The sequence below is a fragment of the Trachurus trachurus genome (genome assembly GCF_905171665.1).
Source record: "Trachurus trachurus genome assembly, chromosome: 13".
NCBI classification, from domain to species: domain Eukaryota; kingdom Metazoa; phylum Chordata; class Actinopteri; order Carangiformes; family Carangidae; genus Trachurus; species Trachurus trachurus.
Window position 1 is genome coordinate 15,322,923 of NC_139892.1, and position 136,177 is coordinate 15,459,099.

The window sequence follows — 136,177 nt, forward strand, 5'->3', positions numbered from 1 at the left end:
CCAATTTACACAAATTAGAGAAGCACTTTTGGAGCTAAATATTATCTGTATGCACTTAAGCTTAAAAACAGAGCACACTCTTCCCACCACCATCCCACCAGTGCTTCTGTTTTTATGATTGGATTTTTGGACACCTGCTTGTGAGACTTGGCTGCATTGTTTTAATTAGTAGGGGAAGGAAAAAAAAAAAAAACTTGACAAAATGAGAGCAATGCTCAAGGGCAAGATGGTGACCAGTGAACATTCAGCGAGGTGAGATGTGACAGGGCAGGACACCAGAAATAGGCCATCACCAGCCACCTCTGCTCTGGTCAGATCTGGGTGAAATCTTATGGTGCCTTAATGCTTCTACACAAGGCTGTTGTAATGAGGGTACGTCTCTACACACACACACAGACACACACACACACACAGTGTATACCCACTTCCAATTATGACCTCTGGCCTGGGGGGTTTGGTGGGGCTGTGAAGTGATTTACTGGTGGCTAGACACATCCTTCTCCTTCACCCTCACCCACCCTTGCTTTAGGCTTCAACCTATACACAACACACCCTTCCTTCCGTCTTTCCCTCCTGTTCATTAATATTCATAATTCATGTGGAATAAAGTGATTCGGGATCATTAAACGCACATGAATATTTGTCAGATGAAAGTTTAATTAAGCCATCCCTCTTTGGCAGCATGGTGTCATAGTGTGGCTTCCCATTCAGTGCATCCAGTGCACAGCTTAATGGCCAGTAACTTTATAAGTGCTACTCAGTGCTTATACAGCAATAACCTCCCCCAACTATACAGAGTCTTATTTCACACCTCCTGTGCTGCTATTGGGGAGAATCAATTGATAGGAATGGTGTCTGAGTGGTTCCTATAGTTCCAGTGGCAACGTGTGAATCAATCATAGTTAATTCAGGATAGCAGGAGAGCCACTTTTGCGGTGGATGTCATTTATTATTCAGGGCGGTGGTTGTAGGCTTGCTTTTATAGAGTTGGTAAAGTGACATAGCTATATACTGCACACATATGTCTTTAACAATAGAAATGTGCGCTATAATGAATTCTATACAATATGCATATGGTCTGTTATGTCTGCATGAAACGTGAGAGAGATTCTTAGATTACAGCAAAGGCTTGAGTGAAAAGCTACAGTCTTCATACTGAGCTACACAAATTAAAAATTACTCATCCCTTCCCCAGCAGAGTAATAATCATTTTCAATCAATCAGTTTCTACCGATTTGCTTCAAATATTAAGTGCAAGACTTCAGGGAAATGTTCTGTCCTCACTTTGTAAGACACATCTGATAAAGTGACTCCTTCCCTCACTCACACACACACACACACACACACACACACACACACACACACACACACACACACACACACACACACACACACACACACACACACACACACACACACACACACACACAGACAAGAGCTCATCACTGGCAGCATGCCACCCCGCCTCAGCACCCCTCTAAAACAAATGGAAGCAAAAATCTTCTGAAGGGTGTCCGAGCCACTCCATTTCTTCACAGTTCTCGCTCCCATTGCAACATGCTTGTTAGCTCAATATCTGTACCGCATGTTGCCGCTGCCCCTGACATGCTCTGACTTCATTTTCATCTCTGCTCCCCACTCATGTTTTGTCTCCTTTTCTCTCTCCACACACATACACAGATTAAAGCAGAGAGCCATCCTGTTGCTACAGTGCTGCAGTGCTGAGTAGCAGTATCAGAAAGAAAGAGAAAGAGAAAGGGAGAGAGAGAAAGAGTGTGGGGGGCGTCTGGCAACAGCCCCACACCACAAAACGGACTGCGGCAGGACATCCAAAACCTTTTTTCCTTTCCATCAGTGAACTCAAACAGCATCTCTTTACTCCCCAGATCTCCCTGGAGAGGCTCTGATTACTAACATTAACTTACAGTAAGTGATGAAGAGCATGGTCGGGAGCATCTGTTGCCATACAAAGAAAAAAGGGCATTTCTTTTACATACATTAATTCCTCTTCCACCCCCCACCACCACTGCTACCCTCTTTACTGTTCCAAGAAGTGAGGTGTCAGCACATTTCCAATGGCCAGGCTCACCCCTGACGCCGGCCTGTTGAGGAGCAGAATAATGCCCTTTGCCAAAGGTGCCATATGGAGGCTGCTTCATAGCCGAGAAATGGAGGGGAAATGACCGTCCTAGAGGAATAATTAAGAAATGGACCCCATACAGTAGAAAGCTCATCACATCATGAATCTCCAGCCTCTCTGGATGTACGATCACTAACTTCTCTCCACTCCTCATGCTGCTGCCTCTGCTGCTTTTTAAAGCCTCAGACACCTTCAGAGAAGATAATGAGCTCTGTCAAAAGAAGACTGCTTCTCTTGTTTTTCTCCTCTTCCAAAAGTAAGCTTTTGCCCACCCACCCACTTCATTATAACCAACACTGAAGTATCCCCTATTCCTGCTGCTGAGCAGAACATACCCTTAGGGACAGTCAATATTTTCAGCTCATAACCTATAACTCTGAGCTCAAACCCCAAAGAGGAAAGTTTTCTCTTTGAGGATTCTCATCGCTATGGTAATCAGCCGATAAGAGGATGTTATGCCAAGTCCTTGTGATGCAAATATTTGCTTTACATGCAAAACCTCCAGATTAAAATTCTCTCACTCTCTCTGATTTCCACTTAAATCCAGGCTAGCAATCTGACCGCCGTCAGTGATGTAATTGCACTGAGGAAATTACACTCATTGGATAAAGAACCCTGCAGTCAGTCAGACCACCATCTGTAATGTTAGTGTATTGGAGAAATTACACAGGATGTGGAATGGATTTTAATTTATAGTGTTATAATAGATAAGGGAATTCCTCCATTTAGGCAAGATAACACAGCTGTTCTCAAACTGGAGTTCCTCTCCATTGAACGTCTCGTGAGATGTATAAATTTCATAATTCACTTGAAGTGATGGTGTCATCATCCTTGTATGTTTATTGTGCTTTGAAAAATAGACTCTCGTATAAACCATGCATGGCTAGCTCACAGTTAAGAGACTGTTAAACTACCCCAGGCCCTGGCTAATATTGCCAACCTCCAAGAAGTCAATGATGCAAATGAAATAAAATTTCATTTAGCCTTGTCATTTCATGGAGAAGCTGCCTGGGTGTTTATGGAGAGCACAAGAAGGTCAACATTTTTTTCTGTGTAATATTCTAGGTGTAAATTAATTGCTTACACTAGCGCTTGTGGACTACTAGAATCGAATACCAGCCTTATATTGGCATAAAACTGCAGAGCTAACCTTCAAATTCACAGTAAGCTCTCTGGAGACCTCAGAGTTGTTGTTTTTTTCTTCCTCACCCCCCAGCCCCGGCCCTTTATCTTCACTGTCAGGGTAAAGCACATTACTTCAAACCCATGCAGGAGCTGCTCTAGGCTGTATTGTGCTCCTTACCACAAAATAATAGAAAGAAAAGTTCAAGAGGAGTTTGACAGATCCGGCAAGATGGGACCATGTCAAATCCATTGAAGGCTGTTCCAGGGGTTTGGATCTGTCATTGTCACAACTAATAATGTGTGGTCCCTCTATCCATGGCATGTGGGTTTCTCAGTACAAAATCATTCAGCATTTACCTTGACATTCATCTAATTTATTCATGATGTCAGAGAGTGGTAGGCGAGCTATGAAACGACTACATTAGGAGTTAGTTTAGAGACAGATGTTGTGTGGCTCAGTGAGAATGTACTGTACCTAAATTCACTATCCAATTGTCATCATTTGTGTGTCAGATTATTTGACAGTCGCACAGTTACACATGTAGGTACACAACTGTGTCAATGACCCTGCATAACATAACTGTAACATTATGGACACATATTCTGATTTGCATGTTCCCTTTTTCTGTGGACTCTTTATACTTTTCATTAAACTAATGAAGCTCTGAGTCTGATCATTAATCATCAACCATTAATATAAATTAGAGCTTATTAGACATTATGCCTTGAGTTACTGTGTTGAGCCGAGAATTATAGACAAATAGGCTTTTAGATCTTTGCTTTGTCTTTAATGGCTATTTGGAGTAGCCTATCCTTTCAGATTTCATGAATGACCATGAGCCTCCAGGCAGCCCTCTGGGCACATGCCCTGAGACCTGTAGGTGGATGACAAATGCCACAGAGGCAGGGGGAGCAGTTGATTATTTCTGCTCATTTATCTTTTAAGACATAGCCTGTGTGGGCATCACAGAACTGGCATACACCAGCTATTAATGAATAGGCCTACCACAAAGGGTGTACATTAAGTCCTTCATGTTCTAAATAAATGTTAAAGATTCCTACTATTTGATTGTAGGCTACTAATAAAGTTTCTGAAAAATAATAATAATAATAATAATAAAAAATTCGCCCAATTTGCACAGCTTACTTCCTCATTTAAAGGCCTTATGCCCCGCCCACCACCACACCGTTGTGCTAGGTGGACAGGTGAAAGGAGTTGGTTATTACCATGATGGAGGAAATGACAGAGACCATCAGCCCTATGTTTGAGCCCAGGGCCAGACTCGGCAGTTTGTTGAGTTTTTGCGTCAATACTGCCAACTAGAGGACATATCATGAAGGTAAGTGTAACGCTTTGTTTATGTTGTTTGTTAGCTTCAAACTGGCGTTTCAGTCGGCCAACAGCGGTTATGCTAATGCAAACACTTGCTCCCTGGTGACTGACAAGGTGAGGCAGCAGTGTGTATCAAGATGGTTAGTTAGTTGGTTAGTTACATGTTTGAGCGTCAGTCAGACCCAGATTCAGATGAGGAGATTCATGGCAGAGATATCAGAGTGGTAGAATTGAGCATCTTTTGTTAGCTAAATGCTCTCAAGGTTTCGGGTTTATTTTGTCCACCACCAGTGCTTCTCATTCATGGAACTGGTTCTGTATGCTAGGCCTAACTTACATGACAAATCAAACTATGTTTTTCTGAAACTGTTTTTATGTGATTGTCATTTTCCAGTTCCACGATGGAAATACACACTTTTTTAATCAAAAACATAGTCATACAGTACAGTTAAAAACTTGATGTTATCCAAGAGTCTCTTGAATCATGTATTACTCTAAAACCTCCAGCCATTTTCCAGTCACAGGATAACGTCTTGCTTTTACAACCCTACCAGTTTTACAAGTGGGCTTTCACATCGTTTTTATTTGACAGAAAAAATCATCTGATATTTTACTGGCTGCTGAATTGAAAATGTCTTGGTTTTCATTTGAGAAATCTGGTCACCTTAAAATATTTAAAAGCAACCTATCTCTACTTAAGGACTAGTTTGTGTAGAGGAACCACATTTTCTTTTAGTAGAGTATTAATCTCCACTTTCTAGGCCTACTTTATAATTAGGCTAAGGTTGAACTTGGCTTGAGGAGTGCAGAATCACTGACACGTGTTTGTTTGAAATTATTCTCTTTAGAAATATAAACTGCATTTACAAACTAAACTCAAACTGATTGACAAATCCAGTTTGAATACATATTTATTGATAGAGCGATGCCAGATACATAGCTGTTGCCACAGACTGTGGCAGAGATGGGACATTCCCATGACACTATGCCCTCCTGCTTTCAATTTTCCCAGACCACACTGATGCATGCAACAATGCATCAGTTGCCTGCCTGACTAGATTAAAGGACAGAACTGGGGATCTTCCAAAAATAGCACTTGTATCAACACTCCCACCAGCTGCTTCATGCTCCACCCGGGGACATCATATTCTATCAATCTTTCAACCATTTATTGACGGGATGTCCACATAAATTTGTCTGACGGGTGTTGGAGCTCTATGAAATATTAATTTTATATTCTCTGTCTGGTGTTCCGGGATGGGGTCAGGTTCTGACCCTCTGGCAACAAAATGCGAAGGTTCATACATTAACCAGTGGAAAATGTTGATGGAATGCAGAAGAGTGGGAAATGTATTGATGAGACTGGCTCATATTCCATATGTGAGTGGAGTGAAGTGGAGTGGGGTTAGACAAATCGCAAGAAAGTCACGTTGTAACATGGACAACAGGGTGACCTAGAATAAGAGAGAGATCATATGAGAACAACAGGAATTATACAGCCATACACTGAATCCCCCAGACAACACACACAGACTGTTCAGTGCTGAAAGGTTCTTCAGTGAGACACTGAATTTGCACCGGCTCATTCTCTGTGTTCAGCTAAAAGCCGTCAAAAGGCTGGACATCTCAGCCATCCATTTCCTGCATGTAAGCAATGCTATGACAGGCTTTCTTTCTTTCTTTTTTGGTCTGTTTTAGAAGTCATAGCTATATCTGACTGGACAATAGAGTTTCTAATCAGTGCAGTGTCAACAAACTTAAATGCTAGGCTATTTGTTGCATCTTGATTGCCTTCTAACTGCAGCCCTTGTAAGGTTACATAAAATGGAAATAAATTTGCATATTTACACTTTGTTTTCTTCGAAGTGACAGCAGTGTAACTGAACTTGGATGAGGCGCCAAGGTTACTCCGTGGTTTGATGCTTCCTATTTAAAATCTGTCGGAAAGTAAATAAATTATGCACATCAATCCATGCAACGAGTACAAGAAAAATGCTGTTGAGTGTAATTATAGCAGCAGACATAGATGGGAATCAGAGGGGTTATGGCGGTGCTCCATAAATCATATTGTACAGCATTGCATGTGGCTCTAATAGCAACACATGCCTCCGCTTTATGATGGTACATATTTCGATCTAATAACCAGGATCCTGCGAACATGTCATACTGCAGGAGGATATGTAAATAGTAGATTTATTGTTTTCTTTATTGTTTCTCACAAAGAGTCCGGACAAAGTCATAAACTGCAGCATAAACGTACGTCAACAGACTGCCAGGTGGTGAAGAAGAAGAATATATCAATGGCAGGAACAGATAGGAATTCAAATCCAACAGATTCAGAGAGATAACAAGCAGAGTGAGGGATTTTTAATGATGAAGGACTAATCCCAAACCAATTCTCTATTCATCAGCCAGGTCAGGAGAGTACCATCGCTGCTGAGTGGTGGAGGCAACCCAACTGCAGTGCAAGAGTGACAGCAGGAGAATAAGCAGTGCTTACAATGATATATGACTTTATTAATGGGTGACACGTGAGAGGGGAAAAGGTTGGGACCATCACCACTCTGGTAGCAACACTTCCCCCCCTTGCGATTCCAACCTCTGCTCCCAATGTTTTAATTCGATTATGATGCAGGGACGAGATAAGTGGGCTGTTTGATAGGGCAAAGACCACAAACACTGAGATCAATATTGTTATCTCCTATACAGCAGCACAGTGACTAAAATAAAGGTAAATGGACATGAGCATCATTTAGCAGAGTGGGAGAAATTGGTTATCCACTTGAAGTTTGAGAGAAAAATAATAAATCGGCAAATAAAATGTAGTTTGTGTACCTGCTGAAATTGCTTTGGATTTACACGAGAAATTAAAAAAAAAAAAAAAAAAAAAAACATCCTTATGAATATTCTTCATATCCGGTAAATAAAAACAACATCTTTAACTTTTCCACCCTGCACAGCCTTGCACTGGGGGAGGTCTTCTTATTATCTTATTTTAATAATTTCCATCTGGCTAATGAGGGTTTATTTTCACTGCGCCCAGAGGCACACTTGTTTGTATTGTTGTATTTCATCACTTGGTTAAATGTTAATTGAGTTTTTCATATCATTTGTGCTGAGTTAATGTCTCACTCAAAGGATTTCTCCCAAATTAGCTTTAAGGGTCTCTGCAGGTGTTTCAATTCCACGCGCAGTGCTAGGATCTGTGCATAATTGTTTGTTGTTAAACCATGTTTCTTCGCTTAATGAGCCGTCTGTTGGGTTTAGAACAATAAACGGGATTGACCTACTGACTGTCTTAAAAGTGCTATGACTTGTATCGCCCAAGCAAATCTTACTTTTTTCATGGTGCAATCATTGCAGAAAGAGGATCTCTGAAGCATCTGTGGTTTTACAACTTTCCTCTGCCTACATACATTCAACTCCCGCTGCCCCCATCCCATAAGATCTTTGCTGTTTACCATAATCAATAGACTGCAATTTCAAAATCCTTCTGTCTCATGGCACTGTAATTACTCCAACGTATTTCACCTACAGACATATTAGCATATGCTAATCATACTGAGTGAGATGTGTATGTGCAGTGCAGCTAATGAGATGGACATGTTTAGAATAGTAACAGCCTTTGACACGGCACTGCAGTTTGTTGAGCACCCGGTCAATAGTATAATAGTGCCTTAACCCCTTCAGACCCTGCGTCCATTGGAATGGACATGACATATTTCTGTCTCTAAACAAATAAATACTCTGTAATTCAATGATGTCAGCAATGCTAGTTACTGATTGGGTCCTGATTATCCAACCACAATCATGTTATGACTTTGAGCACACTCTGAGAGAGTGACAGACATCGGACAAGACAAGCATGGTGGACCGACTGCAGAGAGGGAGGAGGAAGCGCCCATTTTCAGTCAAAAATATAAATTTATGTTCATGCTGGCCAAAGCAATTTGCTGTCAGTATACTTTTAACTGTTACAAGTCATAATATTTGAAGTTATTTTAAACAAATATCATATCATTAATTTGTAGGATTTTTTCAAAGTCCAATGTCCATTGCAGTGGACATCAGGAGTTAGGCGAGGTAAGCCAACACTCAAATGCTTAGTGTCAGTATATAAAGAAACAAAATACCTGTAAGCTTTTCATAGGTAAAGCATGGTGTAACAGTTTATTTATTCATGATTATAACATTTTTAATATATATTTTTTGTTCATAATGTTCTCATAATCATAATAATGAGTGTCAAAGACTCCCTTAAACGTCTCGTAAATCTGAACTTGACTCCTTGAATTCAGGCAATGAGGAGGATGTTACCAGGAGTGAGATAGGTGGTAGGCCTAAGTTTAGAAACCAAGACAGTTTTTAATTCTTAGTATGTGGTTTTCATCAATTTAATGTCTTATCTAAATGGAATGGATAAGTATTTGAGAGTGAGAATACATAAAATGAGTTCAAATGTGATTGTTTTGTTATTAGATTCAGAGAGGGACAGTGGAGAGGTTATAGTACATGCATGCCAGAAGAACTTATGAGGCAGATGAGATTGAGATAGAGGAGACAGACAGTATAGTGAAAGAGGAGGACAGGAGGAGATGACAGTAGCAAGGAAGGAAGAAATCAAGTGGCGTCAGGCCATTCACTACAATCATGGGCACGTCCTTTTTAGAATGCTCCAATTGATGAGGATCATCCCATAGACCCTATGAAGACATCAAACAATATACTGTATACAGTGGCAAGAAAAAATATGGAATTTCTTAGTTTTCTGCATTAATTAGCCATTCAATGTGATCCGATCATCTAAGTCACAAGTATAAACAAACACGATGTGGTTAACCTAATTCCACACAATTATAATATTTCATGTCTTCATTGAACATGTCCAATAAACATTCACAGTGCAGGTGGAAGAAGTAAGTGAACCCTTGGATTTAATACATGGTTGAACCTCCTTTGGCAGCAAAAACCTCAACCAAACGTTTCCTGTAGCTGCAGATCAGAACTGCACAACACCATTGGTCCTTACAGAACTGCTTCAGCTCAGCCATGTTCTTAGGATGTCTGGTGTGAATGGAGGTCATTCCATAGCATCCCTATTGGATTCAGGTCTGGGCTCTGACTGGGCCATTCCCAAAGGTGGATTTTCTTTTTTTGAAGCTACTCTAGATTATCTAGGTTGTAGATTTACTTCAATGTTTAGGCTCATTGTCCTGCTGCATCACGCTATTCTACTGAATTCAGCTAGTGGACAGCCACCCTGACATTATCCTGTAGGAACTCTTGATAAACTTTTACTTAAAAAAATAAATACAAAAAATTAAATCTTAGTTTCAACAGTCGACGAAATATTTTCCCATTAGTGTTGTGGAGTGGCAAACGTCAGGCCTGCAATGGAAAGCAAAGCAATTAATGCAGAAAACTAGGAAATTCCAAAGGGTTCATACTATTTCTTGCCACTGTACCTATATTCTACCTAAAGTGCAGTATGACATGGTTGACATGCCAGATTATGATGAAAACAACGAGGCTACCAGATGAAGACTATACATGAAAAAACACATCTTTTGTGACAAGTGCGACATCCTCCTCTCTTCTTGCAGGCTTCTATCAAGTTGATGTACATGTTTAGAACTGCACACAAACTCAAAACCATGCAAACATCCAGTTCCAGAAGTTTAGGTCATAACTGATTGATTAGTATGTGGAAAAACACAACCTTATTTTTCTTAAGTTTTTCTGACATTTTACTGCCTTTTAGTCCTGGCGTCCATTGGAATGGACATGAAAAAATACAATTAAAAACATGAGTTAGCAAAAATGTTTTTTTTCCACTTTGTTTTTATGTTTGAGAGGAGTCAGAATACATAAAAAAAAATTTTTTTTGCTCAGCCAAAAAAATGCGGGTCTGAAGGGGTTAAAGCCCTACAGGATAGCAGGAAAAACACTACAGACATATTAGTGTTTTCTGACCTTAATTGGTGAGCTTAAAGCTGTGAGACCCGTACAGTAAATGCATCCGAAACCCCTAGGTGCCTGCTGAAGTATGAAGTCGTGAAAGATTTTCATGCGTTGATACTGTTAAAGACACAATTTCTCTGTGTGGGATAACATCTTAGTCAGATTAATGGCAACACAAGACTTGGACCACATTTCAGTATAATAAGGAATTCTTGCTCAAGGGGAAGCGATCAATTAGCCAAAAGTGTCATGAACAGTCGCACTAAAGTAAACATGCGAATCAGCAAGTTTTTATTCATGTATACCCTCAGTGGATTTATGCAGGCTTTTGTTGACTTGGGTCACGTTCATGGCACTGAAGTTAGGACTTTAGGATTTTGCTTACTTTTTTAACTTTTTTTTTCTTATGTTGGCCTTTTTGTTTTATGAAAAGATGAAAAGTTTTTCTTTCTTGGTTTTGAACAATGGATGCCATAATTAGGATTTTGTTGTAAATAATGATCCATTTGAGATACTGTGGCTTTACACATGCAATATTTATGGAGAAAACCCATTAACCACACTTGTACTTTGCACAGTTAAAATGTGAATGGTAATACAATGGAAGCCTGCAAAGACACACAACAGAGAAGTAAAGACCAAAGCCAGAGAGAGGCAAAGATCGGCAGGAGCAGTGACAGGCAGGGAGGAGAGAGTTGAGGGAAGAGTTGCTCTGAGCATCGCCTAAGTCATGCTCAGGGCTATGAGCACATGTGACTGAAACAGTGTGAGTACTGCAGTGGCAGCAGTTGGTAATTACCACTGTATCAGCAACATGTCCTGTGTGTCGTCCATTTCATTAGCTACGCATCCGCTCCCAATATATGATGGGGAAAGCATTATTACCATCTCCTTCTTTTCTCTCATTATACAATTTTCTGATGAAAGTTAACAAGCTGTGGATGAAGAATACTGCATAGCTCATAGACAGAAAAAAAACTAGGCTTTTTTTTCAAATTAGATCACTTAACAGCACATATATAGTATAGTATCTTTGCCACATACTGGAAGTTCTACAGGATGTGTATTTAGGATGTATTCAATGAATGTCATGATTTAATTATGTTTTCAAGTCTGACCACATCACTCAATCCCCATTAATGTTAAAAGATCATGCCTCCTAGTTATGTTGCAATGCTGAATAGTTTAGAAACCTATAAAACTGCCCTGCACTATCTCTCTCTCTCTCTCTCTGACTCTCATTCACTCTTGCACTCCCGTATGCATAGTCCACACAACAATGAGGCAAGCAGCAGCCTTTACTTTTTACAGTAAGACATGGTGGAAAGTTTTGTTCAAACAACAAGACCTCCCCAAGGACCTCTCTCTGGGGTAAGGAGTGCAGCTACCTGAAATTTAAGTAGGGTGGATAGCCACAAGCAAAATCCCACTGCGAGCAACGGCAGAGGAAATAGTGTAAACTAGTAAGGCATGAATAAAAACATAAATGCAAATGCAGATGCGCATGCATATGCACATGCTTACCCTTGCACATTCACAACCACAAGCACGCACAAAATTTCTGTTTGCTTTCAAATCCAGAGGTGCAAGAGGGTGTTGTTCTGCTTCACAGCCACATTGCAAAAAGATGAGACTGATTCAGAATTTGTGTTTCATTGACGTCACACTTGATCCAGACTCACTGATGACAATTTATAAGCTATAAGATTCAACCACATGGTAGATTGCCAAGGCACTCATTTCCTTTCCATAGAGGCCAAAATAAACCAGTTCAGTGATTATTTGCTATGAAGTTACTTTTTTTTCTCCCCCTAGTGCAATCTTCATTTCTAATTAGAGGAATGAAATCCTCTGCATTTATCCTGCGTGAGGACGTATTAGGGGCCTTCAGCTCTGCATGCTGTGAATGTGGTGTCAGCGGTGTACATCAGCGCACGCAGGAAGTTCCATTTCTCACAGCATGGATCCCAACCATAGGTGGCAGCCTTTGAATTCAATAACTTTAAAGAGCTTTGGCTTCACATGTAAAGAGCAGGCATTAAAAAAAGTTGCAGCAGTTGGTAGTAGATCTGTATACTCTTCAGAATGCCACAGAGTTCAGTTCCAACTTGACAAATCGAGTGCAAATTAAGCCCTCTGAAATGACACAAACATGCCAAAACAGTGTCGACAAATCTCCAAGTGTGATGAAAGTGTCAGTCAAGATAATGTACAACTCCCTCAGTATGTTAGCACCAAGAAACTCTGAGCGTATACAGCGGTATGTGACATCCTCTTAAGCAGAGAGATTGTGCGGAAAGGGTTTGAGTGTATGCGTGAGAGTGGGGTGCGGGTGGTAGGTCCCCCCTCTCATCATTTCTCTCCACCTGGCATAAATCATCCTCATCCAATTATGATAAAGTCTGTAGCCTAGATTACGTGGTTTTACCGTGGGGCAGGGAGAAGATCATTCTTACAGACGTCTTCTGCTGTGAATAAGAGTGAGATTTCATTTGGGCTTCAACAGGACATGTCCTTTTAATTAATGGGGCTCAGTTGAGTTGGAGACGGTGCAGCTTTTTAAAATGCTAAATGGTTTTTTGGATTTTCTCTTTCTTGCTTAACAGAACACACACACACACACACACACACACATTTACCTCTCTCTCAGTGCTGTCAAACTCACTCTTGGTGGCATCTGTGATTAATTTTGCCAGCGCTGAGAGGTTGTTCTGGTTGAGTATCAAGTGTGTGTGTGTTTATGAGTGTGTTTGTGTGTGCATGGCTGAGGTTGAAGGAGGTACAGATCAGTGATGAGTTGAGAGACTGATGCTTTATGTCATCTGCAATCTGGCATTAGGCTGGTGTTTTAAATGGGTTCATCGATGCAGAGTTGTTTTGTTCGGGGAAGATTGGGAAGCACAGCACCTCACTCACCTGACATTTGTGGTGAATGTGTGAATGTGGTGAACCTGGTGTATTTGTCCTGGAGGAAGGACAGGTCAGTGCCTTATGTAGGCCGACGTCAGATGGAGGTTAGAGAAATGGGAGGGTGACAATGTGGTAACCAGTCGAGAAACAGCTGCAATTTCACAGCTGAAAAGGAGCGGAGCTCTGTATTATTGATAGGTCTGTCTATATATGTCTGAATATACAATGTCCTGTTGTTAGAGTAGCACGTGGAAGAAGCTGTTTGACACATGTTCTGATGGATTCCCTCTGAATGGACACCAAGCAGAAGAAGTTACAATTTCTCCAGTGCATTGTGCCAGGCTAAATTTCTTAATATCCATCTTATAGCATGACAAATGAATTTAGCTGTGATGCAGTAATGGCAGGTGGAGTCAGTATGTAGGCTAAGGCTACTCTTTGTTTAAAACAGGCTGAATGTGCACATTTTCAATCAACCATGCACAATGTGTTATCAGTTCTTATAGAAATACTCAAGTATTTTGGGAACATGCATACATTTACTTCATTTGAAGTTATACCCAGCAGCCATGTACTCTAGCTTATACCGAATAGCCTACTGCAGGGGGAAACAGTTGGTCTGCCTTTGCCCAAAAATCAGCCCTTAACAGCACCTCCAAGTTCACTAATGAACCTGATCTCCATCACGTCAAGTTGTGGTTTCCAGACAGTTACTGTATGGATGTGTTTGTTTGTTGCCTGGCAACCAGAGGAGACTTTGTGAAAAACACTGCAGATGTAACGAAACATGACATCATATATTAATGATGGAGTTTTTAGAGTTTTAGTGCTGGTAGGTTCTGTTGCCTTTGGACAAAGCCAAGCTAGCCATTTCCCCTTTTCCAGTCGTTTGGCCAAGCCAAGCTAAGCTAAGCCAGCGGCTGTAGCTTCACATTTACTGTACAGATGTGAGAGCTACATCAGTCTTCTCATCAAAGTCTTGCCAAGTGCTTGAGTAGTGTATTTCCCGCTATGTGTGCAACCACTTCTTTAATTCAGAGTAGCTTGGCCAGACCACACATACTAACCTTGCTGTTGACCTTCCGCTATGAAGTGCTTCACATTATCACCAGATCTACAGCTGAAAGTCATTATGGAAAATGAGCTTAGAAATGGTAAATTGCTGATGTTCCATCAGATGGTCGTGTTTGGACACGGAAACAAGGGGCAAAGGGAGAATTCTGGCCGCACTGCAGATAGTTTACCCTCTGAAGCCCTCGATAACCTCCCAACCCTCCCTCCGTCCCCTTCCCTGCATGCACCGTCACCCCCTCGCCCCTTCCCACCTCCTTCCCCCCCAACCCACTGGTCCCTGGGGCTACCATTTGTGAATTCATCTCTGCCCTCACAGCCCTGCTCAGCTGTCACATCGCATCTCGCACGCGCAGACAGTCAACGATAACAGTGTTAGGGCTTTTTATATTCCATACACCCAGTTTCCACCTCCTGCTACACCAACATGCAGTGTTACCCACAGTTTCTCTCTTCTGTTACCCCAGCACAGCACTGTCTGTTCACCCACTACCCATGCTGTGGTGAGGTGGCATGAATTAAGCTCCCCCCTGCGGTTTCTTTCTGTTTTGATTTTCCTTCAGTTCTCCTCTTAAAATGTCTTGGATATTTTTTCTCACTGAGATGCGATGCCCTTTCAAATCTATGTGAGAGCATCACACGCTGTTTTTTTTTTTTTTTTCATTTAGACTATTTTCAGTGCCGTTGCTTAAAAAATAATTACAAGGAATATTGAATGAATCATCTTAAAAATAGCAAATCAAGGAGGTTTAAACTAAAAAGCTAAAATACCATGGCAACCCCAGAGCCAACATGCTTATAAAACACACGCACACACTCTCACACTTTGTAATGAAATACTAGAGGTTGAAATCTCAAGGCTAGAGTTTAATACTTAAATAATATATGTTCAAATGGTTCCCGCCTCCTTTTAAAGCTGAGGAAAGCACTTTAGTGTTAGTGGTTAATAATTCCCTAATCACCTTTTCAACATTTTGTAATTCACTTGGTTTTGGCTATGTTTTCTGAATTTAGGCTGAGACTCCATGCCTGCATGACTGTATCTGCTACTGTTTTTTAGTCAGCTGGTAACACCAGTGACAAAAGGAGTGGATATACCTAGATTAGAAAATGTGATATATTTTAAAGATGTCCACTTGTTGTAGCCTATCTGCAAACTGCAAACTGATGTGCAACTTATCTTCCAGGGTACTTACTGTACTGTTCAAACTACAAAAACAAAAAAATATATAACAGAGAGATAGTATTTGTCTAATTTATACCCTTGCTTCAACATGAGTATTTTCTCTGTCTAGACACATTTCATATATAAAAGCAAGAGAACATCAAAAACATCTAATCATAAACCTTGGGGATCTGTGTTTTAATGGAATATAATTTAGGGCAGGATAAAAGAAGAATGCGTTTAGCCTGGGGAAAGAAATGTTTTGTGAGAGTTGGTCAAGTGCACTGCAGTGTAGGGACAGGAGGCCACTGGGATATGTTGAAGTGGAAGGAGAGAGATATAGTGAAAGTTCAACAGAAAAAAGCATTAGGATACAATAAAAGAGCATAGTGCAAAAGACAATGTGAGGAATAATTTCTTTAACAATTTGGGTCTTACTTTCATTTGGATTTATATCAATAACCGTCATAGCTAATCAAGGGGACCAAACCTTATTTTTTTTAGATTCTGAAAGTAGGGCCTGGCAAAAAATGTTTGAGAACCACTGGTTTATTGGGAGAACTGGACAGTAAATATTGTACCAGTGATGTCAGTCATTTTCAAGAAAATATTTAGAACTACAAAAAACAGAAAATCAAACAGTCTAGGCAGAAGAGACAGGTGTTCCTGTACTCCAAATGAAGAATTTCTTTTGGCAGTAAAACCCCCATTACAGTACCATGGAGACGGCACTGCAGGTCAGTGGGATGGAGAGACTTCAAACGCATACTGCAGGCTGCAGTCTGTCAAACTGATAGCACCTCCATGTGCATCCCTGCCAAAACAACTCCAATGACTACATGAAAGGCCTGTTGCAGGCATTGCACTTCAAACTTTTCTACAAGTTATGTGAGCAAAGCAACTTTACCAATAAACCCAATGAACTTGATACACATTTGCAATAGTGGGGCAAAACAGCACATTCAACTTATTCTGAAACAGAAAAGCCTTTGGCTGTAGCAGGCCACCAAATACAAGTGACAGCCGAGACTAACTTACTGTATAACTTAAACTTGGAACCGTTGCTACAAGGTATAAAATAGTCCAGAGTTCAGAGACATTTTACATATTGGATGACCATTGAATTAAACTTTCATGATGTGCAGAATACTGCTTGGAATACAGTCCTCATAGCCCAGGTAGATTCTGCTGCTTTGGATGAATACATTATTACAGAGATAAAGTCACGCAAAGCAGTGCTTGAAAAGTTGTCGTCGTGAATAACTGCCAGAACATGGCAAACCACTGAACTGTTGCCTGTGTTATGTCCTCGTGTGCTGATATTAATTTTTGCTGACAGTCCCTTCCCAAAACCCCTTTATCACCCCCGCTCTCCTGGACATATTTGTGTAGCATGTCAAAGGAAGGTCTCTCTCCCTCAATCACCGGGACGCAAAACTTCCAGATGCAGACACACAAGTTTTCAGGTGTCACGAAAAGCGCGTCGCTTCAGTCAGCTGCCCCATTCAGTAGGACGATAAGGGGAAAGTTGAACATGAGAGAAAAGGGGAAATAATAACACGGCGTCACTCGACTTGAGTGAGTGACTGACTCAAGTTGTTATTGAACTATGCAAAGCTGACAAATAAAAAAAGGAGATGAAAACGCAGTATGTCAGTTCTTCAATTTCACGCAAGAATGCCTTGCATCATTGCAGTGTATCCCTATAATAAGGAGCCTTTGCGTTCTGAATAGTGATTACCTCTCCTCCCTCAATGTGCCACACAGCTGCTCATCTAGCTACTCCAAGGAGTCTTCACACACAGCGGCGCCTCACACCTGACCTTAATCCAGTCACATGAGGACACCTTGGTGTTTGTTTGCCTATGCATCTGCATGTTTGCTTATGTGCTAAAGCGTCTGTTAAGCTGAAACGTGACTTTGCGCACGGGTCACTCGCGACATATTAAAGAGGGAGCCACGGAAGCAGGTGTCTCTCCGTTTCACCTTTGTCTTTGTCTGTGCCTTCCCTATCAACTGGGACACCTGTCACACGAACAGTCCTCTTGGGTGCTGCTGCTCTAGGGTGAGGAAAAGAGAAGAAAAAGGAGAAACAAAGTGGTGCAAGAGGAATTAGGCCGACAAGGACACCTGTCAAGCTAGCAGGCAGGTTGCCCAACATGGTCTTGCAACTGTGAATGTGATCGATATTGGGCTGACGTTGTAGACAGATATACACACACAAGCACAAACACAAGCGCACACATAACCCAAGCCGCAACTACTCCCTGATTACCCTAACTCACTTATTTATGTGTCCACTTATGCCAGCAAGAAAAATGTCCTGCATCAGCACTGTGCTGCTGGGCCGTGTTTGCCATTAAGCTTTTGATTGCATTATGGGACATAAGCATGATTGATGCAAGAGGAGAAAATGGTGATGCTGCAGAGAAAGGACAGTGCTCCTCCACAGATAAGTCAATCCATTTGCAGATTGATCATTTAGATCATTGCATACATGGCTTGTTCAAGGAAAGCCTGTTGATAATTGTTGTCAGACATTTTTCTACAGTATTAACTATATTAATACACACACAGAACAAAAAGGTACATACACCCCAATACTGAGGGCTGAAGCCTCATATTTAAAGATGTCAGCTTTATAATTTAACTAACTAACTGCACAAGTTGAAGGAAAACCACATTGCTGCTTTGAATTTGTATGAAATAGCAGTTGAAGTTGAAAGAAGGGAAAGGGGTGAAGAATCCGAAACTGAAAACAAGTTTAGATGTGATTTATATTGAGGAAGAGAATTGAAGTACACAGAGAGAAACTGAGATGCATTGTGCATAATGTAAATCCCTATTTGCTGATTAGAAGTTGATAAAGCAGCCTGAACCACAAAACAAATACATGCAATGCCAACTATGGAGGTGATTGAACTGAAAGACAACATCTGCAACACAACATCTGGTAACAACAGATGAACAGAGATATGTGAATTGCTGCAGTTATTCTTAAATGCCACTTATTTCCAGCACAATATTGTGTCACTGCACTCTGCACCCAAAGAAGTGAAACCCCACAGGAGACCCACCCCCACACATCAGTACCAGTGACCAGCGCCTACTCTTTGACTCATAACTCACTGCAAGCTGAGTTTCAAGCTGGAACCCCCTTTCAGAACAGTCGCCAAGCTGCAAGCTGGTTGCCTCCTGTACAAAGAACTGTAGTTTCAAACAGTCATTTGTGGTTATTTTAGTAGATGAGTGTGCCCTAATATGTTTGTTAGACTGATTTGTGATGGCCTACAAAAAAGCATGTCCAAATGCAACTAATACATTATAGCAGTGGATTATTTTCAGGGTTTGTAAGGTTAGAGTAAAAAAAAAAAAAACATTTATTTAGAACAGCAAAACTGTTCACTGAAAGTTGAATTTAACATGATGCAATGGTGCCTTGGGATAGCATTATAAGAAATAATCTGCTGTAATAATGCGTCCGAATAATAACCTTGTAGAATCATTATTTCATAGCCTGATCAACTGCGTAAGGAGTAATTCACTTTCATAATATGGCGTTTGCCCTTTACATTAGGCCTGGATGCTGAGTCAGGGCAATACTCTGCTTTGTTACTGCCTGTGCCTGCTCCTCAGGGCAGGGTCTGCAGATGATGACCATGACTGATGACTTGGTTGTGCTGTTCTTGCCATGTGCATTTCTGTTTCTTCGACCTAACATGAGGATTACTCCCATATCATTTCTCATTAAATCAGATATATGCCTGATGCTCCGTTGTTCTTTCTTTCTCATGATAGCTCTGTCACATTCACTTATCGTTGCCATTTAATTCACTCCAGAGCCCCAGCTCTCAAACGTAGATCCTAGCTTTGCTCTTACAGCTACAGGTAAACAATAGCCACACTGTCTTTGTGTTCGGAGAGATTCGGTTGCATCTGCAGTTGACTTCACAACGCCATGCTTCAACTTACTTTTCTGCCTTCCACCCCGCCACCCCCTTCTTTCTCTCTCTCTCTCTCTCTCTTCCTTCCCTTGTCTTTTCTTTCTCATTCTCCAGTTGGAGAGAGATGACAAGCTGATGTTCTGGAGCCAGCCTGACACGCTCTAGCAGACGGACTTCGGTGTAATGAGTGACAACTGCATGCCAGTCAGTCCCAGCAAATCAACAGTGAAAACAGAGAGAGCTGATCCGCAGGCCTAATGGAAACCACTGGTCCTGTAAGTGCCCGTCTAATGGGCCGGACACACAAACACACACAAACATCCGTGCACATACACTCTCACAGAACGCTGTAAGTCAGAAGGAATCAAATCCAAGAAGAACATTGTCCTTTCTTGCTAAAATAACTCTCATGTTGTGTAATTCTGTTGCCTTCTGTCACCACTACCACTTAACGTGAGACTTAGAGTGAAAATTATGGACTTTTGAAATAGCAGATTATGCCTGGCTGTGTCAAGGGAACTTGTGTGCCCATTAATAATTCATGGTCAGACAATAAGAGAAAGACAGCATGTCAGTTACCATATTTTTTTTTCTCCATCGTGCGAAAATGTGAAAATCTCTTTGCTACAGGGTAGGGCAACTCCACACTTCTTTTCACTTCCGTTCTATTCTCAACCTCCTGTGTTTTCCTGATGGGCCATCTGATGAAACCGTTCCTCGGTCTCCCTAGGCAAAGCTACTGGCAGACAAAGGTCATTAGTAACCGTCTGGACGTACTCCCTCAAATAGCACCCAGTATAGGAAAACCACCTGATATTAAGGCCATGCGCCTATTATATTGTATTTCCTGCCAGCTGATGATGGCTGGCACCTCTGTTGACAAGTATAGACTCCATGTCCCCCAAGCTCCGGTCCTGACAAGATCCTGGAAATCCTGGACACCTTGTCTCCGACACCCCTTCAGTCATCCCTCAGAGGCTGACTGGGGGATGGATGGAGAGCGGCAGGGATCCAGCGAAGGGAAGGGCCCGCTCAGCGAAAGGCTCTTAGCAGCTCCTTGTCTGTGCACTTTGATACACACAGGACTGGCAAAAAGTGAATAACAGGGAGCTCTGTGAGAAGTTATCGGTCAGAAAAAAAAAAAAAAACCCTGGAAGGTCACAGCACGGAGATAAGGGAAATCCCTTCCTCCTGGCTGTCACTTTTTATATGGGATCAGGTCATCTTTTTGGATATCGCATAGTTATATTTAACCTCTGTCAGATATTCAGCTTGGGCTAAGTCATTTGAGACACATGCATCATTCAGTCCACTTTTTCTGCTCTGTTCTCTTGAACACCAAAACAGTCCTCGTTGATTACTGGGATCATTTGATGCCAGGTGTCGAGTCCTATAAAGTGCCATTTAATAAATAATGATCTATGATGGTGGTGGTTCACAAGTACATTTAACCTGTTGAGTAATGCTGCCATTTTCTCACTTGTCTGCGTGCTAAAAGGTAAAGGTTCCCATTTGCCCTAAATGAGTAGTGCAGATGAGTCGCTCAGTAGTTGGATTGTGGTCTGTGACAGGCTTTTGCCTGAGCTAAATGGAAACTATCTGTAGGGGGAAACCACTGATCTTCTACTTATCTCCACTGACGCCTCTCCCTAAATGTAAAGGGGCAGGAATCCTATCAGAGAGAGGCATGTGGTGTAACAGTGTGCGATCTGTGTGCCCACCAGCCCTACTTGAGTGTCTACTCCAATTATGATGCTCACTTTAACTCGCTAGCTGCAGTGAGCTTTCCTACGTGGGTTTTCCCTTGTTTGATGCCAAAAGGTAACAAGGCTCAATTACAGGCCTCATTCAGAAGGACACGTTTGGACGTAAACACAATTGCCTCAAAGAAAGAAAGGTGAAAAGGACGAATAAGGGCGAAAGAAATGTTGGATGTTTTTGTGGCGGAACTAAGTAAATGTACCCTTTTCTAGATCCACGAGTCAGCATGAGTCACATGGAAGATTAACTGGCGCATGATTCAGAAAAAGAAACTATGCCCTTTGCACCTGTGCAGGTAGCCAAGGCCGCTCCAGCTGTTTGATTCTAGCTCCTTTTATGGGCACGTAGCCAGCATTTGCATTTATTTATGCCGTAGCTCACTCACCCTAGAGGCCCCGTGATACCTTGCCAGTATCATCTCATCTGCTGCCTCCCGACTTAGTGCAAACTTACATTCTCACCTTCAACTCATGTCTAGGTATGGGGGCCTCCTTAGACACGAGTTGAATTATGCATGATCACCTCACATACCCAGACACACATACACACTAGATTTGAAATGGATTATGTTGTAACTTCTAACCAGCACAGTCTCACGTCAGTTCATGTCCCCATGCACTACATTTAATCTATTGATTCTGTGTACCTGAACACGAATTATCCCCTTTTTTTTTCATCACACACAGTGTGAAATGGAAATGCATTCCTTTGGATGAATGTAGTTCTACATTTATTAACAGATGGGTAGATTGGAGTGGATGGCAGGTGTAAAAAGGTCACAACAATTCACATCAGAGTCCCAGACTGGATCCAGAGTTTGGTTACAGTTGGAGAAAGATTGTACAATTACGATCGTACGATTATACATAAAGAAAGAAAGATAACCCTAACCCTCCACCTAACCCTAAGACAACATTTTTATCTTTTAATAGATACCACAACATATCACTAACCTTAAAGTCATGTGGATGCCTAACCATAAAAATGTGTAATGCTAAACTATACATTTTTATGTAACTTATGTCCATGTACATGAAATCAATGGTTTACATTTTGTCTGCCTGGACATGAATTGATGTGAGACCAGATTGCATGTAACACATCAGTGTAGTGTGATATTTGAATCAAGAGTAGCTGCTTCGGTAGGAACTAAAAGTGCTTTACAACATACTGTGGTAGTTGTAGCTCTCATTCAGTGCACTAGAGGAATATAATGGAAAACTCCCAAACTCCTCATGGCCTGAGGAATACAGGTCACATACACACACTGTCTGGTAAATGCGTTAGTTTAATGTTTGTAGTAAATGTAGTGTTCTGTAGTCAAATAGATCCATTTTTTAAATGTAAAGTATAAACTGAATGAAATATTATCTAAAATGAAAATCATGAAACATTTTGGAATCAAGAGTAGGCCTTGTAAAGTACAACCACTGTCGTTATGTCGAAAATAATAAAATTCACTTATTTAAAGCAGTACTAAAGAACTTTCAGTTTTGGTTGAGTTTGGCGGCGCCTGTGGACCAAAGCGGTAGTGTTTTGCCTGAAGGAAGACTCCATTTCCCATGAACACTAGCGTGAAGCCCTGTAAATATCCTGCATTAAAATTAACAGAAGACATCAAAACTAAGTTTCTGTTTCCAGTGGATCATTTCAAAGTGAAAACACAAACATAATCCATTGCTAAAGTGCCGTTTTGCCTGTTCCCTCCTTTTTGTGACTTGCAAAAGTGAAAGTGAAAGTAAAGTGAGAGCAGGGTTCCTACCATGCTCCTCAAAGCTGCTTAGTGCCAGAGAAAGAGATACAGACCCCCTCAGACCACGACAGAGGTGTCATTCAACTTGTTGTAAGTCGATGTATCATCACAAAAGTTATGAAAATATTTTATGAAGGTTGAAAAGTTACTTAGTGCTGGTTTAAATCTCAATTAAATTCAGCAATTATAGATATTTTATGTATGATGGTGTAATTTATACCTGTTGTGGAGTGTTTTTCTAATCATTTGAGCAGCTCATGCAGTTCATGCTGTTCAATTCCTATCTGATCTATGTGTAATTTATATCTAAATATTAATAGGCGTCCAGAATAGGCAATACACAAATTGGTTTTCCTTGGCACTGAAAAAACAAAAACAGGTATTATTCATATGAAGACAGAGGAAAAAATGAGCATGTTACCTTTCACCTCAGTTTTCCTTCCAGCTCCTCTTCATTAATGTGAGATGAGTGTTGCGTATAAAACAACATAGCCTCAAACTGTTGGCCCGGCTCCATTGTAAATGTGCAACTTGGCTGGCAACATCAAGTAAACAGCAAAATGACTGGAGGTATAAAGGAACGGTAAATCCCCGTTAATAGGCTGTAGAAGAATGTAAACAGGGTTAATGTCAAGGTTGCAGAGACTGATATAAAATGTGCTTCGCCACAGATTATACTGATTATCTGATGAAAAACACAATTACTAGTGTCATCCACTGAAAAGGTCAAATAAACTCGATAAACGCTGGTAACTCTTCTGTCACCTGCAATCTAATAGAGTACATTCCTCATTTGACATATGATGTTGTTTTTTTATATAGAATATAGAAATGTTAAAACATATTCCACAAAGTAATTAGTAAAAAGCACCTCATTATTATTAATATGCTAACTGCAGCATATTACAACCATTGCTTACTGGAGAAATGAAATTTAACAGGCTCAGTCGGAATCAGCTGTCCATATGATACAATGTAGCTAAACATAGTTTACACTAAACAGAACCATGACTGAAGTGTAAACAGGACATTTCCTGCCTGGTGCAGACTTTAGATTTGGTTTCTGTCACATAACCTGTCGTGTAAACAGAACCCAGCTTCACAATGTGTGTAAGAACACTGGCGTGTACAGGAAGCTCAGGTCTCTCACCTCTGTCTTTTCTCAGCCTCATCGTCTGTGTGTGTATGTGTGTGTGCATACATGTGCACGAACCAGAGAGACACACTTTGTTTCCCTCATATGCCTCCGAAACCATCCCATCCCTTAATCCACATTCCTACCAGGCAAGACCTCACTTTTATGAAACTGCATCAAGAGACTTACCATGCCTACAGGGCCTCCTTGTTCTCTTTAATTGCTTTCACTGCCATTACCCCAACGAGCTCTTATTGCTCTTGCACAGGACGTAGGCTGTCATCATCACAAGCAAGGCATTAACTGAAAATAAAAAAATAAAAAAGGGCCATACTTTCTTCTCTGCAGGCCCATCTCTCAGGACGTCTCACCAACAGATGTCCAGGGATTACCCCATCCCGGTGGAAAGACACGGGATCTGTTTTTGTTTGTGAATTTGCTTTACTCACTCGAAAATGTCAAGTATTTTTAGACAAGACTGTGCCGAGATGCTGAATGAGTGGGCCGCACAGAACATGCATCAACACACTGGAAATCTTCCGTTCTGACAGCAGGTGATGCTTCTGCAGTGTGCTGCGTTCCTCACTCCTGTGTATATTCTGTGAATGGAAGTGCGCCATTTCAAGTTAATAAGACTTGCACAGGCTGGACTTGACATTACACAGGCTGCTTCATATAAAGAATTGCTGCAGTTGTCAATCATAATACCCTTAATATAAGGATATGTTTTTGAATTTTTATGTTAGAACAAGTACAACCAGCTCACAATTTTGTTACTGTAATTTGGCTGGTCCAGGCATGCAGTAAATATAATTCACACCATCACCATAGATCTAAAGTTAACACAAGCAGTTAACTAACTACAGTAACTAGGGGGCAACATTAGCTACAGTATTGCTTTCTGGTACATTGCTTAATAGCATGAAAAGTCTTAACAAATGCTGATGTTGCACAGGCACAGATGTCTTAAATCGCCACTTAAATCTCAATAGCACATAACTAGTGCTGTAAAAACATTGTAGGCGACAGGGTCATGATGGGCTCCAGCTGGTAGCACACCACAGACACTGACAGTGCATGTTCTAACATCACTGGTCGTTCGAACAAACCTCACTCAAATACTGCCAATGGACATGTACCACCCTGTAACGCCGCATTATGTAATAATGCCGCATTATGTAATAATGTAATAAATCTTCACGTCATTATGTAATAACGCCGCATTTTGTAATAATCTGCCGCATTTTGTAATAAAAATCTTGAACGCAATATGTAATAAACTTCGCCGCATTTTGTAATAAGTTGTTACATTTTGCATCACTTATTACATATTGCGGGTGTTGTGCAATGTAATAATTTGGTGCATTATGTAATAAACCACCAAAATGGATGTCTTAATTAGAAAAAACATTAACAATAATACACGCTGCTCCTCCTCCCCGCTGAGCAGAGCGGTCTCCTCCGACAGCGGGTCCCACGCGGATGGTAACCGCTCCGCGTCTCTCCCTCCCCCCTTGCCCACCGACAATAATACGCCCGGGTCATGTTCGTCTGTGGAGGGATGACATGGACCACGGTCCGACTGGAGCTCCAGGCCGGGTCCAGCTCTGCTCCAGCAGCGGCAGGGGCGGCTGGGATCACCGCCCCCGGAGCCGCAGCTGGGGCGAGCTGGGGGGGATCGAGCTGTGGGATTTCATCAGGCTGATGATGCTGGAAGTGATTTTGCCCCTGATTTTCACCAGATTTAACATTTTATCAAAATTTGCCCAGCTGATCCATTTACATTACTGAAAAATTATCATCATCTGCAAGCAGCAGCTGTAAAACGAGAACCAGTCCCAGAAGCTCCAGGCCCGGAGAACCAGAGAGGGGGCCCTGCCAGAGCGCTCCCCAAGAATGGTGCATCGCCGCCCGCGTAAAATACGTGAGGGAGAGGGCTGGATGATTTGACGCTTTTTTCAAAACTCCGATCTAAAATATCAGATTATACCACTTTCCCTTGGTTGATTGAGGTCCAGTAAAAAGTATGATGGTCTTTTAACTCTCCTCTAGCCATGTGTGTATTATGATGTCATGTTTTTTTTATAATATTTTTTTTTATTTTACATACTCGCTCATTATTAATAATACTGCACAACTGAAAGGTGAGTTTGAGGGTCCTGTGTGCATGTGTAGGTGAGTGAGTGAGTGAGGTGGAGCAGAGGAAGAAGTGAGAGCTGTCTGATAAAGTTTGTGTTATGTTGTTGTACTAGTTACGTTGGGTCGGACGCTACAATATCAATAAAAACATGTGCTTAACATAGACGTCGGACGCGAAATAGCCGCGGAGCGGAGCCAGTTTCCTTTAACAGATTGTGCCAGATGTGCCAGAGCGCGCACCTCTGTGCCAGGCTCGTGCTCTGCAGCGATTTATTCATCTTAACAGAGCGCGAGCGAGATTTAACACACACATTCACACAGGCGACACACACATACGGGCTACACATGATACACATACCCACACACACACACATCTGAGGGGCCGAGGCGCCTGCCGAGCGGCACGGAGAAAAGCGCATCTGGTGGCGTGCCCCTCAGGGAGCACCCAGGTTGAGCACCCTGGGTGCTCAACCTGGTCAGTGGGATAGATAGATAGATAGTTAGATTTGACCGTCCTACTGGTTTTAGAAATTAATTCATATTTATGATTCATGCATGCTGGTATGCTTAAAGTTAGTGTTATTCTGATGGTCCTAATGTATTTTTTTTTCTAATTAAGACATCCATTTTGGTGGTTTATTACATAATGCACCAAATTATTACATTTTTTTCATAAAAAAGTGTAACACCCGCAATATGTAATAAGTGATGTAAAATGTAACAACTTATTACAAAATGCGGCAAAGTTTATTACATATTGCGTTCAAGATTTTTATTACAAAATGCGGCAGATTATTACAAAATGCGGCGTTATTACATAATGACGTGAAGATTTATTACATTATTACATAATGCGGCATTATTACATAATGCGGCGTTACACACCCCAAAGGACCCCATTTTATGATGGAAGTGTTTTATAGGCTCACTGTCCCATTAGCAGCAGTATGCATGGCAGCAACCCATTTGCTACTGGTAGAGAAATTACACATACAGTAACAATAGGCATTTTGTATGTGCATTTTTAAATCTAGATTCATAATTTCCTATCTACAGTGATGCTATATATAAGAGTATTGCATCCTATAAGAAATATGATACACCATATACCACATAAACTGTAGGCTATATAGGGGGGGTTACGGTTGCCTGTGGTGTTTTTGTGTAGGTCATGGTGTGCTTAATTATTTACACAGAGGAATTTCAATGAGAGCTGCCTCTGCCTCTGCCCTTCTCTCCCTATCTATCTTAAAAGCTCTTCTGCCTGTCAGTTATTCTATTCCCACAATGACTCCCTGCCATCTGGCTATCTGATGTATTGATACAGATTAGCGCTGGAGAGAGACATATTAAATCGTAAGAGAAAATTTAGTTAACCCTCTCTCGCATGAGAATCCATTTCCATCAAGTTCCTTTGCAAACTATTTATGTTCTCTGCCTCCCTCACACCTATTAACCTTTTGTTTCACTCAATTGAATTTGCAAATGATTCTCTTGTGAAGGCAAACCTGGAGATAAATTCTTCACCGGACTGAGGTAATTGTCTATCGATGGAGATGTAGCCGTTTGAAGTGCTAGCTCATGTGAGGCTTTGAAAGAGGTTCTATGAGTGTGTGTGATAATAAATGCTACACACACACACACACACACACACACACACACACACACACACAATCACTCATACTCTAAGGACTGCTGCTTCAGTAGAAAGGGAGAGAGAGAGGGACAGGCCGGCAGAGAGGTGACAGCATCCAAGCCAAGGTGACCCTCTTAAATCTATCAGCTGCTCTTAAGTGTGGACATGGCTGGGAAATACGATGGGCTCCAGAGGCGACAGCATGCCCAATAACAGTGGTTTCATCCTGGCATGAGAACATGGTCACCCAGCTTTTAGATGAAATATTTTGTGATGAGTACTTGAGAACTACATACTGTAACTGAGTGAGGATAACAGACTGTGTTATCAGACTTGGTATATTATTTTTATATTATTGTACTGAGTTACAGTCACTTTAGCTTAGCTTAGCTGGACCTAACTAAGACATAGAGCAGTGCATTAATGTTCTCAGTTACACTGAGATATATGGGTAACTCTTGATCTGTTAAGCCTTTATTCTAGGCTACTGATTAAACAAAAAATAACACGATGTTGATCTGATCATCTTACTCCTGCTAAAGCGAATGAACATAATTTGACATAGGTATAGTCAAACTTTGCTTTAATTAAAACCATAATTTGTGTGAAAACATGTTTTTATGATGACAAAAAGTTTGAACACATTTAATCCTTAATGGTTCATCCTGTAATTAATTTTTTGTAGTTTTAAATAGTTAGCATATTTCGACATCATGATAAGCTGATATTTCACTTGAGAAAATCCCATGACATAGGAATTAAGTCGTATAAATACATTTTTGAAAAAAAACACTTACAAATGAGCTTTCTTCTTGAGAACTAAAAGCAAGTCATCCACTGTGTCTGAATCTTTGTAAGTGAATATGAGGATTAGTGCTCTGATATTAATGTGCAGCCAGGGCCTCCAAGCTCCTCTCTTAACACAGTCATAAAGACATATATTTACCTTCCTTAGATGTAATTAAAGTGCTCGTCCACTGGGACTGTGAGACAAGGCTGCTCGCTCTGATATGCAGCTAATTGAGACCACCTTCTCGTACTTGAAAAGGTCACAGGGTGCTCCTCCCCCCCCCTTTGCTCCTACAGTGCAGCCACAGCCACGGAGGATTCTTCCGGTATCGGTAGTACCGTGTTGACAGATGGATGAGAATATATTCAATGAACCATAACACCTCTGGGTCAGTTTCACCGACGTGGTTGTCCTTGGGTTGTTGTTTAGGGAGGACTTCTATAAATGGTGGCACTTTTTCTTTTGTCTGAGCTTATCCCCCTTTTCTTCACTTTGGAGCCAGCTCCTCTCTTTGCCTCTCCCTCTCTCTTACCCCCCACCGGCAATAGTGCTGGCTCTTTCCTCCATTTGCTTTGAGCAGACTAATTACAATAACTGCACCTGCGGGATCCATTTTTTGGTTTGACACATTGGGTAATAGAGAGCAGCGATTAACTGCTGTGATTCATTGTTCACTTCACTGCAGTCATGTGACAAAGTTGGAGTTTGCTCTCTCTACCCACTGTGTGCAGGTAGACAAACGACGTAACATGAACAAGACCAATCCTCCCCAAGACCCAAGCAGCCACCAGAGATACACGTTTTAAATAATCAAGAATAAACACAAAAACCGAGACTTCAGGGTAGACCCAGGCCAACATAACAAACAAAAATGAATCTAACTCAGGAGGAGAACTAACCTGCAAGGAAACAAATATGACTTAACAACAAAGGCTAACCTCCCTCTCTGACCAAACACATGAGAAAATATGTAAACTAAAATGGCAGTCCACCCATACAAAGGAAAGATTCAAAAGCTTAGTGTGGCTGGTTGGATGATGAGGAGTGCGGTCATCTGCCTCTCTGCCCCCTTCCTGGCGCCATCATGGATCTTTTATAGCAGCAGCCCCAGTTATGACCAATGATGTCACACCAATAAGCGAGGAGGGGAGGGGTCTGGTCATCAAGCTGCACTCAGACACGTGACACACAAAGACGACATACACACACACCGGCGCAATCAAAACAAAACGACAGTAGTTGAACAGCAGGCATCGTTAATATACAATAGTAAGCTTTGTAGTTCATTTTAAAGTTATTTTTCCTCAAAGCTGTTTTGATAAAATCAAAGAATGCAGATGAACCTTCTGTTTCTGATTAATATGTAAATTTAATATCATGAATTGACAGTTTATAAACCTTAAATGTTATATAAAGTCTGTCCCTAATGACATTGGCCAATGGGCACAGTAATGTGTTCTGTAATTGTATTTACTAAGTAAACAACACTCGAGCTGAGAAATTAGCCTGAGGAGTGCATAAACAAAATGTGTCCCTAAGCTTGTTAGCCCACCTCCTATCGCAAACTAATTACAACAAAGTTGGATTTTTTTTTTTCTTCTTCACAAAACAGTGGCAGTGTGTCCCTGGAAATACAAACACAATAGACCCTGCTGGTGAGTGACACCTGCCAGTAGACAAGGCATCTCTCTGCATTTCCATTAAAGCTGATTCTTCAGGGCGCAGTGGACTCCCCTTCCTTTGTCCTTTAAAAAAAAATCAATGTGGCTTCATTGTGTGTTGTGCGTTGAACACACACAATAGTAGAATAGAAGGGTATAACATCGCTAGGTGGAGAGGCTTGTGAAGAAACCTGGACACAATCAATACATTTTAAGTAATAATACTAACAACAATGTCTTTAATTAAATGTGGAAGAGACCACTGTAGTCCCTCTTTTCCCTGTCATGTTTCCTTTTACTGCTCCAGCAATGGCAAAGGGATTTGATTTGGCTGTCCTAAGATCATCTAGAGTTCCCATTATACTGCATCTGCTGAACTAGACGTCAAGAAAAGTCTTGGCAAGAGGAAAAGACATCCCCCTTGAAGATGAAAACAATGATTGTAATCACCTCTTGAATGAAGAATGAATGAAGAATGGTACTTTATGCTGCAGAGAACTGAAGAGGTATGCTCCTAGAGTTTAATTGACCTTGTGGCCCAGAGACATCAAATAATCACAGTCAAAACCTGATGTTGAAGTCAAATCAGCCTTATTCTTAGTCTGAGGAGAGGAATACTGAATGTGTATGTGGGTAAGAACCCAATACGTTATACAGAAAACATTTACAGCAATACTTTTGATTTATTTTTCTGCACCAGAGTGGTCTAATCGATGTTGTGTTCAGCCCCTGGAACCTATGTGAATCTTTTTTTTCTCCTCTCTGTAATGTTTCAAAGTTAGTGCTGACATGACATTTGTCTCATACCGCATACTAATGGTTTGAAGCCAGAGTTTGAATTAATGGGGTTAGTCACTCACCCAGAGTACAGTGTTGGGCAGTTGAGCTACCTGCTTTCCATCCACAAGACTTAAATTCTCCAGTGCCCAAGGACATCAGATGCCCTGTTAAAAATCTCCATCTGTCCAGTCCCATCTGTGTAGAAACATGGATTTGCTGTCTGCTTCTTCACAGGTGAACTTGACCAGTGATCAAGGTGAGCTTCCACCTGCTACTAGTATGTATTACAATTGGGTTGAATAGAAAAAAAAAGAAAAAATCAAAGTGTTTTTCCAGAATGAAAATGAATTTATTGACTTCCTGATACTGTATTGTTTCAAGGGTGAACAGACAGGATCAATACACAGTAACTGTATTTTTTGGAGGAGCTACAGTTGAGATTTTTTCAAGGACATTTTGTTTTTTATTTATTTATTGTAGCAGGATACTTTCGATTGTTGAAATTGTGGTTCTGTTGCATTTTTCATTGTGAAATAGAATTCACTCGACCATTACAGGGTCATTACTAATCTGTACTAGGCATGTCCTGACAAAACAAAGTGCTACAGGGCTTCTTTTTCCCCCTAATGTCAGCAAGATGCCAACACAGAGACAGTTCATCACATATTCCTCCTAAAGTCATCCTTCCACCGAAGCGTTATGACCTTTTTTAATTCAGCTGACTAATCCTGCCATGCTGCTATACTGTTCAATTTTTTCCCCCATTCAGAACAGCTGAAACAAGATGAGGATGTGCAGGAGTAAAACCACCTGGTCTTTAACTTAGTGCATCAATACATTATTGAAAACATCCCAAAAACAGCATGGTCTTACTCTTAAGTTCCTGCCTCATGTGCCATTAAACCGTCATGCTAAGCTGCTAACCATTCAAACTTGTCTTGTTCATCCATGTTCGATGGCGATCAGCTGAAGGGCTTGTAGAGGCAATCTTGGCATCTCTCTGCTTGTCTAAATGTCTTTTATTGCCCAAAGTGCTTTGGATCCTGAGATCAAAGACGAAGATGCATTTATGTCCATGTGAATTACTTTAGAAATTCCAAGCAAAAAAAAAAAAAACATCCCTGTTTGCTCTCTACTCAGTTTTTTTAGCTTTTAAGCTTTCAAGTGTGGATAGATCTCTGTTCCTTTGTTGTCAGTTCTATTCTACTCAGCACACTCTGAGCTGTAATTGTGCCTGTTAGACAGAGAAAGTCTTAAGAAGTTCAACAAAGTTGCTGTCATGATATAAAAAATGAGTGACTCGTTTACAGTACATGTACTGTGGATTAAAGAAGAGGCTGGAACATGACTTGCAGAGTTTTCACCCACAGCAATAATCTTACCAATCTTATGAACTACAAGAGCTAACAAAAACCGTCCCTGAGGGAGAATGGCTTGAAACCTGTTTTCCCGATTTTCACATTGTGCTGTAGTAGTAGGTAGAGTTGCATGAGAGGGAACATGTAGACTTCAGTCAAAGGTCATCCACATTGTTTCTGTATCAAAGACTTTTACAAACTTGGCTATTTTGTTAGTATTATCAGTAAAAGCAGGCCACTCTTAATTCCACTCTCGGATATGTAAAGAAACCTCTGAGAGTGAAAAATAACAAGCCAGAAAATGGGATGGAAAGTGAGCCGATTTATAATTCATGATAAACCCACCTGGTGGTAAGAAACATATAGGCCTTTTTAGACATGGTCCTGTAGATGTTCAGATGGCTTCACCTCCAATAGATCATCAGAAAAAACATTTGACTTATTGACACACTCACACAACATTTTATTTAATGTAAATGTCAAAGATGTTGATATTTTGGTGCAAATTTAAAGTATTTACTATACCCATTGTCCTTGGACATCACTTGTTTATACGAAAACCTGTCTTATATCATTTTTAGTTTGTGATTGGGATCAACATAGAGCTTCAAAGATGTTTGTAGGTCCGCACTCGAACAATCACACAACCAGGTTTACCTCTTACTCCTGAAAGTAGAGTCTGTTTGTCAGGAAGTGAAGTTTTAAGCCCCGCAGAGGACCAGACTGGAGCCTCGTGGCAGCTCCGCAAAAGGGAGCTTTATTTTTAGCTGTTCAACAACAGGAAGGAGAAAAGGAGGCCAATTCTACCTGGCAAGATATGTAGGAATGATGACATCGGCTCAGTGGAGTGTAAACTGAGCATGGGGAGGTTGGTACAGTTTGATAGGTTGAACACTGTTGGGGGAGAGAGGGGGTGAGAAGTGAGGTAAAGAGAGAAAATAGACAGTGGAGCTGTGACAGAGGTTTCACAGCATAGGACTCAGGTCAGAAAGTTTCTCTGCTGATCAGCCCCAGCAGTGATATATAGGATTCCCATAATCCTCTGGATAAAGAAAGAATGGAGAATTCAATCAGCACAGTTATCGTTCATGCATATACTGCCTCATAACCCCAGTCAAAGTCACATTTGAGAGAAGCTATTTATATCTTTAAATATCAAACACAATTGTATCATTACAAAGTGGGAAAAAAACAAGAGTAAACAGGATGAGTTCTTAGCTTCCAAGATAATATCAGCATATTTCAAGTTTGCTATCATCCTTGAATTTATAATCAGAGTACGACCTTTTACTGGCTGGCACTCACATAATATTATTTGAATGCTTGCATATCAAAGTAACATCAGCATATTAATGTACAAGAAAAAAACAACAACAGTACAGTTTTGGTATAATCATGCATCTTAATTCCAGAGGTGCCCTACACCATCAGAGTGTAGGACAAAATAGTGCTGTGACTACATTTTTCGTACCACTTATTATTGGTTTCAGTGTATTGAGAAGCCAGCTCACTTTGCGTTGCAATGATATTTAACACTGACGTTAGCAGTAATGTAGTGATTTGATTTCTTTAATACTTTGAGATTCTCAGTTCGTCTGGATGTCATACCAGCAATTTTTCTTATTGTGTAGTTATTTACTAATTATGAATGAAATGTTTTCCCCATATCAATATAGTAAATACCCATTTTTAAATCTTTTTTTATTATTAATTCTGTTCCCATTGGTATACAGCAGTTGCTCACCTTTGACCTGTCTTCCTCATAAGGCCTTTCTTTGTACATACTGTACTGTGCTGACAGCTCTCAGTATAGGCATGTGACCCGCATACTGAAATCTCGAACTTGGCTCAGCGTGCGATTGGTGGTACTGCATGTTGGAGATACTGCTGTTCTCAGTGAGTGCCGCTTTTCAGTGATTCGTTCAGGTACCAGGAACAAGCGAATTCAATGCTTGTCTCATGACAGACTGCAGATGCTGCGCCTGCAGTGCTTGGCGAGGAGCGCTTTTGTAGCTTTGTTGTTAGTTTTGTTGTTGTTTTCAGAACGGGTGTATAAGTGTATGAGAAGACACAAACTGCCAGCTACTTTGTCAGTATTCACCTGCATGGAAAACACAGTATATGCCCTCAGCAAACTGTTTACACTTTGTCATTTGAGATATCACATTGTGCATTACAACAGAAAGCATGAATTGCTTCCTGGCTTTGGGTTGTTGGAGGTCTGTCAGAGTGAGAATGGGAAAAAATTCAGTTTGACATTCAGCTGCCCACAACGAGTTGTTTAAAACACAGTGCACTCTGCACGCTCCCAATCCTAAATGATCAGAGAAGACAAGCATCATCTTAACCTACATTTCAGCTTGTTGTGTTCCCTCTGTATCACCTGTAGGCTGCACAAAACCCTGCCAGACCCACCTCCACCCACCCACCAGCTTGAAGTACTGCCAACATTTTAAATGCAAATAACATATCAGGACAAACTATACAGCAGCCTTTTTAGGAGGCATTTTTGTAGATAGAGATTAGTGAATAATTTAATGGCAAATCCAATCTGCAAGTCACAAGGGTGGCATGCCTGCGTGTTAACTTGGCTTACAAGGTAGTGCTGCAGGGAAAGGCCTTCTCTTCTTTTCATTACAGAGTGCAGATTGGGAAATGGATCAGGCTCTGCATTCATTAGTGTGCACACAGCGGTGTGATTACGGCACACAGACCTCCAATTCCTCACCTGTCGGGATTTTCTCACAGGGAAGTATTTTTCAAGGGGGGGGGTGAACGTTTCCCCTCATAAACACCTTTGATTTCAGCTTTCTCCAAGTATGACAACCATTAGCAGTTAAATGGCATTAGGTGCAATTAAAAGAAATGGCGGGGAGGTAATCACTAGGTGCCCAGAGCTATCACCTCCACTGATGTGTCTGAAATATGCATAAGGAGGAGAAGGCAGTGGCACAGGACCGGGTTCAGCCTCTAATTAAGAGAGAATGCCCCCAGTAACTCAGATGTCATGGAAACAGCTTGATGGTAAAAACTCAGGGGATGAAAGGTCAAGCTAGAAACCCAACAAATCAAGATACTGTATGTGCACGTGTTCTCAGACTATTACAAAACTCCCTGGAGCAGGCTTTTCAGACTTCACAATTATAGTATTAAATTATCTTTGATTGTGCTCTTTCAAAAATTTAAGAAGGCTTTTCATCTCTTTTGGAGATCGCTTTAATAATAGCCTTATAAATCAGAGCACACAGTAAACTAATTAACAAACATCTGATATCCCAAAATCCATCCCCACTTGTGTATTTTTCTTGTTTCAGAAATGTAATCAATAAATAATGCTGGCAGCATCCGAGAGTGTGACTGAAATGTAAATGAGATTTGGTTTTTAACTCCCATGTTCCGCCGTTGGTTGCAGGTCTTCCAGGGAGTTATTTTTGAGCTAAATTTAGGTCACGACTCGCAAGGTGTTATTTTTAAACATCAGCCCCTTTAGCCAGTGTCTGAGCCACAATAACTTCAAGCAGGCTTGATTTGCATTTTTTAAAAGGGACAGCAGGGAGATTTGGTTATATCAAGAACATGGAGAGTGGAAGTGATGAGTGGTGTTGTGTCTGGCTCCGGTCAGATCCATTGTGATGTGGGAATGAGACAGGTCACGCATGAAAACACAGGCTCACTTCTCAGCATATTGAAATGAAAGTGGCTGACTTGGATGCTTGCATGACACTGTGAGTCACACAGACGGGCTTTAATTAGTTTCTAGGTTCCGTGTTACAATCCTCAGTGTCTATATTTGGATGTTGAAAGGCTTACTTCTCATATTTGTTCCAGAGTTTAACTTCGCCATTAATGTTTGGCTCTGGTGACTGGCCACATTTTTTTTTTATTTTTTTTTTGCAAAGAGGTAAATGATTTGTGAAAAATGACTTCCATGGCCACAGAAGGCGTACGTGTCATTGATGGCTTTTCCACTTGACCCCTTTTCCATTACAGAATTTGACAGAGCTTGTATTTAATATTCTGCTACTATTCTGGGTCTTTCAAAGATCCAATTAGACTCCTGAATTTACTGGATTATGACACGACCATTTGGGATTTAAAAAGCTTCGGTTCAGTCTTTGTAGAGGATTTATCATAGATAGCGTAGGGGAGAAAAATTTAATTGGTGCTCTATTTGTGTGTGTAAAAACATACACTAAGAAACCATCAATTTGCATTTCATGAAATTACACTTGTGCTGAGATCCAGGTATACAGCTGTAATGATGGGTGTCTGTAAAGTGTGTTAAAGATCATATAACATAAACAAGTAAAAGATGCTAACTGTGCTAGTTTTGTTTTGTCTGTGAATCTCCAATGTTGTTGCACTACACCCGCCTCATCTGAGCCAGTAACCATTGATACACACTGCACTTTCACCAGTCAGCCTATCTAAAGCAGCAGTGATGGGTGGGGCACAAAGGCCTCATCCAGAATTTTTAAGCGAGGAAGTTTGTGACAGATTGAACTCATGCTAACGCACTGAGAAAATTCATTATTTACTACACTTCATTATGCTGTGTGGTTCACACCTGCTCATGGTAACATACACACATTAATGCCACTCTGTTCTGTAAAAAAAATATGCCATCTTGCTTCAAGGAATCCCATCAGACATCTTTGTGGAGGCACCGGTAGTGAAAAGCGTGACCTACATGATGTTAACAACAGCCTCCCTGTTACACTGTGCATCCAATTTACACATTCAGATGTTTTATTTTGAAACAGTACCGCTTTTCCATTGCCAAGGCAAGTAGCAAATTAGAAATCATATTGCAGATGACTGGCTGTATTTGTTTTCCATTGCCTTCTGAATTTCATCTGCCGTGCTTGACTGATGCCCCTCTTCACGTGGTGCAGGAGCCCACACCATTTGTCTGAGCTCCTCCATTTTTTATGCGCTCAGGAGTTCTTGCAGTTTTTTTTTTTCCTGTCACATTTTGAGTAATTTGTTTGCTGAATCACACAAAAGCCACTCTCAGTTCAACGAGCATCCCTCAGGTTCGGCGAGGGAAAAAAAAAGTGTGCTCCTTCAAGCACAACTCTCATGTCCATGCAATGTTCTGATATTTTTCCCGGTTGTTTGGCGTGCCAGGGGAAAACACACATTGTGTATTCACCAATCACAAACAGCAAGTGACAGAGGATATTCCGCCACAGTGGCCAGATATGTGAAATCTCTGGGAATGAGTTTCAGCTTGCGTCGTGCCAGAGTGATCTGCAAGTATAATGGATCTGGCCTGCACAGGCTTATCCAAAGTAAGGGAAGTATTTAATGAATTTAAAAGACCTATTTAGTATTACACCGTTGTGGAGCGATGCATCCATCATTTGTTGGACTATTCCCTCACAGCCTTGTCTACTTGACCATGACATTGCCACTATAGTGTTACCGTGAAATGGATGTAATTAGAGTCATTGTATTGGATGTTCACACAATTAAGTGACCCAAGCATCTGATGCTTTCCCCTTAAGGTTTTCATCTTAGTGTGCTCCTAACCCAGCCTGGGCTGTGATATTCAACCATGCTCAAGGTGAATTCTCACTGTGCAAGTGTTTTATGGCATGTCTGGAAATGATTCTTGTTTGCTGTGGACAGGCGAGCGATATATCACCATACCGTCTTTGCCTTCCGCTTCCTCTCCATGTACTTAATTTCTGTCTGTTGGAGCTCATTAAACAGGGCTAAGGGACTGGGTGAAGTGAGCTGTATGTCCCGAGGAGGAAGCTTGTCTTCCAAAAGCATTACCATAACCTAGCGCATCTATCCTCCAGGCGTGCCAGTCTGCCTCTCCCCACTGTTTGCAGTGGCCCTAAGCTATGTGTGTATATTTGCTATTATTAGGTGGAGAACTGCTGGAAGGTATAGAAATATGCCAGGGAGGGCAGCTATTTTTAACAGCTGGTGCTTGGCCTTGATCCTTCTTTTCCTCGCTCTTTTTTTCTTTCATATTAAAGCATGCTGCGTGCTCTCTTGCACTGCTGCGAATTGTTCCATGTGCTGGCTGGGCATCAGTACATCGCCCCGTCTTTCAACTCCCTGTCCACCTTCCAGGCCCAAGTGCTGATAAATCACAATGCTCTTCCACCTCTTTTAGCTCCCACATGGCAACAGACAAGAAGACATAGAAGTTGGTGGCCGCAGAATATAATAAAGTGTGACGTTTATTAAGGATATCACAGGTTTGCGTGGGTTCTATTTTTAGAAAACTTATCTTAGATCTTTTAAATGGACTCAGCCTGCAGCCAGTTAATGGACCGCATACAGCATCCTGGCTTTTAAATAGTTTCTTGCAGACGCTGTGCAAAAATCCATTCATATAGTCTGTGATATACACCGTAGTCCTCACTGACATTGCAGTGCTAATGTAGGCAAGAGTACCCCTCCTCTTCCACTATGCAAGCACCACAAGCTGAAAACTGCTCCAGAAGCAGCTCTCTCTCTCTCTCTCTCTCTCTCTCTCTCTCTCTCTCTCTCTCTCTCTCTCTCTCTCTCTCTCTCTCTCTCTCTCTCCCTCTCTCACACATGTGCTCTCTCACTCTCTCCTCAAACATTTGTCTTCACGGTTTTGTTTGACTATCATTTCCTCCTCTCGTTCCAACACTACAGAACATTTTCCACTCGCTTTCCATTCAGGTTTTTTTTTTGTCTTTGACCCCTAACTATCCCTTTCCATCCTGCCAAAAGAGAAGAAACAGGTGGAAAAAAATAGAAAAACCTTTCTCCTTCCTTTCCCCTTTCAGCTGCTTGCCTCAGATGCACGCAGCAGTGTTATCAACCACTTTAACAATCACTAGATAAGATAATCTCTTGATTTCCTTGATCATATTGTTTCTGGGACAAAGACATGAGAATGATATGTCTCTGTGATTATATCATCATCTAAAAATATCCAATTTGTGAGCTGTCATTCTGTACCTGGAGTGTAGCAGCACAGTGGAACATTTTCTCTCCTCTACCCATTCATCTGTATAAACAAAACAAAAAACAGCATGACTTAACTGCTTTGCATCCACGGAGTTATTTTTGGTATGGAACATGACAGGTATAATTATGACGGCCATATGGCATTTTATTTTCTTATCTGTATTTTGACGGCAGCGCAGAGGTCACTCCAATGCCCGTGTTCCACGCTGAAGTTAACAGTGTTGTCAAGGCTACCGCATGCAGGATGTGAGCTCAGTGCAGAACACATCATTTTCTTGTTCCATTTCTAAAGCCATGACCACAGTCTATGCTCCATGCATAGTCTGTTGTGTTCCAGTTATATGACTAATAATGAACACCACGCCAGCTGAAAAGAGGCTTGGGAATCAAAGTGGAGGAAAAAAAATGCACATCTGAATTTTCTGTGACACTAAAAAGAGATTTTATCCAGATTGAAGGCCTGTAACGTCAACCTCTACTATTACATGCTCCATAGCAGTGAATGTCATCACCCACGGAGAAAGAGCAGGGAAAGAGAGAATGAAGGTTATGAAAGACTGTAGATGGAAAACGAGAGAGGAAGTGACAGAATGAGAAGACAGAGAGGCTGCACAGCTGGCATCGGCCCAGCGAATTCATTTTGTGGGGCCACAAATCAGTCAGTGTTATGTGAGTCAGAATCCACAATTTGTGTTTGCGACGAAACAACAGCAAGTGCTCACGGTGTTGGAGCACGATCAAAGTGGATTGCCGTGCAAGTGAACACACCCACTGGAGCGGACCTGGAAAACATTTTGCTTTTAATTCACCTAAGCTCCATGTTTAGCTTATTTAATGAACACTTGCATTAGAAGCATTAAATACAGTCCTCTTATCCACCTACAGCGCAGAGGCTGACCCTACGTAGTGCAGACCAGTTCAGTCATGCATAAATGGCAACTATCCCCACGAGGCATGTCGTGTACAAAAAATACCTTGTTTAACCTTATCTTGTGAGTGTACATTCAGTAAAACTGACTTTCACCATTTTATAGAGGAGAGTAGCATTAGGCCTGACACTTCCTATACCAGTGTAATATACTGTATTAGCAGTGAATATTACAACACACAGATTAAGCTACCAAATCAAAACACACACATCCGGGAATGCAATGTGAATACAATCCAGTATGACTGTATTACAGTGCATCTCTAATAGAAATACCTCCTCTTTTTTTCATGTGCAGCAGCCATAGCGCTCGGTACATTAATGAGCTAGGTGATATTTAGTGGGTGGCCCTCCTGACTAAAGCAAAGTGACAGCTGCATGCTAGGTTGTAATTTGTTTCTTATAAAACCCCAGTTCGGTGTCCAAGCTCATTATATGTGAGAATGTGTCACAAGCTGTATTTCACTGGTAAGTAAACAGCGGTTTCGAGCGCACAAAACCTACAATCTCTCGGGCTGATGCAAGATGGAATCATATCTCTGCTAAGATATGCCGTGCCAAGCTGCAGCGCTATGCATCTGACAAGGCTGCCATCTTTCTGTGTACTGTGTATGAAAAATGCATTGATTTACAATTTGTTGGCTCACCAAGAATTAAAAAGGAAACAATGTTTTTTGTCATCCACATTTATTCAGTCTGAATGTTCTAGTCCAAACTGCTTCCATAGATAAATACTAACAGTAAAAACGATATTCACACAAATAAAAACATGGGTGTGTTCAGGCTCTGCCCTGCACCTAATTACACCAGTCTCTCATGAAGCAGAAAATCTGGGTTGTGAAATCCCAGGAATTTAAAGTCTTGGTCACTCACACTGAAATGCATTGCATGTTACAGTATACATGGCTGATGGGAATAGATACAATTTAAATGTAATTTGAGGTGGGTGCATACAAATCAGTACCATTTATTTCCCATGGACAGATTTTACATCTTAAACTAAATTTAAGGGATAAAAAAAACATGCTTATTATTCATTGCTGATGATTTTGTAAATAGGTTTGGAAGCCTCAATTCATTACGGAAGATAATATCGACCCCTGCGGCTATGTTTTTTGATTAGTTCTGATATTTGAATTAACTAACTCACCTGCCAATCAATTAATTATACCCCAAAACAAAAAGGTGGCTATAGCTAGGTTATTAGTTATAAAATAAATGAACAAGCACATGTGTCAGTACGTGTATTTTGTTGCAAGTGCTACAGTGTTTATTAATGACACAACAGCAGAGGCAAAAAAAAAAGTTGTTATTATAATTGTATATTTAGCACTCTGTCATGAATCTGTATCAAATTGTGTATTGTCACGCTCACAACCCCCTGGATGGACGAAGAGCAGATTTTAAAAAACGCAGCATGGCACGTACTGGGACATAAACCTCTTTAAATTATTAAGAGAAAGTCCTCTTCTCCCTGTTCCGTTCCAGGCCTATTTATGCAGTGTTTGCATTTGAACAAATGGAAGTGGCACACTGTTAGACTATTTTTGTAGCAAGAGGTTGAAGCAATCTCTATTTAGAGTTAGCTGCAAGCCATCCCACAGGAGCTGAGACTTGTAGCTGCATTTGATTGTGTTTCTTCTGCCCACGTCTCAGGAGCATTTGCATCTACTCAAGCGTGAGAGTTTCCATAGAACGTGGTTCAAACATGATTGACATGTGGGACAGACTGAACCTCCATTATCATATTCATTACCTGTGTTATTGGAAACCACACATGCAGGGCTGAGCTTGACACCTCATACGCAGGCAAACTTCCCCAGGAGACATGAGGTTACCCGTGCCTCTTTTTCTCTGGCTAATGTTAGTCTGGTAAGGGAACTACTTCCATCACAACTTGTTCTATCCAAGCTGTGACTGGGTCTGCACGTGGCGGCATCCCATCAGGATGAATTAGGAAGACCATGAATACACTTGTCTGTGAGGAAGGAGGCAGGGAATCAAGACAGACATTAGAGTAGCACCACCATGGCATTAAGCTGAACTTATTCGATTTACATCAAATGATTGACCTGGATAAGAGCAGAATGTTGGAGCTGTTGTGCTTTCATCAGAAAGAGGACGACATATCTTCTTTTTTTCTAACTTTGGTGATAAATGAAACCTGTACCCACTCTGAAAGGTCAGGACGGAGATGGAAGCTTGCGTTCGCAGCCAGAAAGGTGATGAATCGAAACCGTGATAAGCAGAAATGAACTTTTTTATCCGTGTAGTCGGCTGCTTTGTTTTTGATAATCCGCTGCTGTTATATCCCATCCATCAATGAAAACAGATTTGATGTGTTGCTAGACAATGATAATCATTCAAAATGTTTGCTGGCAGCATCATGAAAATGAGAAGTGAAAGGAGACTGTTTAACTGTGTATGCATTTTCATTTCCCTCTTTTTGTCTGTGATCATGTAACAGATCATCTAATTTTGTATGTGTGTATGTGTCACTTGTAAGAGCTAAAGTCAAGAAATCATGCGGAACCAAACACCAGTTCCAACACACTATGAAAGGACAAATCAATTGATTGATTTGTGTAAGTGTGTAAATCCTGGTCGCCTGCAGATGGTCCTCAAATCTCCTCAGTGTGATTAGCAGCTTCCAACTGAGAATGCTAAGTAGCCCAAACAGCACACATATCAGAGCCCAGCAGTGGCGAACTGTGAGTATTAGAGCTAGGCCTTCCACCAACCCAACCGCCCCTCCTCCCTCCCTCCCTCCTAGACTGTCCCTTCACTTGCCTGTCATGGATTTTGTACAATAATTCTGTTGTTTTTGTTAGTTTTCTACACAGAGCTTAAACAGTGAGGACAAGAAAAATGACTTAAAAAAAACTCTACGCATCCCCCTTTTGCACCAGTAAAATAAAACCACTAACACCAGCTTTTCCCATCAGCAGTGATGTAAACATGACCCCCAAGTGGACACGCTAATTCTCTTCCATTTTCCATGCAGTGATGTCTTTCAGAGCAGACAAACACTGCAAGGCAGACCTGTCACCTGCCCAGCACTGCGCTGTTAAGCCACTGTGACCATACACCTTCTGCTGAGAGCACGCTGTACTTGGGGCAACACAAAATTAGTGGACAAAACATCTCACACATAGGCTTCAATCCAGGGATTAGACACAACCGGTCCATTTTACCAGTCTGCACAGCAGCTGGAAGCTCACTGTTTTCATTTTGGTTGTGTATGACCAAGATGTAAAAGCTTAAATATTTGTCAGTGTTGACAATCAACACATCGTTAGATATTTCTCACAATTCTACTGCTAAGTTCACTTCACAGAGACAATGTATCGTACCATGGTTTCAGCCCTCAGGAAGGCCAAGGGCAAACATTTTTGGTCCCACAAACCTATAAATCAAAATGTGAGTGCTTAATTTACCTGCCTCCATCTCAACAAACACATACGCCTCTTGGGGCTTCAGCACTTCTGTCCCTGCTATGAAGTCGAGTGAGCCTGCTAACCTTTTCTCTAACCTTTTCTGTGTCTATGTAACTAGAAGAAAATATCTGATTGGGCAAATTTGATAACTGAGACTAAAATTATAATGAAAGGAGAATAATTAGGAATTGAAAGAGATAAAATATAACATTTAAAATGCTGATATGTTTGGCCTTCTGTGAAGGCCTATTAGGCCCTGAGGGTTCCTCACTGGAGCTCAGACAGAGGGGGTTGTGTTGTTGGGGTGTGTGTGTGTGTGTGTGTGTGTGTGTGTGTGTGTGTGTGTGTGTGTGTGTGTGTGTGTGTGTGTGTGTGTGTGTGTGTGTGTGTGTGTGTGTGTGTGTGTGTGTGTGTGTGTGTGTGTGTGTGTGTGTGTGTGTGTGTGTGTTGGCTGTATGGTTGTAGTCTGCTGGCAACATTTGGTATTTATCTGAGAGGCAGTTCCTCTAATGGCTTGATCACTGTGATGATACAATGCCAGAGCAGAGAGGAGCGTGTTTCTCCTTTAACCCCTGACAAGGAAAGATATTTATGGAGCATCAGTGATGTTTCATCAGACTAACTCAGGCACTGTGAGGCACAGTGATGCCTCATAATCCTCTGTATCACAAAAAAATCCCTGCACAGTCAGAAGTTTGTGTGAGTGTGTGTGCGCGTCACATAGTTCACATTGCCCAATAAGGATATCATTGCATTGTGCTGAACTTTTCATTTCTTGGCATTCTTTCTTGGTAGGGCTTGTCAAAGAAATGATCTTGCTCCACTGGTCCCTGCATCAGTCACGCCTCAGCCCGTAGTTGCTCTAGAAAATTGCCTGGGCTTTAGAATAGTCTGCGGCTCGGGCCACGGAATTGTCTGTGACCAATATCGTTTTTTCCTTTAGAAAAAAGATTTGTGTGTTGTTGTTGTTTTTTTCCCCCATTTCTGGGGTTATTCAGGCAGCCCCAAAGCACGCACAACATAATCCTACATCATATTTTGTCTGGTAAAAAAAAAAAAGAATCACATAGCTCATTTTATCCTTTGGCTCCACGTGTCCTTATATTTATTTATTTTTCTTTCTACTGGAATCTGGCTTTGGGCACATATTTATCTGACAGGAATCCCACAATCTTTATACTATAGAAATAAGTGGCACAAAATCATGCATATTTGATGCAGCTGCTAGTAGCAGCAGCAGCCTGCTACACATGGAGTCACGCTGAGGTCAGTCACTTCTCAACTGCTGATGTAAATCAGTCTCCATGCAACAATAATGTGACTGACTGATAGGTATCTAATTAGAAAGACATTTTCAAAGACAATGTTTTTGTGAAAATAGAAACTCAACCAATATTCTCATTTGCTAATTAAAGTAATTTATACCTCAGTTTCTGATTACATGAACTGTTGAAAAAGTCATATTTAACATCCATGCCTCCTCGTAAACCTGCTGTAATTTATTTTTGGCCAATTTAGCAGCTTGGAAACAGGTTGGAAATAAAATGTGTTTGCAAACAACTTCTTAATTAAGCATGCAAAGCAACATTAGCATTCATTTGCTGCCATTCTTGTGTCCACCTAAATCCAGCATTCACTCTCCAGCATTCACTCCCCTCTACTTTCCATTCACTCTAACAACAACTCCTGAGGGAAATATCAGGCTCTTTAGCAGCAAAACGCTCCACCATCTTCTCCAGCTTCTTGCTAATTGTGTCTGCTGCAGCAGAGGGCAGGTAGTAGCCTATATAGTCGAGGTGCAAGTGAACCGAAACAGTAAAGCTGCCTGAAAACCAAATTAGCGAGTAAAAAAAATACTGAACTAAGGGGAACTGCAGTCTGTGATAATTCTCTCACATTTATTACTGTTAATATAAAATATTGTAACAGCATCTTTAACTACATTTTCTAACGCAGGGGTAGGCTTTACAGGACCTATATCTCATAATCTACTGTTACTTTCATACTGTAAATGAAATACCTTCATTTGAGCATGATTGTTCCTGTGTCTACATTTCTTTTTTTTCTCCACATGATCAAGCCTCTCTCCACAGCAGATCATTTTACATCTATAAATTGAAATAAGGTCCCTTTGGCCTTAGTTACATGACATATATTTTTAGTACAAATAGCCCTTTCATAAATGCAATCACACATTTGACCTTGCAGGCTCCACTGGCCAAGAGAGCAGCTATAAGGGGATATAGAAATGTCCCTCAGTCACTTGACAGACAAATGGAACAGGTTTGTTCAAAAGCCCCTTGAAATCCTTGAAATCATTTACACAGTTGCCCTTCACTATTGGAATAAGAAGCAGTGGTTTCTTCTTTTGTGCAGAATTGAGCCTCCGTTTTCATTGAGTGCAGATACTACTAAAGTAAATGGTTCCCCAGTGGTATATATATAGCATGTGAGACTGGGGGATAATTCTTAAATATGCCCTGTGGTGTTACTCTCTAAGTGTTTACCAACAGCTTGGTCATTTCCCCGCGTGATGAATAGAGACGTGTTGAAGACGGATGCCCCCCAGCTACACCCACACCTGACATACAGTATGATGCAAAGCGTCTGCTGATTTACGCCGGCTCTTCGCCACCATATGGCTCACATCAGTCACTCCCCAATGACCAGGATGAAGACCACTTCATCAAGGAGGGCAGCAATGGTCATGGTAAGGATTGGACAAGGGGGTGAGGAAGGAGGGAGAGAGGGGATGGCGTGGCGGTGGGGGCTCACAGGAATTTTAAAATCAGCCAAATCAAACAATGGACTCTCAGTACTTCACTTGCTCAGTACCCCCCACTTCTCCCTAATCAAGCTGATCTTGTTTGTTTGTGAAACAAAAAATGCGTCCTCGAGCTCTCCGTCTTGTGTCAATAAACCTGAAGAGGCAAAGCGATCAATGACAAAGAAGCCATTCAATTTGTGTTTAAAACCGAGGCTAATCAGCTAATTTGTTTGGATCACTGTGGCGCTCTAAGCTTCCCACAAAAGTCTACTCAAACGTCCTGGTAATGGATATAAAGATTGTTTTTATAATTTTGCACAGGTCAGTTAACTGTTGAGGGATTATGGTTATATAAATGTCTTCTTTCTTTCATTTTAAAAATGTATACTCTCATTAAATAATAGCACTATAAAAGAATAGAGAAGTGTTTGGGACACAGAAGATTGGATTTCAGGTTGTATTCTTCTTGTTCGCAAATCGTGGTAATAAGGCACAAATTAGCTTACAAGGACTTTGTTTTAATAAAACGGCTTAATTTGTCAGGACAAGCTTCAGAGGTGAGGTTATAAAATGTGTGATGAAGGTGCACTTTAAAATGAAATGGCAGGACTTCACTTCTCAGGTTACATATGACACCTTCATGGTGGTACTGTGGTGTTCTTTTATACTCTCTTGCTAATGGAAAAGCATGTTTAAATAGACCAAACAACCTTCTCCAATTAAATATTTATTATACGTTTCTTTTTGGGTGGTTTCTAGAGACAGGCAGGATGCGACATTTTCCTGTATCCGCTGGTGTGGAAAATGCCAGTGTTGAGGAAAACAAATTCTAATGCAACATGCAATGTGGTGGAAATTATATTCAGACGTGATTGATCTGTTTATCCAGGATTGGAGCGGGCCACAATTTAACATTATTACCTTTCCCAAAGTCAGAGCCGTGTGATTTAAAATAAACAACCATCAGTCTTATTGCACTCCAATGACACCATCATGTGTGTTTGGCTTATTCAGCCGCGTACTCTTGCTTTGGTTGATGAATTCATTCATTCACTCGTTCATTCAATCATTCCCATTCAGCACGTTCACTTACCCACTGAGTCGACGAGATGTCAAATGAAAGTGGGTTTGCTGTTGGGTGCCTGGATGCGATTTCCGTCGTCTCAACCTCTCCTTTAATTAGAGCATGATAACATGTTTTTAAGCTCTATCCTTTCCTGCATCATGTTCCCCGTGAAAGGCTCATAAATAAATAGAACAGGAACATCCACTCTTGAACTCACTGGGCTTTACAGTCCAAGGAGACGAGTAAGCTCACAGTAATGTGGAACAGGAAGAGGTTTAAAATGGGTATTAACTCCTTGTCCTTTATCACAGTTTATGACAAACACAGAATGCAGATACTTGAGGTTTTAGATTTTGATAAAATATCCTCATCTTAACATTGCATGAGACATATTAATATATAATACAAATGGTCTGAGAACTTAACTGACTCTCTGTAAGTCATATTATGCCTACAACATAGCAAAAGGGAACATGTACACTAGTTTCAGTAGGTTCTTACTTCAGCGGTTATGCTCTGTATACTCAGTGCTGCTCTTCAATACAACTGACTGTCAGGATCAACTGTATGTTTAAAGAGAGGCTAAAATAATGAGCATTGACCTGGAGTACATTTATATTAGTGGCTAAAGGAGAAGCTGACAATTTGAATGCTCCAGAGGTAGGGTCGGTGGTACAGGAGCGAGAGAGCTTTACTGACGTATAAACAAATATCCGATTTGGATCAATAAGCCGCGTGGCCAATGCCGCTTTGAGATCCTTGCCATAAATCTCAGAGGGCCACCTTCTCCCTCATTAAATTATAAAGGAGCTGTGAGCCGTGAAACCCTAACAGCGGAGCATCACACTGGTTGCTAAAAATAGAGAACGACTAAACAAAAGACACATTTTTTTCCCTCCACATCCATATTGTTACTCAAGAATCCTTTTAACTATCCACTTTTCTCATTCCCTGAGGTCAGGAGATGGAGGTGGCCAAAGCCTGGCATCCCGGCGTGCTCGCGTGTGTTTGCATGGTGTCGTCCGTGCGTCAACAAAACACTAACACATCCCTGTGATGTCATGATGAGGGAGATACAGCTGTTCTGGCGGATGCGAACACTCTTGCAGAAGCGCTCCGTCTCTGCCAGGAAGTCTGAGGTGCATCTTGTTGCTCCAATTTAAATTGCAAATCCACTTAAAGTACATAAGTCAAGAGTGCTCCCAGCTAAAATGCAAGCCGTGTTGGGTCGGGAAGATTTTTAAAAAATCATGTACCTTGCACTTAGGAGGATTACATTTTCATGCGCTAAAAAGAAATAGAAGGGGGGGGGGGGGGGGGGGGTATGAGGAGTCCCAACACAGCAGCATCATCATCACCTCAAAAAGAGGTAGCCCAAACTTCAAACGGTATTTATCCTCAAACAATATTACACATATTTCTCCTCGTGTCATATAATAAATTTCACAAGCAGTCATATGTTTGGAGTGCAGTGAGAAATGGGTGTGTAGGGATTGCTGAGCTCTCGGTGATGTGAAACTAATCAGGGAGAAAGAGCAGTTTCCACACTAGTGACTTTTCAAGGCCCTGTGGTATAAATATCAACCATCTGTGAGGCCATCTGCATTGGGGTGCTATATCATGCACCAAGGCCAAGCCACCAAACGCAGACAGGTTGCCTTCCATGACACCATCCACACTACATGCGAGACAAGTAACCCATTGCGGAATCACTATTAACAATGGATGTGCCCTCATTTCTCGTGTAGTGTTGTCATCCGTTTATACGTGAGTGAGGTCATCTTTTAAAGGAGCAATCATGATAAGCTCAGTGCTGTATATTGCAGTCTGCAGCAGCTGCACAGTCTACCCTGCTTCCAGATCTCATCTTCCTGGAGAAAAAAAAAAACCTGCTTTTGGAGGCCAAAGAATTGAAACATAGATGTAATATACGTTGGCTCTCGGGTGCTTTTTTCAATCAGGTGTTTTTGTATCAGGACTTTTGTGATTGCTGGGGTAAAGATGTCTGTTACAACCCTTCATCCATCATAGTTTGACAGCTGATATTGCAACAGTTGAGAATAGCTTTGCACCTTTACTGTGCTGCTCTGTATAGGTGGCATCTGCGAATACCCACTTCTGCAGAGATGAGTTGCAGTGAGACCGTGACCTTTTAAATTCAGGTGCAAATACAAAGAAAAGCAGAGCAACACAAAGACGATGCCAAGTGTTGTTACAAACAAAATGCCCGACCACACGAGACCGAGGACACCACTTCACCGTGTCTTCTCTGCCTCCGTTGTGTTGTGTACAGTATACATGTATGCTGCAGCCTCTGTGTCTCGTCAACTGTTCACTATGTACATGTGTTTTTCTTTGTGTCTGTGTGTTTGGGTAAGACACGAGAGTAGATGTGTGTGCATGTCTACTTGTGCATGAGAGACATTGTTTCAAGCTATCTAGTTATTGGAACGGAAAAGAAAGGAAGGGAGGCTGGTGCTGAAGAGCCGGCCACTTCAGGGGGAAAGAGAGAGCAGGAGGGGGGTGAGTGAAAATCCTTTTGTTATTTCTGTAGATTGTTGAGACATAGAAGAGGGGGGAGGATTAATTTGTCTCAAGGCCTGAGAGCAACCATCAACACACACGCACTCGCACACACACACACACACACACACACACACACACACACACACACACACACACACACACACACACCCTCCCCTCCTTTTGGCTGTTTGTTTACCTAACTTAGACCATGCTGCTCTTGTAAAATATCTGACCCAGAGCCAGTGCACAGGATAAATCTGGTGTGGCAGTTTTGAAAAGATTGATAGAATAATCCCAAGATTGAGAATCTGCTGGACAAATAGAAAATGTTGAGCAAACAAAAATATGCCCTCTGGTTCAAAACAGACGTTTAAAACTGCCTTTGATCAGGAGCCTGCGTCATCACAGCCTGCAAAAATAGAAGTAGCCCAGAAAATGTTTCATTTCATTTCAAACATGTGCTGCTTGTTTCTTCCTCTGAAATCACACATGAAAGCACTATCAATGCAAACCCTACAAACACATAAATACATAGTTAACAATTATATTCTTTATTCTTATATTATTATCTATCTTCTGTATAATTTGGCCTACAAAATTACTGAAACATGACAATCCTCAGGCGATATTGCAGAGTAGCTGGTCTTATTTCACTTCAATGATTGATCAGTTTAGAATTTGATCAATTAATTAATTTATCCACCACATTTCAACCCTTAAAAAATAATGAGTGTTGTGAAACTGTGTAGAATAATGTATTCCACATGTAGCAGTTTGATCTTGATGCAAAACTAAGATAACATTGTAGTAATATAAATTTAGAGTAAAAAAAAAAAAAACCTCATGAATCCTATATGCAAATCTAAAGTGTGAAACTATTATTAGCTCATAGTATAATTTCCTTAAAGGCAACTTCAAGTCCATTTCATGTGACAGCAATCAGCTCAGGCGTGCTAACAGCAGCTAACAAGAGGACCCACACCCTCCCCACCAGCCTGTTAGTGTTTGTAGCAGGATGCTCGGGCTGTGTAAGAGAACTTCAGACTCTAGAGGTCTCCATCCTTCAGCATCCCCTCATCATCCACCTATCCGCCCTCCTCCTCCTCCTCCTCCTCCTCCTCTCTGGCATTTTGTGCAGCGGAGGAGGAAAGGAGGAGAGACTGCTGAGTAGGAGACAGAGGGGACCCTGAGACAACACGTCCCACGCCAGAGCCAGACAGCCAGGGAACTTTGATTTGACGCCAAGTAGCCTGCGACGAAAATGACGATGAAGAGAAAGAGCCACGTTTCTTCTGCCGCTTCTTCTTCCTGGGAGGTTTAGATGTGTCGGGCGTGTGCAACACATGATGTCCTTGGACTCATATGCTCAATGAAGATTTATTTATCACTGATTTTGCTCCTGAATTCGCTGATGGTGCCGCGTCGTTGTGCCCGCACTTAGGTCAGCCGAATGAATGTGAAGGCAGTCTGAGCGCATTGTTTCATAGCTCCGTTGCATATGGGATTTCCAGCCGTGATGTCTGCAATATTTCGCTCTTTGTTTCTGGGTAAGTCACTTCCCATTCCCTTAAAACATCACGAGTTCAGTTAAAAAGCACTGGAGCGCGTTTGCCTGTCATTTATGTGAAGATGTGGACGCTTAAATGTGCCGTTATTACATTTAATCACTATGTTTTTTGTTTTTTTTGGTTTTTTAAAATGTGTGTGTGCATTTTTATTGTTTAACGTCCTTAACAACACATGTCTGAAATGTTTCAATTTTCACTACCGATTTAGGATGATGTCAGAATATATTGAGTTTCATTTATTCCCCATTGTCACTCTTGCACTTTATGTTGCTGCATAGGAGAGGATATTGCAATTGAAATTAGAGTGATTTAAAAAGGGGAGGAAAAAAAGAGAACAAGTCAGCCACAATTTCCAAAAACACAGGCTGCACTAGTTGGTGGAAGCTCTCAGAAAACAGAGGGGGGGGAATGAAAGGGGATAAAAGTTCACCTGACCCCTCCCTTTTTAAATCTGCCAGCCAGATTTATCCAGCATGTACCTATATGTGCATGTGTGGACAGCAGCTCTTCAAAGGCAGGCTTCCGGCAGATAAACAAAATGTTTTTTGCCATTTTAGCACAGGCGAAGGATAAAAAAAAAAAAAAAAAAAAAATGCAGCACACCCAGAAACCACTGAAAATTTTCCATATGCTCTTCATTATTGTTTGGCCTGATTTGTGAAGTGTTTTTAAATGATTGTCGAAGGGGACGTGATCTGTCTCTCAGTTTGAAATGAAACTTTAAAAGGTTGATTGAAACTCATAGTTTTCTATCATCATAAATGACATCAGTCGATATTATCACCACCACTACTGATACTAATATTAACACTGCTGTGATTACCACTGTTGCTGCTGCTATTGCTGATATTACAGTAATGTAACAAGAGCCTGGAGGAGATTCCAGGTACAGAGCTAAATGGGGGATTGTTTAATTCCACTGTGACTCCACTGACTGGAAGTTAGTCTGTGACTTCCAGTAAGACGTTTCACATTCATCATCTGCAGTAAAACAGAGGAGTGAAAAAAAACTCAAATTCCTCTCGATGGTTAGAACTGGGGAAAAACAAGATACCCCTCAGTTAAAGTACGAGCGGTTGAGAGTGGTTGCATGAGGAATAACCCAGCTTGTCTGTTCTGGTTTGAGTCCAAAAGTCGTGCTCTCGTCTGCTTGCTATTCATATTGCAGTGCAGAGAGAAAATCAAGACACCAGTGTTTGTGTTTAACTTCATTTGATTCGTTTGGACATACAACTGACGTTATTTGCTTATGCTTGATGTGGCTTGTGCTGTGGGCTCGCGAATGCCTGAAGATGTTGTTATCTTCAGCTTCCCTATTATTCAGTTACTTTTATACTGCGGTGACCTCTCAGGGGAGCACGATGCCCTTTGCCCAAAGCATTCTGGGAAAAGCTCCAGTTCCCCTGTGACCCTGTATAAGATAAGCAGCATAGAAAATGGAAAAATTGACATATTCCGTCGACCTGCAAACATGCTGACGTGTTGGGGGTTACACTGGTCTGCCAGTGAATCCAGAGTATGTGCTCAGTGGTGATGGTCACTGATCCTGGGTTTAACTGAAGGAGCTGACTCGGCATTAGACACTGCGTACTGAGACATTTTTTCTGGTTTAGTTCATCAGTCTTCTTCAAGCCAAGTGTGGAGATCATCCAGATACCGATGCCTTACTGATGATCATAATAATCACAATGATGATGGTGATTAAAAGAAACTCGACTCCTAGCTGTCACAGTGGAGCCAGCAATGCCGAGATGAAAACTTCACACATGAAATTACACAGTGGCAATTGATTCCCTAATAAGAAAATAATAATTATAATACTTTTCTTAAAATAACCATCAGGCTATGCCAAGACTATTAAATGACTTGTTGTTGCCATGGTGAGGCATTTTCTCCATCCTCTGTCATGTCACAAGATATGACTGTATAAAACAATTCATGCGGCTGAAAAAATGATATTAGGCTGGATGTCCAGTACAGCTGCAACCTGGGTCGTGGATCTCTCATGCGGGAACAAAATATCTGCCAGTCAGCCAAAAGAGCAAGGAAATATATGTAGCTTTTCAGGCTAGGCTGCTCTGCTGTGCCAGACTGAAGGACATTCCCCCAAAGTTATAGCCTGTATTAATTCAAAATCAACACCGAGGCCAAGTAAGGAGAGGAAGTGGCTGTTTTATTATAAAAGAATCAATAGTCATTAATAGGGGCTCATTTCCTTTATATTTGCTTTTGCCCTCGCAAGTCATGAGACATCCTTAATTTAATATGTGTTGGAGATGTAATATCCACTGTTCACATTACAGATAAGTAGCACAATTAATTGCCACAGAGACTTCTGTAGCTCCCTTCAGTAACTCTGCCGATTCAAAGTAAGAAACCGAACAAGGTCAAATAAAATAACTGCTGGTGGAGTGGTAGATCCGGCCAGGTAAAGGAGACCAGTGATGGATTGCTTATCTGTCCTCGTGCCAGGATTAAATGATTCTGAATGAGAGAATTTGAAAATGACTGTCCAAGAAGTAATAACACACTGTAAGTCACTTGACAGAAATGTAATTGGAAAGAATGAGCAGCTTCTCTATGTGAGAGCTCAAACCCTGCACCCACACTTAGGGGAGTCGCCTCAGCTTGGGTCTGTACTGTAAGGACAATGCAATGGGAGTGATCATGGGAATAGGCTCTATTCCCATGGAGTGTTTGTGTGTGTATGTGTGAGTGGATGCGTGTGTGTCCACATGCATACTTGTGCTGTGTGTAACAGTGAGAAGATGGCAGTGCATATGCACGCTATGCTCGTGTTAGATGTAGATAAAGAGAGCAGTGGCTCCAAACAGAAATTCTGTCCCCATTCTATATTTAGCATGTCTGCCGGGGTAGGCAGAGGATCTCTGAAATGTGAAGATGACAGGAGCCTCCTGAGCCAGAGGTTATGAAGTGACATCTTGATGTGTTTGCGCCTGAATCACACTCCCACACACACCCAGGCACAGACTTCTGACATTCCTTCAAACCCAGAGACATTTCGATATTTGACGTCTAGTTACCATACATTAAGGTTTCGTTTTGATCTCCTTTTGACTCACATTATTCTTCAGCGTTATCATGTGGCATCCCCTGTGTATGTTCTCAGCTTTGAAAATATTTGTTTTTTGAGAGCATGTGATGAATTTGGCACATCCAGCTTTGCTGGAACCTGAATTTTGCGGGATATGTAAAGCATTTGTCAGTTAGGTGTGGAGCCCTGTGCAGAGCATTGAAGTCAACCTTCAGCTCACATTGTAGAAGCTTAAACTGACTCTCAGTCTCACCTCCGCTGGTGAGAGTGATTGATTTACACAAAGTTTATTTGATGAATGCGATGCAGACATATCAACACTTGCTCACACACATTCCCACACACAGACGGGGCAAAGGGACAATGCAAAACACCGCAATACACATACAGCATGTACTCAGGAATCAATATTCAGTAGATATTGCTTTCAAGCTGTAGGACACAGTACAGTATAGCTGCATCTGGTGAGGGAAAATAACACATAGCTATCTGTGCATTGCTCCAGATAGTGAAATGACTTCCCTTCCACCTCCAATGTCAACTATTTGACATGCAGAACAAAGTGTAAACAGATTTCCATCAAGAGAGGATTGTATTACTCAAAGCAAAAGTGGCAAATCTGAATGGATCAGCAAGGGCAGAGCTCTGTGGAATACAAAACCCCGACCAAGGTTGAGTGAAGAGGCCTGCAGATGAGTACAGAGGTCCAGCCGTCCTCAAAACAATTGACCCATATCATTAACAAACACTGATTTGCCTCCCAAGCACTTTCCCCCTGATGTGTGCGGCCTCTGAATGACAGCGTGCTTCCCTGAATAACAATCCGTCCTCCTTCTGTACCTGAGGGATTCTTCATGTTTCATTGATCGCGGTGCTTTTAGTCAGAAGGTCTTTCTATTCTGTCGCAGCAAGCTGGATGCCATGTTTGAAAGGAGAGTGTTTGTAGGTAAAAGTGTACCTGCTTTGTAGAGTAAGTGCTTTTGTTCCTCCGAGTGGAGGGTCGAGGTCGGCTCTGTTTTTATAGCATCCCGAGACATCCAGAGAGGAAAAAATGTATAAAGGCCACAAGGGTGGAATGGACGAGGCCTGCGCTGAATTCATCTGTTGTTTCTTGAGTATTTCTTCATCTGACAGTTTCTTCATCCTCCCTGTGGTGTGTTTCAGCCACGCCCATAATTTCCAAGCTATATCCACATGTTATGCTGTATGGGCCTTTTGTCACTTACATCTTGTAAAACAGATAAGAAAACAGTAAGACACATGCCTAGACAGAGCCTGGCTTGTGCAGTGTTTCTGACCTATAAACCCTCCCCCTTTTCATCCTTCACCGGGAAAATTACTGCCAGATTATTTTGGAACGTATGAACAGGAACTGCCTATTTCACTTTACTGCTAATCTTTGACAGATGTTCTGCAGAGGCTCACATTCACATTAACTGGAGCCACATGCGCAGTCCACACATGACAGTACCACCACACCCGTGTGCTGTACTGCTGTACAGTGCATAAACAATTGAAGACACAGATATTTGGAGCAGAGAAACTAACACACATGCACGTGACAACTGTCCATTGTTTTATGCAAAAGGTAAACCATTTGATCATTTTTTACTAATCAACGCTTAATGGGAGATCAGAAACAAGGGAATTCAAAGGAATATTTACATTTTTGCAACAATCGCCACAATCCTTTGTTCGAAAGGTGCTTATATTAAAAATATATAATCAGTTACAGATACATTTATCAAGCAGCCACCATATTTCCAAGGCATTATGTTTAATGAGACAAAATTCTAGCAGCTAAGACAATTTAATAGAGAAATCTGGTAATATGAAAGATGTTGATAAACAACATATTGACTCAGTGTTTACTGACAACATATTTTTCATTGTTTTCTGCAAACACCTGCTCTTGGAAAAAAATGCAACAAGGACCATATGTTGAGGCAGCAGTTAGCTATTGTTTGCTAAAGATAATTGTCAAGGTTGATATTTAGAAAGTCAACAGTCACTTAAATCACATGTCGCCACAATGGCATTTTGACCACAGACATATGAATATGCAGCTACCCAGTAATTAAATGTTCTCACAGACTGTGGTTGACAATACACAATTTTAGTGTATGAATGTAAATCAACACATTACTGGAGAAGGAAACATGCAAATTTCCAGTGTTTTATTTCTACAGTTTGGATAGTTTTGCTTCAGAGAAGGTTTATTGTGGAGGGTTAGGGTGTCTTATTGTGTGACCACAAAACATCAGCGACATTTACAATCACCTCTTAAAATAACTTTGCCTTTGCCTCTTGCATCACTTGATCCCACAGCCTCTGGATCTCTTACTAACTGGCCAAAGCAGAAATACATTCAGTTATAAGCACATCATGTACAACAGGATTCTTTGGCTTTGTGTTATTGCATCAGGAACGTATGTTTCATATGAACATGTCCCATGAGACTCAATCCATTATGGATATCTAACAGTAAATAGCATAACAAGAATCTGTTTGCTTTCACCTCCTGTCATTAGTATGATGATCATTTTTTCGTCCTGTTCCTGGCTCAACGGGTTCAGCTCATAAGGTCACTGTCACTGTGGTGATGTTATAACTAAGTTACTCTTTTGCCACAATAATCAATAGGTTCTGTGCAATTTATCATTATATATCTCAGACTTTGTGTTGTCTTTTGATATGCTATATTCATCTAAGAGATAAGACAATGCAGGAAATAAATAAGACAGCAGATTTATCTTATCAGCTACTCGAAAATCTAAAACAGGCACTCCTCTAACACCTGGTTTAGTTCTGAAACTAACAGGTTGCTCTGGCCTCCAGTTTCCTGTAATCTCCACAACCATGGCCATTTCCTCCAAAGGGAGGATTTCTGCCTTATTTGCAGTGGCGAATAACCATGAAAGTCAATGAAGCAAGCACAATTACAGCTATTTTCTAAGAAATTGTGAAGTGATTCGCTCCGTGTGAGCATAAATATTTTAATCAAGGTCTATGATTGTTTTATGTAAGCTGTGAGGAGATCAAAGAGTGAACAAAATGGTGAGATAAACTCTGATGCTGTCGGCGAGGTGGCGCATGGAATTGTCTCCCATTGATTCAACTCACTGAAGGTCTGTTCTGATATCAATTCTTTGCAGCTATTGACATTTGCTGGATACAGGACTCCATCTATCACCAGCTGAGTGCTATTCGGCTGTTATAGCAAAGGTGATCAAAATTCATGCATCCTGCAAAAACACCATTTAAAATGATTTGTTTATCAGTGGTGGGGGTTGAGATACTATCATCTCAGAACCCTGTTGTGGTGCTTTCAAGTGCTTTCTGCCTTACTGGAAACTGGCAGTGCGGAATAAAGCTGGCATGCTTGTCTTCTCTAAGCAGAACATGCTTTTGATCTATGTTCTCTGTCTCTGAAACCAGGTATGTCTCTGTTTTGTGTGCAGCTGCTCGAAGCAACTGTGCTGGAAAATAAACAGCTGAAAAAGCCAAATCCCCATTGCTCAGGTGTCTTTCACTTTCAAGGAGCTTAGCATAGTGCTTACATGAGTGACACAAAGGAGGAAGAAGCAAACTATTGATGAAACATTTACGCAGAGCGAGCACCGCAGGAGTGACATTGGTTATGTTACAGTAGAGGTCAAGCCTATATGTCTTTAAAGGTTTCCCCTGTCACCTGGAAGCCTGTTAACATGGCTGTGGGTTGAGCAATGCCTGATGGCGCTGATTGCGATGTCAAGTCAAGATGATGTGAAATCATTCTCTTAGAGTGGACTTTGATTGGACGCCGTGGCGTTCTCACTGCAGGGCAAGTTGTGAGCTTAGCTTAACATTTTCGCTGAGTGACAGAGTGTCAAAACCGCAGTAAACCATCTGCCGATAATTGATCATCTCTTACTAGTCGCTTAGCACTTTAATTGGTCGTGGGGTGCACCTGTCAGTCTCCAACCTGTGCGATGCTTCATCTCACACTGTGATTATTGATTATCATGTCCAAATATCAACTTGGACATTCAAACAGCATCACGCTGCTGAAATGAAAATCAGCAAGAGAATGCAGTTCACAGCAAGACTGTGTCCACAGGGAGTCGTTCCTGTGAACCTTAAAAACAGAAGGATTTTTCATGCAGACAGAAAGAATTATGAATGTAGCCTACAGTACATGTTTTGCATTTATTTATATGATGCAGATGTACAGTAGAACGTGTTGACTTCTCCTTCATTCAGCTGTAATTCTATCCACCGAATTAATTGCCTGAATAAAAGCAACTTGCCTTACACCACATAATGGCAACCATGGCAAGGTTTTTTTTTTCTTTCTTCCTCCTCCTCCTCCTCCTCAGCTTTTCCAATTGAGAGCTGAGTGAATGAACAGGAGGAAATGTTCCACGTCGCTCTATTTAGACGCCTGCTGTTCCTTTCAATTTGAAACAGTCTATTAGCCCAGCAAGCAGGACACTCCATTAGGTGTTTTGAACCCACATGCCATGTTGTCTCACTCCATTTCCTCTTTTGCTTGCCAGTCTTCCCTAAAGCGTTAGTGGCTTTAATCAGCAGAGGCCCTTCTGCCCTTCAGACATTTATCTTCAGCCGCTTTTGGTCGTCACCAAGCAGCCTGGAAAGACCCAAAGATGGATGGTGTTTGGAAGAGAGGGAATTTGGTGGCCATTGATTAGAGTGCTGGAAGACAAAGTGGTTACCTGCACAAGACCTGAACACCATCTGGAGGACCCCCCACCCCCACCTCCCCTCCACCTTTAGTGCATGATAGCTAAAGTCAGGACTCAGCCATCTGTCAAATTTAGATCTATACGTAGCTACTTAGTGCGAGAAGGAAAAAAAAAAAAAGGAGCCCAAAAAACTTCTGATCATGCTCTTTAAATTGTAGCCTTAATCTGTTTATTGACTGTAATAAAACGTTGGCCCCTTAAAATCCTGCAAGATATGCAATCCTGCTAATTAATTCTTTATAGGGATGAAATCCTTGGTCATCAGAACCTTACCTCATGTCAGGAGGAACTGTCAAAAGCAATAAGTTAGGTTCAGCCTTGGGTTGCCAGTGCTGCTCTCTTGCAGTGGATGTTGTGTGATGGATGGTTTAATTATCCAACCACAATGCCAGCCATTTGGTCTGTTATAGCACAGCAAAAACCATTGCAAACCTAATATCACTGATCAATTGCTAACTGTCTACAAATTAAGTATATAATGCCACTGATTGTACTGCAGCTCTCCCCTTCAGTATTTTGTATTAAAGAGCCTGTTATCAGACCAGAAGTTTGAGAAGTTTGTTTCCGCAGAGATAAGTCTCTTATTCAGAAGCTCAGACTGTGAGTCAAAGAACAATATATAACATCGGAGCTTGGAAAAAAAGCGTTTCCCCTCCTGTCCTCCCACTTATTTTCCTCTTTTCCAGCAAAAAGGTTCAGAACAGATGGCACCACCACCTTGGTTTTTTCCAACTCGTTAGACTTGACTTGTTGATGAAATGGAGCCTTTACGCCATGTTGCCCATGCAGATGTGTAGCTGTACATTTCTTCATTGCAGCCACCGTCAGAAACTGCCCTGCAGTGAGTGTGGTATCAGCCACAGCCTGAGGAATGTACAGTGTGGGTGCTACATTTTTCTATCGTCTCATTTCCTTCATGAACACAAAGTCGGTGGTAGTCTTGCTTTAGACATAAAGTGAAGGTGGAGTTTGCTTGTGTTTGTTACTGCTGCTTAAACACTTCTATACACGTGCTCTCTGCAGCTGTAGGCAAATGGTGCTCATGTGATTGTGTAAACTGACTGCAGTAATGGAGTGTACCTCGGAGACTTGCAAATTGATGCCAACAAACTTTGCAATCATAACGGCATGTTTTCTGCATTCGTTTTTGACATCCTCTCCGTTTCTGTTTAGTACACGCTTGTTTAGCCTGGCCCATCACGCAGCCTGTCAGACCTAACTTAAACAGCACCGCATCTCTTGTCGAGAGACAGACAGGGCCTTAGGACTGCATTCAAGATGCCTGTCATGGTTTGGCATTGTTGTCCACACTGTCACACACAGAAAAGAACTGTCTTAAAGCGGTTGCTGGTCCTGTGCTGTTCTTCAGTGTGTGAACGGTGCGGCAGCGGGTGAAAACTGTGCCGCACTGTGTGGCTTTACGTCTTTTTCAGAATTATTAAACATGAGGCATTTTTGGACCTCACATTTTCTCACAGCAGCAGACATAACTTTTACTTTGTGTGTCTTTCTTCAAGAGGGAAATCAAGAGTGTTAGTGTTTGGCTTGATTTGCCTGTCTGGTGTCCAAAGACGCTGTGGAGGAGGAAATAGCAGAGTTTGCAAATTCAAGCTCTTAAAATAATTAAAGTTGGCATGATGACTTCGCTTTCTAGACGGGTCCAAGCTTAAAAAAAGACAGCTTTGGGAGTTACCCCACAGAAACAGCAAGTGGAGTTGTACTCTAAAATTAATAATAATGAAGGTTAGAATATGAAATGAACAGTTAAGATAAATCAAATGCATGATGTAGTCACTGTGGAGTGAAATTAAGCTTTTGGCCACTGACCCATCATACTAGAAAACAAACATTTTTCCATTTAGGAGAGGGAGATGCTATTTACTCTATTAACCTTTCCTCTCGGTTGCACTCTTGACATTGAACAATGTGGAAGAGGCCAACTCTTCACTGGCCCTTTTGCTAATGAGGCAATTAAGTCTATCCTGCCTTGGTTGAGCAAGGGGCAGAGAGAGCAAGGCAAGTCATCTGCTGTCTCAGCAAACACCAAACATCTTAGCCGTGCTGCAGTCCGAATACATAACAAGCCCTGCTTTGGTGTGGTGGTTGCCCAGTCGTTGTGCTTCCCCCTTGTCAGTGCGACCCTTAGCACGGCTGGAGATCACAGGCAGCATCAGGCTTTATTTATCCATGTGCACTGAATCGCAGCAAATGGAAATAGAAGAAAAACACCGAAACAAAATTAAGTTTGTGCTCTGTTTGTGAATCCATGGTGGATGGCAACTGTGTTACAGCTATTTGCACATTATCTTGGGATAATACCAACAGCACATAGAGCACTATTTAGGGATCAAGTATTGGACTGTTAGTTTTACTCCCTGCATTACAGTCAATTTCAGAATAAACACTGCGTGATATGTTGTTTTTAAAATGCTTCAGGAAACACACAGAATACAGTAGCTCACAAATTGGACTTATTGTAAGTCAGAGCTGCCTGACCCCTGATTCATTTCTGAGCCTGTGTGTGCCCTGTTGATTTGAGTATCTACCTTGTCACCAGCCTTGACAGCAAGGCTGGTATTGTTTTACCTTGCAGGTTTATGTGTGTCACAATAACAAAATGTGGTCCTGGAGAAACATGCTGTAGTAGATGTCTATGAACACATTTTGTCCAAAACACTGTCATGAAATTTTACAATTGTATAGTTGAGAACAGAATGAAGGGCGTGGTCCTGTCCATGAGTAAGGAGTATTGATGTAATAATGTAAACAGGTGTGATCCCACCACGACTCTCTAGATGCTTTATGTCATGAGTTATTCATGCAGATAAAAGTGCCTTTGCTGGTAGCTAGACTGAGGATACAGGGTGTGTGAAGGCCAGTGCAGGGGTAGTGCACACTGTGGCTGGAGATTTACTGTAGCGTAGCCTACAAAGGGGCAATTTGAAGTTGTAGCTCCCTAGTTGCACAAAACCCTTTCCTTTTTTACTTTTTTATACTGATAACTAGAAAGCCAATCCAGTCTGACTGACAGAGAGAAAGAGAAAGCTGTGAATATATAACCACGTGAATGCATGCTTGATTGAGTGGCAGTCAATGTGTGTGTTCATGTCTGGTTATATCATCAGATCCCCTCGCTGACACATGTTTGAGGGAAAGCATGGAATTGCATTGGCCTCAAGAGCCTGCTAGGAGAGCGTTGATTGCCGTTAAATGTGCTGATACTCAGCATCCATTTAAAAAAACAAACACTCCAACACTAACAATTGTTACCCAATTAAATGAGTTTGACAGCAATTAGCATGTTTCGTCCCTCTTAGCCCAGTGACTGGCTGCTATGAGCAGCTGCTGTGTCATACAAAAGGGGCCTGCATTAGGGCCTAAGTTAATGTGTTTAAGGGATGCACAATTCTAACGAGTGATAACGGAAGGCTTACGGCTGCTCAGAAGGGATTAGGGGACATAGTTGTCTGTCTTAAAGCTCAGGCTTAACCATCGCACTTTTTTTCCACCCCTTTTCCATCTCTCTTTCCTGGTAATGAATCGCCATGCGGCGTTTCTTGACACAACCCACGAAAAAGAACGTCTCACTTGGCAGCGATGGAAGACGGCTGCTCATTAGCTGTGGAAAGGTATACGGAAGCAGAAAGACAAGACGTCTGCACAGATTTGTTTGAGATCAATGACAGTGTTCTGACGCTTCCTCTATAGAACGTGGCTGCCACCGCTTAACAGACAAGATTCATAGGGGCTTACGTAGGTATAGGCAAAGGTGTGTTTAAACCACAAAGAGATACAGTATGTAGAAGAACAACAACAAAATGAGCATGTTTAGCATCACAGTTCAGCCCTCTTGTGCAGGATTCACTGTGCACTATAACACATTTGGGTAACACTTTATTTTAAGGGGTCCTTGTTCCTGTGTATCTACCTAATTAATTACAGTGTAATTACCTATGTAACCGTATGTAATAACATGTACTTACATTGTAAATACATAGTGTATTTTGGTTTACTTACAGGTCCTTGTTACACTTGTAATAAGAAATGCTTGTGCAAAGAGAGAGGCCACTTTGGCATTTCTTATTACAAGTGTAACAAGGACCTGTAAGTACACCAAAATACACTATGTATTTACAATGTAAGTACATGTTATTACATACGGTTACATAGGTAATTACACTGTAATTAATTAGGTAGATACACAGGAACAAGGACCCCTTAAAATAAAGTGTTACCCACATTTGTCTTTACCACGTGATTGGATCAATACTGAGAGATTACCACAGGTTGGTTTGTGAGACCCAGACGCCTCTGAAGTGGCAGGATTGGAGAGTGACAGAGCTACAGTTTTACAGGACACTGAAAATGCATCGTGGCAAGGGTGGCAGAAAAAGTGCCCAGTTAAGCAATGGGACTTCACCACGTGTATTTGCTGCTGGCTAAAATTACTGTCATTGGATGAGACAGGTTACATGCCAGGCAAAATATCCTGAATAATACAGAAAGCACCGTCATCACACATATGCAACCTTCTTTTTAATCACTCCAGACCTCATCCTTTTCTTCACTGAGAAATGACTAAGCTCACATAGCACACAGGCACCAGACAATGGAACATCTGTTTTATTCTTTTGTTGCATTTAACATGTGCACCACTGTGTTATGGTCACATTTTAATGAAAATTCCAGGACGGATGATACCACTAACCTTTGGCTCTGTGTATAAACCAATGCTGTTGTTTATCTCAGGCTAAGAGCCCTCTTGTGAACATAAATAGACCTGGGTGCAGTTTTTCTGAAGCAATGTCAGTATGGTTTTCGCTCAACCCTGCGCTGCCCCTGTGAAGTGTATCAGGAGACCTTTTCATTGGCATGCAAGTTAGCGCCATTGTCGCCTGGTGACTGCACCACCCAGGGTTCTCTGGGGAAATCATAATGCAACACTTCTGGTTCACTTTTGATTATCAATGAAAGTTATTGTATTGAGGCATGTATGACCTGGTTAGAGCACCACATAGCTGGTGTCTCCTTCATTTCCTTCCTTCCTGCACTTCTCTGTGGTCCTCTTTAACCAGACCAGCTGAATATATAATCACTGCATCAGCTGATCTCATAGAAGATAGAGCAGTGGTTATACGTGGAAAGATAACAGACATTTTGCCAGCTCTGCATTATGGCACATATTATCTTCTGAATGCATTAGCATGGCCAGCAGAACATAGGTTTTGAAAGCCCCTCATTATTTTACACATTGATTTTTGCTTCACTTCACTTACAGCAGAGCTCAAGTAATCCCACTTATTGTTTATTTATCCTCTCTGTCACAGCGTACAGCATTGTATTTGATCAGAGGATAGGAAAACAAACTGTTTATTTTTTTCAGACCCCAGATGTTGTCTTTATTGCTATTGTTTGCCTGCATGGCATTGGAATGCAATAGAAGTATGAATGATGTTTCACTAGACTGACCAGTGCGGTCATTAATCCTAATATTTAGACTGAAGCCGCCATCCACTCCCAGCCGCGCGGCTTGACTACAAGTAATCATGGCCATACACCCGTGTGTATTGTGCTTGCGGAAAAAAACACTACAAGCACAGAAGCTTAGTCCATCAATCTAAGAGGCCAGACCTTTTTTTTTCTCTAACCCCGTGTTGGAAGATTTTACATGTCATCCCCCCTCCCATCCTGAGGGAGTATGTTTATGAGCCCTCTCTCTTACTGTCCTGTCTCTTCCCCAATCTCCTCTCCTTCCGATGAGACAAGGGGTCTGAGGGGATGGAGCGCGTATGGCTCTTCGCCGCAGGGTCATGATGGATGGCCACTCAGCTATACGCGCCTTGCTCACCAGAGGCCGACCATATTTCTCCTTCACTGCCCGCGTAGACCTGCATCTACATGAGGGGATGCTGCTTTCTGTGAACTCAGCAGGGCCGAGGAGGAGTATTTGATTAGATGTAATGGAATTACAATAATCTGATTCCCAAAAAAAAAGATGACATCTGTAATCTTTTGCAGTTACTGTAAATATGCAGTAATAAGATCACGGATGCTTATGATGCTTCGGAGTTATTGCATTGCTCAGTGCAATTGTGGCATCTAAACTGTGGGATTTTTCATATCATGGAGGATATGTAGATTCAAATGAGCCCTGTTTAACTGAACGCTTTTATTATGACTGTGACGGAAATTAACAATTCCAGCAGCATTACTATGGTTACAGTTTTCTGCAGGTAATCAGCACTTTAAGTAATTGCCTTTGAGTGTAATCCTCCTATCCTTTATAACCGGTGATGCATTGAAGGGTGGGCTGGTTTGGGTTGGTGTGATACGGCAGCGGTGGGGGCTTGAGGGGGATTGGCTTGGGGATGGATATGTTGAGGTGGAGTATAAGCCACGGGATGACCCAAGGGCCTTATTGGAAGCTATATGGCTTGGTTATAGAAGGAATAAACGCTGCAGGGTGCTCTGCATGGCAGCACACTGCTGCTTTTGGGTCAGAGAAATGAGAGGGGAGAGAGAGAGAGAGGGAGAGAGCGATAGAGAGAGAGAGGGTCTGTCATTGATCCTGTGGCATTAGCCTGGGCTCCAGTCATAATGAAGCCAGTGCTGCGTGCTCTACGTGCAAGTGTTTATGTGTGTGTGTGTTTCTGACAACTCCTGTAAATATCTGCATCTGGAGTGTTTATATCCCAGTCATTAATTATAACTCGTGTGGACACAAATAAATCACTCCGAGCGTGTGTGTGCACATGCATGTGTTTGTATCCCCAGATTGCCTGTGTGTATGTTTGTATACCTATTCTCTTTGTTCAGGCGTTTGTGAATGCATACTGTATGTATATTTTCACATTCCTTTGTGTGAACATATTGCACAGTATGCATTGTCATAGTGTGTGTATACTATATTTATGTATCCTAGACTTTGAGTACATGTTTGTGTTTGTGTGTGTGTGTGTGTGTGTGAGATTGTGTGTGTGTGTGTGTGTGTGTGTGTGTGTGTGTACACAGTGATGAAGCAGGAGAGGCTGCTTGGCGACTCATCCATCATTTTCCCCCCTGGCTCACGGTGCCCTCAGAGGAGCGTTGCGCTGTCACAGTGACATTGGGCTCATTTTGGACTAGAAAAATGGTGCATCCGCCCCCAGTGTCCCTGCCGCACATTGCCTCCCCATCTCCAGCCAACCAGGCAGCTTAGACGCCGCAGTAACACTCCCTCTGACAGTCTCATACTAGTTCCCCCGGCCGCTGGCTCTACACGCCGTATCCACGGGGACTGATTGCTAATCAGAGCCGGGGCTCCACTGAAGGGGCCCACCTCTTTTGTCTTTTGTCCACCGACATTTAGCACGGCTGCTTCAGGTGAGCTGTCAACTTCTCTGACCCTCCCCACCCCCACCCCTCCCCCACCAATCCTGGATAACCTTGGACAGGGGTGGGAGGAGGGGGAAGCAGATGTGGGAGAGAACCAGAGAGAGATGAGACCACTTTATGAGCGTCCCGCGGTCTCTCTGCCCCATCCTGCGTCTCTCTCCCTCTCTGGTAATGTACAGGGTGAGTCAGCATGAGCAACTGCAGTATAGCGGGCCGATCACTCTGTTTACGCCTGCCTCTAAAGAGACAATGCCAGCGCTGTGCCGCCAAGCCGCCGCTGCTTCTGCTCCATGCTGCTGTTTCATGACCCAATGTGGTGTATGTGTATGTGTGTGCGTGCGTGTGTCCTCCAACCCTTCATTAGCCCAGGCTGGACATCGCAAACACACATAGGACACTGCTGAGAGTGATGGGTTTCATGGTCAGGGAGACATGCTGGGTTGTGAATTTATTATCTGGAGAGAGATGAGGGTAGAGCTGTGCGATATTACGATATATATCGTAGTACGATATAAAAACGTCTACCGTACGAAAGAGCCGTCTATCGTTTAAATCGTAATTTTAACTACATTAATCAGAGAGGGCTCTAATTGCAGCACCTCGCCACTACTTTGCGGCGGCATTTACGTCACCCGCGACTTTACGGCACTGGCACTGCAGCATGCACAGGAGGAGAGATGGATGCAAACAACAACATGCAGGGGGCGGTGAGTTCGGAGGAAAGTTTGGAAGACAGACCTGTTGAGAATGCAGGGGGAAACGAGCCAGAGGAGGAACTGATACCAAAAAGAGGGAACCGAAGTTCTGTCGCTTGGCTTTGGTTTGGATTTAAAAAGAATGACACCGACCAGAGCACGGTAATTTGTAAAATATGCCGCCAGCAAGTGATTACGAGGGACTCGAACACTACAAACCTCTTCTATCATTTAAAAACACGGCATGAAAAACAGTACAACGACAGCTTGAAAGTCCGACCTAACCCAGAACCGCGCAGTGAAAAAGAAAAGAAAAAAGACAACCAAACAGGCCTGAAAGAGGCATTCGCCAAAGGCACGAGGAGAGAGAGAGAGAGGTCCACTGGGTGAGCTAGATTAACTTTTAACGGGAGAGAGAGCGGCGCACCGCGCTGTCAAAGCTCGTCTCAGCAGAAAGGTGCTGGAGGTGTGTGCTTTCAAGGCAAGGCCATCAAAATGAGAAATATCCATATCCAAACTACATCAGACAGCAGTCTTCTGGTCAGAGAGGATGTGGCTGCACTGATCTGAATAGAGGTTAACTCAGTGTTCGGTACCCAGCATGGCGGCGGCCCGGTGGAACGCACCGTGACGTCACCCTACTGATAAGCATCTAAAATCACAGAGGCAATCTCTAAATTCTCTTTATACTTGATACTACATACTTGAAACTGATTATTATGTGGACCATTTGTCCACTGGATATTTGTGTTTTATATTTTTTTTTAATGTATTTTTTACTGTATGGAATTAAATGTGTTTGGTAAATAAAAGGAGAAAAGATAAGAGAAATTGCCATTCATTTCATATATAATGTTAAGACAAAATAATATATCGGGATATATATCGTTATCGGGATATAAAATTGTCTATATCAGGATATAAAAAAAAATCCATATCGCACAGCTCTAGATGAGGGTATTAAAAAGAGGGAGTGCAGCAGATAGTGAGAAAATTGTATGCTTGTTGTATGATCCCAGTTACACACCACAGTGTGTGGTGCTGCACTACAGCTGCCCTGATGCAACACATAGTGCCACTTTCTCTTTCATCAAGATAGACAGAGTTTGTGAGTGGTTTGTGGATGTATAAATGAGCCTGTGCTTCACGTGTGGCAAGCAGTGCATGCAGGTATAGGTACTTTTCTAAGCCTGTGATTCTCTGAGGGTAATCAGGCACATATAACGTAGACACACATGAAATAAACTGCCAACTAGAACAATCACATTAGTTTATACTCTTGTGCATGCAAAAAAGTGTGTGCTGTTTAACACATACACACATAAAAGACACAAAATGTTAGTACAGACACTGATGAGCACATAAACACATGCAGACATAGCTCAACAACCAGCACCACCTTATGTAACAGCAGTCACCACATTTTAATGTCATTCCTCTCAAAACGGCACCTTGTTGTTGGAGGAAGAGGAAGAGGAGAGTGAGAGAGAGAAGCAGAGGCAGAGATGGAAAAAATGAAGAGAGATAGACATAAATGGATTGCAGTGTGTTTGCCTTCTGTGTCTGCAGCTAAAACAGTTGCTTATCAGTCCTGCCACAGAGAAAAAAACATGCATACGGTTTGTATGCACAGATCTCCTGCTACATCAACAGAGGTACAGACACAGCTTCCCCCCTCAATAAGCCTCCTTTCATAGATAACCCCTCTCCAGCTGACAATAGCAACAATAGCATAAACCCTGACAACATCCAGCAGCAACAACCACAACAACAACAGCGATGGACAGCTGCGTCCTCCGCTGAACCCACGTCAGCACATTCTCCTCCCTTCCCACTTTTCTCCAAACCTGTCTTTTTTTTAAAAAAAGGGCCCAGTTTCCAGAGAAGCGAGCATCCTGTTAGGGAAACGTCAGGTTTGGTGGCCGATTGATCTGCCTGCTGTGTCACTGGAAATCAATTGCCATCCATCCCCTTCCATCGGAGATCTCGTTTCTTCCATTTGCCTGTTAGCAGGGCGACTGGCGACCTCATACTCCCACCTGACCTCACCTTTCCCATAAGGCAGGCCGAAGGTCAATGTCTGTTATTAATTTGCATGACCTTGTTGACTGTAATGTCCTATTGAGTAGTAGCATGCCTGTATTGTCTTTCATACAGTCCTGAGAATAACTTCCTTCCTGCACTGGGATCGATAAAGTAGTGCAGGACGCAAGAAATAGTACGCCGTTTCCCTCGCCATAATGACAGGAATCACGGAGAATATATGTTAGCCAGGATGGAATCAATAGCTCTAATGTAAATGTAAACTCCCCCCTTCCTGTTCCAGGGTTAGTGTTGTGGTTTTTTATGTACATTTCTATATGTTCAAGGCAGATATCTATCTGCACTGAAGGCATTTTACTGTGTAGGCTTTAAAATATCACTTAGTTTTCCCTTGAATATCACAGCCAAGTATTATGATGCAGTGCTTCATGGCCTCTTATCACAGCCTCTCACCATGAAGGAATGGTGAATAGCGCATTTCAATCATTCTGTCACGAGAGAACTATAATCTTTTTCTTCTGCGTGGCATATGTCCTTCCACTTCTAACTAATCCTTATTATGCCTCAGAAGCGAAGGTCATTGTCAAAGCCGAGGGGTGATTAAGTTAATCCACTTGTTTTCTGAATCCGATTTACCTCATTTTCCAAACTAGGGAACAATGTTCCGGCACGAAGACATCAAGATGATAGCACGGCACGCATTAAGGAGGAGGGCCCCTACACTGGAGAGACTTCTATTATCTGTCGACATCATCTGCATCTCATTCTGTTCTATCAGCTGATTTCTAATGAGTGCATTCAAAGATATCTCTGCCATATGGAGAGTGAGAGTGAAAGTGAGAGGAGAGCACCCAAGTTAAAGGCTGAGGATCTCTCCCTGCTCTCTTTTATTCATGAAGCGATCTATGTCGCTGCAGTATAAGCCACTATAGCAAAGCAACCCACAGTGCCCTGGTGAGCAGGAGCCCTGTGCTGCTGCGGCCGGCCAGCCTCAGTGAGTTACGCAGTGCAGTGGCATACAGTTGACTTCATTAGCAGGGCCCTCCCTTCAAGGGGATGGGTTATTTACTACTGCACCAGGCACAGACAGATGCTCCACAGATATTGTACTATAGAGATTTGTGCAGGTACAAATAGGTGTGTGTAAGTGGGTGGATCTGTGCATGTGTTTAGGGGACAAGGCTGTTTGTATTCTTTAAAAGGAGGAAGATCGCATTTAACCTGCGTATACCCTGAGTCTATGCAAATGAAGTGATTATGGTACATCCATACACAAGTGGGTGAACATGTATGTGAGTGTGATTGTTTTTAACTGTAACTCTCTGCATGTAAGCAGTGCACACACGTACAGGCCATGTGGACATGATTACATTACATTATATGCATATGGATTCGTCCATATGGCATGCAGGTCTGCATTTATGAATATTTGTTTATAGATTTATTAGCATGCGTCGCTTTCAGTGCATTAGCGTAACCATTAGCTTCTCCCTGTCCGATCCCATCACTCATCTGCCTCATCATCTCGTGGCAGTGGGGCTGCTGTTAGTAGTAGAAACTAAAGGAGGGAAAATGTGAGAGAGTAGAGCTATGGCCACACACAATGTTTATATTCACCCAATTATACACAGGGTTTGGCACTCAGACATTATTTTAATTTTACTACAGAGTTTCTACAGAGGACAGTCAGATGTACTTGGGATTTTGTATCTGAGGTGGTGTCTTTTTTTTTTTCTTTTCGTAATCACTTGTCAACCAACACAGATGTACTGTAGTCCCATGGCGTGAGCTGATCTGCAACTCAAATGTGAATCGGCGTCGGCGATGAAAGAAAACCTCAGAGGAAAACAAGGAAAAGTTTCAAACTTCTGTTTTTCTGTGAGAGCTTTCATTTCATGAGATCATGGGCTTTAGTGGCATTACAGCACTCTGTGATTTCAGAATTTACCTCACCTTTGAATGTGTTCCACTGTGCAATTACCAAAAGTCGGTGGATGATGGTTGTAAAGTATGAGATATTTTTAACCCTTTCAAGCTTCTTGTGTGTGGCAGTTCAGTCTTGCACAGGCCTGAAATTGTAGTCCCAGCTCTTTACTGATCCTACAGTGAATATTCTTTTGTTGTCACTTGTTCCTGTTCATATTCTGTGGTGAGTAATCTCTTACAACCTTATATAGTGGACAATCTTACTTTGTGGCAACCATCTCTCGCAACCATCTCGCTCTCTCATCTCTGTCATGCAGCTCCACCCACCCATTTGTGTTTGTGTTATTGTCATTTAAGGGCAGCACTAGACTGTTGCTGACTCACTTTAGATGAATGACCAAGATAAATGAGGAAAATAATATAATGAATTGCATGTGCACCTATTAGACAAACAACAGAGAGTAGTAGATGAGCAGCAGAGAGAGTTCCTGACCACAGCTCCCAGTCCAGCTCCCAGTGAGTCCAGTTCAACACTAGTCTTGGTTTTATATCGTAAACATTTGGCAGAAAAGAACAGGAAGCTAGACTCTAGAGTTTATTTTGTCTCATTTTCATCGTTAATTCTAATAAAATCACATTAATCAATGTGTTTAATCAGTGTGTGATTAACTCAGACCTACAGAATATTATTTCTGGAAAATCCAATGAAGGAAGAAAAATTAAATATGCCTGGTGTGTACAGCTGCACTGTCCAATTTGAGTTGTAATCTCACACTCATAGTCGACTAATTTTTCAGTTAGAGTGGAAAGGGAAAAATATAACACAATTTAATACAATGAGAACTGTGACAGAAATAAAGAACAGCTACCTTACTTATCAATGTTGTTGTTGTTGTTCGTGTCCAGACTTAGTCACGTAGTTATTTTTCTGACTGTAGCTGATTCCGTGTTGCCATTGCTGATTGTCACGTGAAACTGTTCATCGTGCGTTTTTCATTTTGTTTTTTATAAACCACAGCAATAAAAATCATGATAGAATTTGTAATTGAATTACAGATGACTACATGATTCTCATAACATATAATCAGGGCCATATGTGGTGTTGGGTCTGACTCAAAAGTCATGGGCCCCACCTCTGTGAATTCGTCAAGCCTTTTGGGAGCTTGGGCTGCGTTGCAGATTTCTATTGTATAGTGTGTCACAAGCATGAGGCAGGAGAAGAGAGGAAAAGACGGAGAGTGAAGAGCAGAGAGGCAAAAAAAGGGGGAGTGCAATTGAATGTGGGGCAGACAAATAAACAGACTTAACCTAGAAGGAAGGAGAAAAGGAAAAAAGTGCAAGTGTTTAGCTGTTGTGGAGCTCTCAGTCAGTCATAATAAACAGGCCTTATGCACAATTAAAGACACCTGGAGCCCCTCCATCACTTATTAACTCAAGCTTATAATCACCTCACTGCAGATCTAATAGCATTGTTTGTGTGCGTGTATGTGTTGTGTTGTGTGTGTGTGTGTGTGTGTGTGTGTGTCTGAGATATTCCTCTCTGTCTGTCACTCCCACAGCTTTGCAAATGAAGGTGTGAGCCAGAACGAGCTCTCTCCCTAGCCAGAACAAACACCATAATAGGCATTTCGAACGCAAACCCTATTATTTTTCTATGACAGGTGTGGTGCATTTTATATGATGCTGGTGTTATTGTCAGCTCTGGTTCCTCATGATCTTCCCTTCAGAAACACCCTCCCCCATCACCACCAGAAGATTTGAATCACAAAGTTCTTGCCCCTTTTTGTAAACGTCTTACACCTACGCTCAACTCTAACCGTTATATAACAAAGATGGAGGGGAAAAAAGAAGCGGCTTGATTGCTTTTAGGTGAGGAAAATGCATGAATGACACATTTGTTTGAAGAAAAATTGGAGCGTATCACTGTCACATGAGAAGAGCTTTTTTCACTTTTAGCCTGAGAGAAGTGCTAAAATTCAACATCAGAGACAGGTTGTGTAATCCACTGGCAATATTATTATATTTTTTTTTTCAAAGCCAAAAAACAAAGATAGATAATTCTTGTGTCTCCAAATGAAGATCAGAAAAATGTCAGAGTTTAAAAATAATGCCCGAGCTACTTTTGGGTTTTTTGGGGGAGCAGCCTTTAATAGACCTCTGCTGTTGGGCAGAGGCTGTCCCCATTTATTAAAATATCTAAGGGGGACAAAACAGCACAAGACTGGAGAGAAAGTAATGTTTCTCCCTCTTGGCTTTGCATTATGAGTATAAATGCAGCAGGTTGAGGTGTGTTTAACTTGGAATCGCTGTAAGAAAGGCCAGAAGTTTGGCGTGATAGCTCACACAATAAAAGGAGCCTTTATCTTCTCTGTTTTTCTCCAGCTCATATCCAGGACCACATTTGTGCTTGCTCCACGGTTTCTGGTTGTTTTTGTAGCTGGCCTCTGGAGCTAGAGAAAACTACAATCAGCAGAACTTCGAAGCATTCCACTTTCCCTTGTTGCTGGATTTCTGTCTCCTCTGCAGCCCGCCACCCAGGCCTTCTAAGCGCCCTTTTCATTTGGCAAAACCGGTCTGCTAAACAAACCCTTTGCACTCACTCTGAGGCTCAATCCCAAGATGTAGGAGTCCCACCAATCTAAATATTTTATTACCTCCGATTTTGGAAGAGTCTGAAGCAGGGAAAGGGGAACTTTAGCTGAACTCTGGTTTCTGGAAAAATCCCATGACTGCATCCACCATGATTAAGGCTCAAATTAATTATTACGGAGCATTTCATTAGAGAGAGGGAGAGAGAAAAAAAAGTATATGCTAGGGGCAGCTTAATCGCAGCCCATTTCCTTGCTTTATTGCTTGCTGAATGGGTGTTTGTGATGATGAAGCCATGCTGGTAGTGGCCAAAGTGGGAGCCGATGCTTATCACTCCAGTTCTCATGGCTTTTGCCAGATGGAGCTCCTGGTGGCAATTTCTGAGCCTCAGCACAGAAAGCTGAAGACGGAAGTGCAGCAAACTGATGATAGAGGGTTGTTATAGTTTCAAGTGTGAAACCTTGTCTCCCCACACATCCTTATGGGCTATTGGAGTTTATGTTAATTAGCTTGTTTAACAGCGCGGCTGACCTCTTTTGGTCTGTCTAATATGTTCTTCCTTGAATCCTGCTGCCTTGAAATGATCACAGGTACTTTAATCAGGGATAAGTGTGAGTTTGGGTATTAAAGAGAACCATTAGCTCATATAGTAGACCCTCTGGTGGTGGTGGGCCTAGCAGGCTTTTGTTAACCTTTTCCCTCCAAGTAAGTTAAAGTGCATCTGTTCAGGACCCTGGCTATCCAACTAAATCAGCGTCTGCTTTGATACGCTGCCTGTCCCTACAAATTATCTCTTGCCTCACCCTGGGAGCTGGAGCGCAATGATCCATTTGAGCAAGAGAGACACCTCCCCCATTACTCTCAGATTGAGCTTGGCACCCCTCACACTGCCACGCTGGTCATAGACAGGGCAGAGTGGAACTCATCTGTGTGGAAGAAGGGGTGTTAAAACGCATTAATCTGCCCTAAATGGATAAATCTGGTAAATTTGAGCAGCTGTACCTGCATCCTAATCAGACAAGACACCATTTACAAAAGCTCAATTTATAAAAGCCATTGCATCACCGGCACGTCTCGGAAAATTAGCCAGGCAAATAGAGAACGACAGCGAAGCCTAAGACCCAGACATGACTGATTATAAGTTGATTTAGTGAGCGAAAAGCGGTTTTGACTCACTGAGAGAGCTATTGAAGACGAGCCGCGGAGGGTAACAGAGTGTGGTTTATGCTGTTTCATCCTTGTCTATCTCTGAGGAAAAGCAAGGAGAAGCACAGTCTGTACAGCACAAGGTGTGTGCTGTTACTTACCGAGAGGGCCAGCAGAGATCAGAAGCCTGGTCAATAAAAACACCATTTCTTACAATATCTCAGTCCTTACATTGTTTCCTGCGTCTGTCTGGTTTTCTTCAACCAGCATCTTTAACACTGCACCAATAAAAAAAAGGCATTAGTTTGTCGAATGTAATTTCTGCATCAGTTAAGAAAACAGAAACAAATCAGAACAATTTACGTAAAGATGATGGCACATTAGGAGGAGCACCAGATCAACCTTTGACACAGTTTCCATCCATTTCTCTGGAAGCTCCAGAGTCTGACACCTCAGCTGCACTTCATCTGCATCGCTGTTAATTTACTTATCACAATAAACCAGCTAACAATCCAAGAGGAAATGAGAATCTCCTGGTGACAGCCAGTGTAAATCCTCTGGCATGCAATCAACATGTTTTACAATTTTTTTTTCCGCTAAAGATGTTCCTCATCAGTGTTAATCACTTCCTCTTTGTAGAATGGTACCTCTTTTGAGTTGTCTGTTGAATTAGCAAGTCAGATGTACTCCTCCACAGTATGTTAGAATATAGCGCATATCAAGTTACTGTTTAAAACAATGAGATATATCAATTCTTTTTGGCATTTCATTACATAACTAAACTCCCCCATATTGAGCTGTGGGTAGAATCCATTTTGTTAGAGAGGGAACAGAGGAAGAAGTGTGCGTAATTTTAGAGGAGCTTGTGAAAGCCCAGTTGGATTCACTAAATGAGAGGCCAGGGGCTGAAGGAATCTGGTTTCTCAGTCACTGCTGGGCTGGGATGAGTTAGATGGGTTGGGTACCAGATGTTTGTGGACATGCAAGGAATACGGCAAAATCAGGTCTTGCAACATGCTGCAAAATGTGAAAAAGCTTGGCACATTCAAGACAGCCCTCTCCTTTGCAGAGCATGCTTTTGCGCAACCTAGTCTTATATTCCATCCAGAGACATTTGTTTCTCATGATGTCATATGTGTAACAATTTCATTTGTTATTTCTTTCGCCCATATCTAGTTTCCTTCTTCCTACTTTTTCTAATGATGTGTTACCTTACACAGTCACATCCCCTATGGTATGATATTACTTCATTACAAGACTATGATATTGTTCTAACACGCTCTTTGTAAAATAAACAACCTTATCTAAATTCAGGAAATAGAAAGAGGGAAGCTAATCAAGGTAATAAGCAATCACTGGCTTGACTGCAGCTCTTCTCCCCTCTTGCTGTATTGGCATCCGGTGGATCCCTGCAATCATCCGAGCCAAGGTTCCCACGTAATCCTGATTGGCTCTTCTGTCTCAAAGTGCATAATCAACCATATTACAGGTTTTAACCAATAGTAGTAACTGCCAGCAATTGATCCAATGAAGAAGATAGATTGAATGAAAGTATGTGTCCGCTGCCCACATTCATCTTGCTAATACGTCTAGTATCAAGGTTGTTAGTCTTCTTGGCCTATGGTTATTTCATCCTGGGTTTATGGGGCAGCATTTTGCTAACTTATCACTATCATGCCCCAAGGGGGGTCAACCAGGGGGCTTGATCTGTGACCTTGCAGGTCTCCACAGCCATGCTTTGACCACCCCTCCACCTAGCACTCAGATGAAGGATGGCCTGTTAGCGTCACAGGGAGCACCCATGCGTCCCTGAAGCTGATTAAAACAGCGGTTGATGGCCGTTATTTACTGCACGGCCCTCGTGTGTGCGTACATGTGCGTTGTGTGTTCTGTTTACGTGTGCATGCGTCTCAAGGACTCCAGCAGGTTCCTGGCCTCATAACCCCCACCCCCGCCCTTCGTCAGCCATGCGATGGATCATGTCAGGGAATGTGAAAGAGGGGGAGGGCAAGATGGCTGTCATTTCTTTCTGCTGGATGTGACACCTCTTTAGCCTTGGCGAGTAGCTGGTTGAAGGTTGTGAAGGTTGAAGGCTGCTGACATGCACTCAGACCATGATATGCCAGAATGTGCTGTGTTTGTGTGTGCGTCTGGGTGTTCCTTGTGGTTTTGTGTGGCCCATTAGCACACACTGTCTGTGTTTGTACGTGCATGCATGCGCGTGCACGTGGGCGTGTATATGTGTGCACCTTAGACGACATTGCAGCTGATGGCTTGTCACTGATAGTGGCCCCACCGTGAAACGAAGGTCACAGTACTCTCTGGGTTTCATCTGGCCCTCTCATAGGAGTACCGCTGTAACTGTCAGCTAATGAGACAGTGGAAGGGTGTGAGGGAAACAGAGGATAGATAAAAGCTCTGAGAAGAGAAGAAGAAGAGAGAGAGGGAGATGGTGTGGTAATGAGAGGGTATAGAGGAGAAGAGGGGAGAGGTACAGAGGAACCAAAGAGAGAGGAGAGACAAAAACGAGGGAGGAGAAAATATGGAGTCAGGAGGTGGACGAAGCAAAAAATGAGAGAGAGGAGAATGAGCACAAAAAGGGGAACAACAAGAAAGCAGGAAATAAACTGCAACAGCAGAAAAGGGGACATCAGATAGAGACGGCGTTGCACTCGTGGGAAAACAGCAGACAATGGGGACAGGGTGGAGAGAGGCGAAGAAAATTAAAAACAAAACTCTGCTTCAGCTCTAGAAAGCCATAAAGTATAGTAACACTGAGCTGTTGCAGAAACAGTATGGGAGTGGCCTCCTGCAGTCTGCCATGCACCACACCTTCACATAGGGAGCATCCTGCCCCGTGTTTTTCTTACATCCTCATCTTGTCTTCTTGTCTTTCTGTCTGTAATTCGCTGTCTTTGTGTTTTGCTCCCTCTTTTTTTGACTTCTCCTCTTTTGTTTCTCCTCATTCCTTTAGAGGGAGCTCCCAGAGAGCGCCCTGAGGCCGACCGTACTCAGGAATGATGGATTGGGTCGAGGGTGCGTGGAAGCAGAGGGGGGGTTGTGGAGCACTGCAGTGTAGCATGACTGATGGGAACATGCATTATTTTCCTGGAGGGCTCAGCCAGCGAGGGCCAGAATGTAGTATATCGCTGGCACACGCTAAAAGGGCCCGTTGCACAGAGGAAGGGCCACTTTTTTAATGGTCATTCTGTAACCCTGAATCACGACCTGCTATTCCTATCAGTATGTATTAGCACATGGCAGCAACAGAGGGAGAGTATTGGCAGACGTTCAAGCCGCACTACAACATTGGCTCCTTGATGGTTTGCCGACCAACCCTTGTTCTCCTCCGTGGACTTCAAAACCGTTAGCGCGTCCGTAAAGGGCTGTGACTCACCTCCACCACAGGACATCATCCCACACCCACTCGCCTCACTGTCATACATCATACAGTACATATGCATTTCTTCGGCGACTAGCTAGCTCATACTCTCACTGTTTTGTTTTTCCATCTCTAGGGTGAGTGCATAAGGTGGAGTCATTTTCAAAACGGCCATAAACATCCACCCAGCTGCTCCTAAAACACTTTTAAGTCATGTCATAATGTTTTAACTTAAAATCAATATTCTCGGCTGTGAATTTCCTGCGACTTGGTAAAAAAAGAAAAAAAAAGAAAAACCGTTTGTAAATGCCCCGTCCATTACACTGTGCCTGTCGTGCTGTGCATATGTACTGTAGCCTCGGCCCGGCTCATTCATTTATAATGAGTCGGTTATGACTCCCCTGAGTCACGCTGGAGACTAGAGTCTTATTGTTCAGTCAACCAGAACCTCCTGTAGGAGCAGGAAAGGCAGGGATGTGCCACCATACAGTGTTTGAACCACAAGAGCAGAGAAATGCTGCTGTGATATTAGCATCTCGTGCAGAAAGGGGGCTCAAAATTACACTTCGATTGCAACAAGCATTTGGTTCTAATTGTAAATTTATCACCACGGAGCAGAAAAGCATAAAAACATAAAACTCCAGCTGTGGTGTTTTTCAAGTGTTTGTTTGAAGAGATGCCTACAATGACCCATTTGAGTGAATTTCGTCAAGTCTGAATGCCAAAAGAAAAACGAATTAAAGGCCAGGGTTGTCAGTGTGGTATTTTTTCTCAAAGATACAGTATTTAAAAATTAACAGTGCACATCTTTCTACATGTTACAGATTTATTTTCTTTCAGTCTACTCATACGTGGCACCATTTCCTCAATCAACCTCGCTATAGATGATTGATTTATACATCTCCAAGGAAGAGCTTTTAACTTCCTATCATCCCATGCTGTTTCATAGCTTCCTAGTTTTATGCTCAAGTCATTAAGGTATAAATTCATAATGAATATTAAGTACTTAAGGAATACTGCAAGTATCTTGTCCTGCAGTTATGCAGGCGATGAGCAGAATTTCTTTAGGATTATTGCGTGTAGTACATGTCTGGAATTTTACTGTCTAATTTATGGTACTTGATTCATGAACATTATAAGTGAGAATTTACTGATGACCTCTGTGCTTCTCTTCCCACATGCTGTTCCTCCAGTCTTATACTTATATGAAGCCCTACTTCTGCTTTTGAGCTGTGTACATTTTGTATTTTGGGAGATAAAAAACTTGTAATTATTTAGTCATTTAGTTGGTAGCTCTTTATTCAGAAATTTCAAAGCCTAATTTTCAGTCAGTTTAAAAACAGGCTTCTATATGCATTAAGTGTGTCAAATGAAAAGGAAACTCTGTGGATAATTGAGAGAGATTAGAGTTGTAATAATATTATCCAACTGTGAAAGACTGAGAAACCCAGCCAAGTAGGGTGGCAATTATTCAGACAGGAAATAGTTATAATAATCGTCATAATAATCACAGTGGTGATAACCTAGATACAGTCTGCCTGTGACAAATTTACTCTGGAGAAAGTTCAGCAGCTCCCAACCACTGGTATCAGATTTAACACCATTTGAGAACAATCACCACATCAAAAAAAAAAAAAGTCAGAGTTTCCCATAAAAGTTTTTTGCGTTAGCACTTTTGTAAAATGTACATTCAGCCTCTATGTCTGTCATGTGGCAGACAATCCAGAGAAGACGGTCAGCAGCCGTCACACATTACTTTAACATTACTGTAATTACTGCTTCTTTTTGTTCAGCCACAAAAATATATGCAAATCCATATGAAAAACTTCAAGTTCAAGTCCTTATAAATTTCCCTCTGGTTTCAAACTGGTAAATTTTGCTTTCTGCCCTAGAGGATAGTTTTGCGGATGACTTGCTTATCCATCTGCTCAGAAGCTCTCATTATTTTGGATTAAGTGGAGCTTGTGCATTACCTTAGCATTTTACTTCTCAGGAACGCCCTGTCAGCTTCAATGTCACTCACATGCCCTCCACTACTTTCATCTTTTTGGGGGGGTATTTCGATATTGCTTGGATGCATTTAGCAAATTGCTTAATTTAGTTCAAAATTTCTTCAATGATTTTTTAAACTATCTGTCAAGTCTCATTGCTCACTTATGACCATTGTCTCACTGTTTCATTACATCGCTTTATCCTGCGCCTTATCCAATAAGCTCAATATGCTAAACAAGTTCCAGCCTATTTTATGTTACGTGTCAGCAGACAGTGCTCATCTGTAGCAGGATGACTTCATATTTATAAAGAAGACGGGGCTTAGCGTTAGTGAATTAACTTTAGCTGTTGAAGTGCAAGGCACATGCTGTTCTACACGCTGCTGTCACAGTTCAGCCATCTCCACTCGGCTTGGATCTTGTGGAACTCTCTCAGGTATTTTGGAGTCTGGAAACAGAGGCTTTGTGAGGGGAAGAGGATGGTGCCAAGCGACTAAAACCTAAACACTGTGAGAGCACACTTCATCCCCTCTGTCTCCTGCCTTGTGTTCCCCCTGTTCTTTCATCTGTCCCTGCCTCTGTCTCTGTGCTCTCCTTCTTTCAGACTCCTGCTCTCCCTCTTTTCCATACCCCCTCCTCCCCTCCTTCTCCTCCACTCTCTCTCTTTCCCATTCCTCTCCAACTTCACTCCACCTCTCTGCTTTTTAATCTGTGTTTCTCCATCTTTCTCTCACTATCCTTTCCCTTCCACTCTATGCCCCCCCCCCCCCCCCCCCCCCCCTCCTGCTATGAACTAGTGGGGCTGCAGAGAACACAGAGCCTGAGGACAGAATGTCAGGAAGTCAGCTCCCATGAAAGGCAATGGGTCGCCACCATGCCTGTATAAGGCCAGATGACTGGCCGGTATACTATGTGTGTGTGTATGTGTGTGTGTATCTATGGGCGTTTGAGCAAATATACTTACTGTGTGCTCATGTGCACACGCAAGAGTTTAGGGGTCTGATTGAGTATGTGTGGGAGAGTGAGCACTCACTTTAGTATATGTCATGTCAGTGTGTACGTGTGTATGTCTGTGTGTGTGTATCTTTGTGTGACTGCAGCTCAGCAGTAGGCTGACGTGTGCCGTACAGCCACAGGGACCAGAGAGGTTCTGCTCTCTTCCAGCTAATGCAAACAAAGTTCAGGCTGAGCCAGAATGAGAAATGTCTGCACTGTTGGTCATAGACGCAAAGGGTCAACCAAGATGAGTGTGGAGGGCAGTGTGGGTTTTTTTTCTTTTCTTTTTTCTGTTTTTGTTTTGTTTTTTGGTCATGCATTTATGTGCGTCTGTGGGTGTACAGACAGTCGGGTATGTGAGTGTGTTTGCCTGCCTACAGCTCAGTATTCTCTTGGCGTGCATGAGTCGAGGCGCTGTGTTAACTTGCAGGAGCGCCTTGGTGGGCAGGCTATTCTTATCCCCAGACTTACCTGATTGCCATGTATAGTCACAGAGAGATGATAAATTCACCCTTGGTGGAACATATTCAGTCTGCACCAGAATCATACACAGGGGAGTTAAAGGAGAAAAGAAAACAATCCAGATACACACATATACACACACAAGAGCACATACCCCACTGCAACACTTTTATTTCACAATATCTGTGATTTTTCTACACATGTTTATCCATCTTCTTCTTGTGTTTATCTGAGTGTAAGTGCTTCCTCCAGCTCTGTATACAAAAACAACTCATTTTATTTCCTCATATAAGTTTTTTTTCCCCCCTCTGTTCCAGTAACATTTGCGCAGCCCATTCCCTTTTGGCTCCTTCCTCAGATTCCTGTTGAATTTCAAAACTCTTAACCACTGACAGTGAATCTGCAGCTTCCTCTGGGTGACTGGTGAAATATAGTCGAGGTTTGGAAACTGGACTCTTTGCCCAAGCCAGGAGGCTCATTAGGCAGTTGTCAACGACATCGGGGCTATTGCATGTCATGGGTTTTCCAGTGAGCTAAGGGGTCGCAGTGAGCACACATGAGGTTTGCATTCACGGCCCAGTCGCTCTGGAGATCACAGCAACCGTCACAGCACAGTGCACCTTTGTCTTAAACCTAATAACATTAACAAAAAAGGCGGATTTTTAAACTAACAATCCAGCTGAAGAAATCTGATGCATTTTTGAAGAAAACACGGCCCAGACCGAGCCCGGCTGGAAAAATATCTTGAGTGGAAATACAAACCTTGAATCATGATGTGTGAATGCTCTCATAGCCACTTGCGTCTGAAGACTTGCCATGTATGTGAGTGAACAATAGACACCCACTTCACTGCAGTGTGCCTGAAGCACTGTTGCGGTCAAGAGGCTATTGTGAGGCCAGTAGTCTGGCACAAGTGGAGACACCCATCACGCACATTAGTGTCACTGTGGTCAAACGGAAGAAAGAGGTTGGCAAGGAGTTTGGTGGGTGATGGGATATGTGTGTGCTTGTGTGTATGTGTACACAATGAGGGTTTCAAGCCCAACAAAGGAGATTGAATAGATATCCCAGTTTCCCAGTTTTAAAAGTTGTTTTTATTATTAATTCACTTTCAGTGGAAACTTTATGAACATAAATGATGTGACGGTGGAACTCACCCAGTCAATTTTGTAGCCTGCAATGTTTTCTAGCTTTGCTGGGTTGTAAATGTGTGAGGTTGAGAAAGCAAGAGAATGGATGTGTATATGTGTCCCTGGACCCCATCGGTCATAGACTAGAGCAGCTGTGACTGGTTTGACCTCTGGTCTCTGAATATTTTACTCCCAGGGTACTGCTCCTACAGACTGATATTTTTTTCTTGACTGCATAACCAATTTAGAGCATGATTTTCATTATGATCCCTTTTTTTTCCTATACATTATCATTTATATTGCACCACCACTGAAGTGGAATGTGTTTGTTAGTATAAAACTTTGCAGTGCGCCAGTAGTCCTGCAGTAGTCTTTCTCTATGTGTGGTGATAATAAACATTTTCTGGTACTGAAAACTGAGCTTTTACCTCTGGTGCTCTTTCTTTCACACTTCATCGTGTAGAATTCCTGGCAGTAATGAAACAATGCAGCAGTGGAGCAGTCCATTTACAGTGGGGTTCGGTCCATTTGCAGTAGCACATGTTCAAACACTTTAACTATTTGGCACACCATGGGTCCGGTGCACTGTAGCATAGCTTGGTCCCCCAGTGTGGAGCTAGTCAGAATAGAATAAACCACAGACGCTTTATGTAAAACCCCTCCCATCCACCCATGGCTCCCAGCCACAAGTAACACTGCCATTTCACAAGCAGGCCAATTAAAAGCCAGTGACATTCAGGTGTGGAAGACAGAGTGACATTAAAACTAATTCCTGCTAAAACCCAGTGACATTACAGCAACAGTCGGCCAACTAGAGCACAGGCATTCGCTGACCATCTTTAATCTACAGCGTTCTTTAGTGAAGAATGCAGGACTGTGTAGGGAAATTGCCACTGGGAACTCTACAGCAGTCCTTCAAATGTCATTAGGCATTTTTCTTTGAGCTTTTAGCAGTTGAGATGATCTACGTCGTATACTGTACTGGGGAGCTGGGGGATTGAGGAGGAGGGACACGGCCTGCTTGTAACCGTGATCAGAATCTAAATCGCCTTTATTGCCGAGGACATTAACATGTTAGATGCATTTGTGATGCATCACTTTATGCATACAGAACGTAGACCCACACCTGCTTATGTTAGCTAAAGATATGCATGGTGGATCGAGTACAGGGAATTGCACATTGTTACTGTAGTGACAAGAATACATTAGATATGTAGAAGGGATGTGCTAAGGAGAAGGGGAGTCCCACCCCCACCTATTCTGCTGTTATATCCTTGCTCCCGTGCTCATGCAGATGTTAGTCCCACCCCGCCAACCCCCCTGCCTTTGCATTAGTGTGGGATAGGAGCAAGGCTGTAATAAAGGACGTCTCAGGGACGAAGGACATTGGGGCTTGAAGGTCGTATCACAGAGTCGATTGCACAGTGCTTAGGGCAGCATTACTCTCTCACCCAAGTGCGCATGCACGTGTATGTTTACAAATGTGCAAGGTATGCACAATATAAGTAGTAAGAATGTAAGTGTGTGTGCTGTGACTGTGTATGTGTTTGCACATATGCGTAATAATAAGGTATGCACACTCCATCTAGTGAGTATATGGGAAGAGAACAGGACATTCTGGCTATAGGCTACACTGGATGTGTGTTTGCTCTCAAAGACCTCACTTGGGGCTAAACTCTTCTGCTCATTAAAGCATACAGGAGTAGACTTCTTCCCCATCACTCTCGAACAGAGCGCCTTAATCAGCATACGATGCAGCCCTGATCGCACTGCTCACGCACCGAAAGAACATCTGCATTAACAAGTCCAGCAGATATTACTCTCAAATGTGCACACACCAAGTGATTATGCAGGTGCACCGATACGCATTCACGGTGCCACGTGCATGAACACACACACGTGCGCTGCACATAGACAAGCGGCGGTGACAGACCTCAGGTGGAACAAAATCCTCTGCCTCTCTGACTGACCTCCTCTGCTATCCCTCTATTAGCCTGGCTTCTCATGCGGAGCCACAAGTGTCACATCGTATCACTGGAAGGCACCACTAATAGAAATATTAATATGGGGAAGATGAGAGAGAAGAGGGGTTTTTTTTCGCCCCCTCTTTCTCCTTTTCCCCTCAGCAAACAGATTAGTACCTAATCCACCAGGGATAAGGGGAGATAAATTGTTCCTGATTGGCTGCATTGGGATAAATAAACACATGTCTGCTGCAAATGGATCTGCAGAAGGCAATTTTTATTAAGTCTAAGTCTCATGTCTCGCCTTAAAATCGTACTTTATTCAAAATAATTGAATTCTGCCGGCGGGATAACCCCACTTGTTTTCCAGCGCAGTTTCACTTATTTCAGTCTTGTCAACACATCTTCAGATGAAAGCACAATGAGATAGATCAGGCTCCAGATTGTGTAACGTTAAATGACTTTTAACATAGATATTTAACTCTCTCTGAGCATCTGTTAAGAGGCTCGAACAGCTTTTGTATGGGGCCCGGTTCTCTTGATAAAAGGTGCTTTATTTTGTGGCCTTGCTTCTCACAAGGTTGCCTCGTTGCCCTGATCTCAGCTGTGGTGTTTTCACTTCAAGCCTGATACCTCTTCAGATGGAATTAGTGGTTAGGGATGTAGTGGGCCAGCATGTGGCACATAGGAGCAAAGCTGAGACGTCTGAACAGTTTCTTCTTCTGAACTCAGGGGACAACATTGTCATCATCCTGGCGTTGGTCCAGCCATGCATGGCACAGGCATTATATTCTCTTGACTGAGCAGGCACCATGCAGGGACAAAAAGTGGGCTTTTATGGCAATGGCTGTTTGTGTGTATGTGCATGTGTGGGAGTCTTCTCCATGAGTTCTGATGTACAGCAAAGCTGAGAGATAAGAGAGATGTAAGATAGATTATGATGGTGGGGGATAGGGCAGTGGAGCTGGTGGTGCTACTAACCTCTCCCTTAAGGCTCCCATGCAGCCTCTAACATTTCCCATGTGAGAGCAAACACGCGGGGACGGAGGCAGGGTTTTCTGAAGCCTCTGCCGAATAATTCACAGCAGAGGTCAGTCGGATCCGAGGCCTGTGGCACACTCGTCCTCTTGACAAGTTATTGTTTTTCTAACACTTTTCCTCAAAGTCTCCCAGTTTAGCCCAAGGGATTTGCACTTTTCATTTTAGTTAATCATGCATGAAGGTTCTATGCTAATCTTGAATACTGTCAAGTAAGATTTGACGTCCGCATCTACTTCCTTTGGACATTTCTTTGTAGAGAGCTTCTTTTTTCTTCTATTTATCTTAGGGACAACCTAGAACATAATTAGAGCAGTCCCACCACTACAGATAAGGCTACTGTACTGTAAGGGCTTATCTCAACAGTTTTCTTTTTTTAAGAAAGCTTTTGAGAGGATATCCACCCAGAATTCAGTCGCCTGCTGGCCAGAAGTTCAAACCTGTAGTCCTGTGATCCTCAAACAAGGAGGTTAGTGACTTAGGAAAATGTCCATTTGTAAGTCATCAGTTTTTTTTTCCCAGCAAACAAGATGATAGTCTTGACTCTCTGTCTGACTCCTCAAGATAACAATAGTTTATGTCGCGCATTCCCATGCAAGATTGAGGTTGCTTAACACTGAGGGTTCCGCTGATATAAACATTACATTCACCAGATGTTAAGTGTCAGCATGATGGAATATGCACCACTTTGACACACCAGACCACAGAAAAGAAAGAAAAAAAATACTATTAATATCATACTAATAACGTTAAAATTTAAAGTCGGCAAAATGGGTTTCATTATTATCAAATTTGTCAGCACAAGAGAGAACGGGGCAGATGTAAGGAGAGAAAAAATACAGAAATATAGCAGAGCTTCACTTTTTTATTTATTTCTAGCCTTGGTAAAAAATGGAACAGAAAGTGTAGGATGAAAGAATTGCCTCCTCGTGTGAGCACAACACTCTCAATGGAGCACCTCATAAACCTTTCACTGGTCGGAGGCTGTTTTTAACCTTTGTGTGGGATCCAAAATGCCAAAGAGCCAAACATCTTTCATTTATCTCAAGACAAAAAGCTCCTGCATCAGCACAACCTGCAGAGTGCCGGCAAAGTGAGAATCATTTCCCAAACTTTTAGAGAAACAAAATACACCAGCAGGCCAACGCTGCTCCCACCTCTGGTAGAGCACACTCTGTCTGCATCGTTTTCTTCAGCACCTTGTTCTTTTTCTAATTAGGAAGGAAATACTGCCCAAGGGCTGATGCATAAGGGACAAAGCACTTAGCATGTCTGGCCCTAACTAAGATTCTACATTCTGGTTCCTAAAATAAATCCATTTATTGCTCCCTCCTGGGTATGCTTTCTCATGCCTAAAAGGAGCACGATGTTGATTATAGCTTTAGCTGCCACACTCTGTAGACTACTCGAGCTTAAGCTGTGTGGCCAAATTTAAATGAAAGGACTGTGGGACATGAATTTGCATAATACACACATGGAGGAAAAAGAGGGAGCTGGAAGGTAAAGCCTGAGATGAAGCGACTGCTCCCTTCTACAGAGCAAAAATTAAAGTCCCCCCCATTTCTCACCCCAACAAAATATCCAGCAGATGCTATAATGTGTTATATTACTACCTCAATGAAATGGCGTATATCCTCAGATACACCTCATACACATTCATCCTAATGTTTAATTCACTTGAAAGTTGAGCACAGGGCATGTTTTCCCTTCTCCCCGCTCCCTTTTTTCTCCATCTCCCCGTGGCGATGTCACAGGGGATTAAGTCACTGAGGCCATGGGACTTGTTTATGATTCATCTGGAGGGAGGCTGGAGCCCGTAGTAGTACCCACAGGGCAGGCAGCTAGCGGGCAACATCCCCAGCTCCCTGGCTGTCCAGTATGCTAACACAGGACACAGAACACTGAAAAAGTGTCTCACAGCCCACAAAGCGATGAGTTGTTGTTGAGTTAGTCTCTGTTTTAGCGTGATGTAAATCTTCATGATGTCAATCCTGTCTCATAGTGTGGTAATGTGAAAATTGTATGAAGGGAGACTATTTTAGAAAGTAAATGGGTGTCACTATTGGCCTGACCACAACTGTGCAACAGCCCTATAATCACACATGTCCCTGACTGACTGACTGACTGACTTACAGCCTGCAGTGTTGTTAGCTTAGTGCAAGTGTTGCTAGATAGAGAGACTTTTTTGAATGGGTGACTGGCCACCTGTTTTACACCAGTTGCACAACAGTTCTTCTAGTTTCTCAACTAAATTTGGCTCACTGACCAAACATGATTTAGGCATATACTCGGTTTTTACCTTGTCTTGGTAGATTACTTATAAATCGCCTACCTTGTGCTAATAATTGATCGATATTTTCAAATGAACAATAGTTTTCCTGCGGCTATCTCCACAGAATCACTTTTATGACTTCCATCATACTTTTTTGGCCATGTCAGAGACACATTACCTGTAGTTAAATCAGTTTATGGTGAATTCAATGACAAGTCAGTGAGCTAAATATTATGTAAATGACTTTATGAAGGAGAGTCTTTTGGTCCCATCCCAGACAGATTCAAACACAAAGCACCAACACCAACAAAAGTGTTTCCCCTTTTTGATGACATTTAGGTCTGCTACAGTTCATTCTCAACTAATTGCATGTCAGATTTTTAACAACCTGTTGGACTTGATTAACTGCTGTAATAAGTGTGTGTGTACTTCTGTGGTTAGGGTTGTTTTTAATAAGGCGTCACACAGTAGGTAAACCACAACCAGTGCTAAAGGTTAGTTTGAAGCACATGTTCAACCACAAAACAAGCTAACCCCGTGCCAGCTTTTCCTATTGTTCTGTTAATACTTGTCTCCTTTGTTCGTGATGAGAAGTGGTTTGTTATTAGTGACAGACTACAGTAGAATAGTGGTATTCAGCATCACTGTGCTGGTGTCAGGGGAACTAACATATTACCACAGTTCAGTGGGACTTACTGTCTTCTTTTAATTGCTCTTTTAATTAACTTGTGTCTAGCCTTCGTCTTGTCAGAGGATGCCCGAGCATGCCATTTAGCACAAGGTAATGAGATTAACCTCTCGTTGACCAAGCAAATGTAGATTACACATTATGGCCAAATGAAATGAGCTGGGCTTTATTTACTCATGTGTACAGGCAGGCGGCAGGCAGGCGAGCCACAACTCTCTCAGCAGTAACATAGCTAAAATGTCAGGGGGATAGAGGGGAGTGTGTTTGGCATCGAGTCGAGAGTGTGGCCTACCAGCTGCATGGGAAGGAAAGAGAAAGCAGTCAGCGCTGGAAAATAGTACGAAATTCTCCCACTATGCCTTGCTATCTCAGGAGAGGCCAATGCAGACAGTCGATGAAAACAAGCCGCTAATCAGTCAGTCACACTCACACAAGTGTTAAGCTGCACGCACAAACACAGACACACACCTTCGCCAGCACCTAACCCCCCCCGCCCCCTCTGTCTCTTTCTTATGCTGCCTCGTTCCACACATTTACTCATAAAGAATGCAAATGACACCCTCTCGCTACATTTATTATAAACATACTTAAGCACGTGCATGCAATGAGATGACCTCTGGTCTAAAGACACACTCACTGGGTGAGCACACCAACTGGTCAAGGCAGGAGGAAACAACACGTGGCATGTTTGGCTGTTTTTTCTCCTCCCTCCTTCCAAGTGAATTCATGTTGAAAGTTTCTAACATTGCTCAACACTGACTGTAATGTCTTTGGACGCAGACATGAACGTTATGCCTCACAGATCTTGAAAACAGTCATATCGTGTAAGTATTCTGGATTTATTATTAACATGAAGACTACACCCTTAAAAGTGCAGTGTTCTTTATGGGTTACACAATACTTTTAGGACCCCCAATATTACCAAATAGCATAAGGGCTTATTATTCTAAAAGGTTTCTTGGCACACAGGTAAAAAAAAAAAAAAAAAAAAAAAAGGCATATAAATGTTTCTATAATTTCTGTAACATGGATTTTTTTTTATCCAAGAATCATGTTAACAAAATGAAAAGTGGGTTTGTAGCATCAAGGCTTTTTGGTTTCCTAATAATCCATACAAAATCTAACTTCTCTAATGCTAATAATTCTCACTCCACAATTCTTGCAGATTGTCCTCGTTTCCTTTGGCACATCAGTTAACAGTTTCCACGCCAATGTCCTACTTTAAACATCCTCGGCCGCTGTGTTACCCTGAAAAGATTTTTAAAAAATAAAAGGATACAACAGGATAAAAGGTGACAGATTCCACACTGTTTTTTTGGCAGGCTCAAATTCTGTCAAATTCACTTTTTAAATGAGCCTTGTGGATTTATTTTATCAGTGCAACTTTAGGGAACAGGCTGTGCTTCATCAAGTCTCCTGAGAAAGCATGAGCCAGTTGCACAAGCTTTCGTTGTGACCTTCGCCCTCGTTTTCCTCCTTCTCACCCGGGGTGTCACTGTGAGCAAATGTCCCTCTCTGAGCCCGAATAAGCTGCCTTGGCCCAGCCAGTGCCACACCTCATTTTAATCAGGCTTTGGGGAGTGAAATATTGGCCCGGCGAGCAGGCTGTACCCGAGCTCCATTCATCTGGTTTCAATCTTCTCTCCGCCCTCGGATGTGGCTGTGTGGGCATTCCTTTTCCAGACACTGGGGCATGGGGGGGGGGGGCTTATTTGTTTGTAGGAGTGTGAAAGAGTGGTGATCGTCTTAAGGAATGGACAAAGGGATTCACTTAAACCGTCTTGCACTACGTCATTCACAAGATTTTTGGCAGGACTTTTACAAGTTAATATATATTTTTCATTTTAAAAAATGAAAGCATTCCATGTACAGTATATTCTGTATGGAAAAGCTGCTTTTGATTAAGGCACAGCCCAAAGGCACATACCTTTCTGTGGAGACTTGATGTGTGTTTGTTCCACTCCACCTACAGTATGAATGTAGTGTTTTCTAGGATGCATGTGTGTGCAGCAGGTGATTAAGGTTAGAAGCCTGCATGAATGGACAGAGCTAATCATCAGGACAGATGGTAGGTTGGTCCATTACCTCGCCTAAATGAGCCTAAGAGAGGCCTTTCCTGGAAGCCTTGCAGCCCCTGTTGACCACCCCGGCCATCGCGAAGCCACCACTCTGCCTCTGTCAGCTGCCCCACCCATCAACACCTTTTCAGTATACAGCTGCCAAAATAGACGTGGCATCTGCTCACCTCTGGGGAAATGGCAGCCATCGACGTGTCCTTCCTAGTCACAGGCTTGGATGGATAGGTTACCTCTTTGTCCTTTGCAGCAGCAGCAGCAGCAGCAGCTACAGTACAGTGTGAGGGGCTGTAACAGTATCATCCTCTGATTTGTGTATGAGGACTTGCCTGCTTTGTTATTTTCCGCTCAACCGATCAAGTAAAATGATATGTCAGATGCATACCATAGGACTGGCGACAGCACTAATATGTCAGTGACGCAGTGCTGGGCGGATGGAGAGAGGGAGTTAGCGTCCCGTCTGTTCTCAATTAACTGATGAAATGTACAACATAGCTGCTCTGTTGTATTCTGCTCCTATTTTTCCGTGGATCCAGCGAAGTAAATTATCATCTTTTCTGAGAGAGGCCTCACTGTCTAACCCTAGGTGAACTTGGACTTTCGACAGTGACAAATAATCGCAGTGACCCAAATAATGGAATTAAATCTGTGTATGCAGAGAGGCAAGAGAAGAAGAATAAGGAGAGTGTCCAGAATCCCTTCACCAATCCCGACTATGGGCTCGCAAAATGTGGTGCTTACATGTCCAGACGGGGGCTACGTACACCGCCTCAGAAGCTGAGCTTTAGTGCTGCTCCAAATATAGCGCTAGCTCTAGGCTTATTTTCCTCTCATTCCACTTGCTCGTCACGTGCCAACAAACTTAACCATATAGCCTACTGCGGCTTTTATTGTCTTCCCACAAGTTGTTAAATGCTTCTTTGAAACACCATGGGGGTACTGAATTGCATTTAATAAAAGTCAGGAGTGTAGTACTTTATAGTGCATGAACTAGATAGTATTTGAAGTTTTCATCGGTCTCACACTACTGTGAAGCATCCATCATCAGAGAGAGCCCGGGCGACCACGATACATTCCACTTCCTGTGGTCATACACCTAGTCAGCTCTATTTTCACCCTAATGGACATAAAAAATTGCAGATTGCAGCAAAATGGACTTGGCAGCACAAAAGCTTATTAAGTATTGATCCGCTGAGGTCAGTGCCCATGTCCAGCCATTCCAACAATGTGAGAGGAGTTCGCTCACATACATACTTGCCAGCCACATTGAGATTAGAACGCATAAATAACTGGGGAAATTGAGGAGCATTTTGTGGGGAACAGAAAGACGTGGCTGCTTGCTTGATGTGCCGGGAAAAGCTGTTGGAGAAAAAGGTTGTTTATATGTGTGCAGTGTGAGCATTCTGGCTGTTTATATCATCGCTAGCCCATCTGTCTGAACTCCAACGGCGCTTGGTTGATATGATATCATGCCATAGCAATGCCCACCAGGAAAGCTTTAAGTTGATCAGCAGCAGGCAAACCTGTCTTCTACAGTGTTTTAATGAATACAGCTCATCATGTTTCTCACCACACCATCTGTCGGCCTTGCGGGGTCAAACAGAGCTTGAACTCAGCAAAGAAGAGAATTCCACTGTGCTGTCTATACCTTGGCGTCTGTACCTAAACTGTCGAGCTCCTTGATGAATATTTTCCGTTCTTATTCACAAAACCATGCCAACAAAAATACCTTAATGCCACACAGACCAAGAATAAGCTCAGCCCTGGGACAAAAAGCTTGTTGAAAAACGGATGAATAGGAAATATGTTCAGAGCCGAAATGGAGGGAAAGTTTTCTTTGTGAAGGAGACGAAATTTGATTTCTGTCAAAGCAAATATAATTTTTCTAACTGGATTTGGAGTTGTTTTCTTTTGATAGCCCAAATCGCTGACTTACCGCTTTGAAACCACGCAGTTGTTTTCTCCCCGGTCTTAGCTTGTGGAAATGAGTTTCAGCAAAATGTCCTTGACTAAGAGGGAAAAAAAGCATTTCATTCCCGAATGAACTTTTTCGTTCTTTCTCTCTTAATATGTCAAAGGACTCACTCCCCTCTATCCTCCATTAAAATGTGTTTTCTCAGTGGGGGACAGCAGGTTTATTCAAGGCTGTGTGCATGTGCTCCGGGGAGGATGTGCCCTTTACATTCGGTGATAAGTTTCTGCAAGATGTTAACTCTCTCTCCTCTTCGCTGCACTCTCCATGTTGCCTCAGATTTGGAGACGCTCATGCAGAACAAAGAGAGTGCGCACACACGCTGGTTTGTTTAAGCTTTGCCAGATGTTGGGAGGATCCCTTGCTGCAGCATAATAGAGAGGTCACTGTCCAAGCCCCATTTAACTGAAGCGTGTTATCTGGTGCAAAACAGACCATTTGACATTTGGACCTTGTTCAGTCTCAACACATTAAAGGGAGGAAAAATGTCTTGAATGGTGTTTTCTGAAGCCAAATGTAACTCCGTAAACGGTTTAACATCACACGAGCTTCTGGAGATTATACTGCAAGTCAGGCTGAAGTCTCTAAGATGCATTACCGTAATTAACATTTTAAATGGGGACCATCCTTTCCAAAATGATGAATTGGTTTTTAATTAAAAAAGAAAAGAAAAAACTTCCAGCCAATGACAATCAGTGTTTTCTTTGTGGAGTTTGTCTCAGTCTCCCACTCGTCACTCTTTCCACTTGGTCACATGTTAAGCTGTGGGTTTTACAAAAGCCACGTAGAGGGTGGAAAGAATTGAATATCAGTCTGCTACACTGATGTGCAGTGTCTCTTACTTTTTATAATACACTTTAAATGTGCATTGTGCTGATCTCTGTAAAGAGAACCTAAAAACCAGAGTAGAAAATGTAAGGATAACAGGGATGGTCGAAGCAAGCAGACTTGTAGTGTTTGTCGTGCAGGTTGGCGAGTGTGATGCATGACAAACCAAAGTGTAACCCTTTATGAGAAGCTTTGAGCTCGTTGGACCATTGCAGGCTAAAAGCAGAAAATGTATGGGGCAGCTGTAGCATCTTGGACAGCTACACCCATGAACATGGGTAACGCCACCAGATGCAGCGTTGATAAGATGTACATATAGCACTGTAAGCAGGTTTCACTGACTCCCCCTCCCCGGGGCATGGTGTAATTAGCTTTTTTCCCCCCTATCTCCTCCCTATTTCCCTCAGGGAAAATGCAGAATACTTTGGGGGAATTAAAAGTGCTTGTCGTGAAACTAATTTCGGATCTATTTCGGTGATCTGTCAGTGGGACGGCATCCCTATCACTCGGCATGGCACCAATGACAAGGCAATGAAAGGGATGCTAATAAAGGCAATAAGCACACCATGAGGTGAACATTTACCACAGGGCCTTACATTATTCAGACCTCAGTGGTATTTCATCTCTCTTTTCCCATTCCCATTGGCCCTCCCTCTCTTTTCCCATTTGCCTACCCCCTCCAGGTTCAAGGGATTATCGTGGGAATGATTCCCTTCCATCTTTTCCTCCTCAAACCCACCCATTACTGATACAGCCACAATTCTTAGAAACCTCGCTCAAGATGAACATGAGCAGGATGGCGCCTTTAGAAGTTTTGCTCACAAGCGACATTTTCATCATTATGTCATGATGACTTTAATATATGTGTTTAATAGTTAGCCAGGTCCATGGTGGAGCTGTGGAACATGGTGGATATAATCTTTTTTTTGGCTGCATCTGGCTTGTGTCATTCATCAGTAAATGATACGATGTCAGTAAAACTCACTAGCTGTCAGGGGGATCTGACACTTTCCTTGAGGGGACAGAAAAATGACAAGTTGTAGTGACAAATGACAGGTTGTAGTGAGAAAATGTACCTCAAGCTAAGGTTGCATGAAAATCGTAATCAGGAAAGCGTTATTCAGCAAGTATTTGTAAGATATTGCTAATTAGCAGTTAGGTATTATTTGTTCCTCTCGTCTTTGTAATTCCTTGGTAATGACTCTATGTACCTTACTGTAAAGTGTTACCCACAAAAGCTCCGTGTCAGCAAAACGGAGCGTCGGTCGCTGGGTGTGAGGCGAGAAGGATTATGGTATTTTATCCCTTCAAAGAGCCAGCCTCGAGTCAGGGAAAGAAACAGCCCCTTTGATTTTCACAGGAGCAACATATTCATGAGTTGGACCTTGAAACTACAAGGAGACTGGTGTAGTGTGCCATATGCAAAACATGTGTTTTAATGGGGCATGATAACTTGGTACATTGAAAGCGACTTACCCCTTAAGAAGCTGTAATTAAAATAAGGGAGTTGTGTGGCTGTAAAGGAATAAAGGACTTTCTGGCAGAGTGTGCATGGGGGTTGTTTTCGTAAGGCACGAGGTTTGCGCTAACAACTGGGGGCGGCTTCTTGTCTGTTGAGACATCTGAGGATTTCACAGCGTTTCAAGACGAGTCACTCTCCAAATCCTCAAAGGCGTCGGGAAAGAGGAAAGGGCAAGATGTAACCTTCTATCTGTGAATCTCTGTGCCACACTGGTGATATTTATAAGATATATGTTTGGCATTTGAATGGCCAATTCAGGTCACGCAAGAGCAATGTACTATTGGTGGGAGCGGACGCAGCCTTTTAAAACAGCAGCACACGCTGAGCTGTGAGTCTTTCACTATTGTCTCATCAGCCCTACGCTCCTCTCTGCATGTCCCCAAGTCAGCTAAAAGCCAGCTTTATGTCAGCAAGAAGGACAGATGAATTGTGTTGTTATTTGAAATGTCAGGTAAATTGTTACAAACATGACATCCTATGTTTTAGAGAATTTGCATGGAGCCTTAAAAAAATCATCTTATTCATTTAAGTGTGGGACCTTGATAAGCCTGTAGTTTGGAGAATGTATATTGTCTAGTCTAGCTGATTGTTACCTGCTGCAGTGAGGCTGTACACGTTACTCACATGTGATCTGAGTCTGTTTGCCTGATGACAGCTGTAATCCACATCACAGGTTTGAGTGCTGGGGCTCTGATTTACTGTCGGTGAAAGATAGTCCCTCGCATCTCTGTTATGCAGATAGGCGGCAGTGGAAGAGTCCTTGTGGCAGAGCATGTGTTCCCATAAAGCATACATCACACACACCGGCGGTCACGCATGCACAAAAAATGATGCCTGTCACACATGTACTCTATACAGGAAAAAGCAGCGTGAATGCACACAACAGGAAATTGTCAGCATGAATAAAACAGTAATACGTCCACTCTTTCTCTCCTTTTGTGCTTCTGTTAACCTGTGTCTAAAACCACCTTTGTGATGCTATAATCCTTCCTCCACATCAGTGACTTACAGGAAGTGCTCAAAATAAGGCATTGCACCATCCCTCCAAAACCTCCTTCAACCCATTTTTCTCTGCTCTTTCACTCCATCCTCTCTATCTCTCCTGGCCCTTCTCCCCCCCTTTTCTGATCTGCTGTGTTTGAGTACCAGAGGTCATAAGCTTTGGACATGGCAAAGGCCCCAGCCAGGCCAATGTGCTGACTGAGGGGATATGGGGCTTGACTTTGGGCAGTGTGAAAGATCCAGGCCTGCCTTGTTTGTCTGTCTGTCCGTCTCACTGGCCACACTATAATAAGATTGCAGGGCTCTGTAAGGCGGATTTACTGGAGCACAACTCCCCCTAGGGCCTTTTCATAGAAATTGGTTCCTCCATATTTCACCCAGGCCTCTCACTCTCTCTCTCTTTGTCAAATATGTCTATCCTTCTCTCTCATACACTCACTCTCCCTTCCTAAACCTCTGGTGTTAGCTCCCACTTTCCTTTGTTAATTATAATATGCCTCTTCCCTTTCTTTCTGTGGGTTACGATTGAACCCAGACACAAATGGAAGCATGAAGCTGAGCCAAATGGAGCTGAGAAAAGTAGATACAATGGAGGAAAGAGCGGGATGGAGGATACGGCCGGGGATATGACGACAGCTACCATATCACAAGTCCCCTCCACGTTTATCTCTTACTCAAGATGGGCATGTTTATTTAGATGGCCTTCCCCACGTCCTTATGGAATCTCATAAAGACATGTGAAATACTTACCCCAGCCCTGTGAGCGGGAACGTGATTCTGGTTAAAGCCAATATGGCACCCACTGTTCATTGTTTGTAGGTCACCTTAATGCAAATTGAAAAGCCAAGGTCAGGAATCCAAACATGAGTGACAATATAATTCTTTCATTCTCTATCTGCATAGCTGCCACAGTGATGGATTCTGTTGTGTGTCATAATTGATGTTGACACAAATTTTGGGGTGTTGCAGTCCAACTATCCCAGCTGTGCACACAGTGAATGAGGCCAATCCAAATGTGAGCGCACACTCAGATCAAGGCGAGCTTATTTTGGGAGCACTGTGTCATCCATTCCACAGCACAAAAGCCCCTCTGCAAGACCATAAATAAGTGGAAAAGTGGGGGAGCAGCAATTGTATGAAAAGAACCCCCTGTGATTTGTCAGCCAACTCTCTCTGGCAAAAATCAAGAGAATTTTTGTTCCATCACAAATACAACATGTTTGCAATTTATTTATTTATTTGATGAAATACAAAACATTTATGGGATTCAAAGCCTCATTCTGGTCAATGAAGCACATTTCTGACACCAGCGATGTGTGAGTCGACCCCGATCATTGTTTGAAGGTCAATTTAAAGTCAGCTTGTGGAAAGTCAAGTACTTTGAGTGGGAAGAGATTGCAGTGCCCCGCTTTCCTCGGTCACCCTGCTCCTATCTATCTTTAAGGTGAATTCTTTCATTTACAGAGCCTACAGTTGAAGCGGTAGGCATTTAAGGATGAGGTGGGAGGTGAGAAAGGAAGCAGGGATTTCTTATCAGGCCGGCTACACAGTGCCGCTTCAGCCCCGGGCTGCTGATGGGTGTGGGAGCACTGATTACAGAGGCTAGCCCGAGGAGCCAAAGGGAGACAGTGGGCACAGGTCTCCCAGCAGACCCCTGTACTTACTACCATCAGGCATTAACTTGCACCATTAGGTCCAACCAACTATGCATACGCACACACACACTTACGCTTTGACCATTCTTCCTCTTCAATAATCTTTGAACTGCAAAGCTCTCTCTCTCTCTCGCTTCTCTGACATCCAAACTAATATCGGTGGGGAGCCCACAAGATGAATGACCCTGCAAATGCTGCATTAAAAAGTCATAAACTGGGATACCTTCAGGGTCCAGGAGCTTCTCTATGTGGAGGTGTGGCCGTTATTTTTCTGCTGACTAATGATTTGAACCGAGCAGGTGGTCCGACTGAGCGGACAGACCTCAGCGATCCGTCCTGTCAGTCCTGCGCCTCCGAAGGGAGCGAGCAAACCTTCCAACCGTGAAGCGCTCACTCCCTCTGTCCAAGTGGTGAATGCAGATTGGAAACTTTAACTTTGACTGACACATATTATCCCGGAGCTCAAGTCTGTAGTCCAACTCTCACAAAATAGAGACAGAGCTTAAACAAAACTTAAGGAAGTGCTGAAATCCACCAGATGATGTCATGTGTGTGAGTGAAGCTCTGGTAGAAGAAGTGGTTTCTGTGAGCCCAGTCTTTGCCTTTGCGTCCTGTGTCAGCACTGACTCATTGTTTTCACAGCACAGAGCTGACATTTTCATTGGCCCAAAGATCACTTATGGGACAGGGTGTTGGCTCCTGTGAGGGTGGACAAGTGAACAAGTGGACAGGCGCCCGGCGAGTGCTGATGCATTCGCCGGGCCACATTTGGCCCCGCCGTGGAACAACTGACAACATGTGATTGTGTCTGCAGAGCACTGAGGCGTTCTTTCAATGACTCGCTCTGGGTTGAATCACTCCACCACAGACATTACACCTGTGAATATATGTGGATGTTGTTCAGTTGTGCTGTCTCACACGCAGGATGTGCGTCTGTTTAAACGGGAAGAATCATCATGTTGCTGCTCAGAGGTTAAATATTTCACCTCTGAGCAGCAACATGATGATTAAAAGGAGGTGTGACAATATTTACACGACTCTACATTCCTGCATGATTCAAAATGAGCATCTGCCGAGCTGGTATAACTTTATTTTAAGCGCTCAGAATCCCCCGGTGCTATTGGCCCGTCTGGCAATTAAATTAAAGGCAGGTAGTTAAGTTAAATGTTTGAGAGCCAAAAATATCTGTCACATTTGTGTGTGTAAACTCAGCAGAGCTCTGCAGCATTTTACAGTGTTTCTACCAGGTGGAGGGAGTCGAGAATCTCAGCAGTGCGCCACCACCTCCTCTCGACGCACACAAACACACACACACACACGCGCACGCCATCCACAGCTTCAGCTTCCAGCAAACCCCCTGTGACGCCTCTGGCTAATTCCCCTCAAGCCCACCAGGCTGTCCAACATCCTCCAATAAATTAGCCTTGCTGCTCCCCCACAGAGACACAGGCCCTGACAGTCTGGCCGGTGCCCAAAGTCACTTGCTTGTGCACACACATAATTCTTGCTACTTTTTTGCTGCAGTCCCAGTTCTTCCCCGAGTTAGGCCGCCCATTTCTGTTTGTTAGTTTTTGGTATTTGTGTTATTATGGTTCCATGATTCAGTTGTGAGAGGGGTCCTATCTTAAACTTATTTCCATTTTGTCGTCTTGAAAGGGCAAGAAAATCTTAGTAGTTTAATGACTTAATAATTGTGTCACTTAAATCTTACAGCAGAATTGTCCCTGAGCAGCCATCACAGCTCCTAAACACTCAAAAGATCAGTACCTTTCCTCTCTCAGGCCACAACTCCCCAAAGCTGTTGCTGCGAATAAGAATGTGTTCTCTGCCTGCCCTTGTCAAAAGGGGTTAACATAAAGATCACCATAATACTTTTCTCTCTCTGACCTCTTACACCAAACTCTATTTCCTATGAAAAGAATCCCCACTCTGTCTCTCTTCAATGTCCGGGCATGACATATCTCAGCATCTGTCGGATAGTGATTGGAATTCTGGGTCATATCTCGTGCTGTGTCTTCCGACTCAGTTTCCTATCTGCACCATCCGCCTCTTGTCTCAAGTTTGGATCAAGCTATAGCGTCCCCATCTGACATCTCTCCCCTTTTTCTCTCCTTCTTTTATTTTTCCTCTCTTTCCATCTCTCTCTCCTCCTCCTCTCTCTCAGTTCTTTTTAGCCTGCTCTCAGTGGGTGCCCAGACGGAGATGAAGAAGGTCGTTGGGGACAATGCCACCTTACCGTGCCACCACCAGTTCCCATCATCCAGCTCTCTTGACATCGAGTGGCTTCTGCAGAAACCAAACTCCAAACAGAGAGTGGTAAGATAAGATCCCTTTTATCTCCACTTTTCCATGATTGTATAATTTCACTGTATCATTGCAGTAATAATGTAGTAATATTGAATTATTGTTTCCTTTCCTTATCAGTGATGGAAATGTTTCCTATTAAGTCTATTTTCTTCATTTAGGCAGGGCATCCACACAAGCAACACGTGTTACTTTGTCTTATCTCAAATCCCATGGCTGTGGCCATGGCAACCAAGGTTATAGTGTAGGCCCTCCTTGATAAAGACAGACAGGATGTCCGGTGTGGGAGGTAAACAGGCATAATAAAACAGCCAGTGTCTTAAGACTCAGGGTCATTAGTTACACACACCCTCTCAAAGCAAGACAGAGGTACAGAGATATACAACCTAAGTAAATTTTGAGTTGTTGTCCAGTACGTTCTTCAAACACACATATATTTGATGTGGGTAAGTGAAGAATAATAACTCTGACCTGTAGTCATTTATGAGTGGTTTCGTACACCCTGCCTTGGAGCCTCCTTCAGAATTCAGTGGAATTACACCAGTTAACTTGGTAACATTTGTACTGCTTATCTCTCCTCTCCTTGATAAATACCTCCTACTGAACCATCTGATTATCCAAAACTTTTCCCTCAGTTTATAAGATTTACCTTCACATAAGCTACTGCAAAGTAATGTATTGCTTCTCCAACCATCAGGGTTACAAACCTATTGCTGGATGGGTTTTTTCCCCTCCCTACCTTACTTACCTCCACCGCTCACTTCTTTCTGTCTCACACACACTTATCTCTTCTATCTTTTCTCCATGAGGTTTATGCTGATTGATTTCTGTAATGGCTGTAATGGTAGTACATTAACCCAATGCCTAAAGTTACTGTGGCAGTTGAAGTTTTAGTGGCTTCCTCAAAGGAACAATCATGAAGCAGAATGTTCCTCAACTCATTTTGTAGCTGTAACCTTGGACCCTTCACTCGACACTGTTTTAGAGTGTAAAACGGTCAAACATTGGAACAACTTGACAACTTAAATTTACAGTTTTTGTGAGTGTGACTTTACACAGCTCAAAGAACACAGAGAAACTAGATTTTCTTTTATTTCCATCAGATTTGTGGCTGTGAAGCCACTGTGAAGCTTCTGTTGAGTACTTGATTTGAATACTAGATTGTATTGCACACTACTCCAACAACATACTGTACAACAGCTGTGGTGGGACTAAAACTGTGTTCACAATCCTTTATAAACTTTTGAGTAGACACTTTTTTTGACACGTTAGCTCATTGATTAAAGACATTTGAAGACTGCCAAGGCTTCACATCATAAGATTGAATTACAACTGAGCACAGTAAGCATCTCTGTCTTCTATATCATTTAAATTAACTACCACATAAGATAAAAAATTAGCAGAATTAAGCAGACAAGCAGATAGATAAAGCAAATAAAAGCAGACAAAATCCTTCCAAATACATGATTCATGTTATTACATGTTCTTCCAATGCTAAGAAAATACTCCAATTACATTGATATGTCTCTGTGTTTGCTTTGCTGAAAGCTAGAAATTCCTTTTAAGTTGGGTTTGTTGTCTCACAGCGTCTGAAAACGTTTTGGAATCGTTTCATCGGTTTTGAATCATTGGCTTTCTTCACCCAAACCGAGCATAGTATCTGATAACAGACAGAGCGTAAAATCTCACCAGCTTTCTGTCGGAAGAAAGAGATTTTCTTTCTCTTTGGAAGTCGTTTGTTCGTGCACTGATGTGTTGGTTAACACAGAGAAGTGTGACACTGTGAGGAAAGAGAAGAAAAGGAGAGAGCGGAGGGGAAACAGAGGGGCTAGGAATGAAAGAAAAAGGAAAACAAGTGTCTTACGCTTTGATGATTCAGAGTGGGGCTGCCACATTGCGATGAATATTTAACAGGAAGATAACATTGAAGGCGCCATTAATTAAAATCAAACGTCTGAAAATTTGATTAGGACAGAGACTTTGCCTGTAGCTGAATGAATAAATCATTCTTTTGTTCTGCTGGAAGGCCGTGTTGAGAGGGAAAGAGCATCTTGTCAACATTTAGCCCCTGTTAGCAAATGTACAGGCTACATGTGTTTAGGACACAGAGGAGCTGGAGACAGGGCAGGTATGCCGATGACCAAAATGCATCCAAATTCACCAAGATGGATTGTAAAATGGTTTCAAGCTCAAGTGTAGTTACTCTAGCGCTATGGTGTTACCATAGTGACAGCTGTAGTGGCACAGACGGGGAAGGATGTAATTTTCCAAAAAATGTAAAACAATGAATGGAGTAGGCTTTCTGCAAATTAACATCCTTTCTTGAAAGATTACACCAGCAGCTGTGTTATGGCTGACTGTGTGCTGCTTCAGTGCAACACAGTTTTTAACATATTCCAGTGGCATTTATTACCACTTGTCACACATTGTGACAAAATCTTGTTCTGTATTTCCTTCCTGTAGTCACTGTAAAGATATAGATATATTCATTGAAAAACATTATGACCTATAGTTTGAAAACAAAACCTAAATGTCTTAAATGTATGAATGTACTTCTGGTTGTGTAATCTATACACAAACAGTGTGTAATCTGGTCTACATGATCGTCACTGATGCTCCATGATCAGAGACAAGCTGTCATACTATCACATATCTTACACAAGCTATCATGATATCAAAATATCCTTTCTATGTTGTTTTCAGTCCAAAAGAAAAACTGTCAAACCAACCAATTAATTAAAAATGAAAAATACAATATTTTTGAATCTAACAAAGTCTTTAAAATATCCATTAAAAAGAAACAGAAATGGCAGGGGAATGTCATGTTTGCATGGTGTTTTAAATTTTTACTGAATAAACAAACCACATAAATTTAATTGCTTTGACAGCCTCAGGTCATTTTACTGAATTATCCTTAAATTCCTCACACTCATCACACACGACTTTGACTCTCTGTCTCTCTCTCTCTCTCTCTCTCTCCCTCCATTGGTCTCGTAAGCATGTTTTCAAAACACACTCATACATACCCAGAAGCAAAACACATACACAGACAGTAAATTATACTCACATACAGTGCATGTGAGTTACAAAAGTCCAGTTGGCGAGGGCAGTAAAAGTGTGCCCATAAGCAGATGCTTTTGAAATATGTCCCACTTTGTTTAGGTGCGAGGGCCATGTGGCTTTGTGCCCGCAGCTGTGGCACAGTAATGTATGTCTGTTTGCATTCAAGGTGTGTTTACTCTTTACATGTTTGCTCAGTGTGTGTGTGTGTGTGTGTGTGTGTGTGTGTGTGTGTGTGTGTGTGTGTGTGTGTGTGTGTGTGTGTGTGTGTGTGTGTGTGTGTGTGTGTGTGTGTGTGTGTGTGTGTGAGAGAATGGCCAGTCGTCACCTGTGATCACAGCAGGTGCCCCTGTTTCTTGGGCACTGATGCGCTGTGGCACCGGCATTTAGCAGTCCCCATCTGCAGGCTCTCACTTGCCCTGAGTAATAGGCCACTGTGACAGCTGTGTTTGTTTGTGTTTGTGTATGTGAATGGAGCGAGAGAGAGAAATAGATGGAGAGAGGGGGGAGGGGGGGCAAACATAAACAAGGAGAGGATAGAAATAAGCAAAGACATAAACAGTCAGAGAAGAGAAAATGAAAGGTTTCCAGTGCAGGTTTACAGATGTTACATGTCGACATGTTACATGTCGACAATGAAGTTTCAAATCAACAGAGTTTTCCTTTGAAGACCAAGTCTGTGCAAACATCAATGAACCAAGTGCTAAAAATAAAAATGAAAATAGACTGGGTCAGTCTCAAACTGTAACACAACTGTCATTTTCTTTACTCGCCTATCTTTAATGTTTATTTCAAAGTTCTGCACATCATCTGATCATTGTGTCTTTTATGTTTTATATTTTACATATTGTGTGACAAATGACAAAACCACACTGTATACAAAACAGCATGCACCCACATTGCATTTTATGCAACTATTAAAATATGCGCACGTGTACATCAACATGCATAAATGCACCTTACACATAGCAAACACAAACATATGTGTGTCTGTATACTGTATATACTGCATGTGCATGACATACAATATTCATGCAAACATACTGTAGGTACACATATGCAAACACATGCACATAGATAACTGTATATTAACACATATTAACCTACTTTTCCCTCACAGTTACATGTCAATCCATAATATGAATGTACCTGAAAATTACACCCCAGCAGAAACTGCAATACATTGTCACATCTCCGTCACAAATGTGCCACAGCTAAACAACAAGCAAGTAAAAAGAAACACAACCTTCTTGGCAGTGTCAATAAAACAAAGTGACCTATCACTTGTTAGTTGTCTGAACATATAGGTTACTGTGCATTTTGGACCAAGACATTTGTTTGGCTGTTCTTGCCAACGTGCTGACATTACATCAGTGCCATTGTGGGTACTTTAATCTTTTATCTCAACCCCAGAATAGATTTTGATTTGGTCAATTTGACGGCTCTGCTCGTAAAAAGAGCATAAGGAGATAACAGTGCTCACAGACAATCAGCTAAATGAACACTGGCATTCCAGCAAATGCATTCATTTGTAAAATATTATTTCCCATGTGTTAATTAATTAAAAAGGGATTGTTAACAGTGTTACCCATGAGTGCTGGTATTCTGTTTTCCTCCAAACTGTGCACCAAGTGAGGGACTATGTTAATATATCTGAGCTGTGCATACACCATCACTAGAGTTATGTAATTTTAAATGTTAATGGCAGACTACCAGTCACATCTATCAAGGGTATTGCTGCTGGGACATAGAAATTAAGTTAACCATACTTGTTGTGTAAGGGATAAAAAAGCTTTATATAGGGGAAGTTTTTTAGTTAATTATCACTAGCATTTAAAAATGTTAGTTTACATTAGCAGGACTAAGAGGAAAATCCTTCTAAAAGGTGGTGATCTGTGATGTAGCACTCCCATGAGCCATTAGGAGCTTGTCACACCAGAGCTTGGCATTTAGGATTTAGCCACATTAGCACTAGAGAAGGACACATGGCTGCTAACCTTCCTCCTGAACAACAGCCTGTCCCTCTCAAGGCCTGAGCTGAATACAATGAACAACATTAAAATCAATCTCTAATTTTCTCCTCTTCCTCGTGTAGATCATTACCTTCTTCGGGGGGCAAGTGTACACCAATGAGGCGACGGGCAGCGAGGCCAGCCGTCTGTCCTTTGCTGGGGAGTACCTGGGTGGAGACGCCTCCCTGCTGATCAGTGACCTGCTGCTGACCGACTCCGGGGAGTACTACTGTAAAGTCAAGACTGGGGGGAAGTACCACTGGAGCCAGGTCAACCTCATTGTGCTGGGTAAGTGTTCCCAGAGTGACACATTGTAACAGACACACAGCTAACAGGTACACACACAGGTGCACATCTGTGCACATGCCATCAGATAATGAAGAAACCTTTTGTACATGGAAAACGGACATATGCAAACACACGCACATATTCTCCCTCTCTCACATATACACACACACAAAGCTAATCACTGGATCATTAGCCTGCCACATTTCCTCCGTCATGCTGACTGATCTAATGATTCAATTTGATTCAGACAGTGTGATTTGATTTTGCTCATGCTGTTTGGGTTCGTTTGGATTGGTTTGTTGATGAGGTGAGACCAGAAACATGCGACTGGGTCTGGAGGAGCACAGAACTGATTGATTCAGTTAGGGACTGAGTTACATGGACAAGAAGCAAGTTAAATTCATTTCTGTCGTCCGTAAGATCTATGAGAAAACTGGCAACAGACTCTTCTGCAAGTTTGAGGTATACAGTCTAATGAAATTTAGTAGTTGAAAATGACATTGAAAAAGGCAACTGTCATCAATCTAGCTGCTGGTAATCTACTTAGGAAAATTGCTTGCAGAAGTCATGTCTTAGGTCTTGCATCTATAGAAAATCCTGTTTTGGCCTCATAAGCCATCATTGTATATTTTATCCCCGTCTCTTTTATTCTTTTTGTTTCCCTCATTTGCACAATATACAGATGGTTATAAATGGCTTAGCTTTACGGCTCGCTCAGTGGTAATATGTGTCTCTGCCTGCATATCTCAAATAGCTAAACAACTCTGAAGGACAGTCAGCAAAAGGGGAACGGCTGCACCACAAAAGCCGGCCACAAAGTCCGGCGGGAGGAGCGAGATCGTTCTCAATGTCAGAAAAGCAGGAGATTTATTAAAACATCATGGGAGATTAGTTCAACCCGCGGTTATTGGTTTTCTAATGGAACAGTCTGTTAATCCTCTCGCTCTCACTCTCCTCTCTCTTCCATGAAGACATTTCAGTGAGTTAGTGCCTCCATTTTTACAAATTGCCCTCAGCTTTGCGGTGACACTTTCGATTTTGAGAGAGACGAACATTTGCATTTTTCTCTCACTTCGCGCACTAAGATAATAGCTTGGCAGCCGAGCTGGTAGCTGGCTTGGCATGAGAGAGCGTGCGAGTGTATGTATTTGTGTGTGTGCCAGGATTTATTGGTGCCTCCAGTAGTTGTATGTGTTTATGGGCAAGCCTGCACGTTCATGCCTGGATGCCTGCACTGTGTTTGGATTTGCACGTGGAGGTTTTTTGATGTAGCTTCTTAAAGTGGGAACAGTATGTGTTGTGTTTTTATACACCATCAGCCATTACATCAAACAGGCGGCTGGTTTTACTGTTGTGACTGATTGGTGTATATACAGTACTCCTGGCCTGTTTTAAGAGTTTATTTATTGAAACTTTTAGTTTGCATTGAAAAAAATGCACATTTAAATCACATTGCCCACCTGTTTTAATGTCATTGCCAAGTGGTATAACTGGACTGTTGAATATACATTTTTATGTGCGTATGAGGTTATGCACTCCAACTGCTCCTGCTGCACTTTGGCCTAACTGACTCTGACAGAGCTGTGAGATGCACAGATGAGGCGTCAGCTCAGCTCCTCTCATTATAGTGCGTACTGAGTGTGTGAGCATTGGAAATGCTCTGCTTTTTGAGAGCCAGGGATGGAGAGAAGGAGGGTTAGACGGGCAGAGGGAGAGGTGCACAAAAGCTATCTGGCTTGGCTTTATGTACCAGCTATCACTAAGTCACTACATCTCAGCATTACTTATGCTCAACTTTGTTGACAAGCGGCAACATCCAAATACGTGAAAGTCGACATCTCTAATATGACAGCGCAACAAAAATACAAAATAGATATTTAAATTTAGTTCACCGCTGATCTAAAAATATGTCACTCCCATAGGGAGAAAAGGGCTGTGCTATTTTCCTGCTTTATAGCGTAGCAGTGCCTCTCGGCTTCTATCTAAACAGAGCAGCTCAACAGGCTCCAGCTATACAGTACTGTACTCCGCCTCCAGCTACTGGACTATGACCAAAACCTTTGACCTGTGGAGAACATATTACCACAAGCGTTCACAGCCAGCTTTGGGTCACATTGATCCATTCCCTATGGGACTGTTTTTTTTTTCTCTGTGCCGCCAGCTCTGAAAAATGACTGTCATGGCAAACACCACTGTAGCTATCCTCATTAAAAATAGTATATGACGCCAGTAATGGATATAGATGGAAACATTCAAATGAAGTTTATTATGTATGTCAAAACATTTCAACTTTATGCGACTTAATAAACCATTTTTGTTAGTATTATCTCACTTTTATGCCTTTGCTCTTTGTTTTATGTAGTGTTTTATTGTGAGGTGACACGCGCTGGTGTTGGGCTGTTTCAGTTGATTTTACATTATGGAATAACTTGTGCTTCAGTAAATTTTCAATTTACAGTCCATTGTAAACTATAATTCATCTTATTTTAGACATTCTGGGATATAATATCACTAGTAGACCCATCAACAGTGCACGGAAGATTGGTTTTATTGAGCGGATGTTTGAGCTTTTAAACTTTATAAGAGCAATAACAGAACAAAATTAGTAAATGTGTCTATATTTCCATATAGGCCTATCAGTCCACAGCAATGGCACAAACACAGAATGCCTGTTTTTAAGGTGTCACAGATTCATCTTTAGTTTTATACCTTTGGCTAGTTTTGGCGAAAGGTTTCCACAAATGAATTAAGAATAAAATAATTTATAAATCATATAAAAAATATTTGAAACTTGAAAGATACATGTAAGACTCTTGCAATAACTGCATCAGCCTCCCCTTTGTTGACACAGTAGGTCGAAGTAAAATCTAAATGATGCAACCTGATGCAAAACTCAAAATTGTAGATACATTTGCACCATTAAAGAACTGATGTTTGTTTGTTCTTTGCAGATTTAGATTAAACTCTCCCTGTTTCTGATGTGTGTTTACAGTCAAGCCCTCCAAGCCGAGGTGCTGGAGGGACGGCGAACTCCTGAAGGGCAGTGACGTCAAGCTGAGCTGTAAGTCCAGCGATGGTTCAGACCCCATCAACTACAAGTGGGAGCGAGTCCTGGACAAAGGCAAGAGTCTGGGCAAATTGCCAAACCTGGCACTGATAGGTAAGAAAAATAATTGGCACTGCAGTGACGTGCTGATTCACCATCTAGTGCTCTGCGGAGAAATGCTGTGAGGATTCATTTTCATATTAGTGATTTTTATAGGCTGCATTTATCCGAGGAAGTGTTTTGCTGAGCGCATCATTTTTCCTTCGCCTCCTCCCATCGTTACTTTCTTATAACAGACACCTAAATCTGCCCAGTATCACCACATTCCCCTACTGCTCCTCAGCTATTTCACTACAGTAATTAACAGTTAAAATGTTTTGCTCAAGGGTCTTTAGATGAGCTGAGATTGTCCCAAATAGGCCACTGATTCTTCATGCCTCTATTATCTTAGACTACTGCCACCCCCTCCGAATTTGAGCAAGCACGCCCAGGACCACATTATGTGCACAACGCATTTTTCTTCAGTAAATCAAACAAAACGCAAGCCCTGTGATTTCTAGTTGTACTCAGCTGGGATGTGTTATACAAACACAAGAATCCAGGCTACTATGATTTGATGGAGGCATCAGTGACGCTGAAATGTCAGCTTGGCTCAAGTGAATTGTACCTGTTTGCATGAAGTCAGCGTGAAGTGAGTATTTTTGGGCGGATTGTGTGTAAAGCAGAGAAAATCAAATGTAAAACACAGAATTGGACTGGCAGCTCCCACGATATTCTGTACTGAAAAAAAAGAACAACAACAAACATTGGATCAGTAGTAACCCTGAGGCATATTTCATTCACATGATGTGGATTCAGTCATTCCTCTTGGATTATACCCAGGCATATTTGCCACTAAATAGTACTATGAGACAGTTTATAGTAAAGGCGTTAATGGTATGGCCCCCCCTTCCTCCAGATCATTGTGTATTCTCTAAACTGGAACAAACACCCCAGGGTTGTCTCCAGTATTCAACTGGCACCCGTGCAGCACGTGCCCAGACGAAAACCTTCAAATTAATGACCTCCACCAAACAACACCTGTTCAGTCTAATTAGTTTTCATTGGACGATAACACACAGAGTCAGCAGCCATTATTTATGGGTCTGGTGAAAGGTAATATCACATGGTTGTCATTGGTAGGGATGACTGAATATCCCATGGGGCCACGGGGCTCCATCGCTCTCTCAGACACACTCCCTCTACACTCCTCAAGTGCTCAACAGTGTGATGGGCCTCGTTCTTAAATAAACACTACAGTTATGTGTTTCTGTCTTCCTCGGGGCCTAGCTCTCTCTCTCTCTCCCTCTCTCTCTCTCTCTTTCTGTCTGTCTTTCTCCTCAGTCTTGATACTGTATGTATTTTTGTTATCTCTCCTGTCCTGCAAATGTAATTGATATTGTGCATAATAAACATGCAGGAATGCTTAAATACAAACAGCTATTGGTAACAAACAGTGGTCTCACCAGATGTCTGCATTAACCACCTTTCTTCCTCAGATCTCAAGAACCCAGAGATCGTGACCCTGAGGAATCTCACCATGGACAGCACAGGCGTCTACAGGTGCACGGCGAGCAATGATGTGGGAGAGGAAAACTGCACAATTGAGGTCACAATGCAGCGTGAGTTTTTGGGTAGGGATAGGGAGAGTCGACCTCACGGCGCTCACCTCACACCAAACTGCCACACTGATTGATGGTTATGGTTTCAAACTGCAGCTGGAAATACTTTTACCCCCAGTCCCCCACTCCCTTTCTATCTGCCTCCCCACACGCTCACTCTCCCCAGTTTCCCCCCAGTTTCCCCCCAGTGCACCATCACAAGGGGCTTCACTGAACTTAAACTGCTGGCTACTGGTCACCACCTCTGCTCCCACACTTATGTTCCACTGTCACTCTAATACATTTCCTGAGAGGCATGGGACAGTTGGGGTCATGTGTTGAGAAAATTACATTTCTAGTGCTTCAGCAGAAACAGTTTGGGAGGCCCTGGAGTAAAAGTGTTATTTGGCTCATGTGACACAAAACAAAGTGTTGAAATAAAGTTAATTAGCATGAACCATAACAATTTGCCAAATTAAACTGTGAACAATACGTGACAGTAAGTGTGACTCTATCCCTCATCACGTTTTTCTCTCTGTTCACAGATGTGAAGGATTTAGGGAAGGTAGCAGGTGCAGTGGTGGGTATATCCCTCGGTGTCCTCATTGTCATATTAATCATCTGGCTCGTCTTCCGGAAGAAAGAGAAAAAGAAGTACGAGGAGGAGGAGACTCCAAATGAGATCAGGTTTATTCATCCCCCTTTCTTCTTTTGACTGTTTCCTAATTTTTTCATTATTTCCATGTATTAGAATGCAAAAATTGTGTTGGGTTAGATTGTCATGCGCGTGTTTGTCTGAGTGTTGTTTTGTTTCTGCATCTTCGTTGAAATCTTACTATGTTCGTTTAACTGTACTTTTAAAGTTCTAACTTGTTGCCGTCTTGTTAAGGAAATTTTACAAAGTAATTCATGAAAAAATACAAGTGCAGCTGCAAGAGACTGAGCAGCAGACAGCGACAGCAAAATAATATCTTGATCAAGAATACAAATATAGCTACCCTTCCTCGGCCACCTGGCCCTGGGGGCGGTGCACCTGGAGATGTGGGTGCTGCTGTATCTTCAGAGTCCCAGCCTCTTTTTGGTTTGATCTGATCTCAGGAGACTTAAACTAAAAAATATATAAAGTTAAAATAAATATAAAGAAAATAGAAATGTTACATTTAACATACATTTCTATCATCCTACTTTGGTTAGATGATTTGTGTAGTTAGACACTGAGGTCCAATGCAATCATTTCCTAATAGATCAAATTCTTTAGTTCCAACAGATGAAGCTCTTTCCTTGATGAAGGTCTTGTGACTAAAAGCCTGGCTTCATAATTAAATGCATTAACTTGAACAGAACCTAAAATTATATAAGGAGAAAACTGTGAGGAGAGAAAACTTTAAGTCTAATCTTTTATTGCAAGCACACAGGGATACAGTTTCCTAATAATTGATGCTGAAAAGTACAGTGACTATACATTGTGTAAATGTTTAACTGCATAATATCATATGTAACTTATACCGTTATTGCTATTGCTGTTTAAAATTTATTTGAAAGATTACTCAGAAAGTAAGAAGTAAAAACAGGGATTACTGTATGCTTAGTGCTGAAGGAGTCATGAAGTTCACTTTACACCATTGTTACTCTGTGGCATTAGCTTCATTTGATGGAGCAATTCAGCTGAAGTCAGTCAGTTAAACCAGTCAAAAGTGACGCAGCAACAGCCCCCATACGCTCGGATGTGTTTGCTGTCTTCCTGTCGCCCTGCTGTGCACCAGGGGGCCCTGTGGATCGCTAATGACACTTGTAAAAGCAACAGAATTTTTTTCTGACAGACTGGAGTTGGTGTAGGTGCATATTTACTGATGTAACAATGAATAATGCAATGTGGTTGAAGGACAGCTCCAAGTAAATAATGTAGATGTGATGAAGTGTTTTCTGTTTTTATACCATGTTTTGAGCCTTTCCACTTATGTGCTCCACCCAACCACACAAGCTTTAGCGACGCCCATCTCCTGGGTATGGATTTAGGAACCAATGCTGCTGAAATTTTTTTATTTATTTACTTTTTTCCAAGAGTGATACAACCTTCTCTGGTGTGTCTGAGGATGTAGCCAACAGTGCACAGATGAGTTTCTATTTCTGACTTTCTGTAGAATCGTATATCAATGGGATAATATAACCTGCTGACTAAGGCTCACAGCCTACACACTCACTGATGACCTAGTGACAGTGATTTATAATATCTGCAAAGATCTTGTGCAATTTTAACACCCTCCAAGTAACAATCACAGCAGAGATTACAGTCGTTTTGGTGATTAATGCTGCTCTCAACTGATTTCTTCACTTTTTTTTGCCTCCATCTGTTGTAAAAAAAAAAAAAAAAAAAACTTAGCTAGAAGTTGAATTATGAGGGGAAATTTTCATTGTGTTCTCAGCCAAAACTTTTTTTTTCTTCCTTCAACCAATTGTATCTAGGGACTTAGTGATTTCAGCAGATTTCATTACTCCATGCAAATGTGTTTCGCAAAACTCAAGGGCTGGGGGGTATCTCATGAATTACATGAGGTTCCCACATAAAACTTTCCCCATATGAATAGTGCCTAAGAATAGTGTGTGTGTCTGTGCTTGTGTATTCCCCTTCTCTATTTTCAGAGGTGCAGTTCATAAATATGAACTTATATCTTTGTTTTTTCTTCTTGTCTGTGCGTCTGTATTCCCGCCCACAGGGAGGATGCGGAGGCTCCCAAGGCCAAGCTTGTGAAGCCCAACTCCCTGTCATCGTCCCGCTCCGGCAGCTCCCGCTCCGGAGCCTCCTCCACCCAGTCTATGGTGCACAACAGTGCCCAGCGCGGCCACCGCCCCCGCCCGCCTGCCATAGCGGCTCTCAAGGAAAATGGACAGCCTCCAGGCTTCCCCCAGTCCCCTCCAGCCTACACTACAGTGGTGCCCCCCAAGACCCCTGAGCCCCCTGCCACTCCCAAATACAACTCTAGGAACCTGTCTGGGCCCACACCCCCAACCCTCATGGTTCCTGCCCAGACCAAGGCCTTTCAGACTGTTTAGGACTGAAAGCCAAGCCCTTCCTGCAGCCATGTGAGACTCCCATCCCTGCCCAAGTCCCCTAGCCCCCTCCTAAAGACTCTTCCATAAACAAAGAAATGCAACTAGTTAAAATGATGTAATTAAAAGAATCAATACTATAAGTCCAAAACTTTTAATGAATGCATACTTAAAAAGGGAAAATACGACATGCTTGCCCCTACTGAATTACATAAAACAAACAAAACAAAAGAAAAAACAAGACCCTAGATGCAACTGTTTGTGTCTCGTGGGTAAAGGCAGAACTTATTTTCTGAGTTCCTTCTTTTGGCTTTCGGAAGGCACAGGGAAGCGCCATGTGCAGTGAGGTGGAAGAAGCCCCCTAGTAGAGCTTTTTATTTATTTATCAAATCAAACGGTTTGGCATGCAGCAGAGAAAAGGAGAGGATAAAAAGGGAAGTCTGGATAATAAAGTAGATCCAAACCCAGAGCCAGATACCAATGGAGTCATAGATGTTGAGCTTCACTTGTCAACAAATACATGATGGATACAAGTGAGGAGAAAACACGGAGGAAGGAAGTACGAGAGCGTCAGACGGCTACAGAATTTTTTTTTTCTTTTTTTTTTTGCCTTTGGGCGGAGGGGACTGGGGGACATGTGGTGATTCTGTGATTCATGTCACCCTGCACCTCCGACTTGCTGCTTCAAGCACCTGCTCTGAAACCACAAACCCCTTTGCCTCCCATGGGCTGGACCGATTGTGCCCATCCATGTGGACAGACACAGTGTGCGGCGTGTGCATCATCTGCCTCAGTGCTCTCGGTCTTTTCGTGCTCTCATAACGAACCTGCGAGAAACCACAGTGGTCCTGAGACTGACTCAGCTGGCTTACAAACAGCTCATCTGCTTTACCAATCAGCAGGGGAAACTTCAGGTACAAGGACGTAGCATTGGCAGTGGAGTCGAATCAGTGGAGTCGTTACCCCCTTTCCCCTCCCACATCCTGTCTACATCTATGGACATCCTTTTCTGGAACTGAATATATTCCCTGAATAATTAAATAGTATGTAATAGGCCTATAGCGAGTCACTACTTTAAATATAGGGGATAAGCATCTAGTAGACCAGCTGGAATTATTTTTTCTTTTCTTTACGTTTTCCTGTGTCTCTTCTCTCTGGACAGGTTGTAAAGGGTGACAGACAGTTCTGCGTCCATTCATCCATATTAAGAAGTGCCACCAATCCCTAGGATGGGTTATTATTGTTGCTTTTTTACTCTTGTGTTTACGTGCTATACATTTCTGAAGAGAAACCAAAATCTGTCACCATGAATGTGTGATGTACAAAGATGGTGGATCCCATTATTCTCAGCCTCCCGTAAAGGAACCGAATCAATATTCGCGCTAAGGCACAAAGAATCGACCTTGATGTTCAATTTTACAATTACCAGTCCTGAATGATTCAGGGAATGTGGAGTATGATTCTGCAGACTTTAATTGTAAAGGGTGTGTATGGTATCACTGTCAGTACTCTCCCTGGATCCATATAACAATGGAGTGGCACTCGATTGCTGTCTCGCTGAATCATCTAGTCGTGCTTGGCTATTGGCTGAGCCGTGCTATCAGCCAGTCCCCCCTCCTCTGTCGTATCCTCAGACAGACCCAGTGCGGTTTGATTGAAAGTAGCTGAAAAAAGGGCAAGTAGCCTATCTAGTGTGCCTTTGCAATCCCTCTTCCCTTTGATGGTTTCTTTCTTTGTCCTTATCTTCAGCACACCAGTGGTTAAGTCTCTGTTCACAATCCAGCTTTGAGGGTCAACAGCAGCAAATACTGAGAGATACAACTTCAACAACTTCACAAACTTGCCCTAGTAAAACCAGATGCAGCCTAGGGAGCACCAAGCAAAGTGAATTATACGTGGTGAGAAAGCAATCCCATGTCACGGGACAATGTACTGTATATTCTGTAATCAGTCTTGTTTTATATTGTACATACAGATAGATATACGCACATGATGTCATTTAATTTAACAAATAAGGATAAGTGAGGAGAGAGATTTCCCCCCTTACAAATGAGTCAGATGGGAAACCCAAAGGTGAATTAAAACCCTGCATGCTCTGTTCTCAACAGCAAATCATCATCATATGGAACCAAAAGCATTTTCTCTGTCCAAACTATCTTCACAACTATTGGTCAAAGCTTGGGTTGCATTGATTTTATTGATCCAGTCAGGATAATTTATTTTCATTTTAAGTGACCCGGTGACCTTTCCTGAACCATCACCACTGATGGGTCAAAATGTTCCCTTGACTAGCACTTTGGTCGATAACAAGTCATCTTGAAAAGTCACTGCCATATTTCCACAGAGTATTTACAGTCAACACATGAAGAATATTTAATCTGGCTCACTGCCCAGCTGCAATCTCCATTCAAGATATAACAAAATGTTTAAAAAATATACAGGCCTACACTCTTTTTGTTTTGTTTTAATGATTCCATGGCCTTTACTCTCAGGACAATAGTAACCAGCCCATTAATATTACATCCTGTAATCAACATTCACAAATCACAAATCCTAATTTTCACACAAAATTAAAAACATAAAATGTAATTATTTAACCCCCAACGTTCTGTAAACCAGCATCAGTCTAAAACTAAATCTCCTGTGGTTTGTCTTCACATGTGGGTTTGTACCTCTGACTCAACTGTATGGGAAATTTAGAAAAAAAAAAGCCTTTTATATTCAACTAGAGACAGCAGTTCGTATTTGACCAGGGAAGCTACTGTGTGTATGTGCGTGCGGTTGTGTGCGTGCGTGCTTGCGTGCATGCATGCATGTTTGTGAATGTGTGTGAGTGTGTATGTGTGGGTGTGTGCATGTAAATTCAGTATAAGCCCTTGGGCCACACCCACACATTCTCATGTTAGCCATTCAATAAGTGAGAAGGATCCAGTCAGGCAAAGTAACCTCCATCTAAATTGATATGACTGCAGACTGGCAGTGTTTATTTCCATTTTCATCGACTTACATGCCTATTGAACTTGGCTTCAGTCTTTGTTTATTTTTTGTTGGTCGTTTTATTTATTTATTTCTCTTTTTTTTGTACTTATGGGAGTGACATCTCGAGACAAAGCACGTCCATAATTCATAACCATCGTCAGCTCCGGAGGCCACTTGTACACGCTCTCCTTGTGCTTGCTGTCTCTTAACTTGGAATGCACTTGGCCCTGAGTGTACTGACGGCGTCTCAAGGCACATACATTCATACACATTACAAACAGGTAAAAAGTTGTATATATAAATACACATGGAACATTCAGGTGCACATGGAAACACAGGTGTGTGCTGCGAGCACATTCACAGTTGCACATGCACACCCCCCCACAAACACAAACACACAGACATTTTGCACAAGTAAAAGCCTAAACAGCAATCCTTGTTATTTCTGCTCCTTCAGAATCAATTTGATGGATTGAATGTCTGGAGGTATTACGACTGACTGATGGAACCAGGATACTAAATGCAGCACAGAAAGGGACACTCTACACTGCATCACCCTGGGGATATCTGCAAACACACACACACACACACACACACACATACACAGATATACAAAAACAGATACTGTAACAACCCACTCACAAGCCTACAGACACACTCAGAGACAGGCACTGCTATGCATCTTAAAAATCTAGGTAGCATATGCTTCAAGACCTTTTTCATGAGAATCTAGAGAAGTACTGGGAATCAGGAGAGGTATAACAGGATTGATATTGAGCCAGGGCTGTAGGCTCCTGCCATTGAAATTCCCTCCGCCAAAGATGAAAGTAGCAGTGGAGGTGGAGGATGGGATGCAAGTCTTCCAGCTGTTTAATTCCTCCAAGCTTTTTGATTTGCTTTCCAGCAACTGCAAGTCTCAGGTGGCAGATTCCCCAGTTTATGAGCCCTCGCATTGCATCTCTCCTCTCATGTGTGCAGCTTTATGGCCTGACAAACTTGCGCTCTTTCCAACAAATGGAAACGGAGGAGGAAAGTCTTAACACACCTCAAACTGTCAGCAGCACATCTGATAACATTCTTTAAAACAGTATCCATCGGCACAATATATTGTCTTATTATCAGCGCTCAAAGGTGCAGTAACCATGATTACATCGTTAATGGTTATCCTGCGTTATATGATAGGAGTATGAATCTCATGTAGCCACAATGTTTTATGTTCTATTAAGCAGTTTTATTTCTGATTAAAGCTGTTGAGCAGTACAGGGCAAAGTGATTTCCAGACTTTGTGTTCAGGCCTTGTGTCTCACTATACGGGAATGTGATGTATCGTTACTTTTAAGAGAGGAGATGGATGGGGCTGAAGTCAACCTCAAGAAAGAAAGCAAAGGTACCTGCATGTCATAGGAGATTGAGCAGATGAACGGGAATGCTTTGCTTTGATGTAACATAACTGTATTCGGCTAAAAGAAAAAAAAAAAAAAAAAGAAAATCTACAATTGTAAATATATTCACAGAAAATTTTATGAAGCTTTATTTTTGTCTTCTTCTTTATTTTTCAATTTTCTCATCCATGTACTTTGCACTTTTTTGTGTGCTATGTTCATCACCGGCCTGTGTGGCATCTGCGTGGTTGGCTGTTTCTCTTGACTGCATTGTTCTGACGTTACGGGGAGACATGCTCAGCTCGGCGTTACTAAAGGGAAAATATAAGACACTTTGGTTTTCTTTACTCTCATCTGTTTTCTCTGGCTTCTCCTTGGTTTTGTAAAACAGTACAGAAGTTTTTTTGTTTGTTCGTTTGATGAAAACAATCCATGTAAATATCACAAGTAAAAAATGTATATTTTTACGACTTCTGAGTTATTACTCTTTCATTTGCAAATAAAATATTCAATGACAATTTAACTGGTCTTTTGGCATCTTGATTTAGATTTTCCACATTTTGTTGCTGGTTTATAGTGATGTGGTTCAAATTTCCTAATATATAAAACATATACTTTACTTTGACAGTTGCTTCAATGCCTTTCATTCATGACCTATGTGGGATTAAAAACAAACATAGACATTATCAATCTATAATTTTTGCACTAAACTGGTCACTGTTCAACAGGAAGAAGAATCAATGTTACAGTGATCCCTACAGGCTCACAGTTGCATTACCGAGTCTTATTACACAGTGTAGCATTGGTTAATGACTAAATGTTCAACATAATGAATTAGCTATCTCGAGTAAGTTTCAAGACTCAGCATGCTGCCCTTCACAATGTTGGAGATCAATTTATAATCTGCTTTTAATGAATGGAAGGTGTCAGCCTGCGCAGTTACAGCAGGATTCTTATGTGCTTGTGCCACGGGCCCAAAATTGCAGCCGTCTGGCTGGTATTTTCAGTATACACACCCCGGAGCAACTTTCACTGGGATGATCCTAGAAAACTATATTCGGTTCTGTGGCATAAGCATGGCTTAAACATGAAAGGCCACCGGTATAGCTCTTTAAGGTATTCTATTACAAATATGTGTGTTGCATTCTGCACAGTTGTTCTAACTAAGCCCATCATGAGCCACGATTGCTGAGGATGAAGCGTGGGGTAGGGGGCTTTTCCTCCTCTTTCCCCTTCAACGCTCCCTCTTGATCTGCGGCCTCTCAGCACGACACTCACGCCCCTGGCAACGAGGTCAGCGATATCTATTGACCTGTCAGCCACTTATTGACTGACATTCGTCTCTTCCCTCTGAAAAGTTCTTCTCATGTTGACAATCTATTGAACTGTTAAGATTGAGTGTGTGTGTGTGTGTGTGTGTGTGTGTCGAGAGATGGGGTGTGACTTTATCTTCAAGCTTCAAGGATGCACACAGAAGGTATGATAAGAAGTCCCAGAAGGGGCGCTGAACATGTGGAAATGACGACCACATGAACAACCCACAGGGGATAATACGATTGGCAGTGTGTTCTCCGACATATGTTTGTTCAAGAGCTGGCTGCAGCCTGCTTGCTAAATTTACATCTTTTCAAAACACTGCATCCATATTAAGCAGGATCAAATTTTCAAGGCCAGATCACATTTCTCCACTCCCTGGTCCATGCCTCTGTGCCCATTGTTCCACATGATTAGCCATGTGTGGAAAACACTGTCATAAACCCATCTCACTGGCATGCAAACACACACACATGCACACACATTTGTGTAAATATATGCACATGCTGCGTTAACGTCATCTGGTTATAGCTCGGATCATCAGAAAACTAAAGATGGTGATTTACAATGTAAGGGATAATTATTTATATTTTATTTATTAGAAAAATTTGAATGTGGCTTTTTGTGCCTATTTGGGACATGTTATCGTAACTCTGAATTAACATGGAAAAAGGGGACATTCACAGTCTAATTAGCCCAAATAGAAAAGTGATAAAATATGTCATCACATAGATAAGAAATCTTTTGGCTCTGAGCAGCCTTTGTAGCCTAATTAATACCAAATCATATTTTGCTCTTGGTCTCCCTCTGTAATCTGCAAAGTAAATACTTGTAGATTGCCACACAAGGCCCTTCATAATTGAAGTCACTTATATAATTGCACCCCCTGGTGTCGATTGGGGATGGCTCTCTTGTTATCTGAGATGCTGATAGGCTCATAATGGGATGAGGGGAGTCATAAGTCACACATCATACATCAACAGTTGAGAATAGTTAATCAGGAACTTCACACCTAGATAAATGAAAAGAGGTGCTGCTAGAAATTGTTTGCAACATGACAATGCATTTACAGGATGTTTGTGTTTTTATGTGCGTAAGGCCTGGACAATGTTTTCTTGTTTCTCGGACATTGACTATATCATCTCATTTCCTGGGTCACCACAGTCAACTCTAATCTAATTTAAGCATGACCAAATATATCAAAGAAAGAAAAGATGTTATCATTTCAAAAAGCAATTACACTGTGCACTCTTGTCCTATATGGTTCATTGCGAAGACATAGCATGATATTGTTAGTAGGGTCTCCCTGGGTCCAGGTGCTATATCTGAGTGGCTTTGCTTAAAGCTCCCTCTGGTGGAACCTGGTTTGTGTACCACCAAGGGCAATATGTAACCATACAATGACCAGTAGGTGAGGTATAGACTGCTGGTTGTCACGATGCAGCTTGATGCAGAGTAAATCAGTGTGATGAAAATGAACAGTCACTGCAGTTCAAACAGCTTACAGGTGCTGTTATTAGTAATAAAGTCTTTTGTCATTGTGCTCCATTCATCATAAAACCGTAGCATCTACCATCAGAGGCTCTGGCACAGCACTTTAGCACACCACTGATGGCAGAAAATTGGCTTCACTGTTGCCAATCGTTGTGAATAATACTGTGGACTTTTACTAGTGCTTTGTGAGCCTTTGCACTGATTATGTCTGGGTAATGAGAATTACACTGTGACCCATATTCAAAGTATATTTCTCTCTGTGACAACTACACTAATTATAGGCCTGTCATAAATTTACATTGAGAGGTTAATAGCATGCTATTCTTGACACTTATTCGCCTACTAAAAAATTCCACTTTAAAAACTTGACTTGTCTTTGCATGGATCAACTGTAGAAAAATGAGTCTTTTGTGGCGGCTAAATTGCAAACTAACTACCTGATCTGACAGCACAGATTATGATTAATGCACCTGTGACATCCCTGATAAATCCAAGCATCAATTTACATTGTGATTCTCTGATCTTCAGTGTTGGAATTGGAACAATTGTGATATTTGTCATGTAGAGCTCTGAAGCAAGCTTGTGCAAGATGTGTAAGCATAGCTGAGAAGATATTGTGAATATTACCATATATTCAATAATTCAATATTTCATTTTCTTTATTTAACAAGAAAAGCAGGAAGCATATCAGTTTAGTAAACTAGAATCTTAATTCTGAAAGTTATTAGTCCATCTAATTGAAAAATGAAACAATTAATGATACACTTTTCTGAGCAAGCAATTAAAATTAACATTAGGTAGACTATAAATTAGATATAAAAGATCCATAATTCTATTCTCTGAGGGGGAAAACCACTCAACTGAGGATTTCACCTTCAGGGTCTAATACATGTTATCACACACACATGATTGTATTGATTTACAGGGTGCTCAGTAGGCTATTGCTCATGTTGATACAGATATGCTGTACATTTAGAGTATTGCTGGTTTGCATTATTTCTGAATATATTTTTAATGTCACAAATCTATTGCAGCAGCAGTTTGGGACTAAACAGACTGCCTATAAAACAAAGGGCTATAGATTATGTTATATGGTTATAGACAATAGGATGTTGATGATAGTTGTATTTCCATGACACTTATAATGATTTATTTTAAAAAAAAATATGCTAGAACCCTGCAGTGACTTTCCTGGAGCTTTTGGAGGTCAAATGATTGATTGTGTGAATCCTCTCTGACAGAAAATACCTCTCTGATGCTTGTGCACACTGAATTATAATAATCATGGCCATACCCTTGACTTTTTCTGTCAAACATCAAATACCCTTTCAAGAATTTTTCTAAAATACATTTTCAACCCTTGAACAGCTCCAAAAGTTTGTGATGTGTGCTGTAGCTCTTGTACACATTTCAGTCAACCTGCCAAGTTCATTTTTGTGCCAGCTTAAAAGTAGAAAGTGGAAAGTGAGTAAACCAAGCTGAAATGCCTTTGTGCCAGTCTGCATCCCACCTCCAACACCCTCAGATCTCAGATGCACAGTAGGTAGAGATTTAATGAGGACAGTGAAGCCTCTGATAATATATATATAGTCATAAACACTGTGCTAATGACTTGTGAAGCACAAAGTGAATGAAATAGGCTACTGTAACTTCACTTTGCTGGGAATCTTGTCAAGGACACCTGCTGGTCCCCAGACTCCTCTGTAAAACATGAAGCAGTCGCACCTCGCCTCGCAGCCTGCAGAGCTGAAGCGAAGACGCTCCAACAACCAGGTGAACAGCGTCGCCTTCAGTGGCGTGTCCCCGCGCGGAGTGGGCCTACCTGTTGTTTACCTTCAGGGGGAGACGTGCGCGAGGAGGAGCCGTTAATTGCTGCACACCTGTGACCGCGAGCATGGCCTTTGGGCATCTGATCCCTCAGCTCAGACTGGAGGAGCCGCCGGAGGACAGGTCGTTCAGGAGCATCGCCTTACGCCCCTTCCAGCATGGAAACCAGCAACGTGGGAAGTCAACTTCTCCCTGCAGTGAAAGAAAGCGACACAAGTAAGAGCCGACTTTTTTTTCTTTTTCTTTTACAGCTCTAGGTTTGAAGGATTTAGGCTTGGTGATGCTGACAGGATTAAATATGGGTGTAAGAAAATACAACTCAAGCCCAGCCCACCCTATATTTTACTGAAAAAGAAACCATAGTAATCCACTTACAACATTCAGCCCTCTTCTTGCAGTCTTTGAATGTCAGATAGTGTAGTAGGCTATTACTGAAAAGGCGTAGGGTTAGGCAGGAAATTAGCTATGCTACCTGCTCGGCCCACCGTAAATTAGCAAACAACAAAAGTTAGCAGCTGAGCTAAACTCCCTGGTGAATATACCAGGCACATAACACATAACAGACCTAAAGTTAATACAATAATAGATAAATAAAAAGAAAATACCGTCTTGAAGTGGTTTAAACCCAATTTCTGCAGACACAGTGATATGATAGCTACCACTTGCATATTGTGAATTGCTATTAATGACTGACTGCTTCTTCCATCTGTAGCTAGTTTTTCTTGGCCAGCTGTCTCTTCTTGTCTTGATGACAAGTTTCACTGAAGGTGGGGGATTGTAGGCGCTCTAATTAGCATCATAACAGAACTTGATGAAAATGCACCAAACAAGATCTATATTTTTCTTGTCACAATAGGCCTATAGCTTGTTATAACTGCAGCTGGAAATATCCAAATGATGTTGCTACTGTAAACTGAAGGCTGCACAGATATAAATACAGGCTGTGCCAGTCATGTAAGTACACCGTCATTTTCTGAGGAGAAGTCCTCATAAGGGAAGCTGTAATTTCTAAGGGTGTAATTTCATGTCCTAATTTTACTCTCTAATTAGGCTGACACATGTTGTGTGTTTAAGTGCAATGTTAACTCTGCTAAACATGATGAAAAGAACCTCGGTAAATTATTGTGGGTGTGTGCATGTTAGTGTGGTCCTTGTATTGCAGGCAATAGGCCTATACTGTCAATTAAAACACAATATTGCCCTGCAATACAAAGCCCAAAAGAAATTATGAAAATACTCAAAGCTCATAAGAATGAACAAAATCTAGTCCCTAGAAGTCAGTTGTATTCAGATAGTGTTTTCCATGTTCCGTGTGTGTGTGTGTGTGTGTGTGTGTGTGTGTGTGTGTGTGTGTGTGTGTGTGTGTGTGTGTGTGTGTGTGTGTGTGCGTGTGCGTGTGCATCAACTGAATGTGGGCTGCAGGATTTTTTAGATAATGAGGTTATTATCGGTGAGATTCGACACTCAGCAAGATGATGATGGAAAGTTTAGTGAAGCTTGAGCTTTAGTTAGGGCTAAAGGAGCTTGGCTGTTGCACGATGTTACAACGTGACAGTAGTATGAGATATTGCTGTGAAACTGCAGATCCCTGCCTGTTGCTACGGGAACTGTCACCTGGGACAATTAGGATCTAATTGGGGCTTTGTCTAAAATGAAAACGGGCTGTTAGCAGCCACTGTGGTATAGTGATTAGGCATCCGTCTCTTCCTCTGTTGAACAGTTATCTGCCCTTCCAATGTCATGAATCTATCTTGTGATTCTCTGGGTAGATGTGATGCATGCCAACTGTGTCAGAGCCAGATTACACAGCTCAGTGACAGTGTTAAAGCATTAAGGGGCATCTGTCTAATGATGTGGCTTCTAAAGAGAGCTGCTGGGCTTAACTTTGTTCTGCACAGTGATCAGATTTGTGTGAAATATACCAAATTTCTTTTGACATAGCACACCCTCATTCTGGGCAGAAAACTTGCAAAGATACTTTCTGGCCTAAGGAGCTGCTTTGGTGTTGTTGCCTTTTATCACAGGAATCACAGTAGGAGGGAAAGAAACTGAATGTTTTCTGTGTGTAGATTGTTGCTGGAAGCAGTGTAGTACTATCTGTTATGGTCAAAACAATCATGTTTAGTGCCCCGTTAACTGTTTGACTGCTGAATAGTATAAAGAATGTGTTCAGACTGGCAGTTTTTTTGGGCATTGTGATGCATTTTAATGTCATAATAATTGTACATGAATATGTTAATGCTCTCCAGTTGCATGCTGTTGAACCTTACCCTCAAGAGAAACAATGGGTGACATCAATTATCCGTGACATTATGGGTTTAAGGACACAACAGCCTCACTGAATGGTGCGTAGATGTCACTTGTCAGGTACCCAAGCTTGTCTCAAGTGGGTGTAATTTGAGGTTTCATATAATTGTGGTGCCAGCCCCTCTGGCTGTCAGTGTGGCAGTATAACACTGTAAAAATGTCACTGGTGTCCTGACAGTTTTTTGGGCTACATTGCTGCCGTTTCTTGCTGTGAGCCAGTTATAAATCTGTGACATGACTCATCATCACTGAATCGTATAGTTTTTCCAATGCCTGCAAATAAGTTTGCTGTCATTGACCAAATGATGGAATTTGCGTATCAAACATTAGTGGGGCTTTTTACAAAGCTATGTAAGTTTATGTTTCTTCAACTTCTTGCATGAGTATTACTCAGAAAACCCTAAACTTCTGCTCTGCTCTTTTGATGCATACTGTACAGGTTCAGTCAGCGGGAATTTTACTGCCGGTTGATTAAATTGCTCCTAGGGAAGCACTAATAAAGAATTCATCTGGTCCAGCCCATAACACTTTTCCTAGGGTGGCATCATTCCAAATGGATGAGTATGGATGTTTCCGTTGCTTCACCTACTCATTTCCAATCAGCAAAATTAACAGCCACTGCTGCCAACTTGACGTCACACTGTACGTTTCCAGGATACTAAAGACAGCGAAAGATACAGAGGATAATTAAACTGCTAAAAGAACAGTTGAGGTATTTTCTAAAATATGATATGGTATAATAACTTTTTCTATTTGACATACAGTAAGCACCACTTGCCTTTTCAATCCTGTTCAACAATATATTAATTTAAAGGAACTGAAGATGATGATGTTTAGCTGTACTTTACAGCTTCATATTAAAAATACACTTCTGTCCATCTGCTGTAAAATCTGAGTTGCACTGACGATTTTAGTCCAGATTGTAATATCAGTTGCACAACTGTCTATGTGGCCAGATGGAAAGTATATCCTCCTGATCAGTCAAGCAGGTGTGTAATTCATGTTTCAGTCATCCTGTCAGAGCTTTTATAACCAGGTGTCACGATGTGCAATGATGGCACCATGATTAGAAATCTTCCTCTTGTCATAGATGGCAGCAGCTCTTTGACTGAGCTTGTTAGATGTCACTCAGAGCTCCCAGGGTTACCAGGGAATTCAGTCCAGCTCATACAGTAGCTAGCCTAACATATGACTAATGTTGATGGCACTGAACTGGGCTGAAGTGAGGTGATGCACATGCTGCATCAGTCAGGGCTGGGGGATATTATCAGTAATAGTCTGCCTCCAGTATCAGTCATCAGACTGGTGTGGCAGAAACTGCTGCACCCCCCCCCCCCCCCCCCCCCCCAAAGTTTTGAGTCAAACCAAAAGTTGTGGGTGGTAGACTGGATGGACATACAGTACACACTATAATGAATGATAGTGCGAAGTGATAAAAATGTTACAAAAGAAAATATGTACAGTATAGGAACTACTTGGCTTTGCTCTGACCCAGCTTTTCAAATGCAAGCATGTACATTTCTAATTATGATATGTGGCCTGGGTGCTGTAAATAATTGAACTGTGTCAGTTTGAGCTCTGCAGCTGTTTCTGATGCTGTTTCTTCTCTGTCACAGTGTCCTACATGGATGCTGTGACAGAGGATCCCCCATGTGTGCACGGGTTCTAATGAGGACTCAGTCAAAGCTGTAACTGGCAAATGAGGCAGATCCAAGCCTTGGTCAAGGAATTGATCTTTTCTTTTATCCCTGCAAAATCGTCTGCAGCAGCTCCCTCTGATAAAACACAGCTGAGATCAAAGCCGCGGCGTAGAGCATTTTAAATCTGGGTTTAAGAAACCGGCTCCCCCGTCCTGCTCTTTATTGGCAAGAACAACTGTTAAATGGGTGGTTGTAATGGTTGGAACAATAGAGCGAGAAAGAGAGGGAGAGAGACAGTGACATGAACACTGCTGGGCTGCCTGCATTCTCATTAAAACGTTTGAACATCACAGACAGAGCAGTATTTTTTTTTTTCTTTAAGTTGGTGCATAGTTTTCTTTGAAAGTACATTTGGTCTATCTCGTGTGTGCTACTTAGCTCACTGGTACTCATTTGCATGCTACAGTGCTGTGTCGGGCCTTAAGTCTGTCAGTGCCCTGTGAAACCTGCTGGGGAACTTGGGAAAACACTTCTTTTTACATTTCAAACTCCACTCGCTGTGAGAGCGTTAACAAACCTAACATAAAATTCTTTTTAATATTTTTAATTCCCACAAATATTTCAGGATTTCTATGGGTTGAGTGGGTTTCTTTACCAGCAGATACCATTTAATATTTAAAATAGGAGTTTTGTTTTTCCAGTTATAGCCTAGTAAATCGCTATACTTCTGTGAGACCATTAATATGCTGCTGCAAGGAATTGACTGATCCTGCGCAGATTAGATTTTAAAGTTTTTAAAAATGGGTGTAAATACTTTATTTTTTTTAAAGAAGTGTATATGTTTGAATTTTTGTATTATTTTATCTGCATGTTACAATTTTCAGCAGTAGTTAGTTATCTGCAGCAGGTTCGAACCTCTATTGTAATAATACTAACCCTTTAAGTGATTCTCCTTGTGTCACTCTTGACTAGTGCACTTCACGCACACATAACATATCATGTTTGCTTTGTATACTGCTTTTGTTCTGTGTGGTGGATATGGTACGTTTCGCATATGGTTCATGTTGGTTTGAATCTCTGTTTTTTCTCTTTTTAATGTTTGGGATAAATGTGTGATGTGTGCGTTGTTTTAGGACATCAAAGCAAACCTTTTCAGTATGAATCAAAGGAATATGACAAAAAGTCAGTATAAATTTTGTGGGAGAATGGCAGTAAAGAGGAGTATGTTCAGTGCCCAGCTGGGGGCATGTCTTCCACAGATATTGATTTTTTTCCCCCAACCCTGTGCTTAAGAGCTTTTTTCTCTTTCTATGCTTTGTTTTTTGCCAGATTAAATATAATCTCTCTGATTTTGTTATAACATCCACTAGCCTCCCCAAAGTCTCCCAGTATCACTGCCAGCGCTGTACATGTGTGAAAACTGTAGTGTGAATGGTGCTGAGCTTTCAAACACCAACTGTGTCATGATGACAAACACAGAACAAAAGTTGAGACCGACGCCTGCCCTTTGACCTAAAAATAAAAACTTAACCCAGTAAAAACTACATCAAACAAACCACCGTAATGTGTTTTTGATTCAGTTACCAGACACACACATCCATGTGCACACTCTCTTCTACATTTTACTGGCAGCTAATGTACAGTAATGTGGGAAGGCTGTACGGATACAGCTTAGTTAGGAGAGTGGCAGCTGCAAGAGCTGGAGATGTGAGATGAACAGAATGAATTGTTGTGTTCACGTCCATACAGTTACTTTTAAAGTGTCTTGGAAAAGCCAGTGTTGAGTTTTCACAATGCTCGTGTAGCCGATGATCATATCTGGCTCTCTGTGTTGTGTTTCTCATGGCCTGCCCTAGGTGGGGTCCAAACCCTGGTCTCCTGCACGGCAGGCGACGATGCTAACCACTTCGCCAAGAGGTTGACAACCGCTTAGCAAGTTGGTTAGCACGTCCTTTATGGGTGAGTGGGTGCACCTCCGTTACACTCGGTCACTGCTTGATATTTTAGAAAATCAAGACAGGGCATCTTAAGAAGAAATCTTGTGTCACTCACTGTAGATTCATGGCAGTGTAGTTGAAATTGTATTATAGTATTACTCTATATAGGAATCTAATTTCTGTAAAATAATAAATGTCTGTTTGGTCCATGAATGATTAATTTCTCTAGCTTTCAGCAACAGCAAAGCAATCAGGCCGATAGGCTGGAGAGTGAGTTAAGCTCCTCTGGAAGGTAATTAGATTCAGATAATCCAAACAACAAAAGCCATAATCCTGCTCAAATTCACTGCATTCTGTTGGTGTTGAACTGGCAGACCTGTTAACAAACTGCAGCCAGAGAGATTAGAAAACTGAGCTGTTCATTGGATCACAAGGCATAAGTTTACCCACATTAATGATATGCCATATGCCATGGTGAGAACTGGATAAATGCCTCGCTGTCACAGGGGTGTAGGCTACTCATATGTGCCTGTGTGTGTCCAGGCAGAGCTAGAGCCTGACCTGTGAGAGGTCAGCACATGCAGCAATGGCCAGATGGTTACAGTAAATGCTGCATACTGTACATTTTTGAAAAACAATTATATATTTTGATGATAGTTAATTTCACAGACAGTGATCTAATTTATTCTTTAAAGTTGATAGCTACATGATGAAAGCTTTTGGATATATTCGCACCTATTGAAGCTTCTGAGTTTTGTAATATGGGGCCAAGAGGGCCAATTTCTCAATGTGCTAGGACTTTTATATGATTGGTGGTCAAAATAGACAACAATATTTTTCTTGAATGTCCTTAACTTAAAGTTGGTCTACCCCAAAGCGACTTCATTGTTGCACAGTTGTGGGTATTCTGCAAAAGCATCACGTTGGTCAATAACATGTCTCATAATACCATGCGTATACAGTATGTATCTCCTGGCTTTTCAAGTGACTTGGCTATGTTTCTCCAAGGGTATCACTGCAGAGCCTGTATCACCCAAGGGCCCCGGCTAATGAGTCAATGCAGGAAAAATTGATTTAGTCTCCACCTTCCTATCTCCAACCCATGCAGGCCAAAGATAAACCAGGGTGAGTCCCTGGGGTCATGGCTCAGTGAAGCCCTCCAAAGTCATTTCCTTTCCTCTGTCTGTAGATTAATTATAGACCAATAAAAACTAGGATCAGGCCTAATTAGTGAGCATATTGAATAAATGCAATCCTGCACTGTTAGCATGTACCTTAATGGCTGAAAAGATGCAACTGCACACTAAAGTACTTCAGTACATTTATCCTCAGGGTGCTGTAATTTATTTCTGTTGTATGATACGTTTAAAAGCCACTTTAACATGCAAAGCTAATTTAGGAGATGCCCTATAGGAGAGACTAATGTTGTCATGTAACTTGTTAGTCTCAATTTAAAGCCTTAAGCCTAAAATCATGTCTTACTGTTTCCCCTTACTACATTTAGGCATCATTAACATCAGTATAAAGTACAAAATAAAGTACAGTATGTGGCCAGGACCCCAAAAATACAGGGAAGAATTATTTTGTATGTTACGTCGATTTGAATCATCCATGGCCATTTGCACTTATCTGCAACATGTGGAAGAACATGTAACAACATTATTACTTGGAGATGTTGCATCAACATTGTATTACACCTGTGAGGCTTGTTGTATAACCATAAATGTAAATGTGTAAATACTTAGGTTTAAAAAAAAAAAAAAATGTGTAAAAATGTATTTTAGCATATACATACAAATTAATAATAGACCCAGCTTTACTCAGACTTCTATCTCCCCATTCTTGTCATATCTACTCTACAGGCATGTATCATTGGCGTCCATGTCATGCGGTGTGGTGTGGATTACTGTCCACATGGTGGCACAATAGCTTTACTCTTACTTCCTAAGGAATACTGAGCAATTATTCATAAACAGGCAAGCAGCCTCTGAAATGTACAGTCTTGTAAATTCTCCAAGTAAATGAAATGGTTTGAGCTAGGCCAAGTCACCCCTCAGGTTAACCTCAACATGTATCATGAATAAGGCAGGTCGGAGTCCTGCCAAGACTTCTCAGACAAGTTAGACGATGTTGCAGCTGGAGGCCAGAGAGTAATGCTTCTTTTCCCTGTTGGGATCCAAACAGATTTATGACATCTCTCATACCCGTGGAGTATAAACACAGTGACACGAACACACTACAGGCTGTTTTGTGGACTAGCTCCCAAGGTTACTTAGAGTGTGGGGAATGGGCATGAAAGATTACTACTACTCAGTTAAACGAGTACTCGTGTAAGAGTTTTACTGGGGATGGGCATGTTGACATCTGTGGACAGACTGTTTTGGATTATTAATGGGAATCAAGAACAAGATCTGAATGATGTCAATTTAGGGGCAGGAAATCATATTTAGCTGCCTGCTCAAAATTACATTTGCAAACTTTAGCCAAGCTCTGCATGGAGCCTGCATCGGTAAACATTTTCACATTTAATGAGCCCATAATTTTAGCACAGACTTATGAGACTGTCATTCCAACATGCACTCCAGTCATATTCACATTGCATTTCTCTGAGACAGCCAAGACAACATGCCCCCAAAACCTTATGAGATATTGATGAACCAGCTCCCTTGTTCTCCTTGCAGCTGTCTCGCTATTATACTGTACCACATAAGTAGAAATTCAAAATACTGCTGCACTCACCAACTAATCCTGCTGGTGTGGGGAAAAAACTGCTGGGCACTAAACATTTAAAGGCAGACCTGTGTGTCACATTGCTGCTTTAATATGTGGTCACTAAATAATGCCTTTTTTCCCAAGTCATGTAATATGTTTGTCTTAAAGCTTTGCTTAAGAGATACAGCAGTTTGTAGCTATTGTTTTGTACTGGATTTTACATTTCCCCAAGGAGTATGTTCAGAAACATGAAACAATGCTATTCACACTCTGGTCAGTACATATAAACAAATAAACACCTGACTGTGCACACCAAGCACATCTAGAAAAAATAACCTTAACCCTAAATATTGTGGTTAAGTTACTGTGGAATATCAAAACAGTAGATAGATAGATAGATAGATAGATAGATAGATAGATAGATAGATAGATAGATAGATAGATAGATAGATAGATAGATAGATAGATAGATAGATAGATAGATAGATAGATAGATAGATAGATAGATAGATAGATAGATAGATAGTGGCACAGAGCTGTGATAGCCTTACATAATCGTGTAAAATAGTCTATTTGCCAAAAGCCATGATGACTTGTTCCTTTTTCTTGCTGAAACATTGCCATGTTATTTGTACAGAATTTCATTTACCACACAGCTGAGCTACCAATTTAAATTATTAAGCAGGCAGTACATCAGTGAACCATTTAAACACACATGCACTCCCTCTAACAAAGCCCTCCAACACCTATCATTTAGCTCATGTACTTAAGCCGCTGTAATCAAATGCTTTTCTACCACCCTCAGAGGAATCAGCCTGTTCTTCCCTGATTATACCTGCATTAACACCAAACACCAGTTTGTCACATAATACAATGCAGCACCTCCACACGGCTGCCCCATCAAAATCAAGCATGAAACTGTATCCTCGGTGAACATACTGTATGCAGTCCAATGTCACTAATTCACCTAAGATGTATAATTTATAATGTGTGATGATAAATGTTTTTTCCCTCTTACCGACAATGAGGAGATGAGAGGATGGAATAAAGTGTCACTTTGTAACAGTAGCTTCCTCTGCACCATGACTTTTATCTTCCTCCCCTCTCCTCTGTAATTGTACTCTTACTATTGCTTCTCTCTTTCATTGCTTTGGAGAGAGATAGAGGTTATGTCGAGTACTCTCTGCAGCGCCTTTCAATTATAGTGTTGTTGAATGGAGGAATTTGAACATGGAGAAAGGGTCAAATTCATCACTCACTTATATTAAATCGTTGAGGATAAATATTGGCTCATTTATTTAAAGCCATGGCTACAGCTCACATAACTTTAACTATACAACACCCCTCCAAAAATGTTAAAGTCATGAGCCACCTTGGGACACAGCTGCAGAGATTCTCCTTTGGACTGTGTGTGTCTGTGTGTGTGTAGCATGTGTTGTGATGGAGCTATAAATTCCACCACCTTGACTTTTGAAGTGAATTCATTTTAAGCCCTTGGGAATCAGTGCACATACTGAAGTGTATTTCATTGTTGGTGGAGATGCGAGCAGAATAACCATCTGTTAACAGTGTGCCCATACTCCCAGCTGGATGGGACTGACTCTCACAAAGTACCAATTACTGATCTGTATTTGACCAGATCAAATGCCAGCAAGTTATTAATCTTCTTTAATGACCAATATGTTGTTTTGTAAAACCATTCTAAAAATGTAACACTAGATTATCCATAATTTGTCTATTTATTTGTTTATTTATTCTTAAGTATTTTTTTATATTTTTTATTTTTTATTTGATTGGACAGTGAAGAGTGACAAGAAAGCAGAGAGGCAGGGGGATTGACATGAAGCAAAGATTGTCTCAGTTAGGAGTGGAACCGGCAATCACAGCTTTGGACAGATGCCAATATGGTCTCTGCTCTAACCACTCGACCACAGAGCAACCCTAATATCCACAATGTATTGCCAGTGGAATTGAGAAGATGCACTACAGAGATAGAAGTTACAACAATAATAGATAATACATGCAGCTGAGATTATACCACCCCCATCTCCCTGAAAGGTATCATACAATATCATCAGTTCATCATAGCAGTATCTCAGTTGCTACCCATGTTACATGATAGATGTCAAGGGATCACATGAGAGTCTTATATTCTCCTAGTGGAGTTTTTGAACACCAGTCATGTTGTAAAGGCACCATGCATCATGGGGTGACATTTAGAAATAAAGGCAGCAGTGGGCGAATGTGCAGAAGACCTCAAGCAAAAGCTAATCCTGATATGGTATAGTTTGTGTTTCTGTTGTTTGAAGTAAAATATGTCTATTCACAATTTAGACACCATGGGAATTTTAACAGCCTCTGTCTTGTTCCCCTCTCAACTGTTCCTTGGTAACACTGATTATCCATGGTGACTTCTAAATTGGATAACTTCTGCTTCAAACTGACATTTTTTTTAATCAGCATAACCGATGATTGCAGACAGATGGTGCAAAGGAAGATGCGTTTTAAAGTGCTGTATTTTTCAAATCAAACAGGGGAGGAAGAGGCATCTGTTGTACAAATAGGCTGGGTCAAGATGACATTTGTTTTGGTGGTCAGGTTGGCATGATACCGTAACACGTCTTCTACACCGAAGTAGGAGCCCAGACAACGGCTACTTGACAGCGTCATGCAGGAAAAATGATAGATAAGAGCGACAAAGACAGCAGGGCCATTATTATAGGTATAGTAGATAATAGTTGTGAAAGTCCTTTGTGAAAGATTTACAGTACCTGTGCTGTACAGGTGATTCTGACCTCAACATTAGCTTGCCGTCCTTTTTTACTAAACACTGCAGAAGAAACTTAATTTGTCTCTATTAGCATATGGTATAGGAGTCATTTGTAGAATTTACAAAAAAAGATTTTAGGGTAATACTTCTAATTGATTTTCAAGATATCTCATTTCCTCTTGATGAAATCATTCTGAGATGCTCCACACAATATCCCCACAAATCTCTACAGACTAATTTGCTGTGTGTTTTGCAGTTGGAGGCAGCAGCAAAACAATTAGAACTGCACTGTGCAATCATATAAATTTAATTATGTAATACATTTATTTATTACTACTTCAGGCTTTTCCATCCAGATTTTAAAGTGCATCATACTTGTTTGTTCTCTGTATTTAGCATGTTTTAATGCTTTTCTAATTAGTTTTACAAATGTAATGCTATTTTATGAGCTAAAGGCATTCAATAGTAAATACATTATCCACACCTCTATAATAACAGTTCTAACATTAAAGAGCACATTATTAACTGTGAATCAAATCGCTCCAATTAATTATAATGAGGCTTACAGTACAGTACAGTACAGTACAGTAGCAACATATTGCAGCATGTTAATAATTCAGTTTAATTAAGCACTAGTTAAGAGTTCATATTTTTCCCTGACCTTATTTGTTGTTGTGCTCAGCTGGCTTTAATTATGTGGATTTTTCACATAATTTTTTTTACAATGGCTGCACATAATGGTCACTCTGAGGTTCCCATTCCAATTTACTAGCTTGGTTGGAAAGGTGCTTTGACAAATACTGACTGAAAGTATTGTAAATGTATCAATGGAATGAAGCCTAAATAATTTGAATAAAGTGAAGATGAAGCTATAGTATAAGTTTCAACAGCAAAAAGCACCTGCAGGAGCACTGAGCCTACATAGTACATAACATCGGCACTCAATTTCAACAGATAAAACTGGACTTTTTTCTTTTTTTTTCTCCGTATCAATCCATCCCTTTTTCTGCTCTTATTCTTTACTGTTGAGCAAAAGCATCTGAACATGTTGCTCTTTTGAGCTTGTCTCCAGCTGCTTGTTGGCAGTGAGACTACAGGCAGGTGACTTCCATCTCTTTGCAGACTTTTTAAACCTTGAGCTTATCTAGAGATTACAGCTTCCATTCTTTACTTTTTAATCACAATGACTTCTTTGTGTTTTATAATTCTTGGAGGAATTTCGAGGCTTTTTTGATTACAGCTCACAGTCTGTTTTTACGCACATTTCCATCGTTTACTTCTATGCTCGATTACTTTCTTGCTTTTTTAAACCCTTAACTCATTATTGTTTAAATGTTTTATTTTTTTCTGATACTTTTTATTATTATCACTTTGCAGACTGAGTAACTTCAACAGTATTTCTGTATTCATGTACGCAAGTATACAGTATGTGGATATGGATTAAATTGTGTGCGTGTGTGTGTGTTTGGTTGGAGCTCTTTGTAGATAACCTGTCCTGTGCCCTTCACAGTGAGAAATGTCCTGTCTTCATGTTCATACCATCAAACAGGTAGCAAATGATTAATATCTTTAGGTCACCACCAGTAATTTTCAGTTTGACACCTCCGACGTTTCCTTATATAACAACACAGACACTGTGATAAAGCATCAGTAAAAAGGGCATGATTCCACCTGTGATACATCAGACATGAAGCAATTTAGCGATGCAGAATGTTCAGCTGAGATATTTCAGTCTCAGGAATCTAAGTTTCAGACTTAGTGCAGTTGCCATAACAATGTGTAACTACATTTGGACTTGTCTGACAGTCAGTCTTTTCTCTTTTTTTTTTTTTACACAGGAAGCCAACCAAGTCAGTTACTGACATGTCTCCAGTTTTCAGACGGAGTGAATCAACAACTCTATCTTTTTCTCATCATCTTAACGTTGTGACACTTTTATATGCATTAAAG

General features: G+C 41.8%; 1 protein-coding gene across 1 annotated transcript; it reads left to right on the forward strand.

The window, feature by feature from the left end:
- Positions 1–51,523: 51,523 nt before the first annotated feature.
- On the forward strand, positions 51,524–114,272 carry clmpb (CXADR like membrane protein b). Its single transcript, XM_083985392.1, is given in 8 exon segments — positions 51,524–51,817; positions 51,821–51,896; positions 100,632–100,783; positions 105,927–106,131; positions 109,124–109,291; positions 110,716–110,838; positions 111,363–111,504; positions 113,532–114,272. Coding segments are annotated over 8 exon segments (1,221 nt in total). The 5' UTR covers positions 51,524–51,799; the 3' UTR covers positions 113,869–114,272.
- The last annotated feature ends 21,905 nt before the right edge of the window (positions 114,273–136,177 follow it).